The sequence below is a fragment of the Miniopterus schreibersii genome (assembly GCF_964146895.1).
Source record: "Miniopterus schreibersii genome assembly, chromosome: 10".
Lineage (NCBI taxonomy): Eukaryota > Metazoa > Chordata > Mammalia > Chiroptera > Miniopteridae > Miniopterus > Miniopterus schreibersii.
In genome coordinates this window covers 38,812,032-38,956,210 of record NC_138110.1, presented here as the reverse complement: position 1 = coordinate 38,956,210, position 144,179 = coordinate 38,812,032, and the positions used below count along the sequence as shown (strand labels likewise).

The 144,179-nt window shown below is 45.3% G+C and overlaps 1 protein-coding gene and 1 long non-coding RNA gene across 3 annotated transcripts; one reads left to right on the top strand and one right to left on the bottom strand.

Annotated features, from left to right (window-relative positions):
• Positions 1–1,695: 1,695 nt before the first annotated feature.
• On the bottom strand, positions 1,696–6,907 carry LOC308563133. Its single transcript, XR_013999746.1, has 4 exons — positions 6,769–6,907; positions 4,374–4,415; positions 3,321–3,608; positions 1,696–2,812 (listed from the first exon to the last, which is right to left on the bottom strand). It is a non-coding gene; the product is annotated as an uncharacterized lncRNA (long non-coding RNA).
• Positions 6,908–46,363: 39,456 nt separating this feature from the next.
• CABLES1 (Cdk5 and Abl enzyme substrate 1) lies at positions 46,364–141,337 on the top strand (the record flags this gene model as incomplete). 2 transcript variants are annotated; one of them, XM_081150265.1, is made up of 10 exons in its annotated part: positions 46,364–47,190; positions 88,627–88,698; positions 94,022–94,114; positions 107,283–107,360; positions 122,409–122,505; positions 123,726–123,882; positions 124,902–125,005; positions 136,507–136,613; positions 137,858–138,065; positions 139,919–141,337. In XM_081150265.1, the coding sequence occupies 10 exons, from the start codon at positions 46,364–46,366 to the stop codon at positions 140,057–140,059; spliced, it is 1,884 nt and encodes a 627-aa protein (XP_081006391.1). In that variant the 3' UTR covers positions 140,060–141,337. The 2 variants fall into 2 exon arrangements, with proteins under 2 accessions (XP_081006391.1, XP_081006392.1); XM_081150266.1 differs by lacking the exons at positions 46,364–47,190; positions 107,283–107,360 and having other exon boundaries at positions 88,638–88,698.
• Positions 141,338–144,179: the final 2,842 nt, after the last annotated feature.

Genomic DNA, 144,179 nt, shown 5'->3' with positions numbered 1-144,179 from the left:
CAACCACCATCCCTATCTCAATCCAAACATTTTTATCATTCCAAAGTAAAACCCTGTGCCCATGAAACAATTTCTCTATTCCCTCTGCCCCCCAGCCCCTGGCATCCACCAAGCTGTGTTCAGTCTCTATGGATCTATTTATTCTGAATCTTTCATAGACATGAAATGATACAATATGTAGCCTTTTGTGTCTGGCTCCTTTCATTTAGCATAATGGAGGTTCATCCACCCTGCGGCATGTGCCGATACTTCGTTCCTTTTTACGGCTGAATCATATTCTATTGTACGTGTACACAATGATTTGTGGGCTGTATCTACCTTCTAACCGTTGTGAGTAGTGCTGCTGTGACCGTGCAGGTACACGTGCTTGCTGAAGCCCATGATTTCATTTGCTCAGGTATATACCTAGGAGGAGACTTGCTGGCTCATATGGTAACTCTATGCTTAACTTCTTGAGGATGTGCCAAACTGTTTTCCAGAGCAGCTGCACCATTTTACATTCCTACCAGCAACGTACAAGGGCTCAGATTTCTCCACATTCTTGCCAACGCTTGTTTGGCTTCTTTAAAAATTGTTACAGCCACCCCAGTTTTGTAAACAGCGTTTTACAGGAATATAGCCATGCCCATTTGTTTACATGACTATGGCTGCTTTTAATACAAGGGCAGAGACTGTATGGCTCCTAAACCTAAAATATTTACAATCTGGTACTTTAAGAAATCAAGTTTGCTGGACTCTATTTCAGAAGATTACCCCGTCTTGGTCACTTTCTTCCACAGCTCCCCAAAATAAGACCAAATAACATCATTGTGACCTTGGGTGACTTGGCTTATTTTCAGTCTTCAATTTCCTTACCTATAAAAAGATGGGGGGGGGGCCACAAAGCGCTGCGCAAGCGTCACTCCGGACAGACCCTCGCCCCCGCCCCCGCCCCCCCTCAGCCTCGTGGTGCGCGTGCGCAGAGGGGGGGGGGACCCCCCCCCCCCCCGCCAGCCCACATCCGAAAGAACCTGAAATTGTCAGCGAGAGAAAGGACCGGGGCGAGGAAGAGGAGGGGGAGAGAAAGGTAAACATGCTCCTTAAAGGATACCCAGTGTCTCAGTCGCCTGCATCATCCACTCATCCCCCTGGTATCTCGTGCAGCTTTGCACACAGCAAGCATCCAGTGAGGCGATGGCGGGATCTCCACAGATGCAGCGCGGTGTCCTCTTGTTTTTATCTGACTTTAAGAGCTTCGTCGTGGAGGGCACGAGGGGAAAGAAAAAGAGGGTCTGACAGGGCAAGTCCCTTCTTTAAAAAAGAGCCGTCGGCAATTGCACAAGGAAAGGGGCAGACACTGTGTGAAACTGAAAGGACACATTTCTTTCTGAGGAAGAACAAAACAGATGAACTTAGAAATCTACATAAACTACTTCACAACAGACCAGGCACCCTAAGACCTTTTTATACCTATAACCTAGTAGCTTATTTATGTACTAAAATACCTCACAATAGAAACATAATTTTCGTCCTGGAAAGGACTTTAGCGATCAACCACTACTTCAGTTTCCGTACCATGCAAGTGAGCAAACTGAGGCACCTAAGTTTTAAATGACATCACAGGATCCATAGCTGAATATTAGCTATTAGGATTGCAAAATCCAGGGCTCTTTCTACTGAAGTTGTTTTTATGCCAAAATGAAATGTCAGATTGTGATGATTTTAGTGATTTTTAATTGTATAAGAAATTATTTTTTGGAATTTTTTAGTCATTCAGAATAAATGACGCAGTATAATTGTAAAATAAATAAATTAGAAGATAAGGTAGGACAAGTTGATTTCCAAGTTTTCCTTTGGGCACTTTATAATAATCTGAAAACTATAAAAGGGTAATTTTCAGTTCATACTTTCTTATGCAGTCTGTAACTTGCTCAGCCGCCTTCTGGCTTGTGTTAATGGTGTGCTGCATAATTCTCGGTGATCACTCATCAGGGAACAGTAGCCAGTTTCTACCTCACGTTGCTCCTTCCCTGGGCCAAGCTGCAGTGATGCGGTGGGATTGTCTGGGAAGCTAAGAACAGACTATCGAGTGGAAATTCCTGGCTCCTCTAGCGAAGAGAAGAGGCGTCTTGTCAAAACCAGGTGGCGTCATTGATGGTTCCTTAAATACACAGCTGTGCCCAGTGTAAGACCAAGTCCTCTCTCTGAGCTCCTCAACCTGCGAGGAGGGACCAAGAAGAAAACAAAGAGGGAGAGAGAAAGAAGAGACTGTTTAAGGGGGCCGAGAATCGGCCCCGCCACCCGCTGGTGCTCAGGCCAGCGCTCGAACGGCTGCATCACACCCGCCAGGGTGAAAAGCAGATGTTCTGACCCTGAGAAGCTGAAACTCCCCAGGGACAAATGTATAGGACAGCCTGGAAGTAAGGAGGAGGTACTGCTGGCTTGACCATTCTGACCCGGAGTAAATATTGCCTGCTGTGGTCAGGAAGGACCCCTCTGGTGTATAGGTTACTGGAAATCATCCCCGGGCATTTTTAATGCTTGGATCTCTAAGTTGGGTTGAATGAAGCTGCACCACGAATCGAGCACTGTGTTACGGTTTACTCATCCACTGGCTTGAAGTGTACTTGATGGACGAATGACACCAACACTCTGAAGAGGGCTCAGGAGGTTTCTGTCTGTCCCTCCACACGAGGAACCAGGAGGTGTTCTCAGCCAGTGCCCTAGCTCAGCTTGGTCTGACCCCGTTGGGCTCACTTCTGTCATCAGCAGGTTCTGCCTGTGTATCCCCTGCAGTCCCGTTGGTGTCAATCAGAATTGGGGCGACTGCTACCTGATAAGAGACTCCTATTATTACTATAGAACAACCTCTTGTCCTGAAATTGCTCCAAGTTCTTTTTCCCCCCAGTTCTATTGAAGTATGATTGACAGGTAAAACTTGTATATACTTAGATTGCATGACATGATTTTTTAAAGGTTTACAATGTGATTTAATGTTGTGACCGTTGTGAAATGATTACCACAGTCGAGTAAATTAACACATCATCACCTCACATAGTTCCCTTTTTATTCAAAGTTCATTTTTAAAATCCAGGTCCCTTGCTCCCTTTTCCATGCACCCTGAATCTCTTGCTGGTCCCACCCTGCTTCCCCACCACACTTTTGCCCAGGCGCTTTCCTCTGCTGGAAGGCACGGGTCTTATACTTTGGCCAACTTCTATGAATCTCTCAAAACCCAAGTCAGATACCACCTCCTCCAGGAAGCCTTCCTTGACCCCATTGTTTTTCTGTCTCATTTTTACCATAGCATGGATCATATGCTAACATGTTTTCCCATTTACCTGTCTCCTTTCACAGAGAGTCTGTGAGATATTTAAACCTGGGTACTCCAGTTCAAGTTCACAATCTGAGCCAGTATATTAGAGGTCGCATGGTTCAGTCCCGGGATGATGCCATGTCTCTCTACCCCATCCCTTTTGTCTTCTGCTCTCTTCTCTTCTTTCTTTGCAGGTGAAGAAATTGGAGGTCACTTTGGAACCAGGTTAGGTGACGTGCTCAGAGTTATACAACTCCTTGTGACATTTATACTCACTCCCATTTCTGTGCTCTTCCTGTGACATTGTGCAACACTAGATGATCAGCATGAAGACAAATGGATGAAATTAATTATTATTTTGAGTAAATGATTTATATGATTTTATTTTCCCAGTTTTAACAGTCATTCAAAAGTACGAGATGTGATGGTAAAAAATATATATATTTCCCTTAGATACCATTATGTTTCTTTTAGTTTAATTAATACCAATCTGAAATGCATTCTTTGTTTGCTACTGTTGTTTCCATTTCTATCCCCATAAATATTTGTACTGTTGTCTTAGTTTCAATTAACTTCTGGTGTTTTCCTTAGACTGTTTGTGTTTTGTTTTTTATGATGGGATTGGGGGTGGAGTATTTACAGTCTGACTTGTCATCTGTGAAGCTTTACATCCCCAAACCACCATAGCCACAATTCAGAGATGACATAGATGTCTAGTCAAAACAAGCCCAGGGTGCTCCATGAGCTGGGCAGAGCCGTGTCTCAGCTGCAGAGTGACCCTGAAGCTCAAGACACGGGGAGGCACCATCACACAGAGCCATCACCCTGAAAACAAGCCCTGCACAGGATCTTCCAGAGCTCTGCCCTTCAACTGACTGACTGAGGTCACCACAACCCCAGACCATAACTCCGGGAACAATGCTTTCTTGTGCCAAGGAGGTTTTCAACCCAGAGAAGATAAGAGTCAATAAATACCCCCGAGGGCATGGGATCTAAGTTTAAAGAGGGTGGTATAGGTGATAAGTGAGACATTATAGGAAAGACACTATTTGCAGATAAAAGAATTTCCCCAGCTTACCTGTATAAGTCAATGCACTCTTCTGAGCTTTGATTTCCTCATCTGTAAAATGGGAATACTAATACTCATTTTACTGATCACCCAGGGATCAAATAAGGAAATTCAGTAAATGAGCCCAATATGAAAACTGTTAAGTGCTCTAGAAATATGACAATTCCATTATTGGTATTCTGTACTGTATATATAATGGAAGTAAAGTTTCACTGGAATACCATATATAACAGTGATTCCACTAAAACGCATCAGAAAAAATGATGCAATTCATTTTGAGACTTCTGCTGTATTTTTAAATCTAGGGTAAGAGAGACAGCTTTGCAAACATAACAAATTAACAAAAACACAGCAAGGTAGCATTAGACAGGGACACACCGAGGAGGGTGAGGCAGGTAAGTGTGCAGCCTGTATGAGCATAAAGGGGCCAGGCACAGTCACTGGGCTGCCACCCCAGGTAAGGGGAGCTCAATGCCAAAGCAAATGTTTGAGACTGCCATGGATTCAGTTGTATCCCCCAAATGCATATGTTGAAGTCCTAACCCCCAATGTGACAATATTTGGAAATAGGGCCTTTAGGAGGTAATTAAGGTTAAATGAGGGTATAAGGGTGGGACCCTAATCCAGTAGAATTGGTGGCTTTATTACAAAAAAAATAAAAAGACATCCCTCTCTCTCCTTCCTCTACTCCCCCCACTCCCTTTTCCTTAGAGGAAAGGCCATGTGAGAACAAAGTACCCATCTGCAAACCAGGAAGAGAGTTCTCACCAGAAACTGAAACCTGCTGGAACCTTGATCTTAGACTTTCCAGCCTCTAAAACTGTGAGAAAATAACTTCTTTTGTTTAAGCCAACAAATCTGTGATATTTTGTTATTGCAGCCCAAGAAGACTAAGACAGTAACAAGTCTTCATTTTTGTCTTACATCTAAAAAAGAATCATATAAATGATATATTTTCTTTGAAATGTATTAATCTCTGCAGCTTCTCCCCATATGCCCAATGAAAATGAGAAAAACACAATTCCAGTGAAAAAGTCTTATTGAGCACTGTTTTGTCTCAAGATGAAGGTGGAATTTCACAGTGCTCCGTCCATCAGTTCTCCTCAAAACCAATCTGCTCTTTAAAGACTGATTCGTAAAATCGTATGATGTCAGGTGATTGCAAAGGATCTTACATGTTACTGGTCTAGTCGTCCACCAAAGTTTCAATTTCATTCCTATAGTGGAGCAGCTAAAAACACATATGTTAGATTTCGACCACCTGAGATCATATCCTGGCTTTTGCAACTCTTGGTTGTGGAAAACTGAGAAACAAAAAAATCTCCAAATTCCACTTTTCTCCTCTGCAAGGTGGAATAATAATAAAAGCACATGCCTCTGGCTTGTTTTAAAGAGGAAATTAAATAACCGACCCTAGTCTGGCACTAAGTGCTCAGTTAATGTTAACTATTACTATCGATCTTAGAAAAGTTTCATGTAAAATACAAAATACTCTGCAATCAAGTTGAAGCTAGACCTTTCATTGGGGAGTCAGCTCTGGCACTCTGTACTCTGTTATGCCAATTGGCTATCTATTGATCTGTAAAACCGATTAACTATCAGCTAGAGTTAGGGGAGGAAAGGTATTAGAAAAGAATGACAATAAATTCATTTAAAGAAATCCAATTCAGTAAATCCTTTATCCACAGAGCACAGAAAGGCATTATTTCTGCAAATGTGCTTACTGCTCCACAAATCGAGCCTGACACCGTTGCTGGATAGTGTGTGAAGGGGGCGTCAGCAGAGCGACTTGCAGGGGACAGACCCCTTCCTGCACTGGAGTATGGCTGACTGGGGGATGCAGAGTGCACCTGAGGCCATGGGGAAAAAATATGGTCCAGCTTCCTAAAGTCCCGATTTTATGAAACGGAATGCAAACATTTGCATGAATTTTTTTTTTTAAAGACAAAATTTGATACTTTCAAGAACTTTCTGGCCTGCGGTATTTGGTTTCCAGCCATGCCTTCAGTTTGGCAGGAGCTGTGAACTCTGCTCTGCCAGAGAGTCTAGGGGAGAGTTGGGGATGCTCTGGGGTTGGGGGAAGAGACCTGACCGGGAGGCAGCCTCACCCCACCCCACTGCTCTCCTGGGTTATCCCAGCCATCCACCAGCTGCTTTCTCCTTTCCTGAACAGTGATCTTTGTAGACCAAACAGACACAGGCCACCCTCCCTGAGAAAACACCTTCAACACCTCCCCCTGGCCTATAGAGTGAAGTCATGTTTCTTATCTTGACACAGGGCCTCACATCCTGACCCCGGCAGCGTTTTAAGGCTTGATGTCCTGTGCCCCAGCACTTGGCACTCCTCCACACCCAGCCCCTGCCCTCCACCCACCTTCCCCGGGTGGTCCCTCCACCCTCTCACCTTCCAGGCTGCTCTGCCCCGGAGCCTGGCTCGCCTCTGAAATCTCATTCCAAGTCCCCTCCTGCCTCCCCGCCGCCAGGGTGCTCAGGACTCAGGGCAATGCTCACCACACTAAATAAACACTAAATACGGTCCTATTTAACTACCCGCATTAACTGGCTGCTTAAATTCGTGTTTAACTGGTGCCAGGATGTGCCAACTCCAGTTTTGTTCCCACTTTTCTAGTTTTTCGTCAGGAACTTGAACAGCTCTTTTGAAACGAAATCTCAGAAGACTTTCTTATTTCAAACAATTAAAACAGGAAGTGAAAGCCTGAAGTGTGCTCCACTGTGACAGAAGTCACATTAGGAAACCAAAGTGTCCTCATCTCAGGCAGCTCCAGACTCCTGAGGGGCAGCGTGACATCCCAGGGCTCCCAGCTGTGACTCCCTTGAAACTCACTTCAAGGGGTTCTTCCTGGCGTTCAGCTCGCTCCCGAAATGTCCTAGGGCCTGGAATGCCAAAGAAAGGCCCTGTAGACTCCAAGTCAGATCGTGGGAAGACAGGGGCTGCAGAGAACCAGGCTGGGGGCCAGCTGGAGCTTAGAAAACACCAAAGTGTTTCCTTCGTTTAAAAAAAAAAATCTTTTGTGGAGGAAGTTCTGTGTCCCCAAGCAAGTTCTAACTTCACTAAAACAGCCGAGCTCAGCTCTGCCAGCCTCTTCCAGAGAGAAGGAGAAGAGAGGTGCCTGTCCTCGCAAGGCCAGGGCAGAGTGAATTAACAACCAATTCTGCTTGTCTTCTGAACAACAAACCAAACTCCACTCGCTTCTGCCCCATGTATCAGTGAAACCAAAATTGCGGCCACAACGTCACCGGTTCCCAAATGCTGCTGCGGCTTCTGGTTTTGTCGGATCGTGGTCATTTATTTAGTTGTTGTTTTGATCTTTCCACAGTTGGCAGCCGACACCGATCAATAAGCGAATGAACAGAAAAAAGAAACCAACACATCATCCTGGGAACACAGGCATGTGCCAAAGTCAGCAGAGAAAGGCTGTGAGAACTAGAGTTGTTTTCTCCAGTTCTTATAAATATGCTAATACTTGGTCCCGTCCGGAGCTCTAGAACAGCTCATTTATTTTGTTGTTGATTTAGTTCTGTTGTTCATCCATTCATCTAACAGTCACTGAGCTATTATTGTATTGAAAGGCCTCCATTAATACAACTTTAGGTGTTCCTAAGCTTTAGATCATCACAGCTACCTCCCACTGCCTTGCTAAGAGACAGATTGCTGGACCAGGACCCCTGACTTTTCAATAGTGTGGCGATGGGTAGGGCCCTGAATTTGCATTTTTTGCAAATTTCCAAGTAGTGCAGCTGTTACAAGCCTCAGGAGCACATGTTCAGAAGCTCCAAAGGAACATATCCACCACTAACTCCCTAAAGTGCCCAGAATTTAGAATCTGCTCAATAAATATTCATTAAATTGAATTGCAGTCTCTGAGAAAATCCTGGACTCTCTGAGATAACAGTTCAGCTTGTGTAAATATTTACACGTTTTCCCAGCTGAGACAGAGACGTAAGCATGCGAGAACAACTTTATAGAGCGGGGTGCCCTCATTTATAGATCAAATATTAGGTTGAGAACAGAGTCTTTTGCTGCTGACTTACTGGTGAGATGACAGTGTGGCCATTTTGGGGATTATTAAGAGAAACAGGAAAACATTTTATCATCTCTGCCACCTGGCCCTGCAGCAGCCTCCCCTTTTCCTCCTCTTCTGCCCTCCCCTTCCCCCCCACTCTCCTCCAGCTCTGCGAGGTTATCAGCTAATATGTGTACAAATACTTCGAGTTCTTTGGAAGAGAGAAACTGTGTCATTGCCAAGTGAAATAATTTCTCTCTGTTCTTCTTTAAGAAGGTAGAAGGGCAATATCATCATTTACAAAAAGTGTCTTTATAACATCCTGTTTCTGTTTATCAAACTTTAGGGTAAATAAAAAGCCTTCTTTTATGACTTCAGAGTTCAGAGTTTATGGTGATTCGTGGAGTGGGTTGCCCCGTTGGCTATTTTAAATAACACTTTTAAATTTGTTACGGTGGCTAGTTTTCCGTAGCGTCATATTGAATGTCCTCCTGCGTTCCTGGTTCTCTTATTATTGTCAAGTTCCGCTATGGCCATTCACCAAGTGGCCAACCTGGAGAAACGTAAATTATGTGGGTGTATAATTTAGTTTTTGTCCCCTCTAGGTTATCTTCCAAAGAAAGAAAAGTAACTTTATAATTCTTACAACTTTAAAAGTAGGCTTAAGTCATTAACTTCTTTGTACTTCAGATTATCATTCCATAATAACAATTTAATGCATCTTTTAGTGCAAAGTGTCTCTCCCACATTGGTCTGTTTGGGTTTTTGTTAGGCTTTGGCAACTTTTTTTAAAGCTTTCTTTTTATTTATATTTATAAGATAAACACTCTATATAGGTATTTGGGGGGGGGGGGCGAGCAATAAAGGCACCTAATGAAATGTCTAGAAGGAGATCTTTTTAATATACCTCTATGTCAGAATCACAGATCACAATTTTAACTATAGAAGCTCTAAATTTTAACCTTGGCTTTGGCCTTGTATATGAGGAGAGGCTGACACTATAAATTGAAGCTGTCCTGTTCCTCTTTAAACACACAAATAATCTAGGGGATGACCATCAACCTCTGACAGGTTAAATGAAAAAAGAGCAGACCTTCTCTGCTTTCCAATACACAGAATCCAAACCAGAATCAGAAAGGTGAATTTGGAGGCCACAGAATGTTGTTAGCTCTAGGGTCTCTTCAGACCTCGACAGTAGGTGATAGATGAGAGTCTAGAAAATTATACACAACCTTCCAAAGATCTTCCTTTCTTTAAGAATAAATGATAGAACTGAGAGACAGAGAGAGATGATAGATAGCCTCTTTTGAAAACAGTTACTATTTATTGAGCACTTATTACATGCTAGGTGCTGGGCCAATTGCTGAATCTATCATTTTTTTTATTGAAATATAATTCACATACCATAAAATTTATCTTTTAAAAGTGAATATTCAGTGGGTTTTAGTATATTTACAAGGTACACAACCATCACCACTATCTAATTTCAGAACATTTTTATCATGCCCAAAAGTGAAGCATTCTCTCACTGTGGTTTTAATTTGCATTTCTCTGACCCTTGGTGAGGTTGAGCATCTTTGCATATATTTATTTGTCATTCTGAGATTCTCTTTCCTGAATTGCCTGTTCATATCATTTGTCCATTTTCTACTCTCTGTTTTATGCTTTTAAGTTGGTGTATAAGAATTCTTCATGTATTTTGAATAATCCTTTGCTAATTGTAGTTATTACAAAGAGCTTCTCCTAGTCTGTGGCTTATTATTTCCCATTATTTATAATGGCTTTTAATGGGCAGAAGATTTTTTGTAAATGTAGTCAAATATGTAAGAAATTTGAAATAAACACAAAAGATTACTGGGTGTTCGTTCTTAATGGGAAATCATCATTTAGAGCATATGCTTTCTGGTTATTGGATTTTAGCCACTCATTGTTTTGACTATTTTACAACTTTTAAGTTGCAGATACTGATAGCAATGCAAAATCATTTTTATCTCTAGATGTGAAAATAAATTTTGTCTGGTGGCATTAGATCTGTCCACACCCCTAAATACTCCTCCCACTCCCTGCCTGTGGAAAAAGCCAGCTTCACATCCATTTGTAACTTTATTTCAACATTCCCTTATTCCATATAAATCTGTGCTTCTCTAATTTATCATTGTAATGGCTGTAACATCTGCCAGGTTCCCTCATTAATAATAAAGGAAATAAAAGCATTTTATATTCGTATGAGAGTCATGATTTTACCTTTTCTGGAAATTTCCTTCAACAAATATATTAATCTTTTTCTTTACAGTTTGTAATCTAGGATCTTAAGAAATTATTCCCTCCCCAAGCTTATAAAGATCTTCTCATATATATTCTTCAAGGTCTACTAAAGTTTTACTTTTGTTATTGAACTATCTGTAATAGATTTTTGCTTATGGTGTGAGATGGTGATGCAATTTAACTTTTTTCCCTGTGGAGGGCCAGCTTTCCCAGCACCATATACTAAACCGCCCACATTTCCCCCACTAATTGATGGTTCTATCTGTGTTGTGCAGCAAGACTGTTTTGTGGATAAGTCTGTTCCAGGGGTCCCCACTCTGTTCCAGTGGTCCGCTTTTTCGATTCCTACATCAGTGTCACACAAACCTCCTGCCATGGCCTTTGTATTTAAAATTACCATGGCTGTTATAATGGCCCTTTACTTATCTGCATCAATTTTAAAATCAGCTTATGAAGATCCACAAAATACCCATTGGGATTTTCATCTAAATTCTATTAAAGTCACAGATTACTTTGGGGAGGACAATTGACTTCTTTAGGATTTTATGTCTTCCCATCCATAAACATGGCAGATACCTCCATTTGATTTGATTTCTTAAAATGTTTTTCCACAGACTTTTATAATTTTCTCTACACAAGTTTTACGCATCATTTAATTTAATTCCTAGGTACCTTGGGATTTTGCTGATGTTGCATATGGTATTTTCCTGATGTCTATTGCTGGTGTATAGTAATGCAATTACTTTTTGATATATTGATATTATGTCCAGCAACCCACATATGTTCTTACAGTTAGAACTTTAGTGTGTGATCCCTCAGCCAATTCTGAGTCTTTCTTGGTAACAAGGGACTCATTTCTGTTTTTAAAACTTCCTGTGGAAGATTTTTCAACTTAATACTTTGCGGAGTGTCAGGCACATTGCAAACGCATTCGATAGACACTAGCTAAATAATGGCCAAAGGAAAAGAAAGTACCTTCATTTGAAGAATTGTGCGTTTCTCTGATTTTCAAACTCCATAGTTAGCTATGTAAGCAAGAGGATATGCTGTAGGCATCTCCTACCTTCCAATTTTAATATGTAAAATCTAGTTAAAATAAACACTGAGAGCAGCCCTAAAAGAGAGGTGGAAGAAATGAAATATGATGAATTGATATCTAGGGGGAGGGGAGGGGAGGGCACTGTTGCTAGGCAACTGACTTCCTTCCCAGCAGTTGCTGACTCTGTTGTACAAGGGCCTCCCCTCCCTCCTCTCCTCATTCTCCCCTTCTCACCTGACCGAATCAAGAAAAAGATCACCAAGGATAGAGGTGGGGTGAGGAGTGAGAGGTTTGCTCACAAAGCTGTGGTTCAGTTTCTAAAACGCCCATTGCAGATCAAGAGTTAGTTCCCCCTTTTGCAGAAGACATGTTGGCACTAATGTCAGGTGTTACACTGTTTCAGGTTCTGTGACCACAGACTTGGATCGTGGAGATCCGAAAGGAACCCCGGAGATGCAGTGGCCATGCCTTTGAAACGCATTGTCCCCTGATGAGGAACTCATAACAGAATTTTGAATCAGAGTGTGGCTTCGGGGATCTTCTTTGGTATTTGAAGTGACGTGGGAGATCCACAGACATCCCGAGAAGCGGGGACTGGAGGCAGCCGAGCTGTCTGAAGTGGACACTGACCCTGACATGGTATCGCGTGGCCGGTTACCGCAGAGGGCTTGCAGCCGGGAGGGGAAGGGGCGGGCAGGGAGCCCTGGGGAGGGCCAGCCGAGGGCGGCCTGCCCTGGACGCTGCAAGGAGCAGCTGGAGAGGCGAGAGGCCAAGGGGGTGGGGGTGGGGCCAGAAACTACGCAGTGTTTTGAGGAGAAAGTGGGAAGTGAGTAAATGCCCAGGAGAGATCAAGGAAGAGCAGCAGAGAGTGGACTCAGCACAAGTTGGCCAGTGGCGACTAAGATGAGCCAGTGAGTTCTGTGCCGGTGCCCTGTGTCCCTAGAGTGACGAGCTCCCGGTCTGGCTACTGTGGTCAAGCCGCTTAACTTCTGTGGGTCTCTGTTTGCTCATCTATAAATTGGTCATGGTGACAACTTCCTTCAGGACTGTTCTAAGGATCACTAAAAAGATGCTTAGTGTTTTAATGATGTCTCTGTCCTTCCTTCTTTCTGTCTCTGTCCTTCCTCACCCATAGCTCACCCTCAGGTTTCATCTGACAGCCTCCTGCCTCCCATATCATCTGAGCCTCTGTCTGCAGATTGCTTTGTATTTATGTTTTCTGTGAAGACCTTCTAATGGGAGCACGCCTGACAGGAGAGCGCTGAACCGCTTCCCTCATCCTGTGCTCCCCAAGTCCTCTGCAGAAGCACAGTCCCACCCTCACCCCAAACCTCAATCATCCTTTCTGACTGTGACATATATTGCCTGGAAGCTATGGGAACAAATGAGGTAAATGTTTCCTTTGCAGCATACTGTCATTTGAGTGATTCCAAGTGGCGATGTTCAAGTGACCCTTCTGATTTCTCCACCAAAAGGATGCTTGGTTGCTAGGAAACCAACAATAGGTGTTAACCACACCTAGCTTGAAAATGCTTCTAACCTAAAGCGCTATAATTATATTCAGAAGAATTTTTAGCTGCTGTTCCATTATCGTTTTTCAAAAATTTAATTTGACAATTATTTATTGAACTTGCTCATGCAAAAAGCTTGCAAAGCGCAGATCTGATCGTGTGACTCCTCAACTCAAAAAACTTCTGTGCCCTCTCACCCACAAAAGAAAGTCAAAACTGCTTAATCTGACCAACAAAGCCGGCCTCACCTCACCACGCTCCCTACTCCAGCCCCACCTGGCTGCTGCTCACTCTTTCCGCTCCGCCTCCTTGCTCTGAAATCCCATCCTGCCCTGGTCCGCACAAGGCCTTGCCATTCTTCAAAGCTTAGTAGTAAAAGATACTACTAACTGCAGACTGAACGGCTCATTCCTCTTCACTGATGATTCCAGGCACACATGCATTCATTCAACAAAGATTTCATCTCCTCCATACTGAGCACATCTGGTTTGCTTTCTTTCTTTATAGGGCACAGTTGGTAAGTGTTCTATGCCTGCCTCTATCATAAGGATTTCCCAATGGTGACAAAACTATGGCAACTGGTAATTCTTTTATTTCACAAATTATGGTCGTGACTTAATAAATAGGGTGGAGAATTTTTAAATGTAAAAAGCAGCTAATAATTATCCCAGAGTGGTTTTTAAAAAATTATATATGCTCTGTTACCCAATCCTGCTTAACGTAGCGATGGGAGGCGCCCTCCTGTATTCAGGCTTTGTTCAAGTTTTATTAAATTTGGATGTTCCCTACTCAAGAGAACAAGCTCTTGGAATCAAAAAGTTCATTCCTAAGCAAATAAATGGCTTCTCCGTGTGATACATAAACAGCCCGCCAGCTATCAGCCATCAGGCCTGGATTATTAAGATAGCGAACTTTTGTTTTTCCTTTGACGCATGCTTAAAATTCTCTCTAAATCTCTGTGCATAAACAAGCCCCAGTTTCTGCAGCTCCTGCATTTTACCCTTTACCCGCTGCCATCGCAACAGATGTATCTGATGGTGCAATAGCTCTTTGAAACGGTTTCACTTTGCCTCCCTTATCTACATTCCCTTGAGCTGGGGTACCATTCCCAGCATGATCCTAAATTATAATCAACTGTGTTGCCAGGGCCTAGCGAGAAAAGCAGAAACCAATTTGAGTATTTGGGAGGGAATTTAATATAGAGAATTCATTATATAAGTGATGAAAGAGTGCAGAAGCCAAACAGAGATTAGCAACAGCTGGAAGCTACTAAGTCTGGAAAGGTAAAGGGAGCAGAGGGGGTCAGTGGAGGCCAGGATTTGGCATCACCTGGTAGATGCAGGTGCCAGAGGAGAAAAAGTTGTTACTGGAGACACTGTCCAAGGTAGAGGGGGAGAAAAGTACCATGGCTTCTCCCCTTCTCACTCCAATCTTCTAGTAGCTTCCATTTGGCCATCAAGCCAGAGGGCAAGGAATCTGGCAAGTGAGGTTCCCTGAAAGAGCAAGTAGCAGCAGGGGAGAAGCAGGAATGGGTCTGACAGCGAAAAGGAACACAGCCCATGCCTCTGAGCCCCCAGAGGCGAAGCTCGGCCACACCAAGTGCTGGCCACTTCTCATCTCGGTCCAGTCACAGCGCTCATAATTCCGTGGGAACAAGCCTCAGCTAAAAAGCCCTCTCCTCTCCATGAGGGTTGGCCAACTCTGGGGAAACATCAATCTAATTAAAGTCTGTTTTGTTTTTCTAATTATGTTTTAAAATAATTTTCTAAGGGAGAAATGAATTCCTCTGCATTGTAATCATGTCCCATATTTACATTTCAAGTGGTTTTTAAGAGTTTATCTCCAATGAATGAATGTCTTTCTTTTCAACATTTAATATTCAAATACCTGCTCATAAAAATATACCTCAGTCCTATTTTTGTCATATTTATTCCCTAGGGTTTTTTTCTCAGTTTGGTTTTATGTTCAGCAGAACTTTTAAGTAGCATGTTGGGAGCTTTAGGCAAATTTAAATAATCTCCTTTAATTAGAAGGCAACTCTTAGTGCACTGTAGGATTCCTTGCGAGGCAGAGCCCCAGTCATCCAAAAGTCATTTGACCAAAACATTTAACATGTACTCCTGGAAAATTCTGTACATTCTGGGAAGATCTGAACCACATAGTGCAGTAAGAATCTGCTAAAAAAACAACAACAAAATACCTAAAGTAAGGGAAAACAACATAAAAAAACCGTAATTCTATTCACAATTAAAAAGGACTATTAAAACTACATATTAACTTCTGGAAACTATAATCTTCAGAAACTCTTATCTATGTTTTTTTTTTCTTATTCTCACCCAAGGATATCTTTTTTCATTGCTTTTCAGAGAGAGTGGGAGGGAGAGAGAGAGAGAAACATTGATGTGAGCTGAGCCTGCAACCAAGGGACGTGCCCTTGGGCGGAATAGAACCTGGGACCCTTCAACCCCCAGGCTACACTGTAACCACTGAGTCAAACCAGCTAGGGCTGCTGACATAATTTTCAATAGTACATATATTATTTTAAAATTTTTTGAGTACTTTTTATTTTTTTATTTTTTTAATTTTTTTAAATATATCTTTATTGATTTCAGAGAGAGGAAAGGAGAGGGAGAGAGAGAGATAGAAACATCAATGATGAGAGAGTCATTGATCGGCTGCAGCCCGCAACCCGGGCATGTGCCCTGACCGGGAATCGAACCCTGATCGCCTGGATCCTAGGTCGACGCTTAATCACTGAGCCACTCCCAGCCGGGCTTGAGTACTTTTTAAAATTAAGTTTATTGGGGTGACACTGGTTAGTAAAATTATGTAGGTTTCACATGTACAATTCTATAACATATCATCTGTATATTGCATTGTGTGTTTACCACCCAAAGTCAAATATCCTTCAGTCACATCACCATATATTTGACCCCCTTGACCCTTTACTACCTTCCCCAAGCCCCCTTTCCTTCTGGTAACCACCATATTGTTGTCTGTGTCTATGAGATTTTTTTGTATTTTTAGGTGCTTAGAGATCCCTTTAAGTGAGTGATGATACTGAATACCAGAGAAGGGTATAGTTATGTGCTTGATTTGAATTATTTGGGGTGCTTCTTGGGTTTTCTTGTTTATTTTTATATTTTTCTAGTAGGCATCAATGATTTGGAGTGACATTGGCCCAGAGTAGTCCTTACAGCACTAGGAGCTGTCTTATGATTGTCAGAGGGGAGGAGGGTTGGGGGACTGGGTGAAAAAGGTAAAGGGATTAAGAAGTACAAATTAGCAGTTATAAAATAGTTATGGGGATGAAAAGTACAATTTAGAGAATATAGTTAATAACATTGCAATAACTACATATGGTGCAGGCGGGCGTTGGAAATACGGGGGGGGGGGGGGATGGGGAATACCTTGCAAGTATATGATTATCTAACTACTGTGCTGCACACCTGAAACTAATACAAAATAATATTGAATGTAAACTGTAATTGAAAAATAAAATAAATAATAAAAGCTGTCTTATTAAACACTTTTATATATTGCTATATTCATACTATACCATATGCACTTACATAAGAAAATAATTATAACAAAAACATTATAAGATTGTTAAGAGGATTAAATGAGATTATGCGTAAAGGATTCAGCTCAATGCCTGCTTAAAGTGAAAATATCCCACAGGCATTATATGCTGTTAGTATCGTCACTGTTATCTTCCCTTGACTAAGACTTATAGCTTACGAAGAACTTTCACGTACATTTGCATTTTTAGTTGGCATAACAACTCAGAGAGGTAGGCAAGGATGAGGGTCCTTTTCGTCTCAAGGTTCCTGCACACCACCACTCACGGTGGTGCCCTGAGAGTTTTCTGATGGCCAGCTAAGTGGTCATGCTGGACGGAATTATTATAAACTGTGACTTTGGCAAAAGTAGATCAAATGCCTGACCAAGGCATGGCAAACTCCTTCCTACTCTAGCAGAGACATGGGCTGCAGACTATTTGATTATAGGCAAGTTACCTAAATTGCTCTTGGTGTCTGGCCAGTGCTAATAATAATGCCACTGTACCCTCTAATCTGGGTGGGTGCTGTAGGCCCAGAGGACGATAGAGCATCAAAATCCCGTGTCTTCTTAGGGGCGGGGCTGATATTGAGAAGTATTCTGACAAGACTCCTCTAAGCAACAGAGCTCTTATTAATCTACTATAACAATCTAAGCACCATTCCTTTGGAATGTTCAATATGAGCATTTAACACCCCCTTCCTTCTACTGGAGCTGCTTACAGCCCATGGATACAGGAATCATTCAAACTGTCCCTAACACAGATCACTCTTTCTAAACACCTACCTAGAGGCAAGAGGTTGGAGGAGAGTTACATATGGCAGGGCGGGGGGGGGGGAGCGGATCCAAGGGAATAGCCATGATTCAGTGAGAGACTGGCTCAAAAGTTATATTCCAGGTCAAGGTCACGGTTCCCTGAATACACTGAAGAGCTCGGGGGCCTCAGAGTCAATGGTTTGGCACTCATGAATGCTCCAGGTCAAGCTTAGTATTTACACGGTTCATCAATTTGTTTTCAAAGAGCTGCCCCAAAGTCAGCAGGGTTAATCAATTCTAACCACTAATAGCCAGCAAAGGCATCCCAGGAGGGGGACAAGGGCAGAAAGCAGGACACACCATTTGATTGTCCTAATCATTTAAGAACCAGTCATTACGGAATCAATCACTCAATCTTCTGTTGCCTATTAGCACTCAACCACTAACTGACTCAACATGTGTTCCCCTCATTTTCAAAATATCTTAATAGACTCAATTGAAAAGCAATCTCTTCACTTTCATTAAGTGCTGAGATAGGAAATGCACATCAGCTGAAGGGCATACCTTTTCTAAATTAGCAGGACAGGCAAGGAACAAAACAAGAGGGTTGGTCAACCATGGATTCAGAGTTCCTGGCCTGGTGGAGAGCTTTTCAGGGAACACAGAGAGGAAGAAATAGAAGTCATCTTTGGATGGTGTTAAACTATATTTTGCTTTACCAGAGAGAGACATGTCAATTGTCTACTACAAATCACCAAAGAAGCACAGATAAAACATAGAGCAGCAAGGGGGCTTGTACAATCCAAACAGTTGCTTATAGTCTCCGTCTGCTAAAAACAAAACATCTGATAAATTCTTGATTTGTCTTGGCATTTTTATCTCAGAATATAGAGAAATGTGTAGGTGATATGAAAGGTGGAGTCCTGGAGAATTAAGCAAGTGTTTCACCTTGATGCTTATTGACTTAAAAAGATATCAAAAAGTTTATCAAAAAGGTACCTACAGTGAATGATCTCTGTGATTTGCTTCAAAATTATCTAGTGGCAGCAGGAAGTGGATGGAGGGTGACAAGTGGGATGTAGAGAGAACAGAATTTTCTATGAGTTGAAAATTTTGAAACTAGGTGATAGATCCGTGGGGGTTTGTTATACTATTGTATATGTTTGACATTTTCCACAATAATAAGTGAAACAACAAAATAATATATGACTTATTCCAAGGCAAAAAAACCCACTACCCTCTAACTGAAAGAATGACATAAAGATATGACAAATTTTCAAAAAAGAGAGAGCCTATCATTGGGGCACAAACAATCCCATTTAGGGTGAAAGTGTGTGTGAGTTTAGAGTATGGGGTGAGGAGGTAGCATCTAAAGCAGTGTGACTCAACCAGGGGCCATTTGGAAATTTGTGGGGACATTTTTACTTTTCATGAACCTTGGTGGCAAGGCTGGTCCCAGTGTGGAAAGCTGGGATGCTAAATGTTCTTTAATCCAAGGACCATAGAATTGCCCCCCACCCATGCTAGCAGCACCCCACACTGAACAGTACTGAGATGAGGAAACCAAAGCACCAAAGTGACCACTGAGGGAGCTCTTCTATTAATTTTATCTTAAAAGCACACGGCCATAAATGGGAAGGGTAAATAGTAAAGGATGAATAATAAAGACCCACATGGAATTGTAAGAAGTGGGTCAAGAAAGCCAAAGACTGAATGATTTGAGGCTTACCAAAATTCAGAAGTCGACACAATATTGAGATACAGAATAAGTTTGTAAGTTTCATAAAGAAGGGAGAATCTCTGATAATCTAGAAAAGGTAACACAACTATGGCTAAAAGAGAAGTGGCGAGCTAAGTGGTAAGAGGGTAAATAATGGGAAAGCACCACCAGGAGCTTATGCCCCTACCCAGCGAGGCCGTGCTGGACCATTTACCTGGAAGACTCAACCCTCGCCCCAGGCTCTGGGAGCAATCCTGCCTCCCCTCTTCCCCCTACTCCCCATTCAAGAAAATCTAACAAAGTTTAGGCCAGTGGTTCCTCACATCTGGAAATAGCTTTCTAGTCTGGCCTCTCTCACTATTGATCAGGTCCTAACTTTAAGAAACTTATCATCTGATTTGGGGAAGCAAGACACATTAAAACAACAATTTTGAAGATTCCAAAAGACACCGTAAGGTTTAGTCCTAAATGAACTTCACAGATGGTTAACAGCATAAGTCAAAGAAAGGAAGAATAGCTGTGGCTTTTAAAAGACAGACAGGTTTTGAATAATCATAGAAAGTACAGGATTGGGGTGAGAAAACAAAATGAACGAGGGCCTCATCCCTTGACCATGTCTTGACGGAGGACTTCACCACTAATGACTTTCCTAGACGACATGTGTTGGTCTCTGGCCTTCTTGTCTTGCTCAGACCTCGAATATTCCTGGGCTCTTGACTTTGTGGTGCACCTGCCTCTGACTCATTGCTGCTCAGGCCTGAGATTCGTGGACACTCTGATTCCTCAGATCTCTTTTGGCCAAATGCCACTAGTGCCTCGGTCTAATACTGTAGAAGGAAGTGTCACTGGTCACCCCTGGACAAACAGCCCAGATACATTCCCAAGAAAGACAATGGACACAGCCATTTTACATAGAAAGGGAACCAAATTCACAGTCCTTGGGTGCCTTCTGTAATCAAGTCAAAGGGGAAATTTGTCCAAAAACGTTCTCTTTTTCTCCGCACTTTTTGACAGATTCCTTTTTATTTATTCATTTTTTTTTTTTTCTAAAAATTTATACTAAATAGAGAAATTCACTTAAACGCATCATAAATAATAGACTGGAATGCTTTTGAATACTATTTACCAAAATGTTGGTAACTGAGTAGGTTGCAGTTTGGTATCTGGAATCCGCTTAAAAGGAATCGATCCATCAGCTCCACCAAGAGTCAATAAATCTATGAGTCATGATACAAACTGTGACCAAAATAAACCTGCTGTGCAATTCATGTACACGCTGGGGCTGTAATATTCGCCATAGCCTGAAACAAATAATTTGTACTTTGTAAATGTGATTTTTAAAAAACCACGTATCATTTATCTTTTGTACCGTAATTAAGTTACTGCTATTCAGAGTCCTGTGATGAAGGAAATTTTATTTTCTTCTAAAAATTAGGAACAATACTTCCTAGTAAAATGCCAAGTAAACACAAATTAGGACGACGGTTGGCTATACAGTAAAAATGCGTTGAAACCCCGTGGCCATGGAGGCAGAGGAGGTGAGGGCAGGCAGAGAGCTGCCTTGTCCTGTTGACAGGTTCTGCCAGCACCGTGTTTGGATTCTTGGGTTGGTGCTTATCTGAAATCATGTTGACACAGACATGAATGTTCTGAATTTCTGAAGGAGGTGTGTGAGTGTGTGTGTGTGTGTGTGTGTGGCTGTTATTGCTGTGCTTGCTGGTGCATATTTCTCTTCATAGAGAGCTTTTGAGAAGCTATAAAAACTTCTCAACATACAGATGCTTGGTAGCAAAGCATGTTTTCCTCCAGAAAACCTGGAGACTCAGAACAGTTGATGCTGTTCAAGTACATGTTCAGTAACGAACACTTGGGACTGGACGATACCGGAGAGTTTCCGTGAAGGCAGTTTTCTAGACAGTCTCTAGGAAAGCCACACCTTGGATGCACACTTCAGTGTGATTATAACTGAGCTTTAATAAAGACTGGATTCAGCTCTGTTCTAAAGTTTCACTATTATTCTACTTCACATTTTAATCGACTCCAAATTGCTAATAATAACATACAATCAACGAAGCGATTTCTTCTGAACACTCAACGAGAAGGATGTTTTCCCTTTCCAGAGTCCGAATAAGACATAAAGTGGTGAATCTAGCGCAGTCTCTCCTACATCAAAGGTTCTTCAAGTACTCACTCAAATGTCTGTTGATGGATCATTTATGCAAAATGCAGATCAAAGGCAGCTATTAAAAATGAATTATGAAGTTCAGGCATATTCCAAGCACATGGAGTTTCACTCATTGAAAGTAAGTGTGCTTCTGTCTAAAGTCTTATGTCGATTTCTTAAAATTCTTTGGGTATGTTTAGAAAATACGTTGTCAACTTATTTTTGCATAATGAACACACTCTGATTCTAAGAAGCAAATGATAAATATCATGTTAATTCTATATAGCTAAAATATGTGAAGAGCCTTGAACATTAAGTACCTGTCGTTGATTTGTGACATCAGCCCCTGCTGGACCTGTCTCCTACTTTGGCTGCAGAAAGCAGGTCAACAAGCTGAGACAGATGCGCAGCTCCCTGGGCCGGGCTGGGAAAACATTCTTTAAGTGCGTTGTCTGCGGCCCAGCTGCTTGTCCAGCAGCACTGACCCAGCCAGCAGGTCACGTCTGCACCCCAGCCTGCGGCCTCTTTCCCACTGTTGCCAGAGTCAGGCACAACATTGCAAGTATGCTCCCCCAAACTGTGTGCATCAGTTACCTTTCATTTAGCTTAATAAACAAGCAAACCCCTCCCCCCCCAAAAACCCTCAAGTAAATAACTGATGATATCAAACAAGGTGTTTAAAACCATTTTCCTTTATCTGCTTGTCCAAGAGTGAAATAAGAACAAAGACAACCAGAAGTTTATTAAATGTGTCCCCTCTTGCCCCATTTTCACCCTCTAGTGCTATTTTTTTTTCAGTGTTTCAGAATTCTCAGTTCTCAAAAAAAACCACACTTGTAACAAAGGTATACTGTTTTCACTCATAACCACCTCTGACACCAAATAAGGATTTTTTCTCCACATCAACCAATTCTCCAACTATCCAGATGCAGACTAGGTATCCTAAAATTGGATTCAATTCTGACACTAACTATCCAGAGTTAGTGCAGACCCCACAGGTTTAAGGGCTCAGTCTCACAAGACTGCCCCCGCTTCAGATGCCAGTCACAAGTCCCAGGTTGTCACCGGTACTTCTGATCAACTGGCTATAAATGAGAGGATTCTCACAACCCCTTCCTCAGATTCGATAATTCACTAGAATAGTTCACAGAACTCAGGGAAACACTTTACTTACTAATTCCAGGTTATTATAAAGGATTCAACTCAGAAAGAGCTGAAGGGAAGAGATGCATAGGTATGGGGGAGGGGTGCAGAGCTTCACTGCCCTCTCTGAGTGGCCACCCTCCCAGCACCATGAGGTTTCCATGAACCCAGCAGCTCTTCAAAAACCAGTTTTTAAGGGTTTTTATGGAGGTTTCATTACATAGGCATGATTGATTAAATCATTGGCCGTTGGTGATTGAATTCAATCTCTGGCCCCTCCCCCTCCCAAGAGGTCCAACACTCTAATAATAGCTTGCTCTTTCTGGACACCAACCCCCATCCTGAAGTTATCTAGGGCCTGCCAAAAGTCACCTAATTAGAATAAAAGAGGTTTCTATCACCCAGGAAATTCCAAGGGATTTAGGAGCTGTGTCAGGAACTGGTGACAAAGACCAAATACATATTTCTTAGTGTAATCGCACAAGGTTTGTTACTTTGATTGATTAAGTAGGGGGGGACTCATTACTCCTCCCCCTTTTTTTTGGCTTCAGTACCCTAATCCCGCTTGAGAAGCTTGCTGGCAGGTGATAGCCCTCACAGCCACTAGAAGCGATCGTGTTTTTTTAATGTATCTTATATCTTTTTTATTGATTTCAGAGAGAGAAAGGGAGAAAGAGAGAGAGAGAAATATATCAATGATGAGAGAGTCCTTATTGATTGGCTGCCTTCTGCAAGCCCCCAACCGGGGACAGAGCCAGCAACCTGGGCATGTGCCCTGGCCGGGAATCGAACCACGATCTCCTGGATCCTAGGAGACGCTCCACCGTTGAGCCACGCCTGGTCGGACGAAGCGATTGTGTTTTAGGTAGCACTGCTTTCTAGAAGCTCCTTCAGTTTAACCTCCCGTTGTGCTCTTGTGAGCTAATTGTCTGTTGATTGGTCACTATGTTAAAAACAGATCAACGATGGGTACTAAAAATGAGTTAAGAAGTTTAGGCTTATTCAAACCTCAAGCACATGGAGTTTCACTCGCTTAAAGCTGTCCTTTGTCCACAGATCGAGGCTGCTTTCTCATTGTAGCTGGCCTTCCCATTGGCCACCAGCTCCCCAGGAGGTCAAGCCAGGAAGCTGCTGTGGGCCTCCGGCCACAGAAAAGTGGGGTTCTGATTCTGATGGACACAGCAAAATTGGGGAGACAGACCTGAGAGGGAGGAAAGGGGAGAAGATGCCCCTACCCTTGAATTATTTCCACAGAAATCCTAAGGTCTCCTCCATTCCTGCTCTTGCCCTCTCCCACCCCTGCACTCACCAAAATGCCTTATAGATTCTCAACTATAAGTGACTGTTTTTGAATTTTTTATAACAGTAACTTCTAGAGAAGTTGGGATGCCTTTTTCTCAGCACCTTTGAAATACTTTTAACTACCAAGGAGGTGGTTCTCCTAGGTTCATATTGCACTCAGTTCTAAGCTTAGGTTATTGGTTCCCACCTGAAGTGTTAGTGAGAACTGGTGGGAGGAACCAGAAGCTAAAGACCCCGGAACAGATGTGGGCTTTAACCACAGCAGGGCTGGGAAACATTCCAAGAGCAGATGTCACAGTTCTTTCCCTCAAGACCTCCAAATAAAAGCACCATGAGAAATTAAGGAATTGTGCAGCCATGACCAGGCCTCGCACAACTCCAGGGGACACCACTGACAGAAAAACAGTGTGACTGGTCCCCCGGGCGCTGTGCAGATACAGGCCTCTAAGCACAGGAATGCTTTTTTGCACAAGGTGCTGATGATTCTCCTGAGACACACACCACAGGGAGCTCCCTGGGAGAAGGGCTGTTTACTGTCCTGGGCCGGAAAGCAGATCCAATGACCATGAATTCCAGAAGATGTGGCTATCTATAAATATGACTTAATTCTGTTCCTCAGCCACCTAGAGCCCCTCCCTGAGGGCCTCTGTTGTACTTTGGAAACAGCCCAAACTTTGGGAGGAGGAAGTTTGAAGACTGGTTCTGTTACTTGAGAGCTGTGTGGTCTTGGGTAAGTTACTTACCCTCCCTAAGTCTTGGGTCTCTCATCTGTCAATACTCAGGATGATTCACCCAATACAGAGAATTCTATCTTTCCTCATAGATTCTGGACCCTTTTATGCGGGGTAAAGGAGGAAAATGAGAAGGGCCAAGGTAGGCTGACTTGATTTACACGGGAAAGAACAAAGCTGCTACAGGAAGAAGGAAAAATCCATTGAAAAAAATGGGAAAGGGAATCAGAGAGAAGAGCCAGAGTGGGCCAGGCTGGGGGAAAGTCTGGGAGTGTGGAGGAAAGGAAGAGAAAGAGTCATGGGGCAGTTATAAAACATGTGAGCTATATTTAGAGAGAGTTGGGGCACTTTGTATCATTATTAAATTGCCCTTTAACATTTTTAGAGATAGCTCAGTTAAATAAGCAAATAGTTTTATCAAATAGGTCATTGAAAATCATTTCCTTCATCGGCTTGTCCAAGAATGAAGTAAGAACAGAAACACAAGGAAGCCTATTAAATAAATGTCCCCTCTTTGGCTCCATACTGAACCCAGCTACATTCTAAAGCAGGTCAAGGACTCTAACACACTTCTATAGCCTGGTCCCTACAGGCCGTGGAGGCAGGCACAGGGAGGACAATCAGATGTGTTACTGAATTTATTGTTTTCTGTGGCACTTCCAGGATTCAAGCCTGAATAACCTTGAGAGAGAATTATAGCCTCTTTGAGTTCATTGTCATGACCATGGGTCCCATGGGGTGTGAAAGAGCTGACTACTCTCTGGGAAACTCTGAGGTGAGCCATACACTTTGTAGAAGCATCTGTATAAAGCTCATTTATGTCATTCAAAGCTTCCTAAATTAAAACAAATAAACATTAATTTTAAGACATTTTCTTCCTAATCTTTTGATACTAGCAATAATAAAATGGAAAAAAATACCTAGCAAACAAAAGAAATGTTTTTGTTTATACTTATGGGCAGGTGAGATTTTTACATTATGAAATGACAGGTTTTAATATTTGATGCAAACATCTGAACACACACATTTTTACAACTTCTTCCTTTTTTTCTGTCCTATAATATTCACTTGTCCCCAAAGTGAAACGGGGTAGTTCTATGTAGGCATGATTTTTGGAAATAGAGTCTGAAGGATTCATGATAACTGAACCATGGGTTTATGTCTTTTCATTTTAGAAACTTTTCCTATCAGCTGTCTTTGTGTGGTATTTCTGCATTCTCATAAAACTGAGAGGGAAGTAAAAGAGAAAGTAAGTAAACTTTGTTTCCCTCTTGGGATCCAACGTCTCACATTCATCTCATTTTTCCTTTGCTGCAGAATGTTGTAAATCCCTTCACCCCCACCCCATGCGCAGTACACAGGACTAATTGTATCACCCCTTCATTTCTGATTGGAGGAAATAAAGGAAATCAGTCAGGGCATTCGCCCATGAAACTGTAGTGCTCCTGAAGGGGTAAGCGTGGCATTTAGATTAACGGAGCCCTCCACTCCCAGACCTTTCCACACGATGTGCACAAAGGACATGAAGCCTGGTGTGCAGTCACCAACTCTGTGGGATGCAAAGCACCTGTTCCCACCGTCGGAAAGGTTTACTGCAGGAGCTACAAGGACAGCCACCAAAATTCCTCCCGCACCCTCCATCCTCAGGAGGGAATGGGCTGTGGTAAATGTGTGCCCATGGGGCCTCGGGATGCTTTCAGAGGAAACAGCCAGAACTGGCATTCCCTCTATATTGCAGGGGCAACTTCCACATCACCTAAAAGAAAGGGTGGTTTTTTGTTTTTGTCTTCTGAATAAAAAAGAATGTAAGTTAGTGTAGAAAGTTTAAAAACATAAAAAGAGATGAAAAACATACAATCAAAGAATCCTAAAATTTTTGGCATAAATCTTTCTAGTCTTCTATGAACAATTATGTTTATGGAATATATATATAAAATGAAAAATTAAATGAGTCTACATTGGCTTGTAAACTAACTTTAAAAAAAATTAACTATATAACATAAATATGTTCCCACTTCATTAAATATTTCATATCAACATTTGAAATAGCTATATAATTAAGAGTAGTGCTATGATTTATTTAACCAAGTCTCAATTGCTTGACATTAACCCAATTTTCTGATATTAGTGCCAGTATTTCATGGGGCATCTTTGTGCACAGATCCTGGCAAACCTCGGCAACAAATTCTTTGGCATACAATTGGGAATGCTGAGATGCTGGGTCACAGAGCATGCCCATTTTAAAGGTTTTGACATGCAACTTTAAACATCAATTGTCAGTCTCCCTTAGTCTTGCCAGCATTGCATATTATCTTAACAAAAATACATTGCCAATTTGATAAAAGAAAAATGTTATTTCAGTGTGATTTTACTAAGAATTTTTATGATTGCTAATGAGGCTGAAGGTCTTTTTAATCTGTTTATTAACAGTTTATACTTTTCTTTTTGTTTTGAGTATTTATATCCCTTCCCTAATTTTCTTTCAAGTATCTGTTCTTTTCTTACTGATACAGAAGACCTCTTTTGATATTAAGGATAGTAATGCTTTATTAATATACTGGAAAAATTTCCTGACTTGCTATTTGCCTTAATTATATTTATGATGTGTTTTGATGTACAGCAGTGTTTCATTTTTATACAGTTGAAACAATCAATCTCCTCTTTTTTGTTGTCTGATTTTGGCTACATAGGCTTAAAAAAGCTTCATTTAAGTCCCACAGACTTTTGTTAATAAATCATAATATGTACTGCTTTATAATAGCTCTTCTATTGTTGTGCAAGGTGTAAATAATAACTAAAGGCCAGTATCAGCTCTATACTCATGCTCCCTTTAAGTGGTCTGTATTTAGTACATCGTAATCCATTTACTAAAAACATGTTTTTGTAGTACTCACCTCTTCCCACAACCACATCAAAATTACGACTAAACTCCAAAACAACCATCATTCAGAACTGCCTGAAATCTGGCCTAATGGAAGTCCTACAACTAAGGATATAAAGAAGAGCCACATCAAGACTGGTAGGAGGGGCTGAGGCACAAAACGGGCTGTTCCCACATCCATGTGTGACGGATAAAAATTGAGATGGATATTTCAACTGCAAAGTTCCCTCATGAGGATCAAGGGATCCCAGCCCCACAACAGGCCCCCCAGCCCAGGGTTCTAGTACCAGTAAGAGAAGTCCCCATAACTTCTGGCTATAAAAACTAGTGGGGATTGAGGCTAAGGGAGATGGAGGGCTTTTGGAGTCCCAGGCAATTCCTCTTAAAGGACTTGCACATGGGCTTATTCAGACTCACTCCCTTTGAGTTCCAGGGCTGGGACAACAGCTAGAGAGGCACCAGAGACAAACAGGGAAGAACCAAATTGTCTGGCATCAAAGCAAGAGCTGAAGGAGCAGCTTTCTCCCAGACAGAAGTGCTGACAGAGGTTGTTGTTCCTTTGATGAGCCCTCCCCACCCAGAGCCCACAGGCAGGTGCCATATCTGAGACGCCATCAACCTGGCTCACATTGTTTGCCCTACCTGGTGATTCCCTGAGGCCTCTACCCAACCAACGTTTGCACTCGCTCAAGCTGCTTCCAATGGCTTTTCCTACGAATGGCCTGCCTTGGATCATGCCTCAGATTTCCCTAAAATCTCTCAAACAAACAGCATCTAGCTTCAGTGAGCCCCATACCTCTCACTAAATGGCCCCAGGCCTGGCATTAGCAGCAGCCAGGCTTGGTTCACAACTTAGCCTCGCCTGGGCACCTACAAGCCCAGTATAAGTAGCAGCCATCTGCAGATCACTTTGTAGCTCATGCCAGGTGACCCCAAGCAGAACACAGGTAGTGGCTTACCTTGGCCTGCACCTCCTGGGAGGCCCAAAAGCCTGCTTACCCAGTGGATGGATTCAGACTACATCAAAGCATCACCACCCCACCACCTCCACAAGTGACACAATCAAAGGGCGAACTCAGCGGGCACCAGAGCTCCACTGAAGTAAGTCCTGCTCTTTGGGGTAGGTCCCTACACAGCTGATCCTAACCAGTGGTTGGAGGTCAGTGGTAGGTGGTGTCAGCCAATCCATGCAGCTGATCAGCCTGGTGATAAATCCCTCCCACTGATGTACCAACAGCAATCAAGGCTCAACTACAGGAGAAAGGTGTACACAACCCACATGAGGGGCACACTTTGAATGCCCAGCTTGAGTGATTGAGGAGGCTGTGCCACTGGACCCTACAGAACACCTACTGCATTAGGCCACTCTACCAAGTCTGGGAGACATAGCAACTCTACCTAATACATAGAAAAAACACAGGGAGGCTGCCAAAATGAGGAGACAAAGAAACATGTCTCAAATGAAAAAACAGAACAAAACTCCAGAAAAATATATAAACAAAATGAAGACAAGCCATCTACTACATGCAGAGTTCAAAACTCTGGTTACAAGGATGTTCAATGAACTTAGTGAAAACCTCAACAGTATAAAAAAGGACAGTCAGAAATAAGGATACAATAACTGAATTGAAGAATATTTTATAGGTAATCAACAATAGAGTAGATGAAGCCAAGAATCAGATCAGTGATTTAGAATATAAGGAAGCAAAAAACACTCAACCAGAACAGCAAAAAGAAAGAATCCAAAAAAAATGAACATAGTGTAAGGAGCCTCTGAGATAACTTCAATCATACCATCACTCATATCATGGGGATGCTGGAAGGAGAAGAGAGAGCAAGAAATTGAAACCTTATTTGAAAAAATAATGACAGAAGACTTCCCTAACCTGGTAAAGGAAATAGACATACAAGTCCAGGGAGCACAGATAGTCCCAAACAAGATGAACCCAAAGAGGCCCACATCAAGACTCATCAGAATTAAAATGCCAAAAGTTAAAAACAAAGAGAGAATCATAAAAGCAGAAGAGAAAAACAGTTACCTACTAGGGAGCTCCCATAAGAATGTCAGCTGATTTCTCAACAGAAACTTTGCAAGCCAGAAGGAATTGGCAAGAAATATTCAAAGCAATGAAAAGTGAGGACCTACAACCAAGATTACTCTACCCAGCAAAGCTATTCAATTTAGAATTGAAAGACAGATAAAAAGCTTCCCAAGCAAGAAAAAGCTAAAGGAGTTCATCACCACCAAACCAGTATTACATGAATTGTTAAAGAGTCTTTTTTATTTTTATTTTTTATCAACGAGAGAGATAGAGGAAGGGGGAGGGAGACAGAGAAAGGGAGAAACATCAGTTTGTTGTTTCACTTATTTATACATTCATTGGTTGATTCTTGTATGTGCCCTGACCAGGGACCAAACCCACAACCTTGGCATATTGGGACTACGCTCTAACCAACTGGCCAGGGTTAAAGTGCCTTCTTTAAGAAAAAGAAGGAAAAAAAGATAAAAATATGAACAATAAAATGGCAATAAATACACATCTATGGACAATTGGATATAAAAAACAAAATAAATGAACAAGAAAACTGAAATAGACTCATAGATGCAGAGAACATTTTGATGGTTGCCGGATGGAAGTGGTGTAGTGGGGGTGGGGAGGATGAGTGAAAAAGATAAAGGGATTAAGAAGTAGAAATTGGTAGCTACAGAATAGTCATGGGGATGTAAAGTAGAGCATAAGGAATATAGTCAATAATATTCTAATGACTACATATGATGTCAGATGGGTACTAGATTTACCAGGGTGATCACTTAGTAAGTTATGTACGCTGGGGTGTATACCTGAAACGAATATAACAATGCATGTCAACTGTAATAGAAAAGTAAAAAAAATGATTTAAAAACATGTTTTAATTGAGCACCTATGTTCCAGGATTATTAAATATAGATGAGATAAACAGACCCTAGTACACAACTGCTTCTTCATGAATTCCATCAGCCTGTATTAAATGATCAACACATATGAACAGTGCAGAGAACAGAGTGAGAAGAGTGATGAATCCAAAAAAAGTCCCTGCCCATTGAGAAATGTATAGTTCAACTCCCGGAGGGATTAAAGAGAGGTAAGATATAAATGAAATAGGTGAATAACTGTAATATAAAGGAGAAACTTTACTCTGTGAGAGGGTAAAAAAACCCTCAGTGCTCATGCAGTGGGGATCAGGGAAAGTCTGTGGAGAAGTGAGCCTTCCAGGCCACGATGAAGATGCGAACATTCTGCTTTTCCCGCTCTCAAGGAGAAGAGGAAGCAGCACAGTCAGCCCAACTTCTCCCTGTAGTACTGTAACAAAGATGTTACCAGCCAAATCTGCTTGCAATTAACCCACAATGCCCAGGAGAGGGGTTCAGTGAGGCTTAGGGAAAACAGCTTATTAAAATATGCCTTTTGCATTTACATTTTGCATGTAGTATTTTTTGTGTTCAGACAACTTTCTTTCTTATATAAATCTTAGATGGTGTGGCAGATTGTATCCCATCTCCTATGCTCTTCTTGGAATGTGACATTAACAAGCCTCACTGAGAGGTGGAGTCTATGTTTCCTGCCCTTGAACCTGGGTGGACCTTCATAACTGCCTAAACCAGTAAAATGTGGCAGAAGTGCTATTGCACGGCATCCAAGGCTAAGTGCTAAGAGGCACTCCTTGCTGACTCTCTCTCCCTACTGATGCTTGGTCTCTGAACCCAACCACTATATTGTGTGGAAGTCCGGGCACGTGGAGAGGCTGGATGTGAGTGTTTTCACCAACAGCTCCAGCCAGATTCCTGGCCAATAGCCAGATGAGTGAACAAGGAGAAGTTGAGGCTCATGATGTTATTTACATCTTGAGGTGATTATTGTGGCTTCTGGAGACTTGACTGGGGTTGGGGGACTACAGACTAGGTGTGGAAACAGGGAAAGAAGATTGGAGGCTCTAGCAATAATCCAGGACAGAGATGATGTGGCTTGGGTTAGGGTTATACCAATGGAGTAAGTGAGAAGTCATTCTCTTTGGGAAATGTTTTGAAAGTAGAGCTGATGGGGTTTGCTGATGGACTGGGTGGAAGTTGGGAGGGAAAGAGAGGAGTCATTGATGATGTCTAGGTTTTTTGCCTGAGAAGTTAGGTACTGGGTAAGTGATGGTGTCATTTACTTAACCTGAGATGAGGACCCTGAAGGAAAAGCAGCTTTGCAGGGCAGGGTACTTCAATAGTTTGATCCAAGGCATGTTCTATGAAGAGCCAGTTAGACATCCAAGTGGAAATGCTAAATAAACAGTGGAATATGTAAGTCTAGGGTTTGGAGAGAGGCCTAAGATGGAGATATAAATTTGAAGGTCATTGACATATAGTTGGAGTTCCTGATACAATTGCTGCCTAAGTAATGGCCCCAAAACTTAAAACAGCTATTTTATTTACCCATCAGTCTTTGGGTTAGGAATTCAGGGCAGGGCACAGCAAAAATGTTTTCTTTCTACTCTTCAATTTGTGGGGCCTCAGTTTGAAAGACACCAGGGCTGGAAGCAACATGATAGCTGGGGCTGGAATCACCCGTAAGCATCTTTACTCACAAACTTAGCAGTTGAAACTGGCTATTCAGTGGGACCTCAGCAAAAATTGTCAACTGGAATATTATAGTGGCCTTGGGGTAGTTGGACTTACATGGCAGCTCGGGGCTCCAAAAGTGAGTGTGCCAATGAACAGGGCAGAAGCTGCATGGTCTTTCCTAACTTAGCCTTGGAAGTCATGGAGCACAACGTTCATCTCATTCTATGGGCTACAAGTGAGTCACAACCTGCCCAGATTCAAGTCAGGATGGGGAAGATGATGGATATAGAAACCCCTTCTCTCGATGGAAGAAGTGTGAAGATTACCTTGTAGAAGAGCATACAGGATGGAGATATTATTGTGGGCAACTCTGGAAAATACAGCCTGCTACGGACGGCATTTATTTAGAGCCTTGTTATTGGTTATTGGCTGAGATTACTTAGGAAGCGAGTGTAGACAAAGAAGAGGTCCTGGCCTGAGGCCTGGGCATTCAACGCTTAGAGAGCGAGAGGAGGGGAAGCCAGTGCACAGAAGGAAGTCTGGAGCAAATGCCATTTCTTGCAGTGGCTGCCACTTCCTGCCATAATTCCTTAGGGAGTGGGGTCAGGACAGGACAGGTTTTTGCATCAGAATCAACTGTAAGCTGGGGTCCAGTGGGCACTGCCTGGGTGCTCATATGGGCACAACTCCTTGGGCCCACCACTATGATCCGATAGTCAGTGCCCCTCGGTCCTGCAGATGCTCAACCTTCTCACCACACGAGTGAGGTGGGGAAAGTGGTGGAAATAGACATGTCTTTGTGGGGCAGGGGTTGCCCCAATCCAGTCAATCCATGCTTTTAGAAACCATTTTCCCCTTCATCAAGAGCCAAAGAATTCTCTAATTTACACAACTCAAAACAAAACAAAAAACTTAACATTCAAACAGTAGCATCTGGATTTAGGTTTGACTTCAGCTTTCTCTAAGAATAGTTGGTGAATGTTGCCTTACATCTTGGAGAATTTCCTAAACTAAGAGAGCCCAAAGGTAACTGTTTTTAGCTCCAGGAAACTAAATCGCCAGAGGTTCCCTAAATGGCACATCCCAGGCGACAATCCAAAAATATTAAGTCCCTCTTCACAAAGACCCTACTACCTACAGAAGTTAAAATAAACACTCTGTGCATTAGAGTTGAAATATCTATAATTATACAGCTGTCTTGCTGAAATGGGTTCTGACCTCTACAGAGTTACAAAAAAGGAGGCACAGACTGTTCCTTTACTGTTGTTTTCGCTCATGCAAACGATGCCCTGTTACACCCAGTAATGCTTAACTACTAAGTTAAAAATGACTACATAGCAATTTGGACCGCTCCCTGTTTGGACCCTTCTCTGTTTTGTGGTTTTATGCATTTCGTAGATTTTATGCAAGAAGACCTGACCTGGAGAAGGCAGCAAGAAATGTGTAATTAGAAACACTTCCCAAGGAAATCACGGTGACAAGTGAAGGCTTGAGGATTTCCACGGGAGGGAGCCTGGAGCTGCAGATATTCATTATAGGTACTTGGGAGGCACAGCTGCCAGGCTGAAAACCGCATCTAATTGCTGCACAGCTGGATGCAGGCATGGCCGACAGCCCAGAGCCAGAAATGGTGTCTATGGCAATACAACGCTCCATTTTTAAACTTTTCACTGCAGAAAAAGAAATTGCTTCTGTTTCCCCTCCCCACCCCACTCTTTTTCTTCCTACTAATTTCAGAGTTTGTACCAGCAGTGAATAGCCTCTAGGTCTAACATTTCCTGGTAGCTAATGACTAGCTGGGTTAAGTGCCTTTGGCTTTTTCTCTAGTGTTAGCAACTCCAGCTAGTCATTAATTACTGCTCCAGGAAGCATTTTCCAATCAAATTATTGTTTAATCAAAACAAAGAAAATGAACTCTTATTGCTGTCAGCAATTATCAACTCTCCCTATGAGTCTAAGCGGAAATAGTGGAGGTTTTACATTTAAGGAGAAGTGTCCTTCTGAGGGTCAGTTAAGAAAGGCTTTCTCTAGATACAGCAAAGTTGCTTGGAATATCCTCGAGTTGCTTGGAGGACCAGGGCCGGGAACAGTCCTCCCCAAGGACCCTCGAGGACTGTTCGCTGTGAGTAGGAAAGAGGCTGACCCACAGGCAGGAAGACCCAGGAAGGTTACACATGCACCACCCTGGCTCCCCAGTCTTTCTTCTTTGTCAGTGTCCTTCTAACCCTGCTTTTAGGCCAAATGCTCCACATGCTTTCGTGGGAGGGTCTGAGGAGGGAAGGGTGCTTCTGTGAGCAGTGGCTATGTGAAACCCACATGACCCAGAACAACCATGCTTCGAGAGTATTATGCACCAGGCAGGCGCTGTGCCCATGGTTCACACCCACGATCTCCACTGAACCCCACAGCTTCTCTAAGAGAAAAGTGCAATCATCATCTCTGTTTCACAGATGGGGAGACTGAGACTCAGAGAGGTTGACTTGGCCAAGATCTACCACTTCCTGGTAAAGAGCAGAGCCAGAACTTGATTACTGGTCTTTCCATATCTGCAGAACCAGCTCAGACTGGTCCTATCCTGTTTCTAACAAGACCTGGAAGTAAAGCATAAACCTTGGACACACCACTCACGTGTAAGACTTTTGAATCCTTAACTGCTCCCTTCCATGGAACCAAAGGACTGGAACATCTCCAGAACCCTTTCAGAAGGGAAGGGTCCATTGGCCAGGAAGATCTGATGCTGAAACCTCTTAAATCTTCCCCCCAACCCTGGATCTGGGAGACAGATTTGAGCCTTGCTTCCTGTCTCATTGCAGGCTGACCTCACAATAAAAGCTTTCTTGCTTATCTCAAAAGCTGTCAGCCCTGGCTGGTGTGGCTCAGTTGGTTGAGCATTGCCCCATGCACCAAAGGGTCACTGGTGCATAGGACTCCCAGTCAGGGCTGGATCCCTAGGAGGGAGCAGATTGATGTTTCTCTCTCATCAGTGTTTCTCTCTCTCCCTCCCTCTCCCTCCCTCTCTCTCTAAAATCAATAAAAAACTTTTTTTAAAAAACTGTCAAAAGCTGGTACCATAGTATTAGCTTCCATGGACATTGGGCAGCAAACCTTTGCTTGGTAACATTTCCATCAGAGCCTTAGCTTGTTTTTTATTTTCAAAATTTTATTTGTGGTGGAATACAAATAACATAAAATGTACCATCTTAACTATTTTAAAGTGTACAGTTCAGTGGCATTAAGTACATTCAGGTTGTGCAGCCACCACCACCGTCCATCTCTAGCACTCTTTTCATCTTGCAAGAGTGAAACTCTGTATCCACTAAACAACAACTCCCCACTCTCTTCTCACCCAGCCAGCTCCAGACAACCACCATTTCATTTTCTGCCTCTGAATTTGACTGCTCTAGTTAGTGGAGTCATACAGTATTTGTCCTTTGGGGACTGGCTTATTTTACTTACCATAATGTCCTCAAGGTTTATCCACATTGTAGCATGTGCCACCACTTTCCCCTCTAAGGCTGAATAATATTCTATTGTATGTATACACCACATTTTGTTTGTCCATTCACCCATGATGGACAGACACTTGGGTTTCCTCCACCTTTTGGCTATTGTGAACAGTGTTGCTGTGTATAACTCTTAACTACTAAGGTATACTGAGACTTAGAGGAGTGACTCAAAGGAAGACACAGCCCCCAGGCTGCTTGACACACCCCAAACTCCTGATCAGCCCAGTGCCACGTGGCCCATCAGCCCATGCAATAAGGCTCCACCTTGCTGGCAGGGACAACAGGCGCTTGAGGCCAATGGGCATGCCACATATCCGCTTTGGCACACCCGATGAGAAACTTAAGTGTGTAGTTCTAGTCTGTTTCCCCAAGGCTTAGCTTCGAAGGAATACAAGGTCCTTCAAATCCAAACAGCCCAGTCCAGACTTGACTGGGATTCCCCAGCTACACGAGAGTCTGCCCTGGGACTCCACGGGCTCATCTGCCAGCCGGTCACCTTCTTCCACCCCAGTGGTTCACAGCGGGGCTGGGATGAGTTGCATTCCCCTCCTGAAGTTACCATGCTAGGGGCTTTGTGGAAATGTAAGGGGCATTTCTGGTTTTCTTAATGATCTTGTTGGGGGCACTGCTGATATTTAACATGTGGGGCCAGGGACGTGAGGCCCCCTGCCATGTGTGAGGCAGTCGCCCACAACAAAGAATTGTCCTTCATACTGAAGCACTTTCAAACATCTCATTAAAATGTATCTTGTAAGCAAAAAGCCTCATTGTAATTATCTGAGCCTAAAACCTAATTATGTTTTATAAATGCACACAAAGTAATTTTGCATGCTTTTTATACGCACCGGGTTTTCCAGGAATGCAACTACTGAGTACACTGAGAGAGACTGTATTTTTTAGTATTTGGAATTTTACTAGATTGTTCATCATTTTGTAAAATCACAGCAATGTCACTCGTGGTGTTTGAGTTGCAAAAAATGTGTATACGAGTTGATCAGTTGCATTAGACTTGCCACATTCAGGAGAGTCTACTTTTAGGAGCAAACATCCAATTAGTTTCTTAGGTCTTCTGGTGCAGTCCTGCCCCAGCATTCACATATTGAAATATACATTATATTCTTATAAACATCTATTCTTTTGTATCCTCATTATTTTACTCTCAGGGCATTATATTACTTTTATTTTTAAACATTATGTATGTTGGTCAATTACATTAGGCCACAACTCATCATCCAAATATCTTGGGGGCCATCTGTGTTTCAGAATTCAGAGTTTTCCAGATTTTATAAAAGTAGCGTGGTACACGTTCAATATATTATATAACACCTCAGTGGGGTCTAGAACAGCAAATTAAGCACTAATATTTCTACAGCAAAACATATACAGCCCGGCCTGCGTGGCTCAGAGGCTGAGCATAGATCTATGATCCAGGAGATCTCGGTTCGATTCAAGGTCAGGGCACATGCCAGGGTTTCGGGCTGGATCCCCAGTAGAGGGCATGCACGAGGCAGATGATGAATGACTCTCTTTCATCATTGATGTTTCTACCTCTCTCTCTCCCTTCCTCTCTCTGAAATCAATAAAAACATATTTAAAAACGAAACATATACATAGACACATAGAGTGGGACAAATAGTCTCTTTGCAGCTTCAGGTCCCCTCAGGGCAGGTTTTGCTTGCAAATGGATATTGCTCCTAAGCTTAACATTTGGATTATCAAAACTTTTTGGATTCTCGATAAGGGTTGTGGCCCTGTGTTATCCATGGTTCTCGCTTGGCAATAAGAAGAAGCCGTGATCAGAAGGGGCACTGGATTTGATAGGTTGAGAGCACAGCTCCACCCACCAGCTCAAAGTCAGTCTGTCCTGCCCCCTCCACTCATGCCCCTCCCTGAGGTTCTCCCTTCCCAAACCCTCCTCTAGGTTCAAGTGAATGTGACCTGGTTATTTTCTTTCCTGCCTGTCAATCCACGGGCCTTTACAAATTAAGTCAGTGAACCATGATCACACCCAATACCCCCCCCCCCCCAGGTAATTGGCCACATGTGATTGCTGCTCCAGGCAGGGCAGATAGGACCTCTGTGAGCTGGCACCGCTGGCCTTCCCAGGCCCCTCTCCCTTCACTCTCATGCCCCCAAATAAGCTATTCTTTCCACTTGAAATGCCTGCTCTTAGCCTCTTTGTCCACTGCCTGAAGAACTCCTTCTTTAAGCCTAGGTTAAATGTCACCTATTTATGGAACTTCCCCAAAGCTTCTGAACAGCATTTGTCTCTCCCTCAGGTAAGATCCCCCAACTCTTGGTATGTTCATTCCAGATATATTTTTTTGAGTGTCTACTATGTGCTGGGCACTGGTCCAGGCTAAAGAACATGGATTTCACGGATGATGAAACCTTAGATTTCATGGGATAATACCTCCTAAAGCCCTGCTTAGGGCATAGGACACTCATTAGTCTTCTGACCTTGCCAATGGAGCAGAGCGTGGTTCCCTCCAGCTCCACTCCCAGGAAGAGTTCCGTTCCCACAGAGACAGGAACTCATATTTGTAGGGCAGCTACTTGATGTGCCAAACACTCCAAGTTCCGTTCTCTTCAGAAAGGGGATACTGGCTGTGCTCAAAAGACAAAAGGCCCAGGATGAACGTGTCTCGTCTTTCTAGAATGTTAATTTCACTCTAGATTTGGGAAGGAATTTTAATTAGTGTAAAGTAAGTGATTTAAAATATTATTTTTACATTAAATCAATTGTGAATATATTATGGAGCAGAATGCTAAATTAACACACATTTTTCTTAATTTAACTTTTTATTTGAAGAGGTAATATATGTTCCTGAAAAAAAAATCAAAAGGTATAAAAAGAATAAATAATAAAACTTGACATTTCTGTTCTCCAACTACCCAGCTTCACTCCCAGGAGGCAACTGCTGTTCCCAGATTCTTAGGAATCATCTAAGAGATAATCTATACATAGTACAAGTAAATAGCTATATATGTGAGTTGCTTTTTTTTTTTTTGGTAAAAATGATAGCATAAAACACATACCACTTTGCAGCTTGCTTTTTTTTTTTTTTTTTTCAGATAAACACTACATCTTGGAGGTCTTTTCATAACATATTCATAGAATTTTTTCATTCTTTTAACAACTGCACAATATTTCATTGCATGGATGTGCCAGAATTTGTAACCAGCCCTATAATTGCTATTTCCAATATTTTCCTATTACAAACACCACTACAATAACTATAACCCTAAAGTTTCTTCATTTGTACATGTGATAGTATATCTGTAGCACAAAATTCCTAGAAGTGGGTCACAGGGTATGCTGTATGGTCCAATCTCTCAATCACCATTATCTCTCAGAGTATGTTTTCTCACCCCTTAGTCATTACACAATAGATGATAATGTACTTTCAAACTTTCTGACCTTGGCCAATCAGATGAGTGAAAATTTGTATCTCATTACTTTTTATTTGCTTTTCTTAACTATGAAGGAGGTGGAGTATGTTTTTTGGTGTTTTCTTTTAAATTCTCAGCCAATGATTTTTTTCCCATTGCTTTTCAGAGAGAGAGAGAGAGAAATATCAATTGGTTACCTCCCGTAGGTGCTCCGCCCAACTGAGCGACCCAGACAAGGTGACAGATCATACATTTTTAAGCTAAAAAATAAAAGCTCAAAGAAATGTCCTACTTCAAGCTTCATCAACAGGCTCCTCCAGCTGTTGGTCTGCTCTCTCCCGTCTTTAGGAGCACTTGGTGGGAAGACTGGGTATCACATCTTTGAATCCTCTTTAATCTTCACAACAATAAATGTCAAGGTAGATCATTGTATCTCCATTTTCCAAGTAAGGAAAATAGGCCTAGAGAAGTTAAGAAAGTGCCCGGCCAGGGTAGACTTCCTATTGTTTTATCCGCCCTGTACTTCTCTCCTGGGAATTGCCCACTCCACACACCCACCTGCTTCCAGGAGTGAAGCCTGTGAGCTGAGATGCGGCCACACTGACTGGTCCAGGACCTGCTCCACACAAGCTTTGCCAATCTCGGTCTTTCTTTGTTAACTTGAAATAGAAACCTAGAGGGGCCAGTCTCTGTAAGTTATAAGAGTGGGCATCTGCCTGAGGCACATTTCTAGCCTCATGTACCCGAGAAGCAGAGGAACCTCACCTGTGGAGGAGACGATGGAGTGTGACGCAGGCAGGCGCTGGAGGTTAGCAGACAAGAAAAGGGAGTCCCCAAGCGTTCACGTCCAGGGTTCTCTGTGCGCCTGCTGGGTTTCAGCTGTATTCCTGATTTTGTGTTCTTGAGACACTCCTGTATCCTTAGAATAAATTCTCCTTAAGCTGCTTTGACTTGGATTTCTGTCACTTGCAATCACAGAGGTCCTCAAATGGCTGAAATGGGCCTGGCCCCGGAAGGGTTTGTTTCCAAAGCCTTCTCTCTGTATATCACAAAAGGGGGCCAGAATGCTGTTTTGTCTCTGAATTGTGTCTCAAAGGGCAAATGGAGTGCGTGATTATGGCCAACCTAGGGTGCTCCAGAGGCCCATGTCCTCAGCCATTGCAGCCACTGACTGTGTGAGACCACCTGTAACCACACTGGAGAATTGTGCCACTACAGACTCCAAGCCTACTTCTCCCTCAATCTGATAAAGATGAGGAAAGTTGTGGTTTAGAAAAATGAGATCTTCTTAGCCTTTTCATTGGGCCACTGTCTGACGGTGCACAACAGGAACTCATGCCACAATTCACCAGCATTTCCCCCTCTCACCTGTTCTCCTCCCTAAGGCACTGTTGGTTCTTTCAGAAATTTACATCTGCTCCCCTCCTCCACCCCCAGGTTGGAAATCTGGAAACCAGTTTCTCCTCATTGTCTCTCGCACTTGACCCTTCTTTTCCATTCTCATTGCCAATTCCAAGTTTTATTGCTTCAGGACTGAATTGTTGTAATATAGTCCTAAAGCGATTGGCCCTATGCCTCTGCATGGCCTGAGATGCCCGATCTCACCTGTGAACTAGAGTCCAAATTCAAATATCACCTTCTCTGTGGAGCCTCTCTGACCCTTAGGATTAGGCCATTCCCTGCTGACACAAACCTGCACCTTAAGGTGTTACAGAAGGAACTATCCAGGGATAGAGCATGTGACCAGAAGCACATCACCCTGCTCAACTTTGCTAAGCCTCTGTCTCTTTACCTGTCAGATAGGCTAGAATGCAGGATTGTGGTGAGAATTCAAAGTGTGTAGGTAGACATGACCATTTCAGGGCTTCCAAATAAAAGGGAATCCACCTTTGTTGCCTTTGCTGTCTTTGCCCAGTCTTCTCAGCAGGTTGCAGCCTGAGACCTTGCCTTACTCTACGTGCCTAGCAGAAAGCATGGCGTAAAAGCAGGAGCCCAACGAATGCTGAGTGGGTTAATACAAAAATGGAAGAATAAATTTAAAAAACCCTCACCACTTCTTTAGGCTTTCTCTCCACCCCCTTATGCATATTCATATTTGCCAAATTAACGCTCCCTTCAGTTTGGCTTCAGTTTAAAAATTACCCATGGCTCTATAGGGCTGTGGGTTTAAATTCCTTGTTCTAGATTCCAGGCTCTCATGATCTGGTGCTATATATTGTTTTTCAACTTAATATTAATTATTCACCACTGTAATCCTTTTACCCTAGCTGTTCTGGAAGTTTATGCTTTGCCAGCCACTTCTTTTCTCATCACTGTCTTTGCACCTTCATTCATACACGGCCCCTTTACCAACACGCACTTTCTTCTCTGCCTAACCACGGCCTACCCATCCGTGCCAGAGAAAGCTAGTTGCCTCTTAATATTCCTAAAGAGACTGAAAACAAGTCCCCAATAATTCCACCATTTAACATTTGAGCATAGTTTTATCCAAGATTTATTTCCATGCATTTAAAAATGTTTATTAAATTGTAGATTGGGAAACAATTTCTAGAATGACTTATTTCTACTTAGATAAGCAAAAAAGAGCAAGTAGAAATCACAGTAATCCTACTAGTCAGTGATTCAACCTGCTGGCCTATTGTGATTGATCTAGTTTCTGTTTTGCTTTATTTGGTTAACATTTTTTCAAAAAACATTTTTCATGTTATTAAGGAAGGTTGATAAAGATAATTTTTAAAAAATACAAGCACAATATCCAATTGAGTAAGTCATAATTTACTTAGTTTTCCATTGTTCCACATTTAGGAATTCTTTCTTTCAAACAATGCTGTAGTGAATATTTTTGTGCATAAATCTTTGATCATGTTTCTCAATAGCCCTTTAGGATTGTTACAGTAAACTATATTCTTGAGTGCTTACCCATGTATCGACCATTTACTGCACTGTTACTGCACTGAATCCTGATAACAATGCTATAAGGTATTTTCACTCCCATTTCACAAATGGCAAAACTGAAGTACAAATAAGTAGATTAACATGCTCAATCCACTCAAAACCATGATAGTGGGGCCAAAATGTAACCTGGCCAGTCTGACTCTAAAGCTCATGCTCTCAATCATGACCTTTTTGAGGCTCTTGATACTATCGCCAAGTGACTTTCCAGAAAGTTTGTTTCCATCTACACTCCATTGGCAGCATAAGAGTGTCCATTACTTTTATTTCTTCTTCTTTCAAGCAATTGCTAGGCACTTGCATTTCCCTTTCAGTGAGCTGTCTCTTCATATATCTATCAGTGAAGGTTACTATTGACCACCAATTAGTCCCGCTGAACTTCCCAGTGGTGGGCAAAGTTGTGCTGTGTCCCCAGGACATGGCCACATCCATCCCATTCTGATGTAAGAATGACCTGAACAAAAGCAAATACTATAAAATAATGCTTTTTATACTGGAGACACAGAGTCCTCTAGGCCTGCCTATTTGTGCAGAGTCTAGTGGAGCCTTCATCTGAAGGTCTATGCTGGGGCCAACCTGGAGCCCCAGAAGCTCACAACCTTGTAAGAACTTAAGCTGGCATCAGAACCTTGTTTTCCGCTATATCAAATAGCTTGTTAGGAGTGATATCCACTGTCATACATAAGCTAATTTTCAGTCGTCATGGTCCACTATGCTTTTTGGGTTTTTTTTTTAAGGGCCAGCCATTACTTTCAGGTTCTTTTTCTTTCTTTCTTTGTAAAATTAACCCTTGTATGTGTCAATCAAAACAGTTCATGCATGCAAAAAAAGTTTTCAGAATGGGTACTTGGAAGGGGCAATATGAAAGTAAATGGGGGAAAAAAACCTTGGCTGATCAAGAGGAATTACATGTTAAGTTCTAGTCCTCTAAGCCTGCAGTCCACAAGGAATTTGTTTGCCTAATTTCCTCTCCTAGAAGTGGCCCCCTCCTTCCCTTCTTTATCTCCCAGCTCAACTTAAATCCTGCCTCTTGCCTGAGGCCTTCCCCTCAAATAAAGAGCTCCTTTTTTTTCACATTTTGATAATAACATTCATAGTCCCAGTTAGATTGCTCACTTAATCAGAGTCTGCCTTGCATTTTTATTTAAATTCGACCTGAGCTTCAGTTTTCCACTATTTTCACTGTCAAGGACAAAAGGGTTAAAGGCCACACTTCTTTTTATCCTTTTGTAGCAAGGCGGTGCTGTGCCCATAGAAGTTGCTCAATATTTGATCAGTAAATAAACAGGTGAAAAATAAGTAAATTTGGAAAAATTCAAGAAGTAGGTTAGGATGGCCTACATAAAACCAGACATTTTTAAAAAACGTACTTTAAGGTTATAAAATGTTTCTTGTCCAGTCTCATTTGTACCTCAGAATAACCCACAGAGAAAACTGGTGTGGAGAGGTTAAGAGACTTGCTCTTGACACCCAGATCCTCTTGCTCCAAAGCTTCTATTATTTCCATTATAGTTGACAATGAAATGCAAATATAAAATTAAATCTGGAGTTGGCCTCCTCCCATAAAACATCCTCACCAGCAGAGGGAGTCAGAACATGTGTGGGTCTTGAAATAAAGTTTGCATACTGCCCAACCACTTTAAGAGATAGGTTACCTTGGGCAAATTATTTAATTTTTCTGAGCCTCATCTGAAAAATATTGATGGTACGGCACCCCATCTCCAGGGTGGTCATAGGATTAGAAATATTCTGTGGCTGGCACACAGTAGGGGAACAGTAAATTATATCTGTCATAACCCGGTAAGAGGATCACATGAACAGCTTGGAGGTAAAGTAGATATTGATTCTTATTTGATGCTTTAATAAATATTTTAAACTAGCTTGCACATTTGGCATTTAAAATAGGCAAAGAGTTGTATCGAATGAACAAAGAAATAAATATTTCTCAAAAAAATGTTAATATCCAATGCTGGCAAATCAGAGAGTGGGAAATCAGTTTGGAACTTTTCTAGATGGAAAACCTTAAAAACATGGTGTGCCGCTTGTCTCAGAATCTATTTAACCTATGAAAATAATATTGAATGGTGTAGCAAGATTTAGAAAAACAAAGGATGTCATCACCACTCTATCACAGCAAAAGTGGAAACAACCTAAATGATTAATGTATGGCACAAGTTTAAGAAGTATAGTCTCCCTGTCAAACTGAACATTATGCAGTCATTCAAATTATGCTATAGAAGAATATTCTAAATGGAAAGACGATCACAACACAGCAAGCAAAAAACCACAGGGCACAAACAGCCTGTTTTTGCTTTTGTTTAAAAAAAACACACAGGACAAAAATAAAAATTTTCACAGTCCTTTTAATAGGACATGAGATTGTTAGTGATGCTTTTTTCTCTACTTCTCTTTGCTTATCTTATTCTCTAAATATTCTGCAATTAACATTTATCACTTTAGTAATAATAAAAAAAACCTGTTTTCTTTTACATGCACTGAGTTGGGTGTCTTTCATTGAACATTGCCTGCCAGCACAACCAGGCCAGCGGTCATGGAAAATAATTGTAACAAAGCAGCTTGGAAGTTTCTAGGTAGTTAGTTAAACAAAGTAATTAAAATCTTAATGAAATTTCACAGAGCTGGTCATCAAGCTTTGACTTAACTGCTGTAAGGCTACTATAAATAGACACCAGGCTTCACTTTTTCAAAAGGCCTAAAAATGGCATAAAATAAAGTATGAACAATTGTTCACATAAAGGGCCATGTGCCATGTTTGTCCTGAGCAAATGTAACCTGAAACTCCCCCATGTCTCATCCTCCAGGTTGGCTGCACATCTCTGGACAGGGTGTATTTGCTCTCCATTACTCAATTTACTCTCCTGAACTTGAAATGGAGTGGAATTTCAATGGAGAGTTACCCATTAGCCCCAGGGCTAAATTTAAACCTTTAATTAAATTAATCCGTTGATCTTAAGCACATGGCTTCTCCCTCAGAAACGTGTAGAGAGGTTTTTTTAGATGTCCCAGAGCTTAGCTCCCTGTGAAGATGGTTCCTTATTGCATTTGGGAAGTCATCCAAACCTCATTGGGAAACCAACCTACTTTTCAGATCGCTCCTGCCCCCTCCTCACTGCTCCCGTCCCCCACCCGTCCCCCCAGCCCCCAGCCAGGGCGGGCGCTCTTTGGGGTGGGCCTAGGGTACTGTATTCAAGGCTTCCTCCGGGATGCAGAGCTGCCCCGCCGGCCAGGAATCCATACCTATAGAAGACGTGATAGGTGCCAGACGGGTGTTATCAAATGAATGACAGAGAGTGCAGAGTGGAACCAGTTTACATAAAGGAAAGGCGATCATAACGCACGTGGATTTGCAATGTTACAAGGGGCAGGGGATGGGAGGCCATCTCAGCCCACCTAGTCTTCGTAGAAAACGAAGCACATTTCTGGGCCAAAGTAAAAGTGCATGTTGGCCTTTGAAAGAAAGTGATGAAGAGTGACGGCCCCATCAGATGGGGATGTGTAAATTAGTGTGGCCACACGCGCCCGGACGCTCACGCGCCAGACGCGCAGGCACCGCGGGGCGCGTATTAATCTCAGGGGCTGGTCCCCGGCCTGAGAACGCAGGAGGCACGACCTCGATGGGTAGCGACAGTTCTAAGGTGGGACAGTGCGCGTAAGGGGCTGTTGACCTACCCGGGTGACTACTAATAAGGACTTGCTCCCCCGGGCCCCACGGCAGCGCGGGGTCCAGTTAAAAAGCTCCAGGGCCAAGCCTAGGCGTTGCTCCGAGTGCCCGTCCCGCGGACCCGCGGCTCCCTCGGGACCCGCGCCCCGCGCCCGAGCTCCGGGCGTCCTGCTCGCCCCCCCGCGCCCCGTCCGAACGCGCTGAGGAAACGTGCTCGCCTCCCGTGCCCGGCTCCGGCGAGCCCCGGGAACAGCCACCGCTGCCCAGGAAGCGCCAACGACCGGGACCGCCCGGCGGTTCCCCGCCCGCCACCCGCCCGACTTTCCCTTCCTCCCCCCCGCCCCCTGCTCCGGCCCTTCGCCTCCCGCCGCGAGTCTCCGCGGCTGCCGCCTGCGGCTTTGTTTTCCTCCCGGTTTTATTCCCCTACACGTGATACTGTGTTATTGCAAAGAGCGCTCCGGAGCGCGAGCCTGGGGCGCGCGCACCTATAAATACGGGCGCCCGGGCCTGCAGCCGGAGAGCGCGGGGGCAGGGAGCGCCCGGGACCGAGGCCGGCGGCCGGCGAGCGAGCGAGCGAGCCGCGCGTGGGCCGGGGCGCGGCGTCCCCGCCAGAGCCCCGAGGGGCGAGCATGGCCCGCCCGCGGGGGGGCCGGTCCGCCGCGCACGCCGCCCGCGCCCCGCGCCCTGCCCAGCCCGGGTCGCCGGCGCTCGCGCCCGCGGCTTAGCACTCGGGCGCCGCTCGCTTGTCGGGGCATCGCGGAAATATCGCCGCAGACGGACACAATGGCGGCGGCCGCCGCCACCCCCAGCACGGCCGCCTGCAGCGGCGGGAGCAGCAGCGGCGGCGGCACCGACGCCGCGGGCACCGGCGGGCTGCAGCCGCCGCAGCCGCAGCCCCAGCCCGCGGCCGCCGCGCCGGCCCAGCCGCCGCCGGAGCCCCCCAGGAAGCCGCGCGTGGACCCGCGGCGCCGCCAGGCTGCCCTCTCCTTCCTCACCAACATCTCGCTGGACGGCCGGCCGCCGCTTCAGGACGAGGAGTGGGGCGGCGGCGAGGACAGCGGCGCGGCCAAGCCGGGCGCGGGCGGCGCCTGCGGCGCGAGGACTCGGCTCAGCCTGCTCGCCGCCGCCGAGCGGGGCGGCTGCAGCGCGCTCGCCGCGCCGGGCACGGCGGCGCCGGCGGCTGGGTCGGGCCCCTGCCTCCCTCCGCCCTCACCGCTGCCGCCCCTGGCCCCCGGCGGCCACGCGGCGGTGCCCGGCCTCGGGGCGGCCCGGGGGCTCGCGAGCCCCCTGGGCGCGGGCCGGGCGTCGGGGGAGCAGTCGCAGCCGCTCCGGCCGGCACCCCTCGCCGCCTGCGCGCCGCCGCAGCTGCCCGACGGGCAAGAGGAGTTGGAGGAAGACGACGCCTTTACCAGCGTGCAGGTGCCCGCGGCCGCCTTCCTGGGCTCCGGGACCCCCGGGAGTGCGAGCGGCAGCCGGGGCCGCCTGAACTCGCTCACTCAGGGAATCCTGCCCATCGCCTTCTCCAGGCAGACCTCTCAGAACTACTGCTCCCTGGAGCACGCGGGCCAGGTCTGCAGCACCAGCGCCCTGGAGCAGCTGCAGAGGTCCCGGTGAGTATGCAGGACGCGGCGCGCGCCCAGCCCCGGGCCCTCCCCGCCGGCTCTTGCTGCGGGACACGAGTCGTTCCCACCTTCCAGAGCCCTGCAGTTCCTGGGCTTCTGGCCGGCGTTGCCGACCACTAGGGCACGGGAAAGTGGGAGAGTCCCCAGGGAGTGTGTGTTCACACGTGTGTGCACAAGCCCAGCTACTCGTAGAGCAGGAGCGCCACGGTCATGCAGTTGGTCTAGAGTTAGGAGTTGCAGGAGCCCGTTAAAAAGCGGCGCCAAACCCTCACATCACAACGAAGAAGACCTCGAGCTTCCAGAAACCGTCCAGGCGCGGAGATGCGCGCTCTCCACGCCACACGGTACCTGGCGGGGCGCGGAGTGGAGCAGCGGGTCCTGTCTTCTGCTCAGCGGCGCATGTGAGCCCGAACTTGTCGCAGACACGCGGTGAATCCCTCCTGAGAAATTCCCGCCTGCGCTCATGTATTCCTGTGTCTCAGGAAAACTTTGGCGTTTTCCTTTTCTCAAATAATGTCAAGTCCTTCTTACAGTCCCTTGATCCGGGCCTTGGGGTTGGGGACAGGAGTGAAATAGGACTTGAAGTTTCTTTTTTCCATTCCGAGATGAATTTGCCAGAGTTAAGTTACAAGCATGTTATAGTTGCTAACTTGCTATCTGCGGGTATTAAGCATCTTAGCAAAAACATGAAATGTTGGACATTTGCTTATTGTTTGGGAAATAGCTAGAGATTGTCACCATGTGTTCAAAGGACAGTTGGGAGTTAGATCTGTGTCAGGCAGTGGGACTGGAGTTTGGAAGACGACCAGAGTCAGGGTTGGGGAATGCTGGCCTGTTCCCTGGGATGGGACCTTACTAGATATTTTGCAGGCCTCAAGATGAGAAGGGAGAACATTTTCTGGTACGCCCTCTCCTGTAATGCTCATCTGAAAGCTCAGGCATGCTCTGGCCTAAGTAAGAAGGTGGCCTATTGGAAAACTTAACTTCCTCCCCCAAGGGACAAATGGGGAAGAACAGGCTGGACTCTTCCAGAAGTTTGCTGAGTCTCTTTCTTCCCAAGTGGGTGAAATCATGACCCTGCTCAGTACGTAGCATAGCAGTGGGAGTGCACGTGGCCGCAGGCAGCGGTGAGGAGCCGGAGAGGCAGCCTAGTGATTGTATGGATGAATTTCTGAGGCTGGGCACAGGGGACAGTCTGGCCCTGGCACTTCTTGTGGGCACACACATCTCCCCACTAGCGGGTGAGTGCACTGGAGGGAAATCCCTTCCGTTCTGGGTGAGCGGTGCACACTCAGCAGTTTCTGCGCAGCTCAATATTCCCGCCTGACATCACTTACTGGCTCATAATGTCTATAGTTTGAGCATAAGCCCAGCTAGTCCAGAAGGTCATGACAGGAACTGTAATAAACATACATGTTATTCCCAGCCAGTGTGCAAGGCTGGCCTGTATCTCCTGGCAGACAGATGTGTTCTTGTGCAAAGAGCAGCTAGAGATCAGCTTACTTCACACTTTGTCTTCAAGAATCTCATTTAAGGGGTTATGGAGGCTCTTGTGTGTTAGTACTTCTGACCCAAAGAATAGCTAGAATTTAATCTCTGATCCTATCAATATGAAGTCCTTGTATGTTTGATCTTTCCCCACAACACACACATTAAGATGGGTTAGTCTATATAAGGTACCTCCTTACCTGACAGTCAGATTCATCTTACTACTTTGGAATTTTCTATAACTGACAACTTGATAAGCATTAAAAAAAATTACAGTTGTCCACAGAAACAGCATCAAATTCAAGTACAGAGAGGAGGTGAATGGGTAAAACTTGATTTAAGAAAGGCCTTGAAGAGCTAGCTTGGCCACCAGCTATTGGAGTGGAAATATCCTAGGATACTTTGTTCCCTATACTGTGCTCCTTTTAAGAATTTTGTCAGAAGCATGTTTCTTTTATGATCACTAAAGGGTACTTTAACCTGCCTAGACAAAGTGATGTATATTACAAACTCATTTGAAGATGGGCCAGGGTCAGCTTAAAGAATTCATTTGCTTTCCTGGTGTGTCTCCCTTTAAGAAACCCTGCTAGCCTACCTGGTTCCCTATATTCCTTCATGAATGTTCTCCTGCTGTGTCTTTTTTGAATCAAATTACGGTCTTACCCTGGCCAGTGTGGCTTAGTGGCTAAAGCATTGGTCCGTGCCCCGAAGGCTCATAGGTTTGATTCCATAGGTCAGGGTAATATGCATGGGTTGTAGGTTCAATATCTGCTCAGGGTCAGGGCCAATCAATGTGTCTCTCTCACATAGATGTTTCTCCCTCCCTCCCTCCCTCCCTCCCTCCCTCCCTCCCTCCCTCCCTCCCTCCCTCCCTCCCTCCCTCCCTCATCACTCCTCTCTGCCCCTCCCTCCCTCTCTAGAGAGCAATGGGAAAAATATCCTCTGGGTGGGGATTAAAAAAAAAAAATTATTCTCCTTGGATTTGTTTCTTGCTATTTAAACCTTGCTGCTCAAAAGTGTGGGCTGTTTGACCTTAATGGGAGCTCTTAGAAATGCAAACTCTCAGATTTCACTCTAGATTACTTGAGTCCAAATCTGCATTTTTAACAAGATCCCCTGATGATTCATATTCAAATGGAAATTTGGAACATGTTGTCATAGGTATCTGAAACCTAGCTTTTTTTTTTTTTTTTTTTTTATGAACTTGAGATTTCATAGATCAGATTTATTATGGGTATATAAAAATCAGGATTATCCCATTTGAAATCTTGAAACCCTTTCTTTTTTGTTACTTCCACCTGGACACTTGTAAAACCAATCATAATTATTGCTTGAACTTCCAAACTTTGAAATATGACACAGAGGAAATTTTCTGTTCCCAGGCCTGGCACAGATGTGTCAATGGAATGATGACACAGTCTCTGGGCTCTGGGCTGGATGTTTGACATTTATCACATTTAATCCTCACAGCCACCCCATGTGTAGATTCTTTCACAGACCCAGTTTAGCCTCTTTGTTTGGGCCCCCCAGCTTCTCTGCTACTTACCATTGTCCATTGTAATTTCTAGGGAACCCAGGACCATGGGCCTCAAGGCTGGGGCTCCAGCCCTGAGAAGCCAGCACTGGGGGTTGCTCTTAGGCTAGGTGTCAGAGGCAGGAAGTCAAAAAGATGACTTCTAGCCTGACACCCTGTTGTGTTTCTCTGCTTGCGTTCCGTCCGCATGAGGAAGGTGTTAATGGGTGAAATAGCGTGTAAATTTATAAGGTGTGTTTTAAGGTTTCCTGTCACTTTAAGAATTTCATCTAAGGCAGCAGCTGGCAGCAGATCGCCATCCAAAAGCCCATAGAGTCTAGGCCACTGATGGGAGGGGTGTATGGTGACCAGGGCATTCTTTTAAGATAACACGAGGGTTTTGCTTCTTAGAACATCTGAGTTAGCATTGTGCCTCATGGAGAGTTAAGTCTTAAATGGAAGAAGGCCATGTGATACAGAAGAGCCCCAAGTCTTGGATTTGAATTCTGAAGCCACTGTGTGACCCAGGGCAAGTTAATCAGCTTTTCTGGGTCTGTTTCCTCATGAGAGCCTTGGCCTGTGTCTAGGGCTCTTTCAAGTGCTAATTGTACTTAACATTTATTTTTGAGAGCTGACTATGTGTGGGAATGTAATAATTAGGGGCTTTTTACTTATCTAGGCTTCTCAAGTGTAAATGTGTTTAGAATCATAAGGGGATCTCCATGAAAAGCAGATTCTAGATTCTGATCATGCAGGTCTGGGAGGGACCTCAATTCTGTATTTCTACCTAGTTCCCTGGGATGCATATGAGCTGCACTTTGAGAAGGCTGGTTTTCCGGGCACTTTGTTCCCATTGTAAGGCCAAGGAAACCTGGGCTCAGAGATGTTAAGTTACCTGCTCGAGGACACTCAGCATTGGAACAGAGCTCGGGCTCACTTCACACCCCACTGCTGTGCAGACTTGGAGCTTCTAACTACCCTCCGTCTGCATTGCCCCTCTTGGGGTGAAACTTGGACTAGTGTTGTAACTGTAATCTCAATCTTTACTGAAAAGAAAAATTAAAAAAGAAAAGAAAAATATGAGCTGACTAGGGGATCAACAACCAGAGTAAGAGGAGAATTGGGCTTTTTTCCCCCCTCACTTTGTCACCACCTTGCTTTGTGAGTTCAGGCAAGTCACCGCTCTGTGCTCCAGCTGTAAGCCACCTGACCCATCTGGATTTCAGAAGTCTGTAAAGGACTTTGAACTCCTCAGCAGTAAGCAAACCCAAGTTATCGTTGAGCTATTTTTTCAGCAACACGAATTATGGAAGCCAAAGCTGCTGACCTAGCCTGGCCAGGCTTTGGTCAGGATGTTCACCCAAGGCTCGGGGAGGCTGTGCCCTGCCAGGACTGAGGCGAGTGGCCCGAGGTTCAACCACTGCCCTCCTCCTGGCAGTCACAAAGTTTGTAGTGGTGTGGGTGAGCTCAGAAGGGGAAATAAATCGGAAGCCTGCTCACTGCTGGCAAGTGCCCAGAGAGAGCAGCACGTTCAAGTGTGACCTTTTGCCCTCCAGGAAGGGCAGGGAAAGCTGCAGCATGGCTCTGTACTGTGTCCCGAAAGCTGTCCCGGGAAGCTCTGCCTGCCTGGACTTTTTCCCATCAGGAGAGTTGTGAGGTAGGGAGAGGGCCCAGGGCAGGTGGCCGTTAGTATGTACTGGGAAGGAGAGGTAGGTGAGGCCAGGTGGCGTGAGGGAATCAGGAATGCCAGGCCAATACTTGGTAACCCTGGATTCTGGGCCTGAACCTGCCATGCCTGGTAACCCTGAATGGATCGCCTCATGCCCTGCCGGTCCTCAGTTTCCTTATGGAATTAAAGGGTTGGGACAGATGAGCACTGCTACTCTTCCAGGTCTAGTGCTTGAGCGTCTTAGTCCTGTGGCCTGCTGCAGAGGCTGGTGTGTTTAGCTTGGGAGTGTTTGGATAACCTAACCTTAGAATCAGATGCAGACACGGTGTTAAGTTTGTTCATGTGGCTTTGGTTGGCAGGACATGCACTAATGAGTGAATGAATGGGTTCCCCTCAGTGTAAGGGAGACCTTTAAAAAACACCTTCATCTGTGCTCCCTCTGGCAGCAGAAGTGTCACAACTGGACTGACAACTCCAGGAGTCCATCCAAGCTGGAAGTGACTGCCCTGTGAGGCAGTCAGTCCCTAGCCACCACCACCCACAAGTTTACAGAGTACTTTTGTAGACATTGATTTCAGCCCCTAACAACATAGAGGGGCAAGAATCGAAGGTCACAGAGTGGGCAGAGGGTGACGTAGGTGCTTTATTTTCCATCAGGTATGTTATGGAGGAAATCCTAGTATTGAAACTATATGGCTGGTGTCATTTATTCAACAAACATTGAACATAGTGAATATCAATTATGAGGCGCCACTGTGCTGGTCATACAGACATGAAACATGGTCCCTGTTTGTGTTGGGAGATGTACGTAAACAAGCCATTTATTCCAGTGATGAGTGCTTGGTGAGAGGAGCGCTCCTTGTTTGAAGCCCCCACCAGGGCTGGGACACTCCATGCCCTCCCCAGTGGGGCCTGGCTTAGTGCCTTGACATGGTATTTTAATCTAACAAACATGTCCCAGGCATTATTCTAAGTGCTTTATGGGGATTAAGCGAGTTCATATATATAACAGCCCTCAGACAGCACAACTTCATCACCCCCATTCTTAAGTGCAGAGAGGTTAAGTGACTTGCCCAGGGTCCCTCATTCCATACGAGGGAGCTGGATTCAAGCCTGGGCATTCTGGCACTGGAGTCTGTGCCCTTCCTTACCCACATTTCACTCCCTTTGCTGTGGTTTGTGAGTTAGGCTCTCATAAATGCTTGTCAGACTGGCTTCAGCTGAACTGGGCAGTAGGTGGCCTAAATGACTCCTAAAGGTATTTCTCACCCTGTGGTTCCTTTATTTTGGTTTCTGCCTTTCTCTCATTCAGAAAGGACCTCTATGTGTGAGGGCCCAGAGGACAGCCCAAGGTAGACGGAGTCTTCGGTGAACCCAGTCCTCAGTCCTGCCCGGGGCCTGGCCTTCTTCCCCCCTTCTCAGCCACACGTCATTTCCTGTCTGTCACCTGTGTTACCTGTCTCATACATCTGGTGCCTCCATGCCTTACGTTGTTTAGGTCCTGGTGGAATAGGAGCATGAGCCCGGCACCCGCAGGAATTGTGTTTGTGGCTCTGGCTCTATCACTTACTTTGTGACCAGGCTCTCATCTATGAAATAGGAATAATAATACCTCCTTCCTGGGTGGGTTTCCTTTGGACCCTCTGTATCTTCTCAGCTTCACCCTTTCCCTGTAGCCCAGGGGTCTGCAAACTGTGGCCCACCCATGGGTCCAGTGTGGCTGCTGGCTGTTTATAAATACAGTTTTCTGGGAAACAGCCTGCCCATTCATTGTCTGTATTGTCTTTGGCTGCCCTTGTGCTCCAAGGACAGAATTGAGTAGTTGCGGCAGAGACCACATGGCCTGAGGAGCTTAAACTGTTCATTCTCTGGCTTCTTACAGAAAAAGTGTGTGACCTCTGTCCTAGTCCAATGCTCTATACCCTGGAGGCGAGCACTGGACCCTTCCAGCCCACCCTTGTTGTCCTTGCCTTCTGGGAGCTCCTGGCTTCAGTATGGACCCACAGCCATCTTCTCCCCCAGCTGAAACCCACATCTGGTCCTTCCAGTTTTAAATTCCTTGTATTTCATGGGAGGCAGCTGTGACCACCCCTTGGCCACTACTGCAACCACTCTGCTCCCTTGGGGATTATACCCATTTTAGAGCTATGGAGACTGAGGCTTGTTAACAAAACTTGCCCAAGACCTCATAACTGAAATCTAGACCTCGAATTTGAACCTGGTTTCTTTGGCTTCTAAGCCAGGTTTTGTCTAAACCTCCCTGGCTCCTATGGGCTGAAGAATCTATGAGCTGGTTGGTGACCTAAAATCAGTTATGGTGGGAATATTTACACCAGGAGAATCAGCCAACTTTACAAGTCATGGCTTTTTCTTTCCTTCCAGAGAGCTGGTTTACCCGGACATGTACCAAGGGCTACACCATTTGTTCCTTTCTCCCCATGTGAGGCTGTGTAATATGTCATCATCAGAGGAAGATTGTTGAAAACCAGGCGTTTCTATAAGAATCTGTTACTTCAGAGAATTTTGTGAATTTCCCCATTACCCATGTTCCTCCTCGAAAAATATCTGACCCACTTGTTTCATTCTACATGCAATTTTAAAACCAAACTTTTCATAGACACTGGGGGGTTCAAAAAGACTGCTTAGTATTACATGTAGGAATCATAAAATCATTAGCTCTTACTCTTCTTTACAAACTGTGTAATGCTGTATTTTTATTTTTGTTTGGATTTTAAAAGCCTCCAAGAACACAGTAAGGGTTTCTTCTGTTTTTCGCCCCCCCCCCCCTTTGTTTGTGTTAGCGTTTTGGATAACTGCACACTGGTTTATATTTAACAAGCTTATCATTAATGTGGTTTAGAGTTTATTGCTGTACATTTAGTTATAAAGACAAAAGCTTCTAAAACAGAACATGCAAGTGCTAGAAGTTTAGGACTTGGAATGTTATAATAATATGTGTGTATGAAAGGACCCTGTCTTGTCCCAGATTTAGAAGCCAGGTGTACCTAACTCTTAGTTAAATTTCATGATGAATAGATGACAAACCATTTAAGAAGAGATTAATCAAATATTCAAAAATGCCAAAGATCTCTATGTGCCTAGCACACCGAGTTTTATTTTAAAGCACTTTACTCTTTGACCCAATTATTTATAAAGTAAACTGTCTACATTGATCATCTTAGGAAGGGGGGAGGGATGTGAGGGCCTGGAGGAAAGGCAAAGTCTGTAGTTTTTTGCTTAACAACAGAAATTAGCATGTTAGGGGATAAGTGGTTGACCTGATGTTGAAAGGTATTCTTGATGAAGTAGTATGTTTTATTGAGTTGAGTAAAGTTTGCTTTTGGAGAGAGAACAGTGAAGAAGGAAGATGAGATTACAAATGCCCAAGGTAATTGTGTGGGTAATTGAGGAGTTCATTTTTCTCTATCACAAAACGAACATCTGATAATATGAGTTCTGTGTACTTGTTTGGGGCTTTACAAAAATTTACAAAGTGCTTGAGTATATATTATTTCATCATTTCAAAAAAGGCAACGTGGTAGCTATTTTATAGATTAGAGAGTGGAGACCATGCAGAACTGAGTAACTCATCCATGGTGAAGTCTCCGTATGTGGCCAAGCTGGGATTTTGAAACCAGCATTTTCTAATTCTCAGTTGAGAGATTGTTTTTTCTTTTTTAATTAATATTTTTATTGAAGTAACATGAGTTAATAACATTATATACTTTTCAGGTGTACAGCATTATAATTTGATATCTATATACTCTATTGCGTGCTCACCACCCAGAAGCCTAGTTTCCATCCGTTACCTTATATTTGACCCACTTTACCTATTTCACTCTCTCCCCACCCCCTTACTCTCTGGTAACCACCATTCTGTCATCTGTATCTACGAGCTTGTTTTTGTTTTGTTTTGTTAGTGCATTTGTTACTGAAGTCGAGAGTCTGAAAACAAACAGAAAACTCTACCATAACTGTATCACTTAAGAAGAACAAAGAACTCTATCAGGTGCTGTAAAATTGTATTCTTCTGCCACAGATCTTCCACTTGTATATTAGTTAGCCTCAAGGGAACAAAAAATGCTGGGGCCTCATCCATTTCAGACTATGTGAGTCAATCAAGGTCAGTATGTTAAAATACAAAGAAATACTGTGCTATACTTTTGGCCAGCCAGCTCCTTCTCATCAAGCCGGGATGCTGATTTTCATATGATAACCTCTGGGGCAGGCCAACAGAACCCTGGTTTGCAGCCCGAGATAGTGGAAAATTTCCCCGATAATGACAGCTCTCTCCAAATAATAGTTTTGGTGTCATGCCCTCCTTTCCGGCATCCTGCTGCTTGGCCTCCTGCTCAGAAAGTTGGGTAAACAGATTCAAGAGTAGGACCAGCTTTGGAGTCAGCTTCTGCCACTTAGTGGCCTTGGCTGGGTGGCTTGGTTGGAGTGTCATCCCTTACACCAAAAGGTTTTGGGTTCAATTCCCAGTCAGGGCACATACCTAGGTTGCAGGTTCGATCCCCTGGTCGGTGTGGGTCAACGGGAGGCAACTGATGGATGATGTTTCTTTCTCTTTCTCTCCCCTTTCCTCTCTTGCCCTAAAAAAAAGTATATACTGTGTTTGTTTTTTTAAAGAGTCAGTTGAGCCCGGCCGGGCGTGGCTCAGTGGTTGAACATCGACCTAGGATCCAGGCGATCGGGGTTCGATTCCCGGTCAGGGCACATGCCCGGGTTGCGGGCTCGATCAATGACTCTCTCATCATTGATGTTTGTATCTCTCTCCCTCTCCTTTCCTTTCTCTGAAATCAATAAAGATATATTTTAAAAAATAAATAAATAATCAGTTGAGAAACTTGACAGGGTCAGCTGAGATCATTGGGATGGAGCTGCTTGCTTTGGTGGAGCTAATGCTGCGGTACACTGAACAGATGATTTGCTGCACTGTTTTAATTGGTAGTAAAGTAAAATCAGAGCAGCAAAGGAAAACAATACCCCCTCCATTAGGTAATGCATTTTACCCCTAGTTACACAGAGTCTTCACAATTTCCTTTGTCAAAATAAAGGTCTTGGGGACAGGGAAGCAAGAAGAGGTGAATTCACATGTTCAGCATTGTACCCTTAGAGCAGCAGAGCGGTGAGGTTGAGAGTGACAGAGGGTCTGGCCCCCCACATAGGCCCACAGAGCATGCTGCCTGCCTGGGGGAATCTCTGCAGCCCTGATGGGCCACACATGTGGGGAGTGTACCTCCAGGGACAGTTCTGGAACATGCACCTTGGCTCATTCCCTTCGCAGAAGCCATGGCCCTCATTCTGTGGTCTTTGTGCTGCCCCTTGGCCTCCTTTTCTGAGCAGAATACCCTGGAGTGTGAGAGCTCCTGGGGGACCCCTGGGATCCATGTGGCCATGGAGTCACTCTGGTGACTAGGCCTCACCTTTCCCCTCACTTCCCCTCCCTGTCCACAGGTTCCTCTGCATCTGACCCCCACCTCCTCTCTGAACCCTGGATGGACAGAGTTGGACTTTGGCCAGGGTTCCCATTTGGAGCCCGCTTGGCATTGGGTCAGTGGCAGACCAGACCTTTCTGTGTGCCGAGTTGTTCACACACCTTTGTGCGACTGCCAGGTGGTTTGCTTGTTCAGCGATCATGGAGGCCAGCGCCAACTTCCAGAAGAGAGAGAGAATTACAGCCCAAGGCAGCTGGGCTCCAGGCAGCAGGAGTGGTCAGGACCCTGTTCCTACAGTGGGAGAGGGTGGCCGTCCTAGATTTGGCCCTTGAGCTGGGCCTGCAGGTTGGCATGGTGGCACAGCACACTGAGTACTAGGTCATGGAGGTGAGTTTTATGTCAGAGGGAGACGGAGGCTTTGAGCAGGGTCAGGTGTGAGCAGAGCTGGGTTTTGAAAGCTGGAGGCAGGTTGGATGCAGGAGGGAGTACAGTGCTTTTTGGCATCCTAGTTGTCACTTCTGAAAGATGAACTTGTGCACATCCAAAATTTTCAGTTCTAGAAATTTTCTGTTCATCTACTTTTTATATATGTAGAATTGTAGAAAAAGTTTCATGGGATTCATGGATGCCCGTTAATTTCTCCTTGAGGGATGGAGGTCAGCAAAGAGCTGGTGTGGGAGTCCCCGAGAAGCGTGGGGGCCTGAATGCGGAGGCAGCACAGAGGGCTCTGACCGTCTCTTGTCACTGTGCTGCTCTGACCACAAAGATTCCGGGCACATTCCTCAGCGGCACCACTGCGTGTAGTCCCTCAAGTCTTTGGGTCACACAGCTCTCCAACTCTTGCGTGTACTGGATTGAGTAGTGTCCAGAATTCACATCTACCTGGAACCTCAGAACGTGACCTCATTTGGAAATAGGGTCTTTGCAGATGTAATTAGTTAGGATGAAGTCATCTGGAGTAGGGTGGTTCCTAAAGCCAAAGGGCAATGTCTTATTAGAAGGCCACATGAACACACAGAGGCAGAGAGGAGAATATCATGTGAGGACAGAAACAGAGACTGGAGTGATGCATTTACAAGCCAAGGAGGGCCAAGGATTGCCAGCAAGCACCAGCATCAGGAAGAAGCTAGGCACCATGGAATTTGGGGGGGGAAAAACTAAGCTCCTGTGCTGAACAATTCTGTTTTTGTTCAGTCCTTTGGCGTGGCTGTAGACCAGTCTTTCTGGGAATGTGGTCCCTGGACCAGCAGCACCTAGGAGCTTGTGAGGAGTACGATTTCCCAGTCTCCACCCCAGACCTGAATTAGAAATTCTGGGTTTGGGGCCCAGCAGTCTGACTGCAGTCCTTGAAGTATGTCGGGGCTCATTCAAATTTGAGAACAAGTGTTATAGACGAAGCCTCATGTGTCATGGGCTTTCTTGTACTTCCTAAAGGGTGTAAATAGTGTCTGGTGTTACATGAAATATTTTTATTTTGCTTCAAGGCATTTATTCTTGCACAAATCAGTGGAAAATCGTCTCCTAATGCAGGGCTCTGCCGAGAGCCTGGGTTCTCTGGTTTGAGGTCCTATATGCCGTTAGGTAGGGTCATCATTCCTTTTCTGCCCCTCCCCACCTACCATGGTCACACTGTGATCTGGTGAACTTCTAGACGCAGCTTCAATGAATTTCTTTTCACATTAGCTTTTCCTGCCTCCTGCCTCCTTCTGTCTGGTGTATCTCTGCTCTCATTTGTGTCCTAAAGCATTTTATAGTTACCTAAAGCATTTTATAGTTATCTCTATTTTAAGGTCTTAGCAGTTTTCTCCAAGTATTCAAACAGATATGCTGAAAGCCGTCTGCCATGTGCCAAGGACTGGCAATATGGAAGGACACCAGAGTGATGGGGTTCCTGCCATCACAGATCTTAGCGTCTGGTGGGAGAAACGGAGGGGGGAAAAAGGCAGCTGGAAAAAAAAATGACATAAAGTCAATTCCTGGGACTGCTGTGGAGGGAGTTGAGGTCTGTGAATGTGCGTTAGACATGGTGGCCGGGAAAGGCCGTTCTGAAGAAGATGGGAATGCAGTTAGCCACCTAAGACGGGACATGGGTTTTAGCCATGGGGAGCTTTGTGTTCTAGGATCCTGAGATGGGGACATGCTTGCACTTGTTTAAGGAAGACAAAGAAGGCCATGGTAGTTGGAGCATGGTAAACTAAGAGCCCCGGGGAGCTGAGGCCCCAGAACTGGGCAGGGCCCACAGCACACCAAGCCTCGTAGAACATGGTGGAGAGTTCTCACTGTGTTGTAACTGCAGTTGGAAGCCCTTGGACAGTGTTCCGGTGTGGGCGGGGGGTGCTCTCACTTACCTTTTAAAGTCCCACTGGTGGCTGTGTGGCAGATGGACTGAAGGAGGACAGGCGTGGATGTGGGGAGACATTCGGGAGCCCCTTGCTTCCAGGGAGTATCCTGCTGAGAAGCAGTGGTTGGGTCCCTGCCCTCATGGTGCTTATTTCTACCTGGACAGAGACTCTTGAATAATCATCCAGCAAATATGAAGAAGGCAGCTGTTCTGCATATTACAGAGGGGAGGTGCCTTGTCCTCCTGGGGTCTGTAATAAGTGCCATAGTGGGTTTGACCTGGTTGTGGTGGGGAAGGCTGGTTTCTGGAGGTGACTACTGAGCTGAGGATGAACAAGGGCTGGGAGGACTGGTCAGACCACAAGACCAGCCTGGGTAGACTTCCTAGTGGGAGAAAGAAGGGAGCCCTGGAGGAAGCAGGCGAAGGGCAGTGTGTCTGCAGCACAAAGAGTGAGGAGGGGAGAAGGTGAAATAAGGGCCACACTGAGGATTTTGTTGTGCATCATGAGAGGTGGGAGCCACCAAAGGGTTATCAGCCGGGTGGAATCAGAATAAGACTTGTTTGGAAAGGGGTGTGCCACTGCCGTGTGGAAGAACAGTTACATGAGGGAAGGCGCAGGGGGAGGAAATCAGAGAGTCTACTGCAATAGTCCAGGCAGAAGATAGTGGTTACTTGGACTAGAGTGGTAGTGATGGGGGTGGAGAGAAGCAGACAATTCCAAGAGATTTAGGAGACAGTGGATGGACTTGGAGATGGATTGGCTATGGAGGGTGGGGAAACGAGAGCATCAAGGGAGATGCCTGTAGTGTATGGACTGATTGGATGGCAGTGCCATCTCTGTGACAGGGAGGAGAGTGTGGCACAGTCTAATGCTATGAGTTTAAAAATTACTGCCTAGGAGAAAAATTGTAGAACTAAAGATGACACTATTTCTTTTTATTGTCTTTATTTTTATTTTTTCCTAGACTTGTGCCTTTACTCTGCAGATAGCTCCAGGTGATATGTCTGTGGGTTATAAATAACATTTGAGTGAGGATGTGCATATAGACATTTTCCTTTTTCTTCCAAAAAGTGGAGAATGGCATTTATGCTTAAAGCGAGATTATCTCAAGCTTTATGCTCATTTCCAACTTTTTTGGCCTAGAATTTCTGATAATACTTTTTAAGGTAAATGTTGAGCATATCAATTTCAAATAAGTAACCCAAATCGGATTTTATTCATTTAATTTCAGTTAAAGACATGTAATTTCTTTTTATTAAAGAAAACAAAATCCTTGAGTGAGATCATGAGATTTTCAAACAGTCCCTAGTTCATCTTGCACATATTTGCAACTAATTACTAGGTGCTGAAGTCTGAGTGATGTTGAATGTGAAGAATAAAGGTTTGTTCTCCAAGAGAGAGAAAAAAAATGCCTTATGCAAAACTGCATTATGATCTGCAGCAGTAACTGAACAAGTACTCAGTGTCTGCATGATTTCATACTTCAAAGTAAGGCTGGGACGAAGTCTTAATAGTCCAGCAGCAATTGCATCTTTTTCTTGTTTTCTTGGTGGTTTTTGTAATACCATATCTACCCTTATCTGCGGGATACGTTCTAAGACCCCCTAGTGGATGCCTGGAATGGTTAAGGGTACTGAGTTCTATTTTCACTGTGTTTTCTACTACACGTAAATACCTATGATAAAACTTAATTTATAAAGTAAGCACAGTAGGAAATTAACAACAATAACTACTAAAAAGGTATGTGAATGTGGTAACTTGTTTCAGGGAATCCTTGCTGAAGTCCTCCTATAGGCTCAATGTTTTCTGCACAACACGTTGCCGTCGGTCAGGACACACTGTCTGATCATGTCTTCCTTGCACAGATTTAATGCCTTTTCCATCTTAACCAAGCACTTATCAGTCACATGCTGTGGCTATAACTTTTGCAGTTTGATGTGTGACAGCAAAACCAACACAGATTTGTTTTTCTTCACAATTTCATGGATAGAAAATTCATTATTGTAGATCTGAGCAACCTCAGCATATGATTTTTTTTTCTTAAATTGAGAACTTTCATCTTTTCACTAAAAGGAAGCACTTTATGGCTTCTATTGGCATATTGGAATTGCCAGCATCACTACTCTTGTGCTTTGGAGCCATTATTAAGTAAAATAAGGGTTACTTGAATAAAAGCACTGCAGTACTGTCCACCTGATAACCTAGATGGCGGCTACTGAGTGACTAATGGGTGGGAAGTGTCTATACTGTGGAGACGCTGGACAGAGGGATGGTTCATGCCCTGGGTGGGACACAGATGGCAAGAGCTTTTATCATGCTACTCAAAACGGCATGCAATTTAAAATGTATAAATTGTTTATTTTTGGAATTTTCTAAATACTATTTTAGGACCCCTGTTGGCCATGGGTAACTGAAACCATGGAAAGCAAAACCGTGGATAAGGGAGACTACTACAGTGACATGCTTATGGGACACTAACATGAAGGGATATGGAGCCATATGGAAATTGCTTCTCACACATCCTATGTTTGCCGTTTCCTGAGTGTGACCTTAGGTAGATTCTGTAATCTTCATTATGAGCCTCAGTTCTCATCTGTAAAGGGAAGGGAATAATATTTAATAATCAGATACCTCATAGTATGACTGCCAGGATTATATCTGATGATTTCTGTGTAGCACTTAGCACAGTGCCAGGCGCATAGGTCTCAATAAATATTTCATGTGACAGTTGTATCCCAGATGCTCTGCAGGTACTGAACGTATTTTGTAGGGACTGACATCACCGTGTAAATGAGGGATTTGAACTCTAGGGAGTTAACTTTTCCTGCCAGGTCACTTAAACCTCAGTAGAGCTGGCATCCTGTGACATATGATGTTTTATCCAAACAAGTTTTGTGATCTTCCTGAGAAAAACAGGTTCTGTTTTAGGATCCAGGTGGTGTTTCTTGACACTTGCACTGCTCAACATTATCACTATCTAAGAATGTATGCTAATGTTTGTGTCGCTTACCTATCCAGCCCCTGTGTGACTGTGGATGTGCCAGTGGGGAGCTGCTATGTGTATATAGAGTGACTGAACCAGATTTTTTATTTGACCCTGTTTGCTCCAAACGCAAGTGAATAATTGAGGCCATGCAGTTGGGAAGAGATGGGAACAATATATTTCAATCCACTCATCCAATTTGTATTTCACAGAGTGGAAAGAATTTAACCTGTAGAGCTTATTAGGAGGTGCAACATTTGTTATGTGTAACTCTAATTCTTTTGGAGCCAGGAAAATAAAAGTCAAGACTGTTAATATAAGGTATGTGCAGGCTGGTGAAATCTGGATTTAAAAAAATATGTATTTACATGGGAGTTCAACTTTAATTTTATATTGTCACAAATTAATACCAGATGCCTGAATTTCATACGGACTCCCGAGCTGATCCGAGAGTGTGAGTTGGAAAACAAATCACTTTGCCATTTGGAATGCTGATTGATGTTTTAGAAGTTTCTTTTTGTTTTCAAAGGGAAAATAATGTATATTACAGGCCTAGCAAACAGAACTTTTACAAATGGCAATTAACAGAAGATGCCCAGGGGAGGAAGTCTCCGGTTTCTTTTTATAACCCTGGCAAAAGTAATTGAGGTGACATTTTATTAGCATTGGCATCTCCCACTTGCACTGGGAGCTAGTTCAGCCTTGTGTAGCTATGTCCAGAGCTAGTAGCTTCATTTCCAGTTTCCTTCAACCTCAGGTCAGAAGAGAAACACAAGAACACTTCTGTCTGGGGCAGCTGGCCTCCTGTGGTCTCCATGTGACTAGGCCCCAGGCTCATGGGGTGGCTTCCACATTTTCCCCTGTGGTTTAAAAAAGTGGTTTTTAGCATTGAATCTTAGGTTTGGTCTCAACAGTGTTCCCTTATCCTATAGGTCACTTTTTGTTGGCATTTGAATGGCTCTAAAGTAAGTTTTGAATAGCCTTGACACCTCTGCTACGTTCCTTGAATGCTTTCTAATAGGTGCTGCTGTGTAAGAATACATGCCGATTTTCCCATTTGAGTTCTTGGAGCATCGCCCAGATAACCGGGAGAGTTGAGTCTGAATCCTGGCTTTGCATCTTGGAATTCTCAATAAATTGAGAACTGACACTCTGTCAGACCGTGGTGAGAATTACTCTCTGAGGCTCTGGCTGGAAAAGAGGAGCACCAGAGCCAGCGAGTGGTTAGAGGACCCTGGGAGAGGAGGGGGCTGAGGTTGCTCCACGCCCCCAGACCTGTCCTGGTATTTCCAGCAGTAGCCAGGCCATAGACTTTCAGGTGGACGAGAAGGGACCTCAGAGAGACCCAGAGAGGTGAAGCTGCCATGCACTCCTGAGCTCCATGCATGTGAGAATGAATGGACGGGAGCCCCAGGCCCAGCACACTGGGGCTGGTGGCCAAAGGCTTTTCAGCTTTGGACCGAGACGCAGAGAGTGCCAAGACTGTGCGTTCCAAGCACTTCTACAGTTCCTCTTCAGAGCTCGGCGTCTGGACTTCGTGCCCCTGTTAGCTGCCTTTACTGTAAGGGAGTGAATTTTTATTATAAAATGCTTAGCTTATATAGTCAATCCTCATGACTCGCAGTAGCCCCGTTCTATCAAGTTGCTGTGGACGCCGACTTAGCTGCAGGCACTGATTACTGAACCGTTGCTCCTAGGGGAAATTCAGGGTTCGGCTGGTGAGTCTCTGGTCACATTTTCATCATCCAATCAGCCTGTTTTATGTGTGTTTCTGTTTAAAGAGACCTTATTTAATATGTGTTGTTAATTCAGTGACATTGAACTCACCGCCAACAGTCACTCATGCCTGCAGAAAACTTCTCTCACACGTGTATTTTCTCTGCTGGCCACATTGCCCCCCTTCTTGCACTTAGCAGCACTAGACAGCACCTCAGTGCTTTGCTGGGGGGCCATTTTAAACAGCAAAATCACCAACAAAACACAAAAAGTGCAAAAAACATGCCACTAAAATTATCTCCAAAAGAACACTTGCCTGCAGTATGAGAACTGAAACAAGAAGACAGAGTGTCATCGTCACCTCAGTCATTTAAATTTTTTTCTGCTGTGCATGTGCACATGTCCACGAATGACTGAAAAAGCGTCATAAAAATTGATTTTTGAGTTGCAAATAAATTTTAGCGAGAAGGAGAATTCGCAGCCATGAAATCTGCAAATAATGAGAACCCAATGTACAGGAGTTCCCCCTTATCCATGGTTTTCCTTCTACAGTTTCAGTTACCCACAGTCAACTGCAGCCCTAAAATAATAAATGGAAAATTCCAGAAATAAACAATTCATAAGTATTAAATTGCATGCCGTGCTGAGCCGCATGATGAAATCTCGCAACATCCCTCTCGGGGTGTGAATCATCCCTTTGTCCAGCGCATCCACACTAGCAACATTCCCAACCGTTACTCAGTTAGCAGCCACCATCCTGGCTATTAGATCGACTGTGGCAGTGTCACAGTGCTTGTATTCAAGTAACCCTTCTTTTCTTTACTAATGTCTCCAAAGCACAAAAGTGGTGATGCTGGCAATTCAGATATAATGAAGAGAAGGTGTAAAGTGCTTCCGTTAACTGAAAAGATACATGTGTGTAGGAAAAAACATAGTATGTGTAGGGTTTGGCACTCTCTGTGGTTTCAGGCTTCCACGAGGAGTCCTGGAATGTGCACCCCCCTCGGACAGGGGAGGACTACTGCACTTCCTTCAGGTATTGAGTATGTGCTGGGTGCTGGAGGCTTCCCAAGATGGGGCTGTCTTGGAAGGAGTCTGTTTTCTGTTTCACAAAGGCCTACCTCATTTGTTCTCATATTTATCCCTGATAGCACCCTTGAGGGGGGAAGGGCTGGCTTTATTGATGCGGAAACCAAGAACCAGAGCACTGTTGTGACTCAGGGTCCCAGCAGAAAGTAATTGTGACTTTCTGGCTCTGAATGCCATTTTCTTCGCACTGAGCTGTGCAGTTAGGTGTAGTTACAAAATAAGGTGAGTGCTTTAAACAACAGGATTTGAATGCTGACATCATACTCTAATACTGTTTAAGAAGTTATCTTTATCATAATTTATTTATGACTTACTTACATGAAGGCAGCATGGCATTGTGTGAGAGAGCCAGACTTAGGTTTGTGTCCTGACTTTGCCACTCCCCACCTGTGTGACTTCAGGCAATTTATAAATAAAATAAAACCTTTCTGACTCTTGTCTTACTTATTTGTAAAATAAGAATAGTATTAACACCCAGGGTGTGGGGTTAATGTGGGAATTACATGAATTAATTTATATTTAGTGCTTAGATCTGTGCCTGGTGCACTGAATGCCTTAGCCGTGATTGCCATTTAGCGTGATAGGAACTCAGGAAGTGCTTGTCGACTCAATCAAAGCTGACTTGAAAAATGAGGGAAATGGTAAAGTATGGTTGTAATTGCACAACTCAGAGCCAAGAGGAGATTTTGCAATTTTCCAGTCCTTTTGATCCATTTGGATTACATGGTTCAGACCTGGAAAATCTGTCTTGGAGCTTTATTCATCCAGTTTGACGGTCAGCAGTCAGCAGATTAAACACTTTGTCAAGTCTGTGTCATTTTGGATGAGTGGACAGCTAATCAGATGAGCAAATATTAGTGGGCACCTACTGGGTGCCAGGCAACCTGCTGGGTTTTAATAGTCCCTGTCTGTGAATATTCAAGTAATAGAAGACAAGAATATGAGACTTCGATGTTGCAAAGCAGAGTGTGATTGAAGCATGTAAAGAGCAAATTTGTGTGTCACCCCAGTACCTCTGTCTTTACAGCTGCTAAAGTATTTAAAACGGACAGAATTTTTCTTCCTTTCCTTGTGCTCAGCATCTGGTAGAGATGTTAGTAGAAAGCAGCTGTGTGCCCCACAGGGATGGGAAGAACGCATCATGTGGAGGGTCCCCAAACTGAAGTCATCCCCAGACCCACCAGACCTGTACCTTCCTAAACAAATCTCAGGCAGCCAATCCATCTCCTTGGTAATGCCTTTCATGTCACCAGCAGGAGATAATTACAAAGGACCTAGACTTAGTTCCACATCTGTATAATTACAATGTGGTAGTAATTTGGAAAATCGATTCTTTATCTTCTCTCTGGAAGCCCCACTCTTGGGCAGTCGGGTCACTTCTTCCCTCCACAGGCTCAGGCTCACAACTGAGTGGCACAGAATGAATCTTTCTGTGGGATGCTTCAGTTAGGAGCAAGGACATAAGGCAGCAGAGTAGGAGAGCAATGTAGGAGATTCCTGCTTGCTTTCTAGAAACGGAGTTTGGAACTTCCCAGCCCTCAGGGGTGTGTGTGTGTGTGTGTGTGTGTGTGTGTTGACTGTTATGTGCTTAGAAAAAATTGCAGACCTAAATTCATATTTGTTCTGTTATCTAATATTAAGCTTTGCTTTGCCTAACCTGGTTGCTTTCATAAATATAAGTTTGATAGGGTTTTCTTGTTAGGAAAGTTCTATTTCCTTAAGAGGAAAGGATGCTATTCCTATAAGCAAGTATTTGGTGACATGTTCTAAGTAGACTATTTAGCCTAGGTAATTTTTTCTACTGTATACACTTTTTTATCAGTGAACAAGTGATTCTTTCTTCTGTGTCTGTGTTTATCCAGCCTGAGGCGACGGTGCAAGATACGGGGCTAAATAGATTCCAGTCAGATGATCCTGGCTGTGTGAGCTTATAAAAGACATCTGTTTAAGTTTAAAAATAAATAATTAAAGCACATGCACAGACAAAAGGTTGTTGCTCCTAGCCTGATTAAAATTAGTCTGCTGTTGCTGTGGCTCTTTATAGTTTTCTCAAAAGAATTTATGATTTTTGAAATTTCATCTAAAGATAAAAGTCTAGGTAGGTAAAATAACAAAAGTTTGAAATATTTTTAATTCATTGTCAAGTTATACAGTTAAAATACCCTCCCCTGGTGGTAGGACCCTTCGGTGTCTCTGGAGAATTGCAAGGTCATTCTTGTCTATGGCTACTCTGAAATGACCTAAATAAGATACAATTCTCCCAAGCAAGGACTTTCAAAAAGATGTGTTGATTTGCAAATAACTGTTTTGATAGAGGATAGATTGCTAGAGTCTTGAATTGGGAAATGGGAAAAGACATAGGCCAAGTCATCCTCCAGTTTTCTTTTGTGAGCCCCTCTGCCCAGGTGCAGCACCAAGCACGTGGTGGGTGGAGCACTAGGTGGCTGTGCTGCCTGGTGGCCTCCAGCGGGCCCTTCCTGGAGGGACCTCAGGCACATCTGTTGTCTGAAGTCATTACAGCAGAAGCCCCGATGTTGTGGGGGAGGTGGGCTTGGGCATTCCTCCCAAACGGTTTTCAGATGTACTTTGTAGGGACCATATGTCCTGTCTGGTCTTCATCCTGAGACTCCCTTGCCTGTGCAGATCCCTTCTCAATACACACTGACCTGTGGACTATGATAAAAATCTTGCTTTGGAAAAACACACCATTACTTTATCTGTCATGTCTCACCTTCATGCTTTCACCTAAAACATTTTAGTTTTTTTGTGTGGGCTGTGTGTTTTCTGTAGTTTTTTATTGATTGAGTGATTGATTTTAGAGAGAGAAAGAGTAAGGGAGAGAGAGAGAGAGAGAAACATCAATTTCTTGTTCTACTTACACATTCATCGGTTGATTCTCCTGTGTGTCCTGACCGGGGAATAGAACCTGCAACCTTGGTGTATCAGGACGATGCTCTAACCAACTAAGTTACCCGGCCAGGGCCCTGTTGTATTTTTTAAAGCATCTGGGCCTCAGTGGCCAGTTGTGGAAATGAGAATGATACTCTTTTCCAGTTAGTTTTAAATTCAGGCTAAGTTCCAGTGAAAGATAAGCATGATGTTGGGAAAAGAGGGGTTTCTGGATGCTAGAAATTGCTCCGTGCGTCTGTAAACCAAACAGTATGGAGTGCAAACCACCACACTTAAATTAAGCTTTTACATAGCATAAAGTTTATCATCTTAACCATTTTTACATCTACAGTTCAGTAGTATTAAGTATATTCATGTTGTTTTGCGGTTAATTTCCAGAACTCTTCATTTTGCAAATCTGACACTCTATACCCATTAAACAACAACTCCTCATTTCTCCCTCTCCCAGCCTCTGGAAACCATCATTCTAGTTTCTGTCTCTGTGAATTTGACTCCTCTGGGTGCCCCATATAAGTGCAATCACAATATTTGTCCTTTTATAACTGGCTTACTTCACTTAGCATAAAGTTCTTAAGGTCTATTCTCGTTACAGCATGTGTCACAATTTCTTTCCTTTTTAAGGGTGAATAATACTCCGAGGCATGCATATACCACACTTTGCTTATCCATTCATTTGTTGATGGACATTTGGGTTGTTTCCACCTTTTGGCTCCTGTGAATAATGCTGCTAGCTTCTGCTCTTTTTTCCCACCTGTGTAGAAGCAATCTTGTGCCGGGGCGATTTACAAAGGGAAAGGTTTGAAGGTTAGTTTGAATGCAATGATTCCTCATCAGAATCGATGCCTGAAAATTCACATTTCAGGGAAATGGGTGATTTCCTGTCTTTTGGAAAGAAGCAATTCTAGGGATATTTTGAAATGTTTTCAAGCAACTAAGAAATTACTTAATCATAATGGACTATCTTTGCCAACCCTTTATTCTGTGTTTTTTTTCCTTTCCTACCTATTTTCTTCAATAATGGTGCCAATTAATTCTTAAATACCATTTAGAATACCATAACATATAACATATATATGCACATATACATGTTTATATCTCTATGTATAATATGAATGCATTGTTTTTTAAAACTCCGTGTTTTTTTTCCCTTTTGATAACAAAAAGGAATACCTGTGTGAAACATTTGGGAAAAACAGAAATTCAAATCACTCATAATCCTACCACCCAGATGACCAGGTAGTGTCTGGTGTAGGACATGCACACATGGGTGGGTTAGGTTGTGTCAGGTGTCAGTTACTATTTGTATGTATATATTCTCTCTTTTTTAAATACTAGAGACCAAACTGCATGTACCATTTTGTAAGTTTCCTTTTTTTCATTAAACAGTGCATTATGTCATTAAATTGTATCCTGCATGCGACTGTTGGTGGCTGGATAGCTCTGTATTCGTAGGAACATGCTGAATTCTCTTGGCGGCAGTGTGTTGGAAGTCAGGTGTCCTGCAGGCTCTGTGTCGTGTGTGATTTCTCTGCTGCATGTCTTAAGGAGGAGGAAGGGTGGCCTTTACCTCATCATACAGTAGAAAAAAAGCAGGGAGTAGAAGTTAGCTCTGAATGACTTAACCAGGAGGGGGGAAGCTGGAAATAGAAACCAGATCACTCTCAGTGCCTGGTGCTCGATTCACTCGATAAAACTAATCTCAAGATCACTATCAGCGGAAATTATTTTCCCTAATCTCCTGGGAGTGTGCTTTCATAATTTTATGTTTGCTTAATGGTTATTTCAATTCCTTGTCTCTCTTTTTTTTTTCACTCAAAAAAGAAAGAAAAGAAAAAAAAAGAGAAGAGAAAAGGGAGGGAGGGAGGGAGGGAGGGAGGGAGGGAGGGAGGGAGGGAGGGAGGGAGGAAGGAAGGAAGGAAGGAAGGAAGGAAGGAAGGAAGGAAGGAAGGAAGGAAAAGAGAAAGAGAGAGAAAGAGAAAACTGTCTAGGCTTCTTTGGGAGACTTCCTGAATCTTTCCTCTCCCAGGGCTGGAAACCTTTGTGGCCACAAAACTCTCAGAACCCAGGACCCACCCTCTCAGGCCATCTTCACTACTCCACAGAGAATCATCAGGCCTCCAATGGTCCACTGTAGGCCAGTTTTTTCAAAGGCTGCTTGGAAATGCAGGGTCTGTTTTATTTACCAGATGCCTCCTTTTATGCAGTTTTATTAGCTTGTTCAAAATGTGCTTTAAAGTTTAAGGATTACTATCCTTATGGAAATAATATTGGTTAGGTTCTGTCAGTTATACTTTATATACTGTTAATTTTCTTGAGGTTTTGGGGTGCTGATTATTTTGATTTGTTCAGTCATTCAACAGGTAATTATTGTGCACCTAATATGAGCTATAGCCCTGGATGTAGGGAGCTGAGTTACTTAGGGGAGCCAGAGAAGACCATCCACCAAGACAGTGCAGTGTTGTGGTAGCAGAGCTATGCCCAGGATGCCATGGGAGAAAGGAGGGACCGTGCATGCAGAGAGGGGTGAGAGGGAGGAGGGAAGGGGCCATCCCACAGCTGGGCCTCTGCAACCCAAGGTGTGCGTTGGGGGTGCTCAGCAGGTAACTTTGCCTCATTGGAGGGAATCGTGGGGGGGGGTGTGTGGAAGGAGACTGGGCGTGCAGGGGCTTGTACCCTTTTCTCCATTCCCACACTTAAAAGCAACAGGCAGGTTCCCATGAACAACACAGATTTGAGCTGGCAGTTCTTTGGATGACACCTATAGATATGCAGGCAGGATGGAGGGAGGCAATTCCTGGGACAGCCTCCTTTCACACCTGAGGCCCCTCAGGGCCATCCAAGGGCAACTTTGGGGGCATCTGATGAAATTGATGTACGTTTTTCCTTTCAGAGTTAAAAAAACACTAACCACAGGTGTTTAACTTAAACAGATATTTGCCTACCTGTGTTCATTGCAGCGTTACTCATGATAGACAAAAGGTGGAAGCAACCCAAGTGTCCATCAGTGGATGAATGTTTAAAAGAAATGTGGTATATACTACTATTCAGCCTTAAAAAGGAAAGAAATTTTGATATATGCATAAAATGGATGAACCTTGAGGACATTATGCTCAGTGAAATAAGCCAGTCACAAAAGGACAAATACTGTAATAACACTTATAAGAGAGACCTAAGTAGTCAAATTTATAGAGACAGAAAGTAGAATGGTGGTTTCTATGGGGGGGGGGGATAGAGTTAGCATTTCACAAAAATGCAGTTTCAATTTGGAATGATGAAGAATTTCTAGAGATGGAGGGTAGTGAGAATTACACAACAATGTAAATGTACTTAATGCCACTAAATTATACACTTAAAAATGGTTAAAATAGTAAATTTTATGTTATATGTATATTTTACCACAATCAAAAAACTATTTTTAATGGGGGGAAAAATGCTATGGCATAGAGCAAAGCTGTGCCCTAGGCTAGGGCTGGCTGTTGAACCTGGAATAAGAGCTCCCATCCACTCTACTTCCTCCCATCAGGAGAAACCCCTTCTCTGCATCCCTCTGCTGACGCCCTTCCCCATCCTGAGAAGAACAGTAGGATCTGTGCATGTCCCCATCTATAACACAGGGTTCCCCCCATGGATACCCATGATATATGATCTGCAGTAGGCTCCATTCACCTGAAGACCCGATGTAATGATTAAACACATTAAACTTGTAAGGTCAGGTATTTTACAAAGAGGCTGCTGAGTCTGCCAGGAAAACACAGTTATTTCTAATGTCAATGGAGCCTTAGAGTTCCAAGAGTGACGCTTCCCCTGGCCCAATCCGAGGTTCCAAAGTTAATTTTATTTTTAGACCCATCATTCCTCCCTACTTGGGTAAAACTTACTTATTTCTTTGGCAAAATAACTTTCATTTGAAAATAAACTTTGAAGTTGTCTGAAGCTGAAACAGCTTTCTTTCGAACATAGAAGAAACAGAAAGAGCTTTACTTCTTTTGAAACAAACTTCTGGAGAACTCATCAGAATTTGAAAGGACTGTGGGACAGATGTCCTACTGCTCAGATAAGTATGTGTGACCTGCAGAGGCTCTCCTGAGATGCTTTTGAAATCCTGTTGGTTTTTCCTCTAATTGGAGCCAGCCACCATGTGGGGTCATGGGCAGGCATGGTGCAGGTGGCGCCTGCCTGGGCTTGGTGGCTTGGTGGCGACCCGAGTTGGGCAGCCAGCCTGGTGGGAGGGAGAGATCACTGAGAGCCTTCTCTCCTCCCTGAGAGACACATGTTAGCTGCTAGTTCTGGAAAAGGCCAGATGCAAGTGTGGGGACAAAAAATATTTTAATTCTACCTTTCTAAGTTCTTCCAGCTAGTTTAATACTCAAATTGACATTAACAGGACCAAATGACTAAATTTATCATTTGTACATATGAGGGTTTCACAAGAATATAAGACTAAGGAGTTAAGGCTTATCTGCCACCTTGAACTAAGGAGAAAAAGGGGTAGCAGATGGTTTGGGACTTCAAAGGGCAGGAAGGCAATTCACTTGGAGATGGGGAAAGCAAATGTTTGGTAGATAAATGTTTGCTGGGCCATCTTTAACAATGGGACAGACAGGACTTTGATCAAATGGGCCTTGCTAGGTTCCTCCCTGTCTATCACACACTACTTCATATTATACTATAGTTATCTGTAATGATAGTTCCCTTCTGGGAGCAGGTCTTCTATCTAAATTCTTTTAGACAGTTAGGGGGAAGGAAGGTTGAAGGTTTTTCCTCAGTCTTTCATTTCTTAAAAATAACCAGCTTAAAATAGTCAATATCTTTTTGAAAAGGCATGTTTTGGGGTGGCAAATTCTACTTCCCTTCACAGAAAATGAATCTCTTTATCAAAGTGCCACCTCAGACTGTTTAATATAGTAGTTGCCTGATCCTTAGCTACTATCCCCTGGCTCTATGGCCTTGGGCAAGTTACATATCATGTTGGAACCTCAGTTTCTCCATCTGTAAAATGGAAGTCAGAATAGTACTAGCCTTACAGGGGTAAGAATTAAATGCAAAGATGTCCATAAAAACCTTAGCAAGGTGCTTGGTATGTGCTGTTTGCAAAATGAAATATAAACTTGTAACAAGGGCCTGTTGGCTTCCTGATCTGGTCTGAACCTTGCTGAGAGTCGTTGTGTTACTTGAAGGAATGCTAAGCATGCATAGGATGAAGGTCTCCTTTCTTTCACATCTTTGCTCTGACCTCCAGAGGGTTGGGTGGCAGGGCAGCTTCCAAGCTTTATGCTCTGTGTTTCTGGGTTCCAAGACCACACGCCCAAGGCTTCTCAGTAGCGTGTTGATGGACCTTGGGTCTGTTTACGCCCCTTAAGCTTTTTATTAGTTTAAAAGCAGAAGCTAGATTGCTGGGATTTTATAGACCTGGGAAAATGGGCTCTTGATGATTATGAGGCATTAAATTGTGGAGCCAACTAAATAGGCACAATCCAGCATCAGAGTGAGCCTTGCACGTCCTGACATTTGACAAGCTTCAGTTTCAAAGGACACATTTCAAAACCCAGGAACAGAATGTCTTAGACTGAGCAGAGAAGAGTTTGCTTTTCCTTTTAGAGGTGAGTGAGTAAAGTATTTGGGGGCTGGTGGGCTTTGCTAAGCCGTGACCTGCACGCTGGGCCCTGTGTGTTCTTACTTGGATTATTGGTCTCCCGAGTCCATCTCAGCACTGACACCCAGGAAGTCTTCCCTGATTCGCTCCTCTTTGGTCCTACGCTGAGGCCTGTGGTTCTCCCTTCTTGCTCACACACCGTCTCAGACACGTATGTCTATACACCTTCCATTTTCATAATTCCCTCTTAATGTACCTCCCCACCAGGTTGTTTTTGAGGACAGGGACTATGCTCTCTTCATCTGTGAATCCCCAGCACCTTGTCATGGGTGCTTAATAAATGATGGAAGGATGACTGTGTGCACAGATGAATGGTAGTTTATAATTCTGGAGCTCTGTCCCAGGTGGTGGAAGAGAGCATTCATGTGCAGTGAACCATCCCATGGTATATGCTCTTTTCATCAGCTCTGAGTATCTTTATTTATGCCTCCATTTCTTGGCAAAGATTTACAGTCTTTCTGTTTTGCTGCTCTTTATTTTCCTTTTAACAGGTCAAAGTGTTATTATTTCTCCTGTCATCTTTAGGAATCTACCCAATTTTCAGAGTGAGCCCTCACTTCTGCTCTCCTATTACTTTGACTCTCAGCTCCTCAGCTTTTTCCAGCATTCCTGCCGCCCACTGAAACCCTAGTTGCCCGGCCCCCACGGAGCAGAGCCAAAAAGCTCCACAGAGCCTCACTAGGCTCCCACCCCCCACATGCACCCTCCTGGAACTCTGGTTGCCCACATCCCATCAGCCTTGCATCCTTGCTGCCTGGGGCAATGCTCAGAGCTTGATTGCATTCCATGCTCTGGCCTGCATTTAGCCAAAGTCTTAAAGTTTTTAGAGCTGTGTTTACCGTCTCCATACTAGGTCTCTAGCCACCCAGAAGAGGGACCAGGTCTTACATTCCTTTACTCTCTTCTTTGTATTCTAACACCTAGAAGAGCCATGAATACTTGTATATATGTGGTGATAACGATGATAATGACAACTTGCTCCGTCTCATCGTAGAGACAGGACTGGATCTGGAACCCTGCCCTGCTACCCTCTTAGCACCATGTCTTACCTGATAACAGTGGTTTCTGATCTTTTCTTGGACTCTAATATAGACTTTTAGAAAAGGGGGGAAAATGGACATAGGTACACACATGCATGCTTTGCACCTGATTTTAGAACGCCCACAGAATCCTCGGGGATCCAGGGACTGCAGGTAACAGATCCTGCACTAAAGAATGACACTATTGAGCTCTGGCTGGATGGCTCAGTTGGTTGGAGCATTGTACCATACACCAAGGGTTGCCGGTTCGATTCCCAGTCAGGGCATATACCTAGGTTGCGAGTTTGATCTCCCGTTGGAGCTTGGCAACTGATCCATCTTCCTCTCTCACACTGATAGGTTTTTCCTCTCTCCCTTCCTCTCTTAAAAAAAAAAAAAAAAAAAATCCCCGGGTAAGGATTACAAAAAAAGAATGACACCATTGAACATTCTTAGGAAAATAAAATGGCAGCTGATTGCATTTATTTTAGTCCATTGCTTTCTGAAAACATCAGCTGAAAACAGCATATCCCCCACCTTTCAGGTTGTTAAGAATATATTATTTCCACAATAACCGTGTGGCATCACACCCAGGCCCTGACATAAAGGGACCATTCAAACCTCTTGCACAAGCTTTTGCCAAATAATCCAGTCTGCAGTTGAATCCACATTACATCTAAGTGAATATTCATGTGGTTTTAGGCACAGCTCTCAGGCTGCACACTGACTTTTGAAACCTTTCCTGAACAGCCTGGACTGTGGTTGCTAATTATGTATATGGTGAGGCAGATGCACTAATAATATATTTTCAAAGAGCTCTGAACAAGCTGTTAAAAGATTAAACTACCTCCCCAGACCCTGACAAAAGCTCCTGGAGGGTGTATTGTCTTTCTTCTTGAATGCCCGAAGGTGCTCCCTGGTTCTCTCCTAGAAAACTGTATCAGCCTTTATAATAAAGAGAGTAATTTGCACGTCTGTGTTTCGAAGTTAAGGAAATTGAAGTCTCAGAGCTCCAAACAAACAACACTTTGATGGGTACATTAAAAAGGTTTCTTTTTTGCCCTTTGGGGATGCAGGAAGAAAGGGGATGGACAGGTGGGCTGTCAGCAGGTGTTGGGTGATGCAGGGCTTCAGTCCCATCCCAGGTGGAAGTGACAAGCGGGCCTTCCTTTCTCACCTGGTGCCTGCTGCCGAAAACAGCCCCTAACCCACATTAGAAAGGAAGGGGACCGGCTCTGCAGTAAGGTAGTCTGGGTCCTATCCTTGCTCTCCCACCATCTAGCTCTGGCCTGGACAGGTCAGTCAAGCTCTGTAACTCTAGTCAAAGGAAATGAAACAAGATCCATTGTTTTCAAAACCATATTATCTACCGCTCTAAGGACCTCAGCAAGGGCATTAGGAGCTCCACAAATGGTTGATTCATTTTCACCATGTATTTTTCCCAAAATATATTTTTCTTACATATATAAATTTAATATATCATATAAATATTTTTATGGCTTGATAAGATATAATTCATACACCATTTATTTAAAGCATACTATTCAGTGGTTTTTAGAATAGTCACAAAGTTGTGCAACCATCGCTACTATCTAATTTTAGAACATTTTCATCACCCAAAAAAGAAACCCCATGGCCATTAGCAGTCACTCCCCATTCCTCCCACCCCCCACACCCAGCCCTGGGCAACCACTAATCTACTTTCTGTCTTTATGGATTTGCCTCTTCTGGGCAGTTCATATAATTGGAATTGTACATATGTGATCTTGTGTGACTGGCTTCTTTCACTTAATAATGTTTTCCAGGTTCATCCATTTGTATCATGTCAGTATTTCTGTCCTTTTTATGGCTGAATAATATTGCATTTTCTTCTTCCACTCATCAATTGATGAGCATTTGGGTTGTTTTCACATCTTGGCTATTGTAAATAACGCCACTATGAACATTCATGTCCAAATTTTTGTGTGGGTATGCTTTCATTTCTCTTGGGTTATATCTAGGAATGGAATTGCACGACATATGGGGTAATTTTATGTTTAACATTTTGAGGTTTAATTTATGTCTGTACATATTATATACTTACATGCATATATAGTTATATATAAAGTGTTTTTAAAGCTGCAGTAAAATACAAACTCAGTAGTGTTCTATAGCAAACCCTATCACACTGGTGAACACCTATATGTTAATTATGCATTAATTAACTTATGCTGCCAGAGTAATTTGATTTTGTGCAACTAAGCTTCACCTGCGACATCTATTTAATTGAATTGGGTCCTGAGATGTTTAAAAATGGTTACCATGGGCACCTACTTATCTGTGTCAATTGGGATTCTCTCCATACTGTATAACCAAGACCAAAAAATAAATAAGTTAGATGCGGAGATTGACCTTAGACTAGAAATGTCAGTCATAACTCCTGGTTTCAGATATTCGTTCATCAAACTCACTCTACTGCTCTAATAGTGGTTGAGTTAGAAGTAAATTTTATACATTCAGATTTATGAAATTTATAATTATCCTAATCTGTTTTATGTTTTGGGATGTGACGTAAGGTTTAGTTTGAAAAAAAGGAAACGTTCTGCTTCTCGAAAAACAATTGAACATCAGTGACCTGCTTCTCTTTGAGGTCCCAGCTCTGGTTTCAGACCTCATTCCTCACCTGAGCTCCGCTGCTGCTGGCTTGCTGAGGCTCTTGGAAGAGCCTCTCAGAAGAATGTTAATCTGACTCCCTGGAGCAATTAAGATCCATTCTTGTCCCTCGTGGGCTAGCTGTAGACAGTTGTCTGTGTTGTACTTGAGGATTTATTGAGCACCTACTATGATAAGGGAATATGCTGGTCATTGAAGGGGATTCAGAGAAGGGGAGACAGTAATTTGTCTTCAAGGGACTTGCAGTCAGGTTGCAGATACAGGGTATAAGATAAGAATAAAATCAGTCATTCTGCAGGTATCTAGATACGAATATTTTCAAATGTGGTAAAGATACCAAATGTAGGAATTCAGAAAATGTCAGGTGGCACTGCCTTGCGCCTAAGGAGGACAGTAGGATTTGGGTGGATGAAGCAGATTCTGAGTTTTCTTTTGAAGTAAGCTTCGGTCACCCTTGGGGCATTCCTTACCCATAAATCCCTTGTGAGGCCAGTGATTCAGCTGTGCCCACTCAGTTTACAATAACGGGAATAAATATTAGGTGGCCAAGGAGAAACAAGGCATTTTTAAAAAAAGACTTCCAGAAGGGATTGAGATCATTTGGAACCCTTGGTAGGAAAAGGGATGATATGTTGGTTGAAGCTGGGTAGATAAGAAAGCGTCAATCTTCGTTTTCATAAGTTGCTATTGAGCAGGGGCCACAGTGAATCTGAAAAACTACAAAATAAAGATTGATGAAATCCCATCAGTCTTGAATTTGCTATAAACTATTGCATGCTGTTTCGGAGCTGTCAAAATCTATTTCTGTTGAAGGCCCTTCGGAACAGAGAAAGGTCATGTTGGAAACCGAGGGAGAAACTCAGGGGAGCTTTTATGTTGGAAGGCAGCCTCCTGAAGGTCCTGCTAAATACCGCCTGGAAGTAACCAGCTCAGCCTGACTCCCTGCTGGTTCTAATTAGCTCCCATTGACACCTCAGCTCTTCAGGACTGGGGAGCCAGGGAGAGGAGTTTGACTTTCTCCTGGCATCTCCAAGTCTTTTGCTGCAAACCCCCTAAAGCTAGAGTAGGGCACAGCAAGCCCTTATTTTGCTTTCTATGTCTATCTGGCTTAGAAAGTTTTCAGCATGCAGAGGCATTCCTGGAAAGCACCAGTTAGTCCCAATGATTGAGAATTAAAGGTGAAGCCACTAGTGCTCTTGGCCCATGGTCAGGGTGGGTGTTTGAGAGACGGCTCCATTCTGAGTACAGAGGAGAAGGTCCAGGATTAAACACATTTCCTGAAAAGGTTGGGGATGAGCAGAGGCCATGGATGCATCAGACACAACTCAGGTACTGGTGGGCCTTCAGAAGGCTTGGGAACAAGTTGCAGTCAGCCTCCGTCTAAGGGAACAACTCCGGCCTACTGCACTCTTGCTCCCCCACATAAGCCCTGCAGCTGTTCTGGCACCTCCTGTTCTTCTGGTCTCAGAAAGAAACACTGCATGAATGTGCACACACTTCTGCGCACACACTTATGCAATGCTCAAGTTCATGCCAGCCCCCAGCTCCACCCATCTGTGCATGTTCATTTGGCCCTTGGGGGTCTCTCCATCTCCTAGAACTGACCCTAGCTGTCTGATTGCGGACCTAGCTGTCTCCTAGCTCCTATTGGCTGCTTCCCTGACTTTGCTACAGGGAATTCCTCTGTGCCTTGCACAAATTGAGTGTTCCAGCCTCTTCAGCCCCACCCTGTTGAGCATGTATGTGAGAAGTTCTTCCTGGGTTTACTCGTTGAACCATACACACTGGTCTGGTCAATCCTTCTCTGGAGTAAACTCCCCTTGCTTCTTCCCAGTTAAACTGGGCTCTCCTTTGAGCTCACTTGTGCCTTCCTCTGCCTCCCACATACGCCACACTTGGTCTGTCCTGGCCTTAAACTCTGGGCCCACGTGCTGGATTCCCAGCCACGCTCCCCACCTGGCTCAGGGAATCCCTTTCACAAACAACGCTGGATTTGATTCCTTGAATGCTGATGTGCACCCAGAACATCCATGAGTTGGCCCCAAACTCCTTGGACTGGTTATATTAGATCAACAGAGCTCTTTTTTCTCCAGGATGAATTTGGTCTTTTTATTTTGAGTGGTTTTCCATTGCTTGTTACCTTCTCACCCTAACCCTGTCCTGACTTGGCCCCCACTTGTCAACACTTCCCCCCCACTCAAGAACAATGTCATTTACCTTATCAGCCACACAAAACCCCAAACTTTTCTAGATCTTGTCCCCGCCCCGACTAGTACAACTGCTTTTGGTTTCTGCTCTTCTACACGTTAGCTCAGCTTGCTCCATCCATCTGCAGGGCAAGGCACTGCCCCCAGAGATGAGGCTGAGAGGGAGACAGAATGCAGCTCTGTCACCCAGCCTGTGGCCCTGAGCCGGGCCCTTTATTTCCTGATACCCTACGATTGGTGCAGGAGACAGGGTAGGTGCCTTCAGGATGGCCAGGTTGCTGTGTTTGCTGCTGTCTTCTGACGTCCCCACTAGTCCCTTTGTCAGAAGAGTTTGAACTTGTTCCCAGAGGGAATCATGTGGATCTTCAGATTGGGAAGCAACACGATATAAAAGGTATCTTGTAAGGTAGGTAGAGTGGCAGTGGGGAGGGTGGACTGGGAGATCTGAGGAGTGAATTCTTGTCACGTGTTTCAATTCTGTTAATAAAGCTCTTAACACTGAGATAACCTCACACCTTGGTTTTCCAGAATTTGATGTGTCTGATGAGAACCTTAAAATGAAAGTAAACATAGGCAAGCGAGTGCCTTTATATTCTCTGTAAACATTTAGAGTTGCTTTCATGACCTGCATATAAAAATGTAGAAACAGATCTTATTTGAACAGCTGATTGGCAGTTCTTGGTGTATTGATTTTAGCTTAACTTTTGCCTGATTTAGCAGCTGGAGACTTTAAAAACAGCCAGATTCAAAATCAGTTTTCTAACATTTTCTCTGTTTCTGGATCTGTGCATCTCTCCTTTCCTAAAAGATAACCTTTTTTTCTCCCTTTACAAGGAAGACTCCTGAGACCTGCTGGGGAGTTTGAATTGCTCTGTCAGTACCCTGGGTATGGATCTGGCTTTAGGCGTATAAGCTGCCATGGGGAGTGGAGGATTTCCTTGCACAAGCAACCCAGCTGTGTGCCCTTTGCTCAGAGGCACTGCAGGGGTTGACGGGTCCAGACAGGGTGCTCTGCTGGTCGCCGCAGCCTGGTGACCTGGCCCAGCCAGTCTGCCAGCACTGTCAGATCCCAGGGCTCTCCTCTGGGATTTCCTCCAGTCAGTCTAACCAGCCGCCGTTGCCAGGTGAGCAAGTAAGGGCCACAATCAGTTTCATCAGCAGCTCTGCTGCTAGACAAAGCTTTAGATCCATGGAAAGCAGAACCAAGCACATATCTGATGAACGTATTTTCAGGCCGAAGCCAAGGGCACTTTTGCTTTAAGACTCTCTGTGGCGTCTGTTAAGAGGAGACAGCTGACTTTTCTTTCGTCATCTGTGAACACATATGTATTGCTGCAAAACAGTTTGCTTCTTCAGTGAACACAGTCTGATTTTACTTCTGCTAAAAGAGCATCTGAAATCTTGGCTGTGAGATTTGCTAAATCATGAACACAGTTACCATAATTTAGCTGCTGAATCTGGAGAGCAAGCTCATGGTGCTGTGGCTGTGACAACTGAAAGCTGGGTTAGAGAAATGAAGGATATAACCATGGCATGTTAGAGGTGCATTGGCCCTTAAGAGAGCCTGGTATTTGAAAACCAGCGTCTTCACCAAAGATATGTCAGTGGAAGTATACTGCTTGGATAGGTAGAGGTTCTACTCTTCAGGGCTCCCTTCGGTAGTAGGCTCCCACAGTAGATCAGTCTACAAGTTACAGACTTATACCGTGCTTTTTAGGACCACTGTTTCCACCTGAGCTGAACACTTTTGCAAAACAAAAGAATGTGTCTGTGATGTAGGGATATAAGAACCAGGGGGTGGGATCTTATGACGTTTTACCAGGGGGCTTTTTTATCTGCCAAAAGGCCAGCTCTGCTTTCTAGGCTGGTGAGCCCCAAGCCCTTTCTTGCTGAGCCCTGATTGGGGCCCTTGATGAAAGCTTTGCAACTCTAAGTCAGAAGAGGAGGCTCAGAGATGGAACACCCTTAGGCTCTGGATTGAAGTGGGACAGCTCACTGTCCTGCCCCTACTCCTTGCTGCGGCCCTGCAGCACCCGCTCCACCTGGGTAGTGGTCTGTGTCCTGGTTGTTCTCTGGCTCCTAGAAAGGTCTCAGGCCACTGCTCCCACACCTGCAGCTCCCATGGTGAAGGCTGTTGCACCTGCGGGCATCAGCACCAGGCCTTGAGGGTGGGGTTGGAGCCCTAATCCTACTGGTGGTCCTGCATTTCCCTCCCCCCTAACTGGTGTGAGCAATCAAGTGTGGGCCCTTTATGGTTACTGCTTTTCTTGCTAGCTCATCGATAGCCAGAAATTGTGGAGAGAATATGGTACCCAGCCCTGGGGAATGCATCCTAACCTAGGGAAGGACCCAGGATTCCTTCTTGGCTGCCGTCTACCTGAGATCCCATTCTTCTCACGTGCTCAGATGCTGTGTCGACAGCAGTGGAGCCGGACTCCAGCTTCGTTCCATGGCAGTGTTCTTCCCGATTGCCTTTGTTTTTAAAAAGACAGACCCTTCTTTTCCTTTTCACAGTTTTAATCACTGAAAGGGCATACAACAAACTCTTACAGGGTGCTCTCTTGGGCACTGGGGTTGGCAGATCATTTCCTCAGTTTCTACTTTATGCATTTCCTGGTTTGATTTTTTTTTTTTAGCGAGGCACATAAAATTCCACTTGGAGAAATGAATCTTTAATAAGCTTAAGGAGAAGAAATCCATTTTTTTAAAATTTATTTTTAAAAGTATTTATTTATTTTTCAAATATATCTTTATTGATTTCAGAGAGAGGAAAGGAGAGGGAGAGAGAGATAGAAACATCAGTGATGAGAGAGTCATTGATCGGCTGCAGCCTGCAACCTGGGCTTGTGCCCTGACCAGGAATCAAACCCCGATCACCTGGATCCTAGGTCGACGCTCAACCGCTGAGCCACGCCCGGCCGGGCCAAATCCATTTTAAACAGATCACACCTCATACCTGTGAACTGCTCAGCTGTGCTTGGAAGGGACTGTCCCTTCTCCCCACCTGCCCCTCCCACTACTGAGGGTTTTCTGCCTCCCTGTACTTGTTGTAGTGAGGTGTGAGGAAGCTTTCTGAGGATGATTTCTGGGCTTCTGATGACCAGACTGGGAACTTGTATGTTGAGTAGAGAAGGCCCACTAGTCATTGTGAGCTCTCTGGGAAAATCCACAGACACCCACCCGCCTGATGAGGGAGTTCATTACTTTATTCAGCCAGTCTTGATTGAGCACCTACTGTTTCCTAAGCATACTCCATTCCTGGGGCTACACAGGTGAGGAAAGCGCTGTCCCTCCCTGAGCAGCTCCCTGTCTAGTGTGGTTCAGTTCTGTCTGGGGGAGGGAGATGGTCAGTGGGAGAAAGACACAGTAGCAAAGCAAATAAATTACAAGTGTGTGGGTGCCATGTGACTGCATTAATAAGTTATTTTTATGGTTGGTTTTTGTGTGTGTGTCATAATAACTGTCTGAACGGATCCTAGGTAATCATGACCTCAGCTCACCCATCACCTGTGTAATTGAGGTACCCGTGAAGCCCTTACTTCCTTCGCACCTGAGCAGTGGTAACCATGCCCTCCAGTGGCCTGTCTACAGCAAGGAAGGGGGCTCCTCACCTGGAGAGAACTAGAGCCACATAGGAAATTTCCTTTTTGTGAGGATAGAGATGGTAGCGATGGTTCGTCCAGATGGCCAGGGGTCCCTTCCTGCTCTCAGAGTTTGTGTTTTGCTTCCAGAGATTTTTAGCATTCCCTGGGGTTCCAGTGCGCAACCAGGGTGGAGAGACCAGGGGGTCACTGTCCTTGTTACAAGCTGGTCGTAACTCTCAGACTAGAAATGTCCCCTGTGGTGTCTACAAACTGACGTTGGCCTTTGGGCTAAACTGCTGTCCCAGGTTACCCCATAAGGGATTAGCCATGACCAGTGGGCACTGCTGGTCCCAGGGATGACCCTGCCCTGGCCTCACCGGTCAGCAGGGACAGCAGCGAGCCCAGAATCCAGCTTTAGTGAGGTTCTTCTGGCACTTTCCCTGCTCCCTGCCCACATTAGCACTCTTTCCAAGGTGCTTTGTTCACTGGGCTAAGAAGTGTCCTTCTTCCAGAAGCACTGATGAAGGTGCCCTGAGCCCAGCTCTAACCTCCCCCCTCACTCCTGGGGTCTCCAGAATGCTGTCAACTGAGACAATGGCAGAAATTCGGCCAGCTTTCAGCATGGCCAGGCTGTGAGGCCCGTTTACTCTCAGTCAATTAGTGTGGGTGGGTGGTCACTGCTCCTGCCCTGAAAATGGAGCCAGTGACACTTTTATGCCTAAAAGACACTTCTGAAATACTGGCCCTGAGTCCTGCCTCCTCTGTCACAAGCTTTTCTGTGTGATTTTCTTCTTTTTCTCCTAGTGACTTTCCTTTAAGCTTTTCAGTGTGAGTGGATTTATTATAACTACTACTGTGACCAGCCCTGGGTCCCAGGAGACAGTGACTTGCACTCACAGATGAACCACTAGCCCTAATGAGAAGCAGATTAATTTGGCCCAAGTATGTATATCCAAATACATAGTCTTGTCACGGATAACGATTTCCTTGCTCAGGCAGAGCTGAACCTTCAAAAGGTAATATTCTGAGAGGAGTCGAGGCTTTAGGGAGGCCGACTTACATGGGAGTGTTGAATATGAACCACATTGGCCTCAAAAGTGTTTGTGGCCAGTGTGGAAGGGCCCAAGTTGTAATTGTCAGACAAGACGGAGAACCCGAGGACTCAATCTGAGGACCAGACACAGACTCTTCCATTTGATGATGTCGGCACATAATGCTGTTGTTTTGAGGTCTGCCGGTCTCTGACTGGATGTCTGCTTGGCTAATAAGGGGGCATGACATTTTGGCCCAAGGCTAAGTGTTCTTGTCAGTCATTAAAATATGCAGACCTTGCTTGTTAACTGCCTGGTGATAAGGAGTTTGCATGGCAATGGGCATAGTTTATGAAGCAGATTGTGGGGTGAAAAGTGCCTGGTGAAGGTTGGCCACCTGCCCTTAGCTTCTCTTCCATTGCGGGCTTTCTGAGGATAGAAGGCAAGGGGAGAGGTTGTTACATCACTTGGAAGGATCTAGCAGGGTGGCAGGGGGCAGGGATGAGCACCACTGTGTTACTACCATAGGACATGCCCTCATGGCAGGGAACAGTGCTTGTTTTATGTAGGAAGAGTAGGCACCATATCTGTGTTTTCATGGTGTCCTGTGATGGTTTCTTTATAATGACCGGTAGTAGTTCTTTCCAAGCTCTGAATCTCCATTCAGAGAATGTACTGCTTAGTTCCACTCATGAAAAAAGGGAATCACATCGTCCACTTTTTTAAAGAACAGGCGGGCATTTGGGCGTTGTTTTTTTTCTCTTTAAGGAATCCAGACTGTAAGTGTGTGTGTGTGAAAGACAGAGAGGGATATTTACACTTGTTTAACTCATGAACAGGTTATCAAATGTACTAGGTTTTAAAACACAAATTCTTATAAATGCACAGAAAGATATATTCTAATTTGGTTATTTTCTAAATAAGCACCTCCCTTCTCCAGCATAGGAAGAGCTGGATGCAGTCTTGTCATTGCAGAATTGTCAGATTGTGTGCTTTTGTGAATGGACCTATTTTTCCAGGTGAACACCCTGGTCTGAATGTTGGACAAGAGTCTGTGGGGCCGCGGGCTGCCCTGCTGGGGCCTCGTGTTCACCATGGGATCTGATTGCTCTTTTCAGATGGAGTGCTCCCCATGCTGCTCCTGGGGTGGTTGGGGGTTGGGAGCAGTCCCAAATGTAGAAGGAGCTTGAAGGATTGTTAATGGAATTCCTTGGTAGTCATCCCATGGATTCCCCTCGACTGTGAGCTCCTTCAGGACAGGAGTCAAGCCTGGGTCAGGTCTGTGTTTCCACCAGACCAGGTTTGCCGTTGGTATGGCCTTGCGGGTGGGTGCAGGATGTGTTAAGAGGATGCATCTGCCTGGCCTTTGCTGGGGCCTTGGGTTGTATCTTTACTGCCCAAGGAGCCAACCACAGAGCTTCCCGGTGGACCTCTGTGAGGGGAGTCCTTGGAGTTGTACAATGGCTTGAGTCACCCTGGCTGCAGATTGAGCAAAACATCTCTTTACTTCTATTTGCATCAATTGAGCAAAATGTCTATTTTACTGGTCACTTGAAAATGCTATTCTATTCTATTCTATCTAAAATACTATTTGAGGAAGGCTCAAAGTTTAACAAAATTTGTTGAGATTTCCAGGTTCTGAAATCTATACATTTATTTCTGCCTTTGGATAGAAATTCTGTCTAATGAAAATGTAAGTGTACATACTTAAATCAATATTTCACTTTTGATTTAAAATTCCCAGAACATTATCCAGAGATAAACAGAGTAAATATCATTTTAATCACTACCTTCTGGCTGTGGAGGAGACACAAGTATTAAGTAAAAACAGTGCACAGAGTCCTGGGGGCAGGGCTAATTTTATAGGTGGCCAATGCATCAGCAAAGGTGACCCATGAGTTAGTTATTTCTAGAGGGGTGTAGCTGTAGGAGGAGCAGCATCCCTGGTGGGCTGAGGCACAAGACCTTTTGGGGTGACCCTGCCACTAACTGGGATTGGGGGTGGGCCCAGAGCTAGGACAGCCAGTCTGATCCTAGTCATTTGAGGGGGAAGGGCAGGTTAAGGTACAGCTCCCGTGGAGGAAACTGAAGTGTCAATCAAAAACTCAGTAGCTACATGTCAGTAACTGCTCTGTGCCAAGGACTTTATGTCTTTCTGTTTCTTAATTACTCTCATTTTCCATTTCATAGATAAGGAAACTGAGGATCAAGGATTAAGGCATTTTTTAAGGCTCTTAATAAAGCCTCCAACCCCCAGGATGGAAATCCAAGTCTGTCTGACCTGGCATGCATGCCCCTTTGTGGAACTGCACTGTCCTTTGGATGAGGAGCATGGTGACGCCTGTACCCCCCAGCTGTGCTGGGTAGGGGTGGGACTAACTGGGTGTCTGCCCTGTCCCACTGGGACTTCATACTAGCCAGACCTAAGACCTGGAGCAGCCGAGCCTCAGCTGATGGCCCTGAAGCTTCAAAGCCACAGCTGCAAGCTGTTGTCATAAGGATCCGGTGAGCCGAGTCTGGGAGTCACTGGGCTGCACTGACCAGCCCTGCTTACTGATGAACTGGCCACCTATAAAATCAATTCCTCATCCCCTCAGGCCCCCCTGCACCTTTGCAGGTAAGACCAGTGTCTCCCCATAGCCATTGCCTCTGGTCTGGTTTACAGTTGGAATCTGGCAGGATGATAGAAATGGAAGTTTCTTGTGAGTTCATTGCAGAGTTGAACTTCAGGTCTTCCAGAAGGTCCATATGTCATGAAGACGCAGGTGATGTTGGAGAACTCTTGGTTCTCACACATTGACGAACGAGGGTCTGAGAGAATTAGGCCAGTTCACTGATGGAGGGGGAGGGTATGTGGTGAGTATTTTAAAAAGCATCGGGGTATCAAAGATTTTAAAAGGCTCTTAGAAAATTGATGAAGGCCTTGAATAGTTTGCAGCAATGATCTTTCTGATTGTTTCATTTTATATATTTTTTGTTCTTTAGAACATAGTTATAATTGCACGTTCTTAATGTAAATTTTGTCAACTATAATACAAAATAGACGTGTCCCTCTAATTTTAGTCCCATTTTTTTTCAAGGTGAAGAAAGACCCAGCCAGACTTTTTCTCTCTACCCTCCTCAGCCAAATCGCTTACTATGAAATGATGGTCCTTGTTCCGATGAATTTATTGTAAAGTTACTACCACCCACCCTGATCCCCATACCAGATAGTCTCAGTTAACTGGGACCTGGTCTTATCTCAGTCCAGCAAAAGAAACTAAATTGAAGAGGTTTTAGCAGGTGGTTTGCAATTCTCAAGCAGCAGGAAAGAGTAAATGTATTGTCTAAACATGCCCCATATGTATTTTTACTGGTTCCTGAGAGACTCTCCTAAAGGAATAATGCCTTCCTTGTTTCTAATTGCTTTTGAAATCATGGCCATCCAGAGACCATAACTTTTTTATTACACCTTAATGATTTTATTGCACCCTAATTGAGATTTTATTTAATATGGTTTTAAAATTTAATATTTATCAGCTAACCAGGTACAGACCACTAATACTTAAACCCTTAACAGTATTATCTAACTCTTGAGAAAAACTGCACACAGTACCTGAGTTGTATATTATAAGAGCCACCTTGTCTTTTTTTTGTCTTTTGGGAGAAATTGCAGCATAAAAAGGATCAGTCACTTTCCTAATCACCACAAAGCTACCATATAACTAGGGCAAAGACAAAATGGGCCTGGCATTCGGGGTGCAAGCTAGGAACACACGGCAGCCTCTTAAAGAGCCTCGTTTTTTTATTATTATTATTATTATTATTATTATTATTATTGTGGGAGGGAGGGAGTGGGGGAGAGAGAGAGATGTGAGAGAGACACATCGATTGGTTGTCTCTTGCACGCACACCTGCTGGGGCCCGGGATTGAACCCGAAACCCAGGTACGTGCCCTTCACCAAGAATCAAACCAGCCACCCCTTGGTGGTCAGGCCAATGCTCTAACCACTAAACAACACCGGCCAAGGCTGATCTTTTTATTTTTAATCGACTTTATTTCTTAGAACGGTTTTAGATTTACAGAAATGTCTGATCCATTTCTCAATGAAGTTTTAACTCCTAGATGTGTCCCCCACTCTCTGCAGACGTCGCCTAATCTCCCAGAGATCGTCCTTGGAGACCCTGGAAGATATTGAAGAGAATGCCCCCCTACGGAGGTAAGTTTTTGGTGCTGCATGTGTATGTATATATAAATGGCTTGCTGTACAAGATGACAGCCAAAGTTTGCTTTTTTTTTTTTTTTTTTAAGTCCTTGATCTACTGAATTAAATTCTTAAAATGATCTTCTGATCTCGAGCCTGATAGTTTGGGAACCCTTACCCTGAGTACCATTAGAACTAGAAAACTATTAAATTCTATTTATGTATTGGAATAGCCCAGTTTGCATGGGAATATGGGTGCTGTTTTCCTTTCATTATGAAAGCTGCTGCTTGATGAAGAGCCCATCATGGCCCAGCTTCCCCAGGTGCAGTGACCCAGTAGTCTCAGTCCTGGGCTTTGTTAGGAGGTGCCCACGATGTCACTGTGTAGCCAGTTGCTGGGGAAACTCTATTAGGAGAGAGCTGTGAGTGCTCCCTGGGGCCTGAAACGGTTCCATTTCTCTCTCAGGATTACAAAAGTGCTTGTGAGGCATCTCTTTTTGGGTGACAGCAATTGCTGAGCTGTGCCTTGCCTCTGACTGGCAGCTTTCCCTCCTCTAACCCTGCACCTCTCTAGCAGCCCCATCTGCACCGCGTTCCAGCCAGGCTCTCCTTGGTGGAGGAGACAGTAGTCACACACTGCATCTTTTTTGGTCCTCACTGCAGCCCAAGCCGGGTGGCCAGCGTGGGAGGCTCCTCCCTGCAGAAGGAGCTGAGGCAAGATGGGACGCTGGCTTTACAGGGCCTGCGTGGCAGGCGGCAGAGGATGTGCTCCCCTCAACTCGCACCAGCTCCTCTGGGAACCCACATATGTACCCTTGTGCTCTGGCTGCTGGCCAGGATTTGAGAGTCCCAGGGTCCTCCTTTTGAGCCTGGGAGGGTGCAGATGTGGAGGGAGGCATCTCACCCAGGAGCTGGCTCCTTCCCTGCCTAGAGCTTTACTCCCAGGTTCTAGGTCTTGTCCACAGACCACCTGGATGAAGGATGGAGCATAGAAAGGCCTGAATCTGGTCAAAAGTGTCAGGTGTCCCTGAATGTCATCACTGACATTATTCCAAAGAGAAAGCCAGGGCCAGACAGTTTGATTTCCACTTTTGAAGTCTTTTTTAAAAGGATTATAACCTCTGGGCCCGTCCTAGGTGAATGGTGTGTAGCTACGTGACAAACGTGGCTTGGATGCAAGTGTTCTTCCATTTGTCGCTATTTTAAAGGTTGGGAGAAGGGCTGTTTCCTTGAAGGAGTCCTACAAAAAGCTGCATTAAAAGTCAAATGAGGGAGCTGGCTCTGATCCATAGTAATCAGCGAGAGTAGAGGAGAAACGTTCTCAGGTGGCACCAAGTGGCTTTGGCATTTGAGCAGGTACCACAAATGGAAAAATCAATGAATAGAGCTGAAAAGCCCCTGGTGTTGCTGAAGGCTCCCCGAAGCCACAGTTGTTAGGGCTGCATGGTTGCTGTGAGCCAAGGAAACCAGGTGAAAAAATGTTACTCCTCTTTAGGGACTCCAGGTGGTTAAGGGGGGGCTGAGGAGACGCTCTGTTCCTGGTCATGTGCCCCCTCACCCCTGTACCCGCCTCTCAGAATTTGCCCAGGCTGGTCTCTGCTTCTGCCCCTCCTGCCTCTGGTAGCACAAACAAGCAGAATAAAACCGGCTTATCTGCCTCAACCATAACTTCACTCTTACAGAATACTAAATTTCCAACAAATCTTATGTAAATACAACATTTAAAAATAAGTCAGAAATCCAGGGTATCTAGGCAGTTTAAGAAGTCTTTATTTTCCCTAATGGACTTCTTTTTTAGCTTAAAGAGTAATTTCTTAGAAAATAACTTGTTTAGGAGATAAAATTAGCATGGCATAGCAGGAAGGGAACTTCGTTCAGGAGTCAGGGGACGTGAGTGCTTGGCCAGATTCTTCTACTAACTGGTTATGTGGCCTTGGAAATTCACTTAGCTTCTCTGGGGCCTCAGTTTTCCCATCTGTAAAATGGGAGGGGCAGATTGGCGGATTGCTGAGGTCCTTTCCAACTCCCCAATCTGTGAAATGAATATACTATTAATACACTGAAGTTATTTGGGAACTGGGGGCGGAAGGGTATTAGCCCAACTTGCTTTTAAACTCCGCACATTGAACAAAGGGCTCCAAGGCATCTATTAAAAACCTTTTGCATAATTAAGTGTATCCTGTAATCAGTGCTAACAAGAAAGAGCTAATCTTTCATTAAATTAGTTTTTAATTTAATTCTATCCTAATTTAATTTTGCATCACTTAAAATGTATGCTTTAAAATGGATATTTACACGTTAATTCAAGCGGTTTCTAAATTAATTCGTTCTTTGCTTAACCTGCCACAACCCGAGTGCTCAGTCTTCCGGTTTCCTTGGCAATTGTTGCTAATGCCACAATTCTCTTAAAGCATTTCTTAGGTTCCCTGGTGGTTTAGTTGAATGCTTAAAAAAAACGCAAGACAACAAACAGCTCCTTGAAAGAGGAGCCCATGCAGCTAGAATTGGGTGCTGATATCAACATAAAGCACCTTTGTTAAGTTCTCCTTTTGAAAGTCTTGCTTTTCTCTTGTGCATCACAGTTTGTTAGTGAGTTGCCTGTGCCCGCCTAGAACTCCAAGAACTGAGCATTTACAAGGAGAGGGTTTATAGACTGAGGCGTTTCCACTTGCCCCTGGTGGTTACCTTGTATCCTAGAAATAAGGACCCCTACTCCCTACTGGGTGTCCAGAAAAACCTCAGTTCATCTGCAGCACCCGTGGCAGCCACCACCACCTGCCCCAGTTTTCCAGCCTGTCTGGATGGGTGGGTGCTGGCTGGCGCTCTATTGAGCGATTATTGTACCTCCCCCTTCCCCTGCTGGCGCTCACGGCCACCTAGGGCTCTTTTGCTGACGTCCAGTTCCTGCAGAAGCCTAGGGGATTTTGTCCTCAAACCTGAAGGGCAACAGCAACTCCGCAGGCACAGGAGGCGGGAGCAGCTCGGGGGTTGGGATTGGGACCAGCTTCGCGCCACGGGGGTAGGAATGGGAAGGTACCCTCACAGTCTAGCTCAGTCTTGCTCTGGGCCCACTGCCCTGACCGGCTGACCCAGAAAGCTCTCCTTAGCAAGGGAGTGGGGGAAGGGGGTGAGGACACTCCTGAACACTTGGCCCTGTCCAGAAACTGATGGAAGCCCATCTTTGCACTTTCAGAGGTTCTCCCCTCTCCAGCGACTACATGTTTCTAGAATATTCTGCTGTGTGTGAGAGAGACAACTGAGGACTTTGAGTGACTTGCAGACTTGAGCATTGATTTATGGAGGTAGAACTGAGGCAGTTTGGGGTCCTAGGTCTGCTCCAGAAAGCTGCCCCAAGCAGGCAGAGTGAGGCTCTGTCCCCTTGAGCCCAGAGAAGACTGAGTCTGGGTTTAGAAGCCTGGAATGGGGAGTGGGATTAGTGGGTGCTGTCTGCTATTCAAACCCTCCCTGAAGTTCACAGGAAACATCTACTAAATGCCCTCAGACAGGGCTCTGCAAGTCTTTAAAAGAATGGATTTAAAATCAAGAATTCAGGACCCTTAATAAGGACTGCAGTTTTAACAATATAGGTGTCCGGTAGTAACAAAATATCCACCCTTTGTAGCTAATGGTCTTAATAATCACAGCACCTGAAATGTGTATGTATGAACATATGCATGAATGTGCATATTTGTATTTGATGTGCCACCTGACAGCTTATGAAGCTCTTGCACACATCATCGCAGTGAGTCTCCACAGCAACACCAGGGAAGGAATATTACTGGTGGCCAGTCAGGGTCTGCAGTGAGTTTGAGGGTGAAGGCTGGGAGGACCATGGTTTCTGCTGAAGCTCGCACAGGGCTACACAGGCTGTGTACATGACTGGAAGAGGGGCTTTCCCTCTTTCAGACCCAAGGCCAGGGAACCCCCTTTTCCTGATGAAAGTCACCAGATACCTGATGTGATGTCTTTTTTTCATTTGGCACTCATTCACTTCAGTGTGATTGTTTGCAAGTTAAATTACATTTTGAGGTGCTGTTTCTTATGAAAAAAATAATTTTCAATGCCCTCTGGGAAAAGGCTTCCAGAAAAACTGGCCCTTCCTAGAGGGTGGTTAGGGGGGTGTGGGGAATGTACATCCTGAGGTCTGGACCCGGGCATCACCTAATTTCCCCTGAGCTGGGCCCTTGGAGGATTTTAGAGATTAGGGTTTCCCTGCAGGTCTATGACCCTGCCCATTCCCCAGTCCTGAACCTGACCTGCCCCACACCCCACCTGCCCTCAACTACACCTCCTTGTTGGGTCACCTTGTTACTCTTGTACCTGAGGCTGCAAAGTTCAGAACTGATTGAACTTGGGGGTGGGTATCCCCAGCCCAGACCTCACTGTGGCTTTGGGCAGCCGGGTACAACTCTCCACAACTTCCTCTCTGAAGCGTCCCCAGTTCCAGTGGCTGAATCAGCCCTTAGGGCCCTGGTCAGAAAGGTTTAAGTAAACAACAAAATTTGGTTAGCAAAAAACAAAACAGAAAAGTCACAGCTCCCTTTTTCAAGAAAAGCATAAACGTCAGACTCTCGTTTCTTGGGTGTTTTGCTTTTCCCCTTGTTGTTGCAGCTGTGTAACTTAGAATCTGCCAGGTAACTTTGAAAAAAATATACACAAGTAAGGATCTTTTCAGCCTGTGGGCTGTTCTGTCAGCCCTGCTGTGCAAGCACATGGCATATATTCCAGGAAAAAATAATTTCCACCCAAGTCATTTTGTTCAACAAATATTTATTTAAAATTTATCTTAAAAACAAAACAAAAAAAGAAACAGCCACTAGCTGAGCCTCTGATTCTCGTTCAGAGTGAAGCTGAGAGTTCCAGGCACAGTCACGTTGAGAACGGAAGGCCGTTCAGGCCAGAGTGCTGCTACAAAAGAAAAATGGTTTATGCTTGTTTTTAAACTGAATTTTCCAGTGTTGGTTCCCCTGTAAACCCTTTAAATTTATAGTTTTCTGTTCCCATTACCTGTGTTGATACAGGAGGATTTTTTTTTTTTAAGATGACAAGAAAGACTAATGTCTTTGGAATCCGGGTAGGTTATGTTATTGTAACTGAGGACAATAGTTTTCATTAGCTGGCTTTTCAGAGACCCATATAAATTATTATCAGTATTATCAAGGAAGTTGTCTGTCGTTGGGTTTTTTTTTAAGCTTCCTTGCTTCCAGTCATATTGTCCTCATTATCCTTGGGGTGACTCAAACCATTTGTCTGGTCTTTCCTTCCTGTCTTTGTGTGGAGATGTCTCAGCTGTCCAGTGGGCAACTGACTGTGTTTTTGAAATGACTTTATTTTTCAGATGTCGAACTCTCTCAGGTTCTCCCAGACCAAAGAACTTTAAGAAGATTCATTTTATCAAGAACATGCGGCAACATGACACAAGGAATGGCAGGTACTATAGTAACAGAAGCTGCCCATCAGCCTCGAAGTTGTGGGAGGGGTGGGTCCAGTGGGGAAGGGAGAGGGGACCGTTTGAATGGCCAGACCTCAGCCAAGTGAAGCTCAGCCTGTTGCAATGAACAGGATCTCCCGTAATCTTTCCAAATAGACTATTTCCATCCCACACCCACCAGAAGCATCCAAAGAAAGCTCTAGAAAAGAATGCTTCCTAACACTGACCAGAGGCTTGGTGAGATTTTTAGATTATCCATGAACTGAATTTTTAATAGTACTCAAATATATTTTTATATAAAATTTTGAAGAGAAAAAATAGTTGAGTTTTTGTTGATGTTAATCCTTACCCGAGGATATTTTTTCCATTAATTTTTAGAGAGAGTGGAAGGGAGAGAGAGAGAAGGAAAGAGAGAAAGAAACATCAATGAGAGAGACACATCGATTCGTTGCCTTCCACATGCACCCCGACTGGGGCCAGGGATCAAACCTGCAACCCAGGTACGTGCCCTTGACCAGGAATCAAAGCCATGACCATTCGGTGTGCAGGCCAACACTCTAACCACTGAGCAACACTGACCAGGGAAACAGCTGAGTTTTTGTGTTTTGTTTTTTCCCTCTTTTCCAGCTTTGTTGGGTTTTTTTTCTGTTTTCACCAGGGCCATGTGCCTTGGTCGGTAGATGCCCCACCAGATCTGTGCCTGGACTCAGTCTTGCCACTGGCCTTGAAGCTGCAGGAGAGCAGAGTCATGGCACTGCCAGCAGGTGCTTCCCGGGCGCTGGTTCAGATTCCTGGGTTGCCGACCTCTGGGGCACGTGCTTCTCTAGCCCTCCACTTGCTCTTTCAGAAAGGGCTGTTAAATGAAAATTATCTTGGTTGAAGTTGATACAACCTTGATATTAAAACTATCCTGGTGCCAGCCGGTGTGGCTCAGTGGTTGAGCATCCACCCATACACCAGGCGATCACCAGTTCGATTCCTATGCCTGGGTTGCAGGCTTGATCTCCAGTAGGGGGCGTGCAGGAGGCAGTGGATTGATGTTGATGTTTTTCGCCTGTGGATGTTTCTCTCTCTCTCCTCCCTTCCTCTCTCTCTAAAATCAATAAAAAATAAATTAAAACAAAACAACGACAAATATCCTAGTGACAAATAGATCAGAATCGTCCCCGCTGACACGTCTGTGATTGAATGCTTAGTCCATTCATGGCAGCCCGAGAACAATGCTGGAACAGAGCTCAAGACCGCGCTGGGTGCCCTGGTGCTCTGTACCCCTCTGTACCCCTTAGGGACAGCTTCTCTCTACTAACCAGTGCCCTGAATAGTGGTTTCCCTTGAATGGGAGAGTTAGAGACACCATCCCAGTGCAGAGACCCTGTGCAAAGACTATTTTGTTTGATCTCCTGACTTATGAAGACCACTGATACTCTGGCACGTGAAAATTGCTAAAAGGTTGTTAGACTCAGAATGATGAAGGCCCAGAATTGCTATTATTTGGTGTACAATACATCGTACAACACAAACAACAACGATTACAGTTCATAAAGACTTATTTTCTTGAAGTTTACACCTACTTTTTAAACCTTAGTGGAATGGAGAACATAATTTTATGGCTATTCAGCGATTTTAGAATAGTAAAACTGAGCTCTTTTGTCAAATAATTTCCACACAGGCAGTATATATTCTTATTTTAAGTACAGAGCTTTCTGTTAAAATGTACCCAATTGTCATCTGTTAAACAGAGTATTTCGAATCTCTCCCCCGCCCCTCACTCCCACCGTTACAATTATTGTACCTTATTTAACCACTGTGTTTCTCTTGTCTTTTGTGGCTCTTAATTACTGAATCTAAACCTTATGCATGGTTTAGTAGAACTACTTATCCTTTATTTACATTTGTGTTTTTATCCATAATCTCTTTAGCCATAAAATAAGCATGAAAGCCTTTAATTCTTACATAAAGTCAATGGCAAAGCCGAAGGAGTGGGCTACATGAATAGTGTTCCCCACCTCGCCGAGGTCGAGCATACGAGTCAGATAATCACTTGGCAGGTTTGGTGGTGAGAGGATGTGGCTAATAAAAGGTTTGGACTAATGGGATTGCCGGTGTACATTACGGAGCCAACCCTTGACCCAGGAATAGTATAAACGGTCCGGAAAGCATGCAGTTGCTGGCAGTTTTGCTGGGGAATTTTCTGAGGGAGCCAGGAGAGACTATTAGCTTATCTGAAGATCTGAGAATTTAGGACTGGAATTTAGGACAGGAAAGCAAGCTCTCCCAGCTGTTATGGGAACCACAGGCTGGAGGCTGTGGCCGGCCAGTTGTAACCGCCCAGGTGAGAACTGCTTTTCCTGTGCCAAAGGAAAATGAAAGGACTGGAGGTGCTTCCCTTCCCCCTCTGCTTTATGAGCAAGGATGGGTTGTTCTTAGATGAAAGAAAGAACCTGGGAGGACGCCAAGAAGAAAATACGATTTCTGAGGAGACAGAAGGAAATCGTGGTCAAGAGCTGATGAATGGAAGGATGTGACCAGCCTTTCGAGAAAGGAAAGGAGAATTGCCCCCGCAGCAGCTGCGCGAGATCGTCCTGATGGAGCGTGGCTGGGGACATGTGGATGAGCTCCTGTCCAGCAGTGGTGGGTAGGAGGGATCCTGGTCCAGCTTTCAGAAGTCCCTATAGGTGCGATGGCTGGGCAGGGGTCTCCGATTCCCCCACCTCGGCTGTACAGAGGCATGTACACAACACCACACAGGAGAGACACTCCTGCAGCGAGTGTTGGAGCCACTCAGCTCAGGTTTCCCTGCCCGTGTTGGGGAGGAAAGAGACTATGGAGAAGGCTGGAGGTGTTCATTAAAGATCCTGAAGGTCTGGACTTGAAAACAGAATGGCCTGAGTACTGATATGTTCGCCTCTTGCACCCGGGGAAGAGAGACTGAAAAGGAGCCCCCTCCAGCCCTGACGTCTGCCCACTCAAACGCTGTACCCAGCTCCCGAGTCCCCTTGTGACCTTGGACCAGCACAGACCAGGGTCTCAATCTGTGGGCTGAACTTGGGGCCCCCATGCTGTCCTGGCTCTGAAGACCCTGGTGTCGAGGCTCCTCTGTTCCAAACCTGTGGACCGTGTGACAAGGTGCCAGCATTGAGGAGGATTTGGGCTCCCGTCTCCGCAAGGACCAGAGAGGGCAGCTGACAGGATGGGAGGGGAGCATCTGTCCTGAGGCTCGATGCCTGACCTGACCGTGAGTGTTAAGCACAATTTATAAGATAAAAAGAGAAAAAGGTAATAAAACCAAAGCCAAATATGATACAAGACAATCCTTGTGTTATTGGAAAAACAAAACAAAGAACCCGAGTCGACCTCATGATGAGCAATATCAGGGTAGCTGCTTAGAAATGAATCTTGGGGCCTCGGCCATCTCCGTGTTCACCCAGCTCTCTCTGCGGCATTAGACGAACCCCAGCTGGCGTGTGGAGTGGAAGTGAGCCCCTTCAGGAAAGCACGGTCCTGGCGGAGGATGGCGTCTGCTTCAAGTGAAAACCATCTTCACGCGTCTGGAATCAGTGAATTCTGTGAGGCTGGATTGGGGACCTGCTAGAGGCCTTGTGTGTGGCTGCCGTGTAGAGAAACAAGCTGAGAGTGTTTTGGAGCCACGCTGCAGACCTTTGGGCCCGGTGGAGCTAAGGATGGAGCCTGGACACCGATGACAGACCCAGCTGTGGAAGCTTCAGCTCTGCTGTTAGAGCCAGATGGTGTGATGAGTTTTGTTTGTTTGTTGTTTTTAGAGAGAGAGGGAGGAAGTGAGAGGGTGAGGGAGAGAGAGAGAAACGTCAGTCGGTTGCCTCCCGGATGCACCCCAATCAGGGATCTAACCCGAAACCTACCGGGTATATGCCCTGACCAGGAATCAAATCTGAGACCTTTCAGTGTACGGGAGGACACTCCAACCAACTGTGCCACACCGGCCAGGACTGTGATGAGTTCTCTACTGGTCCTGCTGGGTGCTGCCACCTCCTAAGAGGTAGGGGAAGTAATGGGAGCTCCTGCACTCCAGTTCTTTTTCTGCCTTAACACAAAGACAGGTTGGCCATGAGGAAGTCATGCTGGACTTGATAGTTGGAAAAGAAAGCAATACTTGGCTGGGTTTGGGAAGACAGATCACAGAAAGTTCAGACTGAGAAGTGGATTCTTGTGGCTGTGACCATATTGCCAAAAGGGATTATAAAATTATGACTATCATAAGGTGATAGTGGTTGTTATTTATTGAGTGCTTACAGGGTGCCAGGCTCTTAGTACTTGATAGGTTTTGTTTCATTAACTCCATTCAATGGGTGCTTGTTGAGTAAATGAGTGGAAAGACCTTTTAAATGAATTTCAGTGTTCAGGACTATATCTTGAGAAATGGAAAGAACTTAGAAATACGCATAATCCTTGAGACAGCCTTATGAGGAAGCTGTTACTATTGTTGTGTTAGGCAGAATAACATCCCCTGCACCCTTCCAAAGAGGCCCGTGTCATATCCCCAGGATCTGTGAATAAGTTAGGTTATGGCAATGGGGAATTAGAGTAACAGGTGGATTTGAGATTGCTGATAATCCTTAAAATAGCAGGTTTATCCTGGATTATCTGAGTGGGCTCAATGTAATCACAAGGGTCCTTAAAAGTGGAAGAGGGAGACAAGACTGGAGAGTCAGAGTTAGGGTGATGCAATGTGAGAAAGACTCAGCTGTCCATTGCTGGCTTTGAAGATGGAGAAAGGGGCCATTAGCCAAAGAATGCAGCAACCCCCAAAGCTTTTAGTGGGAACCAGCTCTGCTAACACCTTGACTTTAGCCCTGTGAGACCCATTTCAGAGGTCTGATCTCCAGAATTGTAAGATAATAAATTCGTGTTATTTTTAAGTCACTAACTTTGTGGTAATTTGTTACTGCAGCCTTAGGAAATGAATACACTCCTCATCCCAATTTACAAAGGAAGAAACTGGAACACTTAGCTAGAAAGTGGGAGTGGGATATTTATCCAGGCATCAGATTACAAAGCTCCTTCTCATAAGTGAAGGGAGGGGTGGGAGAGAAAATTCCACACACTGTAGAATAGCAAGTTGTAGTAGATTCTGAGAAAACTCTCTATTGAATTCTGATTTTTTAAAGCTCATTAGCTAAAGGCCAAGGACTGATAAAAGAATGACAAATGTGTAAGAATGCTGGGAGGAAGACTCAAGTCTAGAATGAACTAAAGATTGATAGAAAGAAAATTGGACCCTTGTAACTTTACTGGTGGGAATGTACAGTGGTGGAGCCATTGTAGAAAATGGTTCTGGAGTTCCTCAGAAAGTTACACATAAAGTTGTCGAAGTGACCCAGCAGTTCCACTGCCAGGTACCTATCTAAAATCATTGAAGAGGAATTCAAACAGATACTTGTAGCCAGTGTTCATAGTAGCATCATTCACATTAGCAAAAGGTGGAAACAACCCAAGTGTCCATCAGCAGATGAATGGATAAACAAAATGTGGTGTGTACATACAAAGGAATATTATTCAGCCGTAAAAAAGAGAAGTGCTGATACACGCTACAGTGTATATGAACCTTGAAAACATTATGCCGACCGAAATCAGCCAGACACAGAAGGTCACGTATTGCATGATTCCATTTACACAGAATATTCAGAGTAGGTAAATCCATAGAGACACAAAGTAGATGAGAGGTTACCAGGGCCTGGGTGAAAAGGGAGTTATTGCTCAATGGGTACAGAGTTCCTGCCTGGGGCAATGGAAGAGCTTTGGAAATAGGTAGTGGTGCTGGTTGTTCAACATTGTGTGTGTACTTAGTGATACTGAACTGTACACTTAAAAATGGTTAAATGGCATATTTTATGTTACATATATTTTATCACAATACAGTAAGTAAAATGCCAGCGATAGCCGTGGGCTTTTTAAACCATATTCAGGATAGGGAGGGAAGGGATGGTGAACTTCTAAGGTTTGATGGTACAAGGACAGAGTAGTGTCAGCTGTTGGCCTAGTTTTAGCTTCTTTAACAAATAAAACTATGCTATGTAGACTCTAAACAAAGCAATGTGCTAGGCACACTTACTCTCAGTAAGTGTTCGTGGAATAAATAAGTGAAGATGCCTTTTGAATGAGTTTTAGTCTTCATAGATCCCAGGGAATGGAAAGGATTTAGAAATGCAAGTGATCATCAAAGCACCATGGAGAATTAAAGAAGTTCTAAGTTGAATGCTAAGGCAAATGTGGCCTTTAGAAAGTAAAAAAGAGACCAAAACAGTAGCAGAGGGTAAATTCTAAGAATCCTGAACTAGCAAAGCCCGGAGCCGATTGCTGGCAGCGTTCTGGAACGGATTATTAGACGGAAGGTTTGGGTGCTTTTAGAAGGGTGGAGGTTGCTACCAATCAAATGACTTGCCTGAGAAAACATCGTGTTAACTTCATTTGCTTATTGAAGGAATAACCAGATTAGTAAATTAGGGGACTGCTATAGACATGGCATTTGACTTCAGCAGGAGGTTAGACTGCTCCTCATATCCCAGTGGATGGAGTGGTGAACAGCGGGCTGGGCGATGGGGAGGCTGGAGAACCTGCAGGCAGCTAAAACTTGTTAGCCAGTGCTTATCAGCCTGAGGAGGAGTTTAAGAGAGTCCCGAGGCCCAGGGAGAGAAAGAGAAGGTGACAGGAGAACCAGCACTCAGTTACTTCAGCAGCTGGAAGTGTGAGGCCCAGAGCACCAAGGCTAAACTTAGCAGGGATAAATGACTTATAGTACAGTATAGAGGCCTTCAGAAGTCTGTGAAAAAATATGCTGGAATTTAGATTAACAGTGTGTTCATGGGGACTAATGATTAGATGTAACTACAGAGTGAGCAGATTTAGCTTGTCCTAATCAGAGGATGGTATCATGGAAGTGTATGTATCACTTTTGCACCCACCCAGGGTCATTTCCACCTGTCATGTTTTGATCAGCGTGAGTGTCATGTTTTAAGACATTGGATTTATACTGGGATGGCCCTGTTGCGGCTGACTCGGATTTTCTGAGCCCCTTGCTTGTGGAAGGCAGGATAGATGACACATAACAGATGGGAAGAGCCTGATCTTCTGCCTTGTTTCATCGAGCCACACACACACACACACGTATGTATGTATATATAACAGCCATTCTCCTGGAAGGAGACATGTGCATCCAGATAGAAGACACCTAATAAAGCAATTTTTTGTACACTTAAAAATGGTTAAATGGCTTTGTAAGGATAGAGCCCTTGCCTTTGTGGTTCATTTTCGGATTCCCAGCACCAGCAGTGTCTGGCATAGAGTAAGTGCTCAGGAAATATCTGTGGAAGGGAGGGAGGAGGAGAGGAAGATCATGTAACTTGTTTCTCAGAAATCTCCCACCACTCCCTGCATTGTAGCATTAGGTATACCTTAGGCAGGGAAGGCCTTTACTGTCGTGGTGGTAATACTAGGGGTAATGGAAGTGGCTGTGGAGATGGAGGTGGTATGAGCAGTCATGATAAGAAGACTAACACCTCCACTGATGTTAATACCACCATCTTTTATTTGTGGGCTGCTTAGCATAGATCTGCAGATGCATTTTCCTGCCTGATTTGTGCCAGCTCCATGCCCCCACCCCCTCGCTCTGATGCCCTGTGGGGCCTCACTCATCACTGTGTGGGTCATGTTTCCCTTCACCCTGTGCTCTCCCTTCCCTGTTCTCACTGTTGGAATCCCACTCCTCCTCCAGGACCTGACCCAGATCCCAAGCGCCTGTCCCAGGTCCCAACCCCACGACTTGCTCCGGCTTCTAGGTCCCTCTTCTCCACAGGCTCCTGCCCTCCTCCCAGCTCCCTGAACTGGAATAATATTGTCTTTGCATCAGCAAATGTAGGAGGAGTGCACAGAGCACCTGCAGTGATGTGTGCGACTGAGCAATACTGGGAAGAGGGTGATTGCATGCCAGTTGTTCGTTTGTTTCCTAGGGCTGCCCTACAAAGTAGGTACCACAAACTGGGTGGCTTAAAACAACAAAACATGCCTCTCACAGTTCTGGAGCCGGAAGTCAGAAATCTAAGTGTCTTCAGGGCCACACACCTTCTGAAAACTCTAGAGAGGGATCCTCCTGGCCTCTTCCAGCTTCCAGTGGCTGCAGGCTATCCTTGGCAGCCTCGCCTTTTGTCCACATCACTCCAGCCTCTACCTCCTTCGTCACATGGCCTTCCCTCTGTGTGTCTGGGTTTCTCCAAATCTCTCTCCTTATTAAATCCAGTCATTGGATCTAAGGCCCACCAGAATCCATTATGACCTCACCCTAACTTGGTTACATCTGCCAAGTCCCCATTTCCAAATAAGGCCACATTCACAGGTTTTGGGGGCTAGGGTTTCAACATGTCCGTTGGGGGGGGACACAATTCAACCCACGAAACCGGTCTTTTTAAGTGTGTTCTTAAATGCCTTGATTGCTGGGCATGTAGGGAATGAACTACAGAATTTGAGAGTGCGTTTCTACCCGTGTGCCCAGTACCGTACGTGGACGCCTGGCCCATGGACACCCCTGGGCTCTGTTCATGCATCACCCTCCTCAGCTACCATTGTTGTGAATGTGGTTCTCTTTGCTCTAACATTTGAAGTTGGCTGCTTGTTTTTATGTCCTTAAGAGAATATTTCTGCCTTAATGGAATATTCCACCTGGAAGAGCTCAGACCTTCTCACAGCCAGGAGAGACTCCTCAGGGTTCTGGACATAGAACAAGAAGCCGGTTTTTGGCATAAGAGGAAACACTTAAGGGTCCTGGATGGCACTGGATGCTGTCTGCTCAGACACTGTCAGCACTGGGCTGAGGGGTTGAAAAGAGATTCGGTGAAAGTGGTCCATGGTGCTGTCAACTGTGGGGACCCTTGTACATTTCCTGGCTGTGCTGAGCCCTCCTGCATCTCACTGGCGGAGTGCAAGCCTTGTGGCCTGAAGCCACAAGCTCCCTCATACCAGAAACACTTTCCTAAGCACGGAAATGAGGCTGCATGAAGAAGAAAGTTAGCCGGTGTTCCAGCTGCAGAACACGCTCGGTGCTTCCTGTAAGGGTTTGGAAAGCGTTGGATCCAGAGGGAGCTCTGCCATGTGGGCCACAGCACTGGGGAGCCTTTTATTTTATTTTCCTTTCCTTTTTTTTTTCTTTCTGCTGACAGGGTCTTGTGTATGGAAATGTGATCTTTAATTCCTTAAAAACCCATCTCTCTGGCGTCAGTTCCCCTTTTGAAGCCCTAATCTTCCTTGTAATGCTTTCTGGTCATCTTGACTCTAAGTAAACCGTACGTGTCTCAGATGGGGAAAATTATGTGGGCTTGTATGTGCCATTTGTGCATAAAAAAAGATGGCTGCAGTGGCTGGAAGCAAAGGCGTGGAGGCGGTCAATTTCCAGAGCCCATTGGAAATGGAGTTTGGCCCTTAGGTCCTTCTTCACCAGCATCTGATCTGCTTCTTTCGCAAATGCACAAGCACTCGGAGGGGAGGCAACGAGTCTGATTTTCTTGTGCATGTGCAGTGTGATGGACGCTGCCTGATGCTTATAAAGAGCAAAATTCACACGGACCCTCCAGGTTCTGGACACCGCGGCTGGTCTTTAGACTCACACTACTCGAAGTTGCCAGTGTAGGAAACAGAAGATTCGAGCTCGCCACGCGTTGATGTTCGCCTGCTCTGGCTGAGGCCTGCCGTCCCTCCCGGATTCCAGAGCTGCTTCAAGAAACACGTAGGATGTGCTCTCGGCAGCTCCGTTGGCTGTTTGCAGCTCCTCCAGGCGTGAACTGCTGCAGACCTGCTGGGGGCTGCTCTGGGGGTCTCTGCTCAGGATTTCTCCTCTGGTCCCTGCAGAAAGTGAGAGGCTACGGAATGGCGGGCCCGAGAATGGAAGGAACGCGCCCAAAGATGTGATGGCCCTTACTTACCTCCTCGCTCCAGCTGCTTGAGAGTGGCCAACCAGAGAAGTACCAACCTCGCTAGAATTGTTGGGAAACATTCCAGATTTAGTTACTCAACTTGACCTGTGCATTAGAATAACATGTTTTTCTGAATGAGACTCAAGTTGTCAGCCTCTCCTAGACCTAAATGGTGAGGATCACACAGTGCGAGCACTCATTAAGCAGAACAATGCAGCTCATTTACTAATGGGCACACTGTGGCTGAAACTTTGGAAAGAATGCTTACATTTCGCAGGCATTTATATTCTCTCATATTCTTGTTCTATTAAAAATGTCCAAACAAGTTCGGTGTGTGGGAAGGAAGGACACATTAGCGTTAAGTGACGAAAATTCAGTTTGCTAAGCCAGATGAGTTTGTTCAACACATTCCTTCCTCCGTGTTGCAGAAGACAAGGATGTCGAGTGACATGGAGAAGACTGAGTTGTTCCAGGCTTTTCTCCTGGGTGGATAGCAGTGGGTGGTGATGGTGGTGGTGGGTGTGGAGAACCTCTCTCCTTCCATCTGGAAAGGGGCCCAGGCTGAGCAGAGCGGGAGTGCAGAGCCACCCTGCGCTCCAGCAGCTCTGGTGTCAACGGCTGTTGCTGTACTCAGTCACCCTCTGTCCCCACCCCATGCTTGGCCTGGTGACCTTTAGGCCAGACTGGAAAGCCACCCTTAAAAACTTGGGTGAAGGTAGACTTTTTGTCCAAGAAGTCCATGGGCACCCAGAGGCAGACTTTTCTAGTAAGTCTTTGAGCAGAGCAAAGCATCATGGCACATGGTGGTAATAAAATCCATGGACAGTCAGACCTGCTAGTGTGTCACCTTCAGCATGTCACCTACTTGCGCCTCCTCAGTTAAAATATTTAGAATCTGGCATCTAATAGACAATAAGTGTTAGCTATTATTACGTCTGCTTAAGTAAGTTGACACAGGCACTGCAGCGTCGGCTCTGTTGCTGTTCTCTGTGAGAGGCCGGGGAGTCAGGCTGGTGTTCGGTAGGGAGGTGTGCTCATGATTTATTTAACCCTTGGCCTTCAGGCCTTGGCAGCCCACTCTGGATATGACGCCATGTGTTTGCAGAAGTGACCAGGGCTTGGGTCTGTGGTGGCTGATGAGAAATATCTCCCAGGAGAGGGAAGAGAACCTCTGTGTGCATGTACATTTTTTTTGTTGTTAATCCTACCCGAGGATATTTTTTCCATTGATTTTTAGAGAGAGTGAAAGGGAAAGAGGGAGAGGGAGAGAAAAAGAAACATCGATGTGAGAGAGACACATTGATTGGTTGCCTCCAGCACGTGCACCTACCAGGGAGGGGATCGAACCTGCAACCCCAGGTACGTGCCCTGGACTGGGATTTGAACCTGAGACCCTTCGGTGCACAGGCCAATGCTCTAACCAGGGCTGTATATATATTTCTGTAGACGGGCCACACATGTCTTCTTCAGCTGTCCTTAGAGCATGGCCTGTCATGTCTGGGCAGGCCTGTGTATTTTATACAGAGATCTGAAAAGGTTCTCAATCTAAGTACTCTGCTGGCAAAACTTAACTCACCCCAAGAAGGCAGTCCCCAGTGAAAAATAGTTCATATTTATTGAGTACCTATTATTTGCAGCACTCTGAGGGCTCTCCTATACCCTCATTTACTCTTTGCAACATTCCAATAAGGTAGTTGCTCATTTTATCTTATTTTTCATATGAGGAAAATGAGATTCAGAAGAGTTAATAAGCTGCCTGAGGTCATACAAAGGGGACCCCACTGGTATTTGAAGCTGGGAAAGTTGTTTTGGTCCTGTCGGCCACTGTAGACAAGAATCACTGTGGAATGAATGACAGCCACAGCCCTGTCCCCCAGTGACGGGTACTCAGATGCTGCTCTGAAGCACAGCGCTGCCCAGTCTATGTTTGGGAGGGTCTGCCCTGTGCTAAACCTCATCGCCGCTAGAAGAGGAGAGCAGCACTGGTTAGCAGCCCTTGTGATCAGTGCACTCCTGAAGTGGAAATAAGGAACAGAAGCAGCACCAAAGAGGGCATGAGGAACTCAGTGAAGGGGGGTAATGCTTCCTGGGGAGGTGATTTCTGAGCTAGGTGCTGAAGAATAAATAGGAGTATACCAAGCATACCCTGTGGGCACAACAAGCAGAAAAAATAGCATGCAAAGGGACCGAGGTAGGAAACAGCAGGGGATTTGAAGGTGGGGTATGCAAGTCCTTTAGCATAATGAATGAAGGGCGCAGGAGGAAACACCGTGTGTGTCAAGTCCAGAGAAGTAGAAGAGCTAGAAGACAGAGGACCTGTTTGCCACACCAGGAAGCCTGACTTTTCTGAACGTGTAAACAATTTAATACAGTTTTAAAACAAGGTTAAGATCCCCAAACCTGATGCAATTAGTAGTACTGTTTTCCCCCTGGCTTTATTATTACAGTTATTAAAAGGGAAGATTACAAAAGTCAGTAAGTTTCGTATCTGATGTGGGTTGCCATTGCACTAAAGAATGTTGTTTTTAAATTTCCACTCGTTTCTCCATTTTTTTCATCAGTAATTCTCTTTCGCAAATGTTATTTTCAGATGCCAGGATAAGTACTTTTGAGAGTTTTTTTTTTAATGTTTTTTTAAGTGGCCTTTGATTGCATAAGAGCATCATGTAGAACCATTTCCAGTAGTATCTTTATAGCAGGAATGGAGGCTAAGACTGATTATGTAATTGTTCCTTTAATTTATTCTCAGAACCTAACATGCTGCCAGCATTTTAAAAAAACCTAATGATCATAATGGCATCTGAGTGTCTTTCCTACTCATGGTTTCTGGCACCATTGCTCTTGCCTTGTGTACTGCAGAGTAGAAGTCAATGGTTTAAATGTGGCATGCCTGTTGGCTCAGCACTGGGCACCCCAGACTCATGGCTATGTTTCTCCATCTTGCATGTGCAGCCCACAGCCAGCAAACCTCACCAGAGAAGGGATTCATATTCTCATTAAAGGCCCTCGCCAGTGTCTCGCATGTTAACCTTTGAGTAAGAGGCAGCATATGCTGCTGTGCTGAGGCTGCATTTTGCAAGGAGCGCGGAACACCATCTGTCAGAGGAGGTGGTGGGAGTGCAAATACTGCTGTGAATTCCATGAATGCTTAATTGCTAGAGAATTTTTTAATTTAAGAGTCTTTGCATTTAGCTTGTTTGTTTGTTGTTTGTTCTTTTTTTTTTATTTTTTAGAATAGTCCTTATCAGTGGCAGAAGATCCTTCTGTAGTATATTTTCGGTGCTGCCGTATCGCGACAGCGCCCACGCCGGGTATGTATATGCATGCTTGCTTTGTAGTTCTCTGGGTGAAAAGTTGTGATACTGTGTGACTAATGTGCTACCCTTTCCATTTCAAACAACTTGCCTTGCTTTGACACTGCAAATTCGGTATTTGTAAATTTTAAAGAAAAAAAAAAAAGTTCTCCCTTCTTTTCAGCCAGAAAGCTTCCTTGCTTCTTTGTGTGTATGTGTGCGCGCATGTGTGCCCTTACCATACTGCCTGTTGTTCCTAAACATGCATTTTGGCATCTCTTCCACTACTGTAAAGCAAGAAAATACAGGGCCCACCCCATTCCATGGGGCTGTGTCCACTTTTGGAGAAAGGTAGGTCAGGAAAGGGATTACACAAACCATGTCGCCATCCTGTCTCCTTGTATCGTGGGCTTGGGGCTGGAAACTGACCTGTAAGCCCGAGCAAATGTCAAAGCAAAGTGGTACCAGAAATAGGCTTACGTGATTTGCAACAGGCCAGAGGAGCAATCGCCTCTCTAGATCAACGAGCCCCCCCTTTGGCTGTGGAAAAAAAGGAGGTAGGTGAGGCCCTGACTTTGCAAAGCTGCCCCTCCTCATTCCCCATCGCCAAACTCTGTGCTCATTTCCTCCTCTGAGTCTCGCTCCCTGTCCCCTCACCTGTTCCCTGCCTCTGGGGTGTGTTGTCAAGGAGCTACTGGTATTTAGGGCAGGATGCTGGAGCATTGTGGGATGTTGGCGCTGGCTTCTGTGAACTAGTGCTGGGATTGCCCTCTGGTTGTCGTGACAGCCACACACTATCCACACAAGACCATGGTCCGATGGGAGGGCACTTTGGCCCCTGGTGCTGATTCACCATTTACAGTAGTCCCCCTTATCCACAGTGGGGAGATACATTTTAAGACCCCCCCAGTGGATGCCTGAAACTGCAGGTAGTACCAAATCCTGTATACACTGTGTTTTTTCCTATATGTATTTACCTATGATAAAGTTTAATTTATGAATTAGGCACAGTAAGAGATTAACAACAATAACCAATAATAAAATAGAATAATTATAACAATATACTGTAATAAAAGTTATGTAAATATGGCATTAAGTAAAATAAGAGTCACTTGAACGCAAGCACTGTGATTCTGGGGCAGTGGGTCTGGTAACTGAGGCAGCTATCAAGTGATTAATAGGCGGGGAGCATATACACTGGACAAATGGATGATTCACATCCGGCTGAGATGGAGCGGGACAGTATGGATTTTATCATGCTGCTGAGAATGGCACGCAATTTAAAATTTATGAATTGTTTGTTTCTGGAATTTTCCATTTAATATTTTCAGACCACAGTTGACCATTGGTAATTAAAACCACAGGAAGCGAAACCACGGGTGAGGGTGGACTGCTGTATTTCAGGAAGGGTCACCTATAGGATTATTAGGAGATTCACCTACTGTACAGATTGTCTGCAGATAAAAAAGCAAAATGAATGTGAGGAATCGCAGGACATAACCTTTACATCTTGGACATGAAGAAACTCAAACTCACCACTCTTTCAGGAAAGTTAATTTTCTATAACAAAACACGTAGTCAAATCCTTTGTAATACCTAACAGAGAAAAGAAATGTCTATCTTGGCAACATATGCTATTTAAGTCCTCACATAAGAAACTGAGCACAATTTCAGAACATTGTAATTGAGCAGCGGGATTAAGAAGCGTTCTGCTTTTTAAATGTTTTAACTAGCAGATATCCTATTTATGAATAACTTCCATTTATCATAATTATGATTTTTAAACTAATTATTGAGAAACAATTATGCTCAAATGATAAAAAGATTTATACTATAGTAAATTTATACATGTATATGTTTAAACTACTTTAGTTCATGCACATATTAACTAACACCTTTTTCACTGTGGAAAATTCTTTTACTTTTATGCTAAAACTCTCTGTGTGACCAAGACCTAAGTCTTAGAATTTCAGGGGTGGAGAGGACTCTAGAGATGATGTGGTATGGCTTCCCCGCTTCACAGCTCAAGCCCTTAGGCACAGGGGGTGAAGCTCCCCAACTCCCCCAGCAGAGGCAGCAACAGCAGAACCCAGGACTCCGGCCACCCGGGCCTGTTGACTTTGTGGTTTTTAGCTCCCATGTTCCCCTTGTACTTATGCACGTGGACTAGGCCACATGTCCCCAATTATTCCAGACAAGCGCAAACCACCCTACTGATGGGTCAATGTACAGTTCCAACGTCATCACAAGGAAGTTTTAAAAACAGGAAACTCAAAAGTTCATCCATTGTCTACTTGAACCTCCTTTACATGGAAAGCATCTATCAGGATGACCTTATCTCTTTCCGCTCTTGTTTTCTGGCTTCTCATGCTGCCCTGGAGCTTCCTAAGTCCCACTCTCGCATCTTGGCCTGCCCTCACTCCCTCCCTGACCCCAAAGCTTTGTTCTTGGTTTTAAACTGAACTAAACTTATTTTGGCTCCTGACATCTGCTGAGCAAAGCAGACAGGCCAATCGTAGGAGAGGTTTCACCATTCATTCATTCATTCATTCATGCATTCAGTCATTCAGCACTTCTTCTGCCCCTGGGGAGCACAAGGCCCTGTTGGATGCTGGGAGGGTGCAGGGATGAGTAAGAACTGCTCTCCAGAAGCTAATCACCCAACAAGGAAGCCAGGCATGCAAATAGCCAGGCCGAAAAAATAGGGGGGAGAGGGGGTTGGCTAAGAAGCACTACAGAATTTTTTGACCATCCCAAATCTTTATCAATGTCCACATTTACAATCAATCTGCATCTTCAGTGAAAGCCAAACATTTGCTATGTAAAGTCCCATTATCCCCATCCACCCCTCAAGGTACACTGCTTGCCTCCCGTGTAGAAATTCAGGTGCTGCCACTGTACAGCAGAATTCACTCATTCTATAGGATCGATTGGACCTACTGGGTGCCAGCACTGTTCTTGGCAATAGAGAGAGAGTGGTGAACAAGAAAATGCCTCGTTTCTCATTGAACTTACCTTCTAGTGGTAGGAGACAGAAACCAGCTAGTAAACAAAATAACTGTCAAGCAAAAGAGCAAACAATTCAGTAACTAAGCAGTGTGCAGGTAGAGCATTGAGGAAGGGGTCCGGTAAATTCAGATGGAGGAATCCAGGAGCGCTCCCCAGAAAAGGTGGCTCTCCAGCTAGATGTAGAAGTGTGAGGTCTTAGAGAAGCGAAAGAGGGTATTCCAGCCTCATCTTTGACTTCTGAAGATGTCAGAAGATGAGGGATCTGGCTCCTTGTGAACTTCTGGGTGCTGTCTCTATAATGCCTGATGTGCCGAGAGAATTAAGTAAATCCCCCCCAGCTGTAATCCCATTGCTGGCCAGCACGGCTGTGTTCAGGAGGGGATGGAGACAGAAGTGAGTTAACGCTGGAAGACCAGGTCCTGGTCCTGAGAATAGAGCGTATTTTCTTAAGATCAGCTGATCATGTAGTCAAACCTATGTGTGCACATGACACATAGAGGTAATAGTATACGCGGAAACACAAAATGAAACCTCGGTTCTAGGACATCTCCCATCTCGACCAATTTGCATCTCAACCTGACAACTCTGTCATGTTGATACCTGCATGACCAGTCACACGCCTCGGGCGACAAAGGAGAGAATGGGCGAGTATGAGTCAGTTTACCGCTAAACACGTTAACATCTGTTTTTTTGCTTTTGTTGCTGCTTATTATTATTAAATTTTCATTTTTTACTGTACATTTCATTTCCTTTCTGTTAAATTTTCATTTACATTTCATGTCCTTTTTGCTTTTAAAGTGTTTGTTTATAGATTAAACAGTACATTAGACATGAACCATATATAAGAAAGGTTAAAACAGAATCATTTGGGGGTCTGGAATAGATTAATTCAATTTACATTATTTCTAATGGGAAAAAATAATTCTGTTCTTGAACAGCCTTCCAGAACAAATTAAGTTTGAGAACCAAGGTTCCACTGTAATGCATCCAGAATGTCAGGCACTGTTGTAAGTGCTTTATATACATTTGTTCATTTAATCTTCACAACCACCTCATAAAATAGGTTCTCCGATGATCATTTTGCAGATGTGAGGCTTGAGCAAGGAGAGTCAGAGCAGCAGCGGCAGAGGTAGGGGGCAGGCTGGCTGCTGGCTCTGCGAGGTGCACTGTTCTCTGCTTTGGGGCCAGCTGGCTCCACAGAGAGTCCCTGAAGCACCGACGCTCACCCGACTGCAGTGTATCTCCCTTCACCACCACCCTTTTGGGGCTGGGCTTGCTGGCTCGAGTCCAAAGAAAAGCAGGTGGCACCAGCCGACGGGTGTGCATCTCGGTGATGACAGAGCTCCCTGCATGTGCCACGGGAGGGTTGCCTCCTGGGGACCCAGTGGCCAAGGTGCTGGGTGGTGGCCTTTGATGGCTTTGGAGGTTGCCAGTTTATACTGAAGCCTGGGCTCCTCCAAGGACAAACCCCAGGCATCTTTGGGTAGAGTCTTGAGTGAAAAATAATCTGTGTAATTCCCGCATCTGGGTATTTATTGGTTATAAACAGGAAGGCGTGAATTATGGAATTAGAAAGTAGCAGAGGTCACATTCTCTAGTGCATGGGCTTCACCGGTTCATGACCTTGAAATGCTGCTTGCTTGCCTCTCCCCAGCACCTTCCCAGCCACACCTAGGTCACCCCACAAGCACCAGAGGGAATCAATTAGGGACTGATAAGGTCTTCCTCCTGTCTTTACACCATGCTTCTCTTTGAGAAAGTATTCAAAAGTTCCATGCAAGGCTGTTACTCACAGAGCCAAACGTACCTTCACAAGAGGATTGGTGACAAGGATGTTTAAAATGAAGGACTTTCCTTCTTTCTTAATAAGCTTTCTTATTTCATTTCTTAAAATACTGCCTGATTTACAGTTTGTGCTTTTCTCAGGAAATCATCTGTTAATAAAATGAGGTGCTTCTAATAACTGTCCCTTCTTCCCATTCTTTCACTTTAGGAATTCAGTCTTGCCTGTGGCGTGATGGGCGTGGGGTGCACTCAGACAGCAGGATCTTTGCTGTGGCCACAACCTGGCTTCTGCACTTTGTCCAAGCCCCTCAAAGTTCCCTGACTTTCAGCAGTTTGCTTACCTAGCCCTCAATCAGCTCACTTTGTCAGAATATCTCCAAAACTGAGCTTCATGTGATCAAAATGTAAATAACATACAGCCCCATTTTGAGCAGGTCACACGATCACACAATTTTCCTTTCATGTATACTGTTTTTGCTTAAAGCAGGGACATTTTTGGGTTGAATCTAGTATAGAGTTAGAAGAGGGTGGTTCCCCAGGTCAGTACTGGGTAGAGGTAGTGGGGAGCTTTATCCTGTCACTGGAGCCCTTCTAAGTGGGGTGAATTGAAGCCCCTGTCTTGGTCCTCACACACACACACACACACACACACACACACACACACACACACACACAATCTGGTCCTTGCTGTTGACCCCTTCTGTGGCCCAGGATGGCCATTTCTAATCAGGTGCACATGTTGGGAAGATGTTGGGATTTATTGACAGCTTAGATTGAAGACTGGCTACAGGCTGTGCTCACTCCTTTCAGATAACACAGCACTTGAGCCCAGAGTCCCACTAATCATTACCAGGGATGGATTGTATTTCATAACAGCAGGCCTGTGAGCTGAGCTTGATGAGCAGACACTGCATCCAAGGACCTGGAATTCCTTCCTGGTCACAGGACATAGTCATTTCTCCTTGGGGTGTCCAGAGCTAATTCATTAAAAGATGCCTGACATGGAAGATTTGCCAGGTGATGCCAACACATATGAGTTCATTGATAGGGAGCACTCTCCAGCTCCAAGGATAGACTTTTAGAGCTAGAAGGAACTTGGAGACTCTCTAGTCCTGTGGCTTTGACCTTTTTAGTTGAAGTAACCATTCTTCCAACACAAGTTTACACAGAGCACCAGTAAATAAAACAGCTAACAGAGCTATTCCACTCATCTCTACTCCATCCCTCAGGACCCCAGTGGGGAAATCACAGTCCTTATCCATGCCTGCCGTTGGTGCCGATGGGCATCTGAGGCCAGGGAGCAGTAGGTGCACGGGAGAGAGCTGATAGGCAGAATCCTTGGTCCTGGCACATCAACCAGGCTTGCTGGTCCCAGACTTACTCATCTGTGATATTGGCTATAACGTAATCCTCAGGGGGTTTTGAGAGCACTAAGTGAAACATTATGTATGAAAGCTCTAAGCATCCTGCCACCTACAGTAGGGCCTCATTAAATGTCAACTTTGGTTCCCTTTATGTTCAGTCACAAGAGCTATTTCGTTGCTCTTTGTAGATCTGCCCCGACACAGCAAATCTCAGACAGGCTCACGATGACTTAGCCAACTGTGCATCTCTACAAACACAAGGGATTCATCTTCATATCTGCACTTACTTGTTCTTCAAATTGTTTTCCGCAGAGGTACATGGTGATTAAAGAAAACCTGGAAAAAGTACATAAAAATAAAAGGAAGCTGAGAATTACCGAGTCTCACCTAAGCAGAGCCATCATTATCATTTTGGTCTATTTCCTTCCAGTCTTTTTTCTTTTTCGTTCCTAGTGCATGTACTTGTGTGGAAAATGAAGAGATGATTGTTTTGTTTTGATCTTTCTTGCTGGTGGGAAGAAGCTCTGCCAAGTCCCACCTTTTAAAACAAGCTATTAGAAGACAGTTACAAAGAGGAACAGATGTTGCTCGTCTTTTTCACTATAACTGTAACATCAAACCTTGCCATAGCTGTAAACACTCTTCTCAGATTAAGCTCGTAAATTATACCATTTTCTGGGAAGAGTCCCAGCCTTAAACCAGCTCTTCTTCTCTTAACCGACAGTTGCCAAGGCCCATCTGAGTCGTCTTGCCTTTTATCCACATTAGTCACTGCCTTCTCTTTTCTGGTGTGGATCTGTGGTTTGACTTGGCCACCCTCTGCTTACGAAGTGAGTTGCAAGCAAGTTTCTCGCCTTTTCCTAAGTAGGCAGACCCCACTCCTAGTCCACACCTCTAGTCTACACCTCTAGCTAAGACCGCGAAGACTCCTCTTGCTCCCCAACCCCCCACCCATCCTCCATGGGACCAGGAGTGGGAAACCTGGGAGCTGCAAAGGAATCTATGGATTCAGAAATAGAGAGAGGGAAGAAATCATAAAAAACAGGAACAGCTAAGGAGAAAGAATCCTGGAGTCCTGAATAGAAAAGGTTGGAGGGGGAGGTAGAAATAATGCAAACTTGACCTCCTTTAAAATGTTGCTGAAGGTCAGCCCCAGACCAAGAAACTATGAGGGAGATTGAGCTTTGTCCTGTTTCTTTGCTCTCTGCTACCCTCTAACCTGTTCCTCCTATGACCAGACCTCCTGCTTGGACTCTTGTGCTAGTGCAATTATAGGCTAAAAGGGCATTGTGTGCGCCTAATCTCCATTTATAACATGTCAGCAGGAACATGCATTCCCAGTTCCAGACAGCCAACTCCAAAGCTTTTGGAACACAACCCACTGGTGAGTGAGAGACGGCAGCATTGTGTTGAGGGCCAGTCCCAGGATTGTCCCTGTGCAAACCAGGACTGACGTGAGTGCCCAGAGGCTCTTTATTTCCTGAAAAGTTTGGACATCGGCAGGCATTTTTGTATATACAGGGTGGGGCAAAAGTAGGTTTACAATTGTTTGTATGGAAAATAATACAATAATAAATAATACAAGAATAAACACTGTGTTTCGCTTACAACTATAAACCTACTTTTGCCTTATAGACCTGATTAGAAGGACGTAGGAGTGGGTCCAGTTAGCTGGTGGTTGGGATTATATAAAATAATGAAGCTAGTGATTCCAACAAAATGCCTTCTGTGGGGGGTGTGGGGGGCATACAGACCCATTGAGATACCCATGCCTGACTGATAGTCACTGGGTTAGCTAACTGCGGATGTATCAGAGACCCTGGGATGAAGGAAATGGCTTCCCAGTGGAGCCCAAGGTGTCTCTGGGGCCGTGTTTTAAAATAGTAGCTTCCATGTGGTGCTTATGTCCTCAGCTTTTGGCGTCGGGGCATTTCAGATGAGGTCATCCTCTTGGGTCCATTTCCTGAGTGTCGATCACTTTGTGACCCAGAGAACAGCTTCTTCTGTTCTTAGAGAGGGCCTCCAAGCCTCAGCGCTGCTCGCCTGGCCCCGGGGCCATCCTCCCCTCCTCCCACACATTTTCCCCAAAACACCTCCTTTTGTTGTGGAAAATTATACATTCACAAATTCTGTTTCTTTCTTGCACCAAGCATATTCCCACACAGACAGATTCTGGAATGATTTCATGAGTGAATCATGCCGTTATCCGGCTGTTTATAGGAGCTGCCTTTAGACAAAGATTTTGGTGTGAGCCACATTACTAAGACCCCTTCTTTGTCTGCCAGTTACCCATGGGGGATGGCTTATCGATGAAGTGCTAAGTGTGAGCCGGGAAGGACTTATAAGACTAAAAGCTGCTCTGATTTTACTTTTCCTGGCAGCCCTGGCCTGGTTCCATTGATTCTGAACTGGGGGGCGGGATACAGTTTTGCTCTGGTCCAAGTAAGCAGACCCAATCCAAGAGGACAGCCGTACCTGAGGCGGCGAGGAGAGGACTCCTGAAACCATGCTAATACTTGTGTCACTGAGTTCCACTGGATGTGTACCCGCTTAATGAAAATTAGCTCACAAGTGGCGTGTCCTTTCCTAACCCAGCTTTCAAGCTTTGCTTTCTGTGTAGCAAATCTCTATTTTATTTTTTTACAGATCTGGGAATCCTGTTAATATTTAATTAGCTTTTTAATTATTTACACATCAAACTGTTCCGCCTACTGTTGTCCTTTAAAGAGCGAGTACTCAGTGGAGCTCCTGGCTGGCCTTCCAAGGCCTTGAGTTGAGAGCACCTTTAGAGAAATGATCACAGATGGAAGTCAGGCCATCCCCTTCTTGGGAGCAGGGAGCCCTGGAAACTAGTTCATTGGTCTCATACACACACACACACGTTTTTCATCTGCTTCCCAGGTGTTAGTTATTTAAATCTTATATTTATATATATTTTATTTATTAAGAGGAATATTGATTGGTTATTACAGCTCAGTGAGCTTTCAGAAAAGGAAATGAAAGATCATTCTGCGTATTACACAAGATGAAATCAGGAGCTGGCCATTGTGTGGTTACTAGGGACTTAGGTAACCCCCTTTGGGCACCAGGATATCTAGATTGGCCATCTGCTCTGACCAGATGACACCACAGCTATGAAATTATGCACGTTTGCTTTATGCTGTGGGAGCCAAAACTAAAGACAGGTCCAGGGGGTTTCCAACCATGAAGTTACAGGCTTCCCAGGAGATCTACAAGAAGTGAATTGTAGTACCGTCTTATGAAGGATGAGTTCACACCCTCCAAAAGAACCAACCTGTATTTCTGCTTCTTGCTTAAAGGTACACCTGCTGCTTGGCTGTCTCTCCAAATGCATTTTCATCATCTGTTTTAATCCCTCCCCCCAATCTTCTGTGACACCCTCCCCTGGCCTTCCTTAAACTATCTCCCATCCCTCACACCCCCATTGGCCAACCTTTGTTAAAAAAAAATGTTTTGTGTGTGCTGGGTTTTCAAAGTGTGTTTGTTGCTTACCATCTCTGCAGAAGTTAAGAAACTTAAATAAAATGAGAAATGAGTTCTTGTAGCTAAATAAATGTAAGCTGTGGTGTTCCTGGGGCTGTGGAGGAGAAGGGATCAGACCAGTGGTCCTGTCAGTGCATCTGCCCAAAAGGGATTTTTTTCTCTAACCTGAGTAACCGTGCTCATCTCCAAGTTCAGGCCACAGCGTTTAAACCTTTACTCACGCAGTTTTGGACTATATCCACATATGGTAGTTGAACTTGCCTCCATTCCATTTTTAGAAGGAGGTGGAACATAAATAAATTAGTATTTGAACTCAACATGTATCTGGGAAAAAAATAATCTTCTAGGCTTTTCAAAGAATTTGCTTTTAATTACTTTCAGCTGCAGTTCCATGGTGTCCAGCTCTGTCTCCTGGTACTGGAGGGTTATTGCTGGCATCTGAGCCAGAGATATTTCTATTTTCATACACCATTTTAATGAGAGTTTAATGATCTTAGAAAGAAAACATCAAGATTTTATCACTACTCCACGCACGGGAACTTCCGCTTAACTCTTTTTCACTGGAATTTTAAAACACTCTCTTTGGTGAACCAGCATCACCATTCAGAGTTCCTTTCTTCAGGTCTCAAAAAAGTGGACCGTCAGGGGCCATGAGTCTCTTGCTGGCTTTACACTTACAGGTAAGGCCCGAGCAGTTACCTTATCTGTCTACTAGGTGGCACAAAGGAAATCGCTGTTTATATAAGACAAACCAGGCAAATAACAGCAATTTCATATGGTTTGTGTTAATACAAGATTTCACCAACACAACAGCACTGAGCTAAGGGGACCCTAGAGAAGTTCCTCAACCTCTTTGTGAAAGGTAGGTTTGAAAGATCCCAAGAGTCTTAAGATATACAAACTCAAAAGCTGTTAAAAAATCCGACAATTCTGTTGTTAATCCTTACCCAAGGATATTTTTTCCATTGATTTTTAGAGAGAAGGGAAGGGGGGGAGAGAGAGAGAGAAATATCGATGAGAGAGAGACACATCAATTGGTTGCCTCCTGCACATGCCCCAACTGGGGCCAGGATCAAATTTCAACCCAGGTACATGCCCTTGACCAGGAATCGAACCCGTGATCCCTCGGTGCATGGACCAGCACTCTAACCCCTTAGCCACACCAGCCAGGGCAAGAACCCAACAATTTTGAAATAGATATGTTTCATTTTCCATGGACATGTGACTATGTCAGGGGATGTGTGTACACATGTGCTCTTAATTCAGACCCACCAAAGTGGCAGCCGTGAAGTGAGTGACAACTTCTCCCTGAATCTGAGGCAGAAAAAATGGGAAAGTGTACCTGCATGAAATAGTCAATTTTCTAGAGCAGTTGTGACATATATTACCATGTCAGTGAAGTGTTGGAAGTGTGAAAGGAGCAGATATAAATGCATGAGCTGTGTTGTGCAAGAAATGTCTTGTTTTTAATTTTTTAAAGAAATTCTATTTGCCCCCCCCCTTCTGCAAAGCCAGAGGGAAATTCACACGTAATTCTCACTGGACACCCCTCCCACCTCCCCTCCATAGTCCCCTGGAATGCCTTGGATTTGTGGGGCACACATCATTGTCTATTGGTGTGCTCTGGCACTGCCCAAATGCCCATCACCACTGTCCTCATGGTTCTTCAGGACAGAAGCTGTTCTGTGTCTCCTGTAGGATGTGAATTTTTATCACAGCTGGGAGCCCGGTTCCCAGGGTGCTGATAGGGTACAGAGCCTGGGTCCCCTTTGATGTAGACCCCACAGTCATTATTTCCCTTCCCACTGAAGGTAATCCCACTGTGCTGGCTCCATCTACAGGGTTCTGCCTCTCTCCTACCCCCTGGGACTTCTAACAGTCTCCTGGGTGAGCTGGGGCCTGGGATGAAAACACACCCTGAGACAATGGGCAGAAAATGGCCAGGCCACTTTTGGGAAGAAAACTGGGAGATGAAATCCAAGTCACTAAGTATATCATCTCTGACTATCATATGAATTCATGGTTGCTAAAGTCCTGATGAGTAAACACTAGGCTTAGTTAGTCCAATACAGTAACCACCCTCCATATGTGGCTATTTAAATTTAAATGAACTAAAATAAATTCAGCAGTCACTTCATCACACTTCAAGCACTGAATTGCCACCTATAGCTAATGGCTACCACACTGAGAGCTCAGAGGACATGTTCATCACCACCTTGAGTTCTGTGGATAGCCCTGAACAATATGTGTTTCTAGTAGCAGTTACGGGTGGACCCACTAGTCTCCTAGCTTATTTTCTTGGTTTGGTTACTTGGAAAGTGGAATGATGTAAGTGGAGCACCAGTGGGAAGCAGTGGCCGCAGTAAGCAGACCAGCCTCATTCTCAGAAGGTGATTCCCGTAGTTGGATGTGATGGAGCTTCACTCCTTGGGAAGTGTGGTCCAAAGCTTCTCTTCCATGTGGTCCAAAGTGTCCCTGAGGCACTTTGACAATCACCAGGTCTAACAATCCCTGTTTCTTTTCAGTAGGGTTTGGGGTTTATCTCGAAGAGAGGAGTCTTGGATTTGATGTGAGCACCAAAAGGGTACTTTTTGTTATGGCTCCATTTGCCTTGGAGGAAACATCAAGGTGGGCTGAGTGCAGTTGTGTTCTGTGAACTGGGATGTGTACATTCAGCAGCCAGGGGCCCGCTGGCAAAGGCAGTGAGCCTGTGAGCAAATCGAGACAGATGAAAAGGGGCACAGTGGAGAAACACACGTCTCACGTGGTCATTATGAACCGGCATCCACAGACAGCAACGAGCCAGACTACCTCAGCTCAGCAAACACTTCTTTAAGCATCTCCGTGTATCACACACTGTGTAGACAGGTTACAAATAGGGACTGAGACCCTTTTCTGGCTTGCAGCCAGCTCTCCATCCAGAAGCACTGTTTAAAAAATTATTTTTTTACTAAAGTATAGTTGGCATACTTTATTAGTTTCAGGTATAAGGAGCACTCTTAATAGGGAGGCCCCTGTTTTTAATACTCCTTATATTTTTAATACTCCTTATTTCTTTTGGTCTTCTCACCCCATAAATACATTCCTTGCTTTTATATTTTCTTCGGCCCTAAATAACATTCTTTGTCTGGTGAAATGGAAACAAGGAGATGTTGTTGGGGAGTTGGGAATTTGAGGCACATGCTTGCTGGGTTTGACTTTGGGTAATTGGGAAGTCCGTGGAAGCATGCTATCAGTTTTTTAATGAAATGCAAGGCCCTGCTGTCTTTGTATCAACTCACCTCCTGGGCTTTTCCCGTGGGGTTTCTTGCTCCTGACCCACTGTGGCTGTTTTAGCCTCTGCCGGATCTTGTTCCTTAGGCGTTTCCCTTTGTTAGTGCCCTGATGCATTCATCATCTTTGTCTTTATTGCTAGAGGAGAGGAAGTCTTTTGAGAGCCGCCTGGACAGCTCATGTAGGAGGCCGGGCAGCAGGGCGGGTGGTCTCTGGTATATGTGGTCCTGAGGTTCTGGTGGCCTTGCTGAGCCCCGCTCTGCCCCCGCTTGCTTGGTCCTTCCAGCTGCAGATTTGAGGTCAATAACCAGAATGCGGGGCTTTCTGTTGGCACACAGGTTTATAAAATGATATGACTTAAACTAGCCTGGACCTCAGAGCCCTTAGTGAGTGTGGTCCCCAGCAGAGGAGGCACCCTTGGGAGAACTCACATCCTGAGAGTTCTTTTGTAGCTCAGAACATTTCTGGACCTCTTGATGAGATGATCTGCACCTTCTAATGAGGTGTTTACACTTCTATGAGTTAATGTCCTATTCTGTGCTGTCCTTAAAGAGTGAGTTTGATGTTTGGAATTACCTGAAGTCATTTATAGTCAAATCTGGTCAATGTGGGGGGGATACTGATTAAAGTGTGTATATAAAGTTTGAAGACTCGGGTGGGTTGGCTAATTGATTTTTTCTGGGTGACTTTAGTGTCAGTTCCAAAAGGGGCTCCAGAGACGTTTGGAGGATGGCAGAACCATGCAGTCCTTACTGGGTGCAGGTCTTAGGTATTTCTTTTGAAAACTGTTATTAATCACACTCTATTATAGAATTAGGGAGCCAGTTCATTCATGGAATGCTCAACAAATCAGAGAATCGTGTGTTCCTCCATTGGGGCTGGGGGGGATTCTTGTCTCTCTTCTCCCCATTCACCTGTCTCCATTGCACTCTACTTATCATTGATTCCTTCACCATTTTATATTTTCCTTGTTTTTGCTTAGGGACAGCACCTGAGTTCTTATAGAGGACAATTCCTGAGTATGGCGCCTCTCCAGGCCACACAGCAATACTGCCAACCTCAGGTGGCATTCACTAACAAGTACTGTCACAGAGACAGATGCTGGAAGACAGTCCTTCCCAGATGTGGCTGCAATTTAGAATCACCTGGGGAGCATTTAAAACTCCTGCCACCCAGGTTGCACCCCATAACAAAAGAAGCAGAATGGCTGGGGTGGGAGCCAAATGTTCAGTAGTTTGTCAAAAATCCCCAGGTGATTCCAGTACACAGCCAAGTGTGAGAGCTCTGTGAGGAGAGGGGTACTATCCTTGAAAATGTGAGCAGTTATGTCTGAGCATAGCCTCAGCTGGCCCATCTTGCATCTCTAAGGCAACCTCTTATACTAGCGATATCATTGGGTGCAAAACCAGTTTCTGCAAGCTACTGTCCCAGTGACCTTGGCAAGTCGACCTACTCAGGGCCTCGTTCTCCTCATCTATAAAATGGGATTATAATTGCTATACAGGTCTGATAGGGGCATCTTAAAGAATGAAGGAGATGATGTGTGAAAGTCTTTGTCAGTTATGAAGTGTTCTATAAGTGCTTATCATTAATATTGGAGATTACTTTTTATACGTTTTCTAGGTGGCCTAGCAAGGTAGTTGGGGTGACTGTTGTGGCATTAATGCTCTTGGTACCAGCAATAAACCTGAGAACTGTTTAGGACAAGAATTTCTTTCTCCTGTCAATTAAGGGCAAGTCAAGGAGATGGTCTTCCCTGGATTTAAAAAGAAGCCAGCAGCTAGAGCCCAAGAGAACTATTGTCCCACTGTGCCCAGGGAATGCTCCCTGGTTCCTGTTTGTTGACCATTTAAGAGCAGAGGGACCTTGCTGACAGGAAGGGAGGTGGTTAATCCATTGGCTTCTGAACCTGACTTTCATGTCCGGGCTTTCTGTTCAGTTGGATGTCATTTATATCAGAGTGGGTGGAACTGCCCAAAGAGTGCCGCTGACAAGCCCCAAAGGAGGGACAATGGGAGACCCTGTTTGGTCATTTTCGTCAGTGTGACTGTGGTGTCTCATGTAGTAAGCATCATCATGTGTCTTTTGGGTGCAAACAACAGCCTTTTTTCCTTTGGCTTGTCCTCCCCAGGGATTTGAAGTTGGATGGAGGGAGACAATCAACAGGTGCCGTGAGCTTGAAAGAGGTCATTGGCCTTGAAGGCGTGGAGCTGGGAGCTGACGGGAAGGTAAGGCTGCCTGGCTTCCAGTCAGTGAGTTTGGGCCGATACCACAAGGGTCAGGAAGCAGAAGCAGTGTGACAGACCACAAACCTCATTCGTGGTTGGGGAGCCAGGTGTGGGGCACATTCCTGGGCATACGATGCCAGCCTTCCTGCTCCCCCAGCGTGCAGACGGAAGTCCATCGAGGCAGTGACTAAATAGCAGCACATCTGTTTCTCTGCCCATGCTGTACACAGCAGAATGGGAGATACTGATCAGTATCTTGGGCACACACATGCATCCATGTGCATGTTCTGGGATGGAGTGATGACGGGTAGTTGAACATGCACTAACTGATGGTGTCAGCAAGCAGCATTCCCACTAGAAAGTATTTTTGGTTTCCTGTAACCCTGAGAAGCTAAGAGTCCCTCAGCCTTAGATAGTGACCACCCAGCAGCAGCGCTACCACATTCCTCTTTCACCCACAATTCACTAAGCTGCTGGGTTGAAGTCTGAGGAGTGAAGGTTGAAATCTGAATTTGACCTCTGGTGCTGCATCCAGACAGTCTTTTGTAAACCCTTCCAAAGCCTGTTGGTGGAGACCATGCAAGTGTCTCTTTGGGGAAGCCGTCCCAGCATAGTTTGCATGCAGGTGAAGCTGCTGGGGTGGCAAATGACCTCCCTGCCACCCCTTCCCCACACAACATCAGCCCTGAGCTCACAGTGCATGAGCCGTGTTTCCCCAGGCAGGTGAACAGAAAGATACTTGTCTGTTTTCATTCCTGAAGGCTGAGTGTTCACACAGGAATGAGGGAGGATGGGACAGAGATGAGCATCATGGATGACATCTGCCAAAGGAACACAGAAGTCACCGTCCCTTATCAGAGACTCCTGGGGCCCCATGTGTCCTGGAATTCTGCACTTGCTGGGTTATGAAAAGTATTAACAGTTGTGCCTCACGTATTACACAACATCCCAACAGCTTCTAAGATAACACATTGTTTTCAAACACACTTTTCCGCCACATAACCTGAGTACTCTCACCAAGTGGGATAAGTTAAAACTACAGACAGCCAGTTCTGGTACAAATTTGGCCAACACCGATTTCATTTTCCAGATCTCATTGATTTTAGAATTGCAGAGAGGGGACTGTGGACCTGAACTTGGGTAGCCATGTAGCTTGGTCAGAATGCAAGCCTGACATTGCCTGGAAATAATCACCGGCCATTTTTGTCTTCACCTTTTAGACTGTTTCTTATACCCAATTTCTGTTACCCACAAATGCCTTTGGAGGCCGGAGAAATACCATCGACTCCACCTCCTCCTTCTCCCAGTTTCGTAACCTGAGCCATCGCAGCCTCTCCATAGGACGAGCAAGTAGCACCCAGGGGAGCCTCGACACAGGTAACCTGGGGCCTGGCTGGGTCTGGTAGCTTGCAGCGGACGGTGTCCCGATGTACAGTGTGGAGCAGGTCTCCCTGTAGGCAGACTGACGGACAGGGGTCCCTGGAGCGTGAGCTCATCCCACAGGCCACATGACTTTTGGATGAGCCCGATTTCTGGCCGTGGAGGCTCAGAAACAGGCCACAAGATGATCTCTCTACTGAGATGCCTCAGTCACCAACCCCCTGAGCTCCCACAAGGAGAAATGCCAAGGCCACCACTCTACTCTTCACCTCACCAGTTGCCTGCTTCTTGCCTACATTTTCACAGTGCCAAGTTTGGTTATTCTTAAGATAACTGGGCCATGATTCTCATAGTGGGTGAGCTGAAGGAAGCTTTGAATGCTTCCAGCTCTGCCTGTATAGAGCTTTGTAAGAATTGATGTGTGGGAAAAAGCTCTTTATGATGCAATATTATTGCTCTCCAAGAAATTCTAGGTGAATGTGGAGTTTCTTAGGCCTGTCCAGGTGCTGAGTTTGGAAACACTGTCCTAATGTTCCAGCCCCATCTGGTCATTTACAGCTGGTGCCTGCTTTGATTTGTGTTTATATGGACATAGTAGCCTGCCCGAAGGATTCACACCAAAGATATGCTTCTCACATGGCACAGCTACTACTTGATCTGCAGGTTTAGAAAATGAGCCTTTTTGGCGCCACATTTTGTAATCTGTGAGTGTTCACTGCATTTTTTATGCTCTGTGGGGTTTTGTGTTCTCCCGGGTCAGGGAGATTAATGTGTATTTTTCTAAAATGGAGGAAAAAAACCAGTCATAATATTAAGAATTTGGTGAACCCTTTTGGGGGAGGATGCACTTTGTTGGCACACAGAGACAGCTACTGAAAGAGCAGGCGACGTGACTCTGAGCTAAATGCCCCGAAGCCAGCCTTTTTTCATTCTAACTCTGTACTTGGCATTCACCCAGCTGCTTCTCCTGCTGAGGGTCTGGGGCTCCTAATTATCACTTTGCATGTGATCCTTAGGCAGCGACCTGGGAGACTTTATGGACTACGACCCAAATCTCCTGGATGACCCCCAGTGGCCTTGTGGCAAGCACAAACGAGTTCTGATCTTTCCTTCATACATGGTGAGTAGCGATGGACAGATGATGGGTTTGCTCACCCCTCGGCCTCCAGGGAGTAGTTTGGAGGTGCCATGCATGCCTTCACAGACAGTTGCTCTTCCTGGGACTGGAGGACTTGTTCAAACACTGCTCAGCCTGGAGACCTTCTTGAGGATGCTCCAGTGTGGCTTGCTTAAGGATAGACCACTGTCTGGCTGGTCCAGGATTCTACTGGTCACCTGGCCTGCATACATCACATTAGCTACCAGCTCAAGGTCAGGAACCCTTTGAGGGGGCTCACCAAAGCTTGTATATCCATATGCCTCACTAGGAGAGGATCAGGCAGTCACTGGCAGCACTGAGTTCAAGTTCACCTCTGTTTGGAGTTCCTTGGTGAGTGTGGGCCTGCACATGCACTCTGAGCAAACATTTGGCACCGTGCTCAGGATGACAGAATTATCTCCTGGGAAAGTGAAAGTAGGACAATGTGGGTGTTAAATTCAAAGCCTCTCCTTGCTGTTTTTACTTCTTGGGCTTTTCCTGTTTTTCCCTTTTTGTAATTTTGGTTTCTGCTGCTGGCTGCCCACCATTTCCCACCACTCTGGGCTGATGTCTCTCCAGAGATCAGTGGAGCCTAACAGGGTCTTGTGTACTTTTGGGGAGGCAGACGTGCCCTGACTGGGAGGCAGGCAGAGCCTGGGATGCTGTGTGGCAGGGGAGGAGAGTGGGGCTTAAAACCACTGCCCCAGGCCTGCCACACATCAGGTGGGAGAGCACTGACCCAGAATGCCCCCACCACCACCTGCCAGGCCCAGATGGGGCGGGCACAGCCGAACACACCTTGCCCGGGCTCCCTCACTCCTCCCCAGCTTGTGCTGTTCTAAGCAGCCCTAGCCCCAACAGTGAGCAGAGGGTCTTTTTCCTGTGATAGGCTCTTGTGTCTACAGAAGCCAGAGTGGGACCCAGCCCTGCATATTCAAAGGGCACCTGAACACTCACTAAGAGCTGAGAGTTCTCAGCAGTGGGGTTCCACCCTCCAGCCTCTCTCCTCATGGAACATTTGGCAAGTAGCTGACATCAGAAAAATACTGGGCAGAACTCAGGCCCTTGCCAGTTGCTTTCAGCATATATCCTCTTGTAATTTGGCAAATAGCTTAGAGATCATTCTAATCTGCCACATTGAGTCAGAATGAATTACCAAAGGCATTTAGTTTAAAATTGCCCCCATGCCTCACTCTCTTGTCCTTTTTCCCCAGCTGCTAACACAGAAAGCAAAACCAGAGCTACAGATAGTTATTTTTTTCCACTCTGTGACCTGTGAGATCATTTACTTCTTTAAAAAAAAAACAAAAAACAATACCCAACCAGAGCTTATTTATGTAAGCTAGCACATAATAAGTGTTTAATAAATGACCAGAATCATCGCCCTAGTGTTAAGGGAGCAACTGAAAGGTCATGACTTGTGTAAGAAGAAGGACTCTTTATGTTCACTGCTTTATTTATCAAAGTTCACTTTATTTATTAAGTGGCTTGGGCAGGAAACTGGCTCAGGGAGCCAGAGTGAGGCTGCCACAGTTGACAGACAGGAAGTGGGGTGTGGAGGCCAGAACTCCTGGCTCAGAGCTTTTCTCACTTTGCCTCTGAATCCCACATCCCTCAGCACTCAGTGGCAGAGCTGCCGACTTCAGGAGGACGGGAAAATTATTCTCTGGGTCAGCAGTTGAACAAATTTCTAGGTACCCGAGAGAATAAGAGGGCACGCTGTTTGTATTGACGTTGCTGTTTGGTGGGGAGCTCATCCACAGACGTGTTATGTCTGGTGATAACACTGCCTCTCCTTTTATAGGCCTGGTGTCAGGCTGGTGCCAGATCAGGTGTTTTTTTTCCCTTTAAATTATTTCATTGTGAGCTTCAAGGTTCTGCGCTAGAGTCTACGTGTGTGCACCTGTGCACATGAATAATTTTCCCTCCTTGGGCAGTGTGCTGGATGACTTGCCAAGTCAGCATATATGTCCTGTCCCCCTTGTTTTATGTTCCCAAGCAGCTCATTTTTCATTTCCCCACACTGAATCTACAGCCCATGCTTCCTGTAACAGTCCATTTTTTAGAGAATGAAATTGTTCACGAACTGCATTTGCCTGCTCAGCTCCATAAGACCTACATCTTTTGGCCACAGATACTGGCTCTTTGATAAAATGTGAGATGCCCACTTTTCAGCATTCCTGTCTTAGTCATTGATGTGCATGTCATGTGAGCCTCAAACCTGCTCCCAGGAGACTTCCTCTCTAGAAGCGGTCATGGAGTACCGGGCTGTTTCACGTGCATTTTACTTTGAAATGACAGGAGCAAGAGTGTGGAGTTTGGAGATTTTCTTCAGTTGCTTGCTTTATTTTGTGTATTGGGTAACAGGTATAGAATCTGTCCACTCAGCCAGTATTGACTGAGGCCCTATTATGTGCCAGGCCAGGTGCTTCCTTATACAGTGGAGATTAAACCAGCCACACTCCCCACTCTCCTCGACCTTTTAGTGAGTGGAGAAGTCTGGGCGTAAACAAGTAGAGAAACCACTGTAGTCATGAGGAGTGTGAGGAAAGTGGTAGGAGATGACCAGAGGGTTGGAGGTTGGAGGTGGGTCTCAAGGAAGGCTCCTCTGAGAAAGGGCACTGAAAGTGAGCTGTGAAGGGACAGCCATGCCAGGCCTCAGCAGGGAGAGCCCTGTGCGACACCTTGAGGTATGAAAGAGGTTGACTTTGTGTAAAATCAGTATTTTTAGCAGTAAGAGCCACTGCCCTTCCCTACACAGACACACACACTCATGCACACACAGGAAAGTCAAGCCTGTAAAATGATGATCCTGACAACCAAGGTATACAGAAAGAACTACAGGTTGTTCAACCCACGTTGTTGAAGGGCCTCTTTGAGGGTCTGTGGTACATCCTGACCCTTAGGCAGGTGGGGCACTGTGCCCAGGCAGACAGATCTGACTTGGTGCACTCCCACTGTGGTGTGAACCCTCATTGTTGGCAGGGTGCCCCTTGCAGGCATATATCACACCTGTGCAAACCCTGTGCAGCCCACTCCTCTGCCCATCTGCTGAAGCCTTTGCTTGGAGATTGGGGAAGGGAGGGACATGCTGGTTACTGACCTGTGAAATAACTTCCATCTCCCTCAGTGTCAGCCCCCAAGGCCTTTGGGGCCCTGCTGCTAATACCTGTCTCCCTTAGGGCCCCAGGGCAGCTCAAGTTAAGCCAGCTTGTTGGAGGCCTCGAGTCTGGAAACCAGGGCTGTTGTCCGGTGTTTTGGGGTGTCCTATACCTGTGGAATATCAGGGTCTGAGATGTTTCTGTGGCCTCTGCAGAGTCAAACAACCCTGAAAAGTAATGAGCTAGTCCTTTTACCCCATCAAATCCTGCTGCATCCATTCTTCTTTTCTTTTCATATTAAGGTGTAATTTATATAAAATCAGATGCACCCATATTAAGTGTACAGTTCCATGAATTTTGCAACCTCCTCTCTGATCAAGATATAGAATATTTCTATCTTCTTAGAAAGTTCTCTCCTGCCCATCCCTCTGCCTTTCACCCCCTCCCCACGAAGGCTACTGCTGTTCTGACTTCTGTCACCATAGATTAGTTTTGCTTATGCTAGAACTTCATATAAATGGAATCATATACCGTGTACTGTTTTATTTTTTCATCTGTCTTCTTCCTCTTAATATCTGTGAGATTCACCTATGTACTGTGTATCAGCAAGTTTTTAAAAAATTAAGTAGGATTTCTTTGTATGCATATACCATAGTTTATCCATTGTCCTGTTGATGGGAATTTGGGTTGTTTCCAATTTAGGGATATGATGAATGTTGCTTCTATAAACATTCTTGTATAAGTCTTTTTGTGGACCTATATTTTTATTTCTCTTGAGCAAATACCTAGGAGCAGGCTTTCTGAGTCATAGTGTAGGTGATGCTAACCAGCCAGGATGTAGTCAGATGTATATTTTCATTCATGTTTGTTCTAAGTATGTGATAAAAAGGCCACTCATTGCTATGGTTGGGACATGTCTTAAAGTGGGGAGGGTTCCAGAGGTGAACATTTCCTTGAGGCTCAGAAAGAAGCCTGTTATTTACACAGTTTAAGTGGCACCCCTTTAACATCGGCCTCGAAGTCATAGCTCCGATTGTGTTTTTTAACTTTGATCCATGCAGGTCACGCCCACTGCCAGCCACTGTGCAAGGGCAAAGGTGACATTTTGAACAAAAAAATTCCTGGGGCAGGTATGGAAACCAGATTGTCGCAGCCCCTGTGGGTTTGGCCTAGAGTTTCTAGAAGGAGGCCGCAGAACATGAAAGGATGCGGAGCCTGCTGGCTGCATGCAGGTTCTTGCAGGGCCTTCGCTAATGATGGTGTTTCTCAGTGCGGCGAGGGGGGCGGGAGGCCTGTGTCGGAACTGGATGCTTCCTGCCTTGTGTGCCGCCTGGCTTGTGATGAAGGTTTCACTGGAGAGTGGTTGTTCATCACTAGAACCTGGCGGCTGAAGTCCATAGTGGTTTACACACACACACCCCGTGGGTGTGCAGAGCAATTAAGAAGAGAAAGTAAGTGAAAGAGCTGACTGAGGCAATGCCAACAAAATTAACCTTATCTGAATGGATTTCTGGATCCATTTTCAGGGGGAAAAATCCCTCTGGAACTGTTTTGACAGAAAGAAACCCTACTAATGACCTTTATGATATCTATAGGTATATAATTCTCAGGAGGACATCACTTGAACTGATCTCCACGATAAAGTACCTGTTCTTTGATGTACTTAATATTACCATTAAAGCACTCATAGAAAAACCCTTCTTTCTACCCTGCATCTCCCAGTGCAGTGGGAATGTATCTTAGAACTTAGTATTTTTGTATAGTGTGAGATGCTGAGCAGGGGGAAATAGGAGACTCAATAAAAGGAAGACACTATTGTGGTGGGTGACTAGACTCTGCTCTGCCCCGCACACTCCCTTCTCCCTGAAATTGCCTTAGTGATGTAAGCGCTTACTTACCTGTCTGCATAAAGGTTTACTGAGAAGCTAAAGCAGCTTGAGCCCGCAGGGCCCTCCCTTGCAAGGTTCCTTCCAAGGCCCTTAGATTTCCAGGTGCACAAAACTTATTCAATTCAGGAGACCCCATTTAAGAAAAGTCATGCCTCGTTGCAAAAGCACAGTGGGTAGGCCCCTCCCGAGACTTGAAACAGCTCTAGAGCGTCCGCAGCTCCAGGGAAATCTGCCAAGCCCCTGCACAGGAGCTGAGAGGCACGGTCCTTGAGGCGTGCAAGGTTTTGGTGTAAGTGTTAAAATGCCTTATTTTAGTTTTTTTCTGGTTTTTTGGGGGGGTCGTGCAGGCAAGGGGTTGTGAGAGCTTTATTGAATATAATTCACATATCATACAGCCCACCTTTTTAAAGAGTACAATTCAGCAGGTTTTAGTATATTCACAAAGCGTGCAACCATCCCCGCAGTTGATTTCAGGACATTTTCAACCCTGTCATACCCTTAGTCCCTCACCCCGTGAGCCCTAGGCAACCACTAATCTGCTTTCTGACTCTCTAGACTTGCCTATTCCGGACATTTCATAAAAATGGAATCACACACTATGTGGGCTTTTGTGTCTGGCTTCATGGCGTAATGTTCATCCATGTTGTAGCATGCTTCATCCGTGTAGCCTGTGTCAGTATTGTGGTGGGCTTTTAAAAAATCTTCTTTTCCTTGTAAAAATAATACCAAATGAAATATTAGCTTTACATTTTACTCAAGCTGTTGCAGCATCTGCTCCCTTTCTATGCATTTGTCTCAGATTTTTATAATCATTTTTATGATTTTTAACATGATCTCTATACGCAGTTCATGGGCTCACGATCTGCGCCCACCATTTAAGAAGCGTGCATTTAAAACTGCATCCACATGCTGTCCGTGTGTATGTGTGAACTCGGGGCCACATCCACCCAGTGTCACCGCAGGTGGGTGGATTGGACTGCTCCAGAAGTTTTTGTAGCACCAGGTAAATATGACAAATATTTGAAACTGAGAGTAAGCTTTTGCACTACCTGTTAAATCTACACGGTCGTGTAAAAACCTGAAGCAGAGGCCGTTTTTCCTGTGCTTCTCTCCTCAATTTTATTTCAGTGAAGGAAACTGAAGAATTGCTCCCCTAAGGAGAGAGAAGGGAGAGTAAATCCAGGATTCTGTATTTGGAGTCGGATGGGTAGAAATAGCAACAACTGCAGCCCCGCCCGCACGGGCTGGCCGCCCACTCCCATAGTTTCCTCTGATTTACTGTCGTCTTGGGGAAAGGATTAAGCGCTTGGAGCAGCCAAAGTGCCCAGCTGTTCGTGGTCAGATAGCTTGAGCCGAGGGTCGCTGAGCTGCTTAATTACCTCAGCGAGCACATAACATCTGTTTTCCCAGTGCCCAGCTGAGAGCCCCAGGCACCGATGGACGTCCGACAGGTGCGACAGGAGCGGGATAGCTCTGGTTGTGCAGTGGCTCCTGGTGCTGGAAGGAGCTGCAGAGATCGCCGTCTGATCTCCCTCCTTCCTCCACAGGCGAGGAAACAGAGGCTTAGGGAGGTTGCCTGCCTCCCCCTGGACTCCCTGCAGGCTCCTGGGGCTGGAACCCAGACCCCTTTGGAATGGTCTTGCCCCCAGGGACCGCTGACCCAGAGGGGAACAGCAGCAGAGTCTACAGCCAGCTCACACCTGTTCAGAGCTGCTCATAAGAATTTCCAAGGAGATGCGGAGGGCAGGAGAGGAGGGAAGGAAGGAGGAGAGACTAAGCAGGCCCCAAGGGAGAAGCACCTTTCACGTTGTTTCTGTTCAAATCAGACTAGCAACCTGTGTGCTCTGAGCCCCTCACTGTCCTCCAGTGCTGTTAGTAGGGCCTCTGTCCCACCCCCACCCACCTGCTGCCTCAGTTGTCTCCTCACTGGCCCCACTACCTCCCGTTGCAGCCCTACCCCAGCCAGAGAGGCCTTCACTTTTCGGCTTCGAGACTGTTGCCATGGGCCGGGATGGGGCCCAAGTTCAGTGCCGTGGAGGCCCCCTCCCTACTCTCATGATGAGTAAAACCTGTATTTGTCTTGTAAGCAAAGGATGTCTCAGTGTCTCCTCAATAGATGTGGGAGACAGTTGTGGTCTTACCATCTTTTCCTGTTATCTCAGAAGGGATTCGTGGTGCCAGCCCCCCTGCTCTCCCTGCCTTTCCTAGCTCTGCCTCCAGCCGGGCAGGCTGGCGGGGCTCCCTTTTGAATTGCGTCGCCCTGGGCATTCTGTTTTGGTGGTCTCCTCTCGGCCAACCTTCCCCTCTTCCCCTGTAAGCAGCTTGCACACACAGCTTCCCTGCAGCCAGGCAGCTGCGAGAAAATGCGTTTACAGGAACTCTCACCCCAAGCACAGGATGACTCCACTCCCTCTGCAAAAACACAAGCGGGACCAGAGCTGCCCACCCATCACACAGCCCGGCCCAGGTACCAGCCACTGCTGGGGCTGCAGAAGCCCTGTACCTGGCGAATCTCATGGCCTGGAATCAGGTGGCGTTGAAAATAAGAAGGAACCACACATCCTGTTTATTAGCACTTTGAAAAGAGATCTAGAAAAACAGCACTGGCCTCACTTTTAATTCATTCTCCTTCAAGCTGGATTGAAGGAGTGGCTGGAGGCCCATGGTGATCCCATGACTGTCTCTCAGGATTATGGTGAAGTCCAGCTTCTAAAGAATAGTATAAGGCTATCTCAAGACAGATAGGACCATGCAGAGGAATCGTGGCTGCTGTATCCCAGAAAGTGTTTCTTAGAGAGAACTGGAGCTGAAGACAGCACAGGCCATCCACCCCCTGGAATCTGCCTGAAGTGGGTGTGGCCCTGGGCTCAGATGATTCTTCCAGTACCCAGAGTCTGGCCCATATGGGGCTGGTGTGCAGCAGTGGGTTCCAGGTGCAGAGTGTATGCAAGACCCTGTCTGAGCAAGGGTCCAGGAGCAAATTGTCGCCTTGGGGGGCTGCCCTGATTGTGTCCCTGTGCAGCTGAGTGTGAGTAGAACCTGGAGCAGCCCTCTAGTCACTCACATAAAGCAGATGATGTAGAAGCCAGATGAAGAAACTGAGGCATGGAGAGCTTAAGCAGTTTATACTAGGCTATCCAGCTGTTTTAGGGCAGAGCCAGGGTTTAAACCAGGCAGTCAGGCTCCAGAGTCCGGGATCTTCCACACTGAGCTGCAGCTCAGCGAAGTGGAGACGAAAGCCAGACTGAAGAGAGAGCTGTCTTAGCAAGCAAGGCAGGCAGGGAAAGAAGAAACATGGAAAGTGCGCCCTCATACCAAGGCTAAGTCCAAAAGCTGCTGCCTGGGGCAAAGCTGGGCTGGTCAGAAAGCAACATGGCCATAGAGCAACACCCTTACAAACAGACACTACTGCTAGGGGTTGAATTGTGTCACCCAAAAAAGATAGGTTGAGGTCCTAACCCCCAGTACCTCAGAATGTGACCTTATTTGAAAATAGAGTGTCTGCAGATATAAATCACTTAAGTAGGGTGGACCCTAACTCAGTATGACTGGTGTTCTTATAAGAAGACACAGAGAGCAGATGGTCTATGAACACAGACACACAGGGGAGACACCGTGTGAAGGAGAGGCAGAGACTGGAGTGATGCATCTCCAAGCCAAGGCATGCCTGGGACTATCAGAAGCCAGGAAAAAGCATGGCTCTGTTGACGCCTTGATCTCAGACGTTTAGCCTCCAGCACTGTGAGACAATTTCTGTTGTTTAAACCACACAGTTCATGGTACTTTGTTGCAGCAGCCACAGGAAACTAATACAACCACTTTCACATTCTCCAGCCTGAGATGCTCAGACTGACATCCGTGATGTACCTCCAACCTCTTACTACCATCTTGAGTCTTGGAGGCATTTTATTGCCCCAATAGCCAATGACCTCACTCCCAAAATAGAAATAAGCAAACAGACTAGAATGTATTTGGGGGCAGTTGCCTCAAGTACGGCAGCAGCAAGCCTCCAGCGAGCAGTCAGCATTCACAGTCTCTTTTCCCAGATGCCCTTGGGTTTCCCAAAGCAGCCACCCTGGGAATGCTGAGCCCAGCTGACTTGTGTCTATCCTGTATCTTCCCTGATGGACTCCTCCCTCTGCAACACCCCCTGGAGGCTGAGGAGGCCAGAGCTGCTGGCCATCTGGAGGTCAGGAAATGGGGGGCCTTGGCAGAAGAATGGAGGTTTGCAGAAATTGCCAATGCCTCCCCAGTGAGTACAGTTATGATAGTGGTAAATGCCACCAATGAAAGAAAGTAGTGTGTCCATCAGTCACCATTCAGCATCCATTGGAGCTAATTTTAGAAGAAAGGGAATTATTAAATATGAATACCAAATAGCTCATAGAATCATGGGGGAGGCTGAAGAAACAACCTAAATTGGGATTTCAGGAATGATCCCGAACGCCAAGCTGCAGAGCCAGGCCACCAGGGGAGCTGCTCCAGTCCCCTAGCTCCCGAGGAGGCAGTGCTGCCACCGCATGGTCAGGAAGCTGCCCCTGCGTGTCACACCTGCATAACGGACACCCAGGGCCCCAGGACTCCTGCCACAACTCCTCGTGGCAGCAGAAACAGCAGAAGCACGGCCTCTGCTTCAGGTCTGCCTTCTCATTGGTACGTTGGAAAGGAAGAGTGGGAGTTGTATTTGGAATCCTAGGTGCAAAGGGGTCGGGAGGTACAGAAGGCGTCTGGGAGGGGAGTCAGATATCCAAACCATAATGTATAATGAAGGGGGGTCACTGGAGGGCCCCTTGACCACCAGGGGTTTAGTGAAGATGGGCCTGCAGAAGTGACATTACAAGGTGATCCTGCAGAAGTGGATGGCTATTAGCCAGGCAAGGAGGATCTGATTTACATAAAAATCACCTGGGCAACATCAGGGTGCAGACAGCAGGGCCCCACCTCAGACACTGACTCAGTGGGACTGGAGCCGAGCCCAGTTTGCTGCCATCCTCCCCTACGATGCTCTCGATAAAATTCTCCAGTGTCCTTTAGGTATGTTCTGTTCTTTTTGATCTTCAAGATAAACCTATGAAACAGCCCCGTCAGGTGTTTTTACCTGTACAGAGAAAAAAAAGGTGTGGCAAAGGGAAGATAAGCCACTTTCTCAGAGTTCACCAGTGTGCTAGAGTGAGAACCTCTGCTCACCACCGTGACCCCACTCTCCACTGCTTATTTCCATCTGATTAAGAACAGAAAAGCAGGAAGGCAGCAGATGTGTGATCTGGGAGACCTGAATCCCAGCATCGGCTCTGCCTCAGCCCGAGCCCGCTGCTGAGGTCCCGGGCCAGCCTCTCCACCTCTCTGACTCTGTTTCCTTATTTGTAAGGTGAGGTGGCTGGAATGCATTTGTAAAATTTTTTTGGTCAATAGGATCCTTCTTTCAAGAGAAGTGTTGTGTGTATCTACATATAAGACAGAAAAAAGCAGAGCAACTATGGTTGCCTCAGGGGAGATCCAGACAAGTCCCCCTCACCCCTAGAATATGCATGCTTGGGGCTCACAGGGCTTCAGCCCTCAACAAAGGCCCTCGACCTTTTGCTTGAGCCTTCTCACGTCATTGCTAACCTCAAAACTTTTCATCTGCACAGGAAGAGCCGGAGGCTGTCCCTGGGAGTCCAGGGTGCCTGGGTGTGGGCAGATACTGTATGATTCCATTTGTATGAGGTACCTAGAATAATCAAAATTATAGAGACAGAAAGTACAATGGTGGTTGCCAGGAGGAGCTGAGGGGAGGGGATGGGGAGTTTTGTAATGGGTATAGAGTTTGAATTTTGCAAGATCATAAAAATTCTGGAGATGGATGGTGGTGATGGTTTCACAACAATGTGAATATACTTAATGCCACTGAACTACACTCTTAAAAATGGTAGAAATGGTAAACGCTATGTTATATATTTTTTCCCACAATTAAAAGAGTAGTTAACATTTGTTGAGTACTTGCTGTATGCCAAGCACTACACAGAGCACTTTACTTCTCACGTGGTTCTCAAAATAGCCAGAGAAGGAGGCACTGTTACTGTTTTCATTTTACGGATGTGGAAGCTGAGGTTTGGTGTCATTTAATAAGTCTCCCACAGCCAGACAACTAGTGATGGTCAAGTGTGGATTGCACCCAAATCTATGCCGGTGAGACTGCAGTGTGTAAATGACAGGCTGAAACACAGGAGCTGACAGGGGGACTCCCCTCCCTGCCAGGCACTGACCCCTGAAGATCGAGAGGCCAGTGTTTCTGAACGTCACCTGGTCCTACTAAGAGCAGGAACTTGGTTCCCCTCTACCTTCAGAGGCCACAGCCTTGTTCAGGCTCCTGGATTCAGCAGAACCCTCATTGTGGAGCTCACCTGGGTTCCCCATTACATGGTGGTGTTGAAGTCATGGGTTGGCCATAAATTGCACATAATTATTGCGCAGGACCCTGTAAGGAGTGACCTTGTTGCCCGATCTGTTACAGACCACAGTAATCGACTACGTGAAGCCCTCAGATCTCAAGAAGGACATGAATGAGACCTTCAAGGAAAAGTTTCCTCACATTAAGTTAACACTCAGCAAAATAAGGAGGTATGTGGGCATTGACATCCCCTTGAACTTTCCCTTCAATCCGTCTCCCAGCAGGCATTAAACGTATGCTTTGTGTGATGGTTCAGGTGAAATATGGGCACATTCAGCAAAAAGAGGCTCACGAGATGCTGGCTGCTGGTGCCTCTGTGAGAGAGCCAGGAGAAGCAGGGCAGAAGGCAGGTCTCTTGACACAAGCTGACAAGGATCAGGGAGAGGTGCCTTCAGTTTAAGAATCATTTCACACTCTCTGCAGCTCACAAGTTCAGTGTGACTTATGTTATGGAAAACTCAGAGAGAATAGGAAACATTGGGTTCCCTGCTTTCTCAAAAGACAAAAGATTGTGGGAAAAGAGCTGGTATGGTAGGGTTTGAGATAACCCTTTACCCACAATCATCTGCCCAGAAGTGACAGCCAAGCCCTATCTTGAAGAAGTTAGCAAAACAGCCAAAGCAAAATCAGGCCGGTGTTTCCCCTGTAGCTGATTGGATTGACTCTGGTGACTCATGTCTGCCGGCAAATAGTCAAGAGGACTTGCCTGGCTGGGCGGGAGAGAAACTGACTTACGGTAGTATCTATGTTCCAGGACAGCACTGTGTGTGTGGGGGGGGGGGGGGGTAACAGCGGCTAGACTGTGTATAACAACATGATGTGGGAATAAGTGCCAACGTTTATGTGCACATGAATCTTAATACTGATTTGATGCTGGCATGTTTGGTTTGACAAGCCAAAGAGGTAAGAAAAATTAAGTATTCTCATTTGGTCCTCTTGCTGGGCAGCTTTCCTAAGCACACTGTTGCTGTGCTCTTAGCCTAACCCTTCTCTGACGTAAGTAATGACCATAACCATTATTCAGCAGAGCTGACACCAGCTACCTAATTTATTTCTATATTCCTCTCGCTGGGATGACCGTAGTTCCCCTCATAGTTTCCCTCTTTCATTTGGACAGCTCTCCAAGTTTCCAGAGAGACCCTCAGACATCCACTAGGGCTCGATGTGACCCTTTGTGACCTGTGTTGACATGGTCTAGACGACTTCACCAGCGAGAAGAGTCTGAAGCCCCAGCAACTTGAGTGTATTCCTCACACATTACTTAGCTTTCTCACTCGCAGGGATTGAGTCCCATTTCCCATCAGCCTTCTGAGAATGAGGAAGGAAATGCTTTCTCGATGAAGTCGCCTTTTTCTTTGGGGCCCCTGCTACTCGAAGTTCTAATAAGACTTCCCTCCTTCCTGTCTTTCTCCAGCCTGAAGCGAGAAATGCGGAAGCTCGCTCAGGAGGACTGTGGCTTCGAGGAGCCCACGGTGGCCATGGCCTTTGTCTACTTTGAGAAGCTCGCCCTCAAGGGAAAGCTAAACAAACAGAACCGGAAGCTTTGTGCTGGAGCATGTGTGCTGTTAGCAGCCAAAATCGGAAGCGACCTCAAAAAGCACGAAGTCAAACATCTAATTGATGTAAGTGGCCCATGTCCTGATAGCTGGGGTTGCACTCACTTTCCTCCAGTTTATTCTCACAGCCCCGGAAACCACTGTAACGGCAAGGGGTCTTGTGGACGGTGTGACCCGCAGAGTGCCCTTCAGACACATTGGCTCAACAGACCTTGGCTTCCTGTGGCCTTGGTTGCCTCTTCTTTGGGGGAGAGTGTCTCTTTCTTTTAAAGGAGAGCCTCATCACAGTAAGGAAGCACTGATCTCCTTAGACAAATATATGAATGCCTGTTTCAAAATACTGTGTATTCATAGAAAACTTGAGGTATGGGAAAGCAACAGATTAGGAGACAGTTGCCATTGAAGAGATGGTCTGTTACAGTTCCCAAGAGGAGGAGTGTCTTAGCTCACACTGCCATAATAAAATACACAGACTGAGTGGCGTAAACAACAGTCATTTATTTCTCACAGTTCTGGAGGCTGGAAGTCCAAGATCAAAGTGCCAGCTACTGCCCTATCTGGTTTTGCTCAGTGGTTAGAGCATCGGCTTGGGGACTGAAGGGTTCTGGCCGGCCAAGGGCACATACCTTGGTCACAGGCTCCATCCCCGGCCCAGTAGGGGTGTATGTGGGAAGCAACCAATCAATGTGTCTCTCTCACATCAATGTTTCTCTCTCTCTCTCTCTGAAAAGCAATGCAAAAAATATCCTCAGGTGAGGATTAAAAAAAAGAAATGCCAGCTATTTCAGTGTCTGGCGAGGACTCTCTTCCTGGCTTGCATATGGCCACCTTCTCACTGTGTCCTCACGTGGCAGAAAGGGGGGGGTACACTTTGGTTTCCTCTTATAAGGGTACTAGTCACATCTTGAGGACTCCATCCTCATGAGCTCCTCTAAACAAATCACCTCCCAAAGTCCACACTTCTAATATCACATTGGAAGTTAGGATGTCAACATATGAACTTTGCGGGGGACACAAACGTTCAGTCCATAACAAGGGGCCGCACCATGCCATGGGGGTCATGCAGGGAAGTACCAGGGTTGGTCAGAGGGAGAGGGAGACATGTGGGCAGGAGACTTTATTGTGGTTTCTGCGGGAAGAAATGGTCAAGGCAGGGTAAGTAGGCTTAAGACTGTCTAATTGAATCATTTCAGTGGGCTCTGGGACAGAGGGCCTGTTCTAGTTTCTGGTTGTCTGGTACCCAGCCCTGGGTGATCAGGGCGGGTGGATAGTGGCTTAGAGAGTGAGAGCCGGTAGGGTAGGTGGTTGGGGTGTGGAGTCTAGATTGGTCAGATTGCATCTGGAAAGTGTACTCACCCGGGAGTTGTTCCCTTTCTTCAGGAATTGGCTAACCCTCACTAGGGTCCTCATGTACAAAACAAAGACCAAACTAAGCTCGCCCATTTCTGAACTTTCCCCAAGGTTATTTCTTTTGTAGGTGATTTGCTATGGTTTTAGTCTTATCTCTAAGCCCAAATAACCTAGTTGGAACAGTGGAGTTTGAGTCCCAGTTTGGTTTGAGTCTCAGCGTTGTCATTTACTGCCCATGTCATCGTGGACAAATTACTTAACCCCATGAATGTGTTTTCTCATCTGTAAATGGAGATAAATGTGAGATATGGAGAGACCAAATGATGTCATGGGATGTATGTGAGACCCCTGCAGACCGTGGGTCCTCAGGAAGGCTCGATCCCTTCTCCACCAGGACCAAGAGCAGGAAGCATAGCTCATGCCTCCCTTTCCTTCTCTACAGTCTTGCTCACGATCGGTTTCTGTGTAAACACTCACCCCCTGATGGGTAGAGACTCTACATGTAAAGAAAACCTAGGCTTTTCATTTTAAAGCTAAAACGCTTTTGGTTTTCTCTAATTCTTTTGCAGAAACTGGAAGAGAAGTTCCGGCTGAATAGACGAGAACTGATTGCCTTTGAATTCCCAGTGTTAGTGGCCTTGGAGTTTGCCCTTCATCTGCCAGAGCACGAAGTCATGCCCCATTACAGACGCCTGGTCCAGAGCTCCTAGCATAGGCCCCCAGGAGGGCCGGGACCACTTCCGCGAGCTCGGTGGAGCTGCACTACTACTGGAAATGCAGAAATAGAACTCAACATACCGAACTTTTCCCTCTCAACAAACTCGTTGTTTTTGTGTAGAAGCAGTGCCGGAATCTTTTCAGGGAGTCTTTGGTCTCGCTAGCAGAGATGAGCTGTGAGCTGGTCACTACTCAGCAGGGGAAGGGGAGACCCGGGCCGGAGATGCAGAGGCCCTTCCAGCTCTCCACTAGCAAGAGTTCTTAGCCATCTCCATCCCAACCCTCCTCCGGGGCACACACAAACCTTGCAAGCGTGGTCCAGAACCTTCTCTCCAGACCCACCCCAACTCAGCACGTGAAGTTCTAGAGCGGAGAGGGGAAGGCAATTTGCAGAACTTGGGGGAAAGCTTTTAAAAGATACCCTCACAGTGTCAAAAGAGCGTGCCAATCTATTTTTGTATCAGCTGTTGAAGTGCACTTTCCCCCGGGGCGTGTGCCTGAGTGAGTGTGACTGTCTGAGAGGCCGCATCAGCCCTGTCCCAAAGCCGGCGCCACCCTTAGAGCAGGCCTCAGCCTGGGGTCCCGAGCCAGGCTGACCTGGCACTTATTTCTGGATAACCTCTGGATAACAAACACTCTCTCTGTACCAGATGGTCTGACATCCTTTGCCCTTAGAAAATGACCTTGTTTCTGTTACTTCTACCACCCACGGGACAAAAGCAAGCTCTCGGTGTCGAATGGGTCCCGTGGGAAGGCGCGGAGTGTGGCGCTCTGTACCCTCCTGCCGCGTACCTTGTGAATATATTTAACCTTCGCACTTTCCCACTGTGGAGACAGCCGGCGTTGTGCTCCGTGGTGTGTGTACTCCTGTGCTCTATGTTAGAGTGCAAAATAAGCGCATTTGTTGTGCTACACACACACATATATATATATATATATATATGTGTGTGTGTGTTTTATAGACGTCCATAACAAGGGTAAAATACATGATTAGTATTTTGAGGCTTTTGACAGCTGGGACCAACTGCATCCTGAGCTGAGGTTGTGTCCGTTGAAGAGGCAGTGACTCTTATCGCCACGTATGCGGGGCTGTTATTGCGGAACTTTAACTGTGACTTGTACTGACTTGCTGGGACCACCTGGACGTCACCTCGCCATCTCTACATCACCACCTTATAACCGCAAGAGAGAAGTGCCCACTGGGGTTCACCTGTCTGGAGAAAGCCTGTGGCCATGTAAAAAAAGAATTAAAATATTTTATTGTTTCTATATACATGTATGTGTATGTTTAGACACACATGTCTCACTAGTCACCCTTGGCCCTGCATTACTGATTCATCTGCCGCCATTCCCACCGCAGATGTCACCCATGGACTTGAAGCTTCTCACATCACCCAGAGAAAGGGCGCTGGGAGAACTGAGGGAATCCAGCTTTAGTTAGCAGAGCTTGAAAGAATCTGACAGTCACACAGGAGAGAAATTCTAGGAGCTGCTGGCAGAGAGCAAACTGGATGGATGCTCACATTTTCCAGAGTCGTAGATTTAGCTGAGTTTAGTCCTAAATATTTTACTAACAGATTTCTGTAGCTGAGTGCAGTTTAAGACTGATTTTGTTGGAGGGCATGATGAATGTGATCTTTTTGGCTAGATCAGCTAACATTTAAGGGGCACCTACTGTTTATTAGGCAAAGATGGGAAGGATGCACAAAGCATTCAAAGCATCTCCATCACCTGAAATACAACGTGCCCTTTGCCTTCCTCTCCTGGTGTCTGTCACTTGCCGCTCTCTGATGAGCCACCCTCGTTCTCAGCCCGCTCAGCTCCCTGGTAAGTGCCTGATGGGTGGAAAGCTGAGAAATGGGGCCATCGACATCTAGAAATTGCTCCCTGCCCTTTGTCTACCTTGAGGCTTCTGCCAAGCTCCAGGGCATCCGATCAATGATAGGCCACCAGTCCAGACATGGGGATGACAACCTGTGTGTCCTTCCTGTGTCTTAAAATCAAGCAAATATTTTTGGATGTGGGGCTTTTTGTTCGGTTTTATCTTTTACTTGGTAGACTTAAATTGTTGGTCCATGTTTTTAAAAAGTCTCCTTAAATTTTATACTCCATTGTGGCCTATGGATTTGTTGAGTGAGGAGTTTTATTGGTTTTAATTTAATTGGGGGTGGAGGTGGGTGTTGAAGATGAAAGATTTTTGTCAAAAGGTTTCCTTTTGCTAGTCCATAACATGAGCTTTCTGAAGGGAAAAAAAACAGCTCAGACGGGGTGGGGATGGGGAGAGCATAGCTCACTGCTCAGTGATGTGGTGTGCATCTCAGGCACTTGCCCAGCCCTGGGCTTTGGCAAGGAGTCAAGGAGACCCGAGTTTGTGTGGGGAGGAGGCCACTCAGCACTGTTCTAGGCCACTCAGCTCTACCCTTCCACCTTCCATGGCTCCTTGCAAGCCTCGCTCCCTCTCGGGCCTGCCCTGAAGCCTCTCCAGCCTCCCCCCCCCCCCAGATGTCTGTGGGGCAGCCCTGCCCAGCCACATGCTCCTGGGCACAGCACTAACCGCTCTGCCTGACTTGGTTTCCCCAGACTGTCCTGGGGGTCCCAGGGCTCTTCTCTTCTAATCAGCCTTGGCTGTTAAGTCAGGTAACAGATGGGAACAAACCAAGCACAGGCTGGTGCAGCTGCCCTGGGGAGGAAGCAGGCAGCTGCTGCTCCGTCCTGAAGCAGTTGGCCCGCTACGTGCCCTGCCTGGGAAGGCTCTGGTCCTACCCCCAGAGTGCCTGCCCTTGGGGCCTGGCCTGGGCCAGCCCAGTGACACTTAGATCTAAGCCACTACTTCCCTTCTTTCCCCCTAGTCAAACCCGTATTAAAGCAGGAAACACATCAAAGCCGTTCATTTTCCTTATTCGTTGGGGGGTTAGGAGGGGGTTTGTTTTTTGATCAAAAATTACCCTACCATAGTTTGTCATCCTCTCCCAGCAGGTGCATTTTGGGGTGATCCCTTAAGCTACAAAAATCACGCCATCCCAGGGATGGGGAACCTTTTTTCTTCCAAGGGCCATTTGGATATTTATAACACCATTCGCGGGCCATATAAAATTTTCAACTTAAAAATTAGCTATGCAAAAAGCTCCTAGATTTATTGAATTTCGAGTCCCGCCTGCGGTTGCCTTGGCAGGGCCAGACCAAATGATTTCGTGGGCAGTATACGCCCGCCCGCCTGGCCATTTCCCACCCCTGCCCTAGACCCTGCCTCGCTGGTGTGGGAGCAGGATGTTGGGAGTCCTTCCCTCTCCTGTCCCTCAGCCCTGCCCCCTGAATTCCCCCAACAGCAAATAAAGCTATTTACTGCCCCTGCTGCTGAATTCTTTCTCGCGCAGACATTTCCCGTTGAGGGCCTGACATCCAGCCCTCGCCGGCCTGGCTGGCCCCGTAACCCATCGGAACCAGCCATCTGCAAATGCAGAGGAGGCGCAGGCTGGAGGACAAAGCAGAGCTGAGCCAGGAAATTCTGTTACCTGTTAATTGTGTTACCTGCCCAGCTATGGAAGAAGTCCTTCAAAGAAAGGGGTTTGCCGGGGAGGGGGGGGGGCGACATCCTGGGGGCTCGCCTCTCCCAGAGGTGACCTAAGTTCACATCCCAAGGGCTGTGGGGCCATTTGGTTGAGGCCAGCGGCGGCCAGGTCACTGCAGGGCAGATTAGGAGATTGCTGAGGGCTGAAGAAGGGAGGAAACATCCAGACTGTGAATCTGGAGTCCCATATCCTTAAACCAACTTAAAAGGAGGCTCCAGTAGAGCAGCTGCAAGGCAGGATGGGGTAAGAAGCTATAAAAGAAGAAAATGATAGGTGATGACGATGATGGAAGTTCCTCTCACTGCCAGAGGAGCCCAGTGCCGAATGTGTGAGTACTCACCCAGAGAGCCCCCGCCCCACAAAGGACCAGTCAGGCTTACAAACCGATTTTCCAGAAAGTCTGCAAACACAGGGCTGGTTGAACAAAGCCTGGTGAGGATGGCACTTGCCTATATACCATCTCACGAAAGCGTCAAGAATTGATGGGAGCCCTGGCCAGTGTGGCTCAGTGGTTAGAGTGTAAGCCTGCACACCTAAGGGCTGC